Source organism: Colossoma macropomum, unplaced genomic scaffold (assembly GCF_904425465.1).
Source record: "Colossoma macropomum unplaced genomic scaffold, Colossoma_macropomum, whole genome shotgun sequence".
Taxonomy (NCBI): Eukaryota; Metazoa; Chordata; class Actinopteri; order Characiformes; family Serrasalmidae; genus Colossoma; species Colossoma macropomum.
Window position 1 is genome coordinate 13,994,462 of NW_023494803.1, and position 144,179 is coordinate 14,138,640.

Below are 144,179 nucleotides of genomic sequence, written 5' to 3' on the forward strand. Positions count from 1 at the left end.
TTATCTTCACCACTACTTTCTAAAACCACTGCAGCACCTTCAGCAGCTGTAAACTCTCTGCACGCCATTTCACACGTGTCTCCGATGTGGACTGAATGAAGAATGAAGGGTTTCCGGCATGATGGGTCAGTCTTTAGTGATTTCCTGAGTGTCCATTGGTCAGTTTCACACAGAATGTAGACGGACACGCGGTCCACACGGTGAGAGGCAGATGATGTGTATCTCAGCCCCTCTTCATAGCCTCATAACTCCGGATGTGAGTCACATACGATCTCAAGATAAGATGGAATGGATAGGGCGACTCTACAGATTCAGGAAATGTTTGAACTGTATTTCTGCGCTGGATCATCACAAAGATACACAAACAGATACAGAAACAGAGAATTTGATACGCGGACAAGTTCATGGACCCCAGAGGGTTACTGTCCAATTATGTACCTTATAAGTTTTCTAAGTTTTTAACTAAAAAATTTTTTAACTAAAAAAATAAGTTTTTAACTGATTGATAACGGCTCTGATGGTAGATTTTCACTGTAAAACTGTTCACACAGAGTAGCAGGGCTTTTCTGTTGTGGTACTTCATTGACGACAGCTGACTCTAGTTTGTTCAACTGGGGTGGTCACGCTTCACAGGAGAGCGGCACTGGCCACCACTGCCCCCCTGACCACCCCTCAGTTACTTACACCCCTGACTGTACCTAAGCTGAAGCTTTACTCAAGCTCAGTCTGTGGTTAAATACACTAGCAACCCCCACTTCTGCAGACCACCACACACACACACTCTGCGGGGTGTGAGGTGGTACCAGGCGGAGACTGCAGAGTTGGTCATATGACTGTGACAACCATCCTGCAGCACCATAGAACCCTGATCTAGCACACACACTGTTCCACTCATCACCCTGTCAGCTGGACAGTGTCCCCCCTCCCGCCGACTACCCCCAGAGCCCTGAGTGTACAACAGTGCTGAAAGGGGAGAGAGAGAGTGCACTCATCCACAAGGTGCAATCTCTCTCTCTCTCTCTCTCTCTCTCTCTCTCTCTCTTTCTCTCTCTCTCTCTCTCTCTCCCCCTCTCCCCCCTTTATGTTCTCTCTGACCAGCTCTCTCCTTTCCCTTCTCTTTTGTTTTTGTCCTCTCTCTCACACACACACACACATCTTTTTCCCTCTCCCTCTATATCACTTTGCTTTTTGTTCTTTCTCTCTTGCCCCCTCTCTCAATCCTCATTTCCTCGCTCTCTCTTTCTTTCTCACTTTCTATTTCCTTTTCGTTTTTCTCTTGTTTTTGTTCTCTCTCACTCCTCTCTCTCTCTCTCTCTCCTCTCTCTCTCTATGTCTCTTTCCCTTTTGTTCTGTCTCTCTGTCCTGCTCTTTCTTACTCACCCCTCTCTCTCTATCTTTCTCTCAGCTTCTCTCTCCTTTTTCTGTTTCTTCTGTTTTTGCTCTTTCACTCCTCTCTTTCTCTCTCTGTCTCCCTTTTGTTCACTTTATCTGTGTGTCTCTCTCTCTCTCTCTCTCTCTCTCTCTCTCTCTCTCTCTCTCTCTCTCTCTCTCACTGCCTCTCTCTTTCCTCCCCCAGTCTATCAGCTGACCCAGATTCTGATGCTCAGCTCACACACAAACACACACACACATGCGTACGTGTTTGAAAGGGTCCTGGCACAAAAGAAAACTGAGTGCATGAGCCTGAGGTGGTTTAAATGATGATGACCTCTCCGCTGACCTCACCACCGCCCTGACCAGCACAGAGAGGAAAACACACACTGTCTGTCTCTGTCTGATCTGAGACTCTAAAGCTGCACCAGAAAACACACCACACACTCGGCCCTGATCATCTCCCTCCACAGGCTCCGCCCACAAACGTCATGTTTCGTAGCTACCGCTGTGAGGTTGGACAACATTAACAGAATTCCGGTTAAAAATCCATCCCCCCGTTTCCTCACTCTGTTATAAACTTACTTGCCTTAGCACCAAGTTGTGAAATACAGGGGGTCCTGGGGGGTCCAGGACCTCTTCATTAACCTCTTGGACCCCCTGAATGGGTCCAGCAAAACCCTTAAAATAAACTTATTATGATGTCATGCTGACAAAAACAGACGGTCATAGATGGACTCAGTAAGAGGTCGTTGTCATCTCACTGTGTTCAGTGGAGACCAGCTGAGGTCAGTCTGTCACTTCCTGACCGGTTTCTTGTGCGGTGGATGGCGGGAAGGTGTGAGACTGTGCAGGCGCCACAATGACGCAAATCACAGAAGTGCAGTTCAAATAAACAAACTGTTTGTAGAAGCTGCCCAGCAAACATTTGTGAATGTGTTGAAGGAACATAAATCATCTCAACCATTAAGTAAGGCACAGTACGCTTTCACCAAATAACAAATTTCAGTTACTACATACTAACAATAAGCATAACAAAATAAGCAAAGAATAATAGTAATAATAATAATAAAAGTCTGAAGATCATGAAATATTATTATTTAATCATTTATTTATTTTAAAAATGATAACAGTAATTGTAAATAATGTAAATAATAATAATAATTATTATTATAATTATACAATTGACATGAATCATAAATTAAATTAAATTCATATACTAAATAAATAAAAATATACTAAATCAAAAAATAATTAACAAGAAGTACCTAACATCAGTGCTGCTATGAAATGTAAGTTCACAGAACTTGGATACCAAACAGGTCTTGGAAGATCAGCTGCATTTGGGTGAAAAATCGTGTAAATTTGATTTTTCGCTGAACTTGTCCTTTAACGTGAGATGACTAGCTTGTTGCTAACAATAATTTACTTCAGTCCAATGGAGGCGCATATGTCTCTTTTTCAGTTTGTAGCCCGAAAACGTGGAGGTCAAAAATGACATAATTCCGAGCTCTGAGCTCCGCGCTCCGATTTCCCACTTCAGACATCAGCTGAATCATTACTGTCAGAATAAAACCACGTAACTTTACAGGAGAAGGAAAAACGTTATTAACTTGTAATGGAAGTCAATGGAACCAGATTTTTTCCAAGTAATTTTGGACCATTTCTGTGGGTCCTCTCATCATGAGACTTTAGCACGATGCAAAGGGTAACAGGATGTTTCAAATTATGCAAAAATATGAAAAATTACAAAAATTTAGATTTTTTGCATGGCAGCGATGATTTATTTAATGAACAGACAGAGTGTCATTCTACCTTTCTTCTCTCTCATACAGACCCGGGTCACATGAGATCGTGTCAGAAGCGACGATCAGTAAGGTAGAATCTCTCTCTCTCTCTCTCTCTCTCCTCTCTCTCTCTCTCTCTCTCTTTCTGTGCAGCCCATGATAAGAGCTAAACCCCTCAGTAAACATCATTCTGATGCTCAAAGAAATGCAGAGCTTTATTCATCACTGATATTCATCCAGGCTGCGCCAAGGAAAAATAAAGGAGTGCTCAAAGTGAGCTCTGTATATTTTGCTCTGTTCCTGTTGCTCTTTTCTCCAAGCGGAGGTCAGACTGAGTCCCACAAGCCTTTTAGCTGGCTCTTTTAAGTTGGAGTTCTTTTGAAAACAGTGTTTATAAGTGAGGATGAACTAAACAGACCAGGTCACTGCATTTGTAGACTTTAAAGAGCTCATATCACCAAAAAACGTTTGGGTTGGTATGTGACATTTAGACCGAGCTTCAAGCCACAGCTTGGGTCAAATAAGCTAGTCAGCTAAAGTGTTGGTGAAGTAGCTGTTAGCAAAAATACATACATACCATTCACTTCCCAACTCATACAGCCCATTCAGCCTACAGCAGTTTAACTCCGCCCATTCAGCCAACAGCAGTTTAGCTCCACGCATTCAGCCAACAGCAGTTTAGCTCCGCCCATTCAGCCAACAGCAGTTTAGCTCCACCCATTCTCCCTACAGCAGTTTAGCCCCACCCATTCAGCCTACAGCAGTTTAGCCCTACCCAGTTCTGTGATACAGTTGTTCCTGCATTTGTGGGTGATCTGTGTTTGGGTGATTACTGACTTCCTATGTTTGTTAGCCACATTAGCCTCATAGCTCCAGTTCTAAAGAAGCAAAATTGGGAAACCAAACATGTCTTGGTTGATCTACTACATTCAGAGTCAGTAAAAACATGTAAATTTGATTTTTCATCAAACTGTTCTTTTTAACCGTAGCTGAATTCACTCATTAGAAGGATTGTCTGGACACTTTTGGATGTATAGTGTATGGGAGATGTGTAAGAGACAGACAGGCAGACAGACAGACAGATAGAGAGGGAGAGTTTTTCTATGTCCAGTTGTGATCAGTGTATTTTCCTCAGGCAGAGCTGGATTTGATCAGTAATAGTTTTTGGGTGTCGTGGCGTCTCTGAGCGTCTCTGAGCGTCTCTGTGCAGATGGAGAAACGTGGAGGGCAGAGAAATAATTGAGGAATAATTGAGATGAGATAGATTCATTTTCTCAGGGCAACTTTAAATATATTTATTTCACAGAACATGATTTTCAAACTTGTTGAAGAATATTAAACACTCAGGCATTTTATTCGTCTGACAAGCAGACAAGTTCATATGTATATATATATATATATATATATATATATATATATATATATATATATATATATATATACTTGTCAGACGAATAAAATCTCCTGCTCTTGTAGGTGTAATGTGGAGGTGTCCCAATACTTTTGTCCATATAGTGTGTATGTCTGTATGTATGTATATGTACACACACACACTATATGCCCTACAGTATTGGGACACCTACACATTACACCTATAGGAGCTTTTACGGCATCCCATTCTAAATCCAAAGACATTATGGAATATATATTGGAGTGTGTCTGTGGAAATTTTTGCCCATTCATCCAGAAGAGGTGAGGTCAGACGCTGATGTTGGACGAAAGGGTCTGGCTCACAATCTCCGTTCTAGTTCATCCCAAAGGTGTTTGATGGGGTTGAGGTCAGGGCTCAGTGAGGGCCAGTCAAGTTCTTCCACACCAAACTCACCCAGCCATGCCTTTATGGACCTTGCTTTGTGCTCTGGGGCTTAGTCATGCTGGAACAGAAAAGGGTCCTCCCCAAACTGTTCCACCAAAGATGGAAGCATACAGTGGTCCAAAATGTCTTGGTCTGCTGAAGCATTAAGATTTCTCTTCACTGGAACTAAGGGTTCTAGGCCAACCCCTGAAAAACAACCCCATAGCATTATCCCTCCTCCACCAAACTTTACAGTTGGCACAATGCAGTCAGGCAGGTCACGTTCTCCTGGCATTCGCCAAACCCAGACTTGTCCATCAGACTGACAGATGGAGAAGCGTGATTCATCACTCCACAGAATGTGTTTCCACTGCTCCAGAGTCCAGGGGCAGCGTGCTTTTCTCCACTCCATCCGCCACCTGCCAATGTGCATAGCGATCTTAGGCAAGTTTGACAAGTAATACATTTCCCAAAAGTGCTGTCCCGCTATAGCATGATAATCGGGTTATAACCTGTTGCTGACAGCAGTACAGTCACCTTTCTGCATATTCCAACACGCTACTGTGGTGAAAAGCAAACCAAAACAAGATTACTCACATTAACAAGAACACATAACATAAACACAACAGCTAGTGCTACACTTTCTTATAAAGCATGCATCCGCTCTTCCTAATGAAGACATCAATTAAAATCTGCCAGCCGAGAGATGTACACAATAAAACTTGAAGAAAACAACACCAGCATACTAAACAAGAAACCCAAACTGTCAATCATTCTAAGCTGAAGCCTACAGCCACAGTAAAGTGAAAATTGTTTGTTTTTTTACTATATCTTACCTTTGAAGTAAACAGCGTGCAGATCACCGCCGACAATGATGCAGCAACTTTATCATTTAACTCAGGCTGACATTTTTTTGTGTTTGGCTTCAGAAATGTCTCCACGCTGTCTAAGTAGCAGATCTCTTTTACAGACTCCCCACTACATCTTTCGTACATCTGGAGCTTCAAAGTGCATTGACAGGAATGCTAGCTTGATGTAAAAAAGACCGGAGTAACTGACCGAAGTAATGGCAGACAGCAAAACGGTGATTGGAGGAGAAAATAAAGCTGACGTTTAGTAAAGATAAGGCGAGCACCAGGATTTTGATCGCCTGTAATGTTAAAAGCAGTTCATTTTTCCCGCCACGAGTCAAAACAGCCATTTGAATTTTGTCATAATTGCTCATGGGGGCCCCCTATTAGTCTGGGCCCCTCGACACACACCCATAAAACTCGTTGGATGATCTGCACCTAACAGTACTTCTTCGTTTGCTCCAGTTGTGCCATTTTGAGGCCAAAAGATGGCCAAAATCGAGGAGATCTTGTTTGCACATGCACAGTAGATGAAACTGGAGCCAGAGTATGTGCAGTAGAGACAGGGGGTGGCTCACCTAATCTCCGCCCATGTTTGTTGGGGACACGGCCCCTCTGTCTCTTGCAGTGACAGTGGCGCACTTGGCCTTTGTAGCCACTTTTCCACTACAGGATATGGCTTGACACAACTCAGCACGACTTGACTTGTTTTCCGCTGCAGATATAGCGCCCCCTCCATGTAGTTGGTTGTCATAGCAACACCAAATGAGACTGCTGTGACGTAAAAGCACAAAACAAACTGTTTTCAGAAGAGGCAGCAAGACAAAAGACTACTGACAAAACAAGAGAGTTTAGGAAAAACTAATCAGACGGCGAGATGATTCTGGTTGCTTGAAAAAAGTGATGCAAGAGGCTACGCTAACCAGGTACCTAATGTTAGCATATGTGTTTAGCCATTCTCTCCGACCAATCAGCAGTCTGCAGCGTTTTTATGTCACCTTTTGGTTTTGACTCAGCTTGCTTGGAACCCCTGACAGAGGTGGTAGCAAAAGTAGTACCCAGTACCTGGCACCAGATTTGCCTAGTGGAAAACCAAAAAAGGCGCATAGAGTCGAGTTGAGCTGGTGACCGAGCCTGACTTCACAAACCAGCACAGCAGACAGTCAAGTCAAGTCAAAGTTTATTTATATAGCGCTTTTTACAACAGGTGTTGTCACAAAGCAGCTTTACAGAAAAAATCTGGGTCCGAGCCTCCATGAGTGTCGCCAGTGGCAACAGTGGGAAGGAAAAACTCCCTAAGAGCAGGAGGAAGAAACCTTGAGAGGAACCAAGACTCAAAAAGGGAACCCATCCTCCTCTGGTCGACACCAGATAGCAGTGACGGCTCAGACAGCAACAGCTCAGACCAACTTAAAGCCAAAATGGTAAGAACACTGTAGCTTTGTGAAACGTATTTGAGTTTGAGTGAATTATTATCTGTTTTTCAAAAGTATGTTGATTTTATTATTGGAAAAAGTGTGTAACACTAGCTAGCTAAACTATGTAAGTTAACCTTAGCTAATCTAGGTTAATGTTAAATACTGGAAACTAATGTTAGCTAACTAACTTGTTTAACTTTAATCAAACAATGTTAACATTGATTCTGTTTGTCACTCCAGCACCAGACATTACATTTTTTCTCTCAGATATGAGTCTTTATCGATTAAACGGGTGTTTTATAAGCTTCTGTTTGCTGTAAGACTCTGAGCACCATACACTCATATAAGCTTAGCCTAGCAAGTTCTACACTACAGAACAGGTTCAAATTCGGCTTTCTTTCACTCAAACATCATCATTTATCCCACTGTTTTTAGCTGTTATCATCTAGGCTAAGTTAGTCGAATCGATCCTGCACTGGGGTGTTTGGACCTCATTATCCAAGCTAAGCTAGCTAGGAGAAAGGAGCCAAAACGTATTGGCTTAGCTATGAAGCTACAAACACCTTGTGTCAGTAAAGCTTCTGTTAGTCAGAATTGAAGCTGTTCTGTGGTGAACAGAGCTGGCAGCATGCTAGCTAAGCTAATGTTCAGCAGCTACTCTTTCCTGGTTATCAGCCCCGTTTAACAGTTAGACATTGGTTCAGACTGAAGTTTTTATGTTTACTGAATGGTGGATTTAAAATCGTGAGCTGCTTTCATTCATTTGGCGTAATTTATTTGAGTGGACTGAAGTAATGAAGTAATTCAGCAACTATTAAATATACTAACCTGTCGCATAGACAGACAGACAGAAAGACAGACATATTTTAATGCACAATTACTGTTTTGTATACTGAATTCAACATACTGGGGAAAAATAAAGCAATGTTTGCTCTGTATAAAAGCACATTTTATATTTTAAGTTTATACTTTTCAATATGTTGAACTAAATAAATAGAAAATGTGCAGAAAAATGCCATATTTCAGTTCTCTGTAGAGGATGTGTAAACACATTTTCACTTGGAAAATTAATGAAATATGACATGAATCAAAGTTAAATACATATAGAAAATGAAAAATAATAGATTATTTGGAAGTAATTATTTATGAGTATCGATCAGTAACTCTAAGCATATATTGATTTATGAGTATCGGCAATACTCAATATTTATTGGTTTATCAGTGTATGATCATTTATGAGTACTTATCAGTATTTCATAATTTATAAGTATTTATCAATATTTAATGATGTATCAGTATTTAATCTCTTATCAGTAATTAATAATTCATGTGTATTTATCAATATTTAATGATTTATCAGTATTTGATCATCTAGGTTTTTATCAATGTTTAATGATTCATCAGTATTTAGTGATGTCTCAGTATTTAATAATTTATTTATCCAGTATTTGAATAGTTATCAGTGTTTTTCAGTATTTAATCTTTTTAGTATTTTGTATTTAGTATTTTTTCGTATTTATTTTTAAAGATCATTTATGAGCAATGTCAGCATATTAATGTTTATCAGTATTAATAATTTTATTATAGTATATAATAGTACTTATCAGCATTTAGTGATTTAACATCTTTTATCATTTATAAGTATATATATATATAATATATATATATATATATATATATATATATATATATAATATATAAATAATAAATCATTTTATTTATACATAGTATTTAATCCTTTACCAGTATTTCATCATTTTTGAGTAGTGTTTAATGAGATCACTATTTAATCATTTATCAGTATCTATCAGTATGGAGTCATTTATAACTATTTAATCATTTATGCTTATTTATCAGTATCAAATAATTTATTTGTATTGAATCATTTCATATTTAATCATTTATCAGTATTTAGTGATTTATTTTTTAGTGATTTATCAATATTTAATAATGTTTTATTATTTATTAGCATTCTAGCTGTGTTTAATCATGAATCAATATCTATCAGTATTTAATCATTTATGAGTATTTATAAGTATTTAATTATTTATTAGCATTATATCTGTATTTAATCATAGATTAGTATTTATCAGCATTTAATCCTTGAATCATTAATCCCAATAAATGTGTATGAGCATTTAATCATGTATCAATATTTAATGCTTTATTAGTATTCGCTCAGAACTGTAATGTTTTTCGGTGTTTAATTGATTTTCTGAGTATTTTTAATGCTTCACTAGTACTAATTATCCTTTATTTACTATTTTTTATCAGTATTTGACCCACTGTGGTGTTTTTTTCTGATGACGCGCAACTGTAACAGTATCCTCGTCATATGATTGGTTGCGATCTCTGTACGTCAGCCCAGAGCCGCGTCCTATTGGCACTCCCTGCACCCCTCACCTCCCCTCCTCGGCGCTGATTGGTCAGCCCGTCCTCTCTCGTTGCCGCCTGCAGCCAATGAGCACGCGGCGTGTCGCTCTCGGCGGCTCGCGCAGGAACGGCGCCGCGAGCCCAGCTCAGCGCAGCGCAGTCAGTCACGAGGAGGAGAGCGCGGCGAGAGCGCGAGGAACGGCGAGCACGCTGATAGCTGAAAAGAATTTTAAAAACAGCAGTCCGTTACGAACAGACTTAAACGGCTTAACAGATACAATAAGTAACGGCCTTTTTTCTACCTGGAAGGCGGAAAACAGAGGGATTTGTTTTTTTGTTGTTGTTACTCTTTCTTTCCTTCTTTCTCTCGGCGGAGAGAGGATCGGCCGTGCTCGGCTGTGTTCGGCTGTGTTCGCCCCGCGAAGCCGCGAAGATGATGGTGGGGGAGATGGAGGTGAAGGAGAGACCGAGGCCGAGCCCAGACTACCTGATGCAGCTTCTGAACGAGAAGAAGCTGATGAGCAGCCTGCCGAACCTCTGCGGCATCTTCACACACCTGGAGAGGCTGCTGGACGAAGGTAAAGGAGATTAAAAACCGTTAAAAACACGCTGGGGAAAGCGGGTATGCGTGTGTGTGCGCGTGAGAGAGAGCGCGAGTGTGGCTGAGCCAGTGCGAGCCCAGCCAAGAGGCGGCAAAGAGTCATAACTCTCCTCAACAACAACAACAAGTTTGTGCTAAAATCACCACTTTGGCTACTTTTGTTGCGTTTTCCACAGAAAAATCGACACTTTTCCACCTCAGGATAGACCCGCCTTCGCTCAACATGGGTCGTGTCAAAGTTTTACACAAACAGCGAAAAGTTTTCCCTCAGCTTCTCGTTCGACTTCACCGTTCCACCTTAAATGGTGCAGCAGTTACATTCAGGCGCCTCAGGCGCTTGAATGTAACTGCTTTGCCATTTAAGGTGGAACGGTGAAGTCGAACGAGAGGCTGGCGTTAGCATGGTTAGCACCCAGCTAGAAGAAGAAGTAGTACAGGCGAAACATTTTTGACCTCAAATCACACCTTTTAAAAGAAATCTGAGATAGTTAACCCGCTTGTTTTTTACTTACATCGACACAAAATACTTATAAATGTCAAAAACGTAACCAAAGCGAGCATTTGAACGTAAAGTTTGTTTGTTTTGTGTACTCGCTGTTAGCCAACTATCCTAGTTAACTAGCCACTCATTTTCGCACTTTTTCACTTCTCTTGCTCACATTTCGTCCATATTTTTGTTATTTTATTATGTTAAATGGCTTCGTTCAGTCTTAAGGTAATCGCTTTATGTTTGACCAGATTAAAATACTTTATTACACACACTTTAAGACGATTCCTCAGGGGTTCTTCTGTAAAGGCTATGGTTCTCTTTCTATATGTAACTATTTCATGCGTTAAGTGGTTCTTTGTGTGGTGAAGTAGTGCTATCTAGCACCAAAAAGGTGTAACAAGATATTCTCTATCAATCTGAAGAACCATTTCATCAAGCAGTGAACCGTTTAAACATGCAAACGGTTCTAGCTAGAACTCATGGTTCTAAACGGAACCATTGCTTTTACTTTTTTAATTGAGTAGGACAAAAATAAACGGAGTAGGCTAGAGGTGGGCGATATGGGAAAATATGATACTTTATCACGATACATGATATTTATTTTTTATGATGTCTAAGTTAGAGCAGACATATTTTTAAAGATACTAGCAAAGACTATGAATATATTTGCTTGTATTTTACATTTCACACACTAAATCCAATCAAACTTGACTAATTAAGCTCTCTTTTTAATTGAACGGGCAGTTGGAAAGTGTTAAGTACTGATGATATCCACGATATGCTCAGAAAAGCACATTGTGATGCAATTTATCACGATAGTGGTAAATATCGTCATATTGCCCAGCACTATGATAACAAAGAGAGCCTGTTTAATAGTATTTACAGCAGCACCGTTTGAAATTTAGCAATTGAATTATTGTATTCATATTTTTTGGCTGTGATTTTTAAATGTAGCTCCACTTTTGTCTTGTCTAATTTATCAGATGTCACAAAAAGTATGTATTGTGTTTAATGAAAACTTTTTGAAGTGTCGTGATATTACATTTGTGCTATATCGCCCACCTCTAGAATCTAAAAATGTGAATCCAATTATTTGTATTCAACATTTCACACACTAAATCCCGTTAAACAGGACTAGCTAAGCTCTCTTTTAATCAGACAGGCTGTTGGGAAGTGTTTTTTAAGTACTGATATCCACGATATGCTTAGAAAAGCATATTGTGATGTAATTTATCACAATAATGATAAACACGGTCACATTGCCAGGCTCTACTAAGCTGCAAGAAATGAAGGGATTGTCCTCCAGATTTAAGAGCATTTTGGTTTTTCTCATAGCTGAAGGAATTTGGAGCAGAAGTGCGTGTGTTGCAATGCGCCCTGAGGGCTTTGTGTGCTCGCAGCCGTGGACAAAGAGAGCACTGGCCTCATTTTTATTGCTTGAATGTATTGTCTACATAATAAGGGTTCTGTGCTTGCGTTCGTTCGTAAGGGATTTGTGTCATTCCTAAAAATTTCTCCACTATGCATGCATATTCCAGTATATCCCGTTGTAATATGCATGCCTTATTCCGAAGGGATTCTGGTCATTCCTCTTTAACATGCTGTGTATTGCACTGTGCATCGGTATTCCATTCTGACTGGGATCCATGCATATGCATGCGTTCCTATATATTTTGTTTATTTTTATTTTATTTTTATTTTACATAGATTTTTACTAGTTGCACTTCTTCGCATGTTGTTGGAACACCACAGTCGTCCCTGTCCAAACTTCTTTGACCCCTGACTCAGCCCTGGCCTTCAGCCTAATCTTTTTGGACATTTTCTGCTCTTTCTTTTGAAGGTTGCGTCAAAACTGGGCCTTTTTTTCCCTGTCTGTAATTGGATAACGCTTGAGCGCGCTGCTTTCCCCCAGGCGTCGTTTAGATCGCCTCTGGGCTTCATCTTCACCCCAAAAATACCGTCTGACAGCAGGTCCCTTTTTGTGAAAGCTATATCAGCCGGTGTGACAGCACTTCAGGCCGGCTGCGGTCGCCGTGCTGCTGCGGTGGCGCTGTCCGTGTCGTAGGTTTTTCCTCTCGTGTGACCTTGCACTAAAGCGGTTGCAGTGCAGGCTAAACATCATTGTTTAAACTTTTAAACTGGTTTAGTTTGTGTGGGCACATGCCATTACGCTTACGTTGAGTTTGAGGCTTCTGAGTGTGTTATTGCTTTGTTTATTTATAAAATAGGTTTTTTCCTTCTCCTGTAAAGTTACCATTTTGGAGATACAAAGTGTTTTTCTGACAACAGTGAGAAGTGTGTGTGTATATATATATATATATATACACACACACTTTTTTTTGGTTTTTTTTTCTATTTTTTTTAAACATGGATTTTTTCAAGTGCTTTTAAAAGGCTTTCTAGTCTTTTCTAAGTGTGCAGAACATCATGATACTTCAGGACATTTTCACATCGCACATGATTTTGTAGTTGTTTGATGTTTGTTAATGTTTGGAACAGATGAAAGTACAAGGTAGTGTCAGATTTTTACTATGAACACAGATTTTATTTTTTTATTCTAGATACCAGTTAATACTATGAACATGGATATTATTGTTTAATATTTCACACTATGCTGCATCAAATCCAGTTAAACAGGACTAATTATGCTGTTTGTATTGAAACATGCAGTTGTGGTACTTTCATCCACAATATTCTCAGAAAACAGTGATAAACATGTTCCTCACCTCTAGTGTCTGGTTATACTTATGAAATGTTTACTTTTATATATGAAGTATGAGTGTTTTGAAACGTCCATTTTTCTTGGTTAACCTATTTAACCCTTTGTGAGTCTAGTTTTTTAACTTTCTCTCACCTTATCAACATATTAGACCCAAAAAACACACAGAACGCAATCAGTTTCTTCATATGACAAAAAAAAGGATGATGTTAAGGTGTTAAGATAAACGTAACACCAGCCTTGTCCCGTTTGGCATACTTTCATGCATGAATGTGACTGTTATATGAAATCTCCATCTCTATTTTTGCTTTACTTTTACTCTATTTTTGTCAAACAAAAAGTGGCATAGCATTTCAAGCCCGGACTTCGGACAGAAGTTGCCTCTTTTCTTCCGTTTCATCATAGTTTTCAATAGATTATTCAATTGCTAGTGCCAACGGTTACCACAGCGCCCAAGTCAGAATAAAATATTGCCAACTTGTTCTTTAATTTTTTCGTAGCAGGCCACCTTGTGTGCGCGTGCGTGTGTGCATGTGTGTGTGTGTGTGTGTGTGTTAGATGCCTTTTGGAGGCCCGTTCTGGTGGCAGGGTGAGAGATCTCTCATGCAGCTGTTCTCTTTAACACCATACAGTGAGCTCTTGGTTCCTGCCGTGTGTGGAGCAGTCCTGCAGGTGTTTACTTGCACTTTGGACTTCAGGAGCTGTAATCTGCAATCTACAACCCTGCCCCCCCCCCTTTCAGGCCCCCACCCCAAAACACAGACCTCCCTCTTTGTCTGGACAAATCACAGGCACAGAGGTGCGAATCACTGCTCTGATGTGCTGCGCTTTGCCTCGTTTGCATACTGATTTGACTATGTAAATGAGGATGGCCGTTTGGTGTGAGCGGACCATGTAACGGTGCAGCCGGCGAGGGTTACCTGGAGAGCAGAGTGGCAGTGTGAGAGAAGGCAGAGGGCTGTGCTTGGTGGTGTAATCAGTCTCTCTCTCTCTTTCTCTTTCTCTTCCTCTTCCTCTCTCTCTCTTCCCCCCCTCTGTAATTTAGCTGTGATTCAGCTGCTGTCTGGAGCGTTTTGAGTGGCCATTTGCTCGCTGTGACCCAACAGCTGCTTGGGCTGGTGTTTGGCCGCCGTTACCGCGGCGCTGAAATCACTTCACCAATCGGTACTGCAGGAATTCAGACTTCAGGACTAAAGAACATTCTCAAAAATCTGGTTCTCGAATTTTGAGCCACTGAAATTAAAAAATGGCTAAAAAACATCAACAGCTTTCAGTAATTTGTTCATAATGCTTACACTCTTAAAGAAGGTTCTTCAAGGGTTCCTTAGTAAAGACAGTGGTTCTATACAAAACCATGAACACTCAAAAAACTGTTTCCATGCTTAAATGGTTCTTTGCATAGTGAAATGGTTCTTCAGATAGATGTAGAATGTGTTGTACATGGTTCTGTCCAGCACTTCTGCTATTTTTATGATAAGTTTTTAACAGTAGCAGAACCCTTTTTGGTGCTATATTTTCAAAAATGTTCTGTGTAGAACCATATGCAACACCTTCTCCATCAGTCTGAAAAAACATTTCACCATGCAGAGAACCCTTTGATCGTGCAAAGGGTTCTTTGAGTGTTAATGGTTCTATATAGAACTGTTTACTGAAGGACCCTTGAAGAGTCATCTTTTTTTAGGAGTGTGGAGTGCAAACTAGAAAGTTATTGTTCTTCAGTAAGTTTGACAAAAAAAAGTTTAAGTTCTCAGGCTTTGTAACAGAAAGACTGTTCTAGAGTTTTCAGTCTTTAAAAAACCACGTTCTAGAGTTTTCAGTCTTTAGAAACCATGTTCTAGAGTTTTCAGTCTTGTGAAAGGAAATCAGTCACGTTCCGTGTTGACTTGTTTTAGAAGGCAGTTTATAGTGAGCTTTTTCAGAGCTTCTCATTCGAGGTTTGTGGGAAGGGTGTATTAATCGTTGATGGTTCTCAGTCATGCATTACCGATACAGCAGATATTGATCAAGGTATTGATTAGTTTGGAGTAAAGTTACTCCAGCACACTTCAGTTAGTGTTAGTGAAAACAGCCTGATCCACCCGTCGCTCCTCCCTGCTCCTTCTCTTACCAGTCGTTTTGACAGCTGTACGCCTGCACACACACATGCGCGCGCACACACACACACGCCACTCATACCTTCGACTTAAACAGCCTGTGTGTGCAGCTGTTTCCATGGTGAAAGAAAGCCGACACCTTGTGCTGTCCCCTGCTCTGACCTCCACACTGGGCAGCTGCTTGCTGCTCTGCATTTAGCTCCGTGTGTAGAGGAGTAGAGGTCACCCTGTACGCTTTAAACTGTACTAACGCCATTAGCATTTAGCATTAGCACTAAGGCCAAAGTCAGACCCAGCCTGACCTGATGATATCTCACTTAGCTGAATAACTTTAGCCCAAAATCAAGCCTGTTTAATAGGAGAGAGTATCAGTCAGCTGGATAATAGAAGCCCAAAGTTGAGCCCGTCTCCCACTCTGATACCAGTATAACGGTAATAAAACACCTTAAAAACAATTTCAGCTGGTGCACCGGATCAGCCGGCATATCACCCACTGCTAACGCAGCCGAGAGAGAGAGAGAGAGAAAAAGAGAAGAATTGGGGACGGACGGACAGACAGACAGAGGGAGAGAGAGGTAAACTGGGGACAGACAGACAGAGAGAGAGAGAGAGAGAGAGGAGCTTTGGGGCTGAGCTGTGAGATGCTGAAGGAGGAGTGGGGCTGATTGGCTGAGTGTGTGGTGAGTGTAAGGTTAGAGACGGAGCCTCTGGGCTCAGCTCTCCGGCAGCGCTGTGTGTGTGTGTGTGTGTGTATATATATATATATATATATATATATATATATATATATATATATATATATATATATATATATACACACGCACGCACGCACGCACACACACACGCGCGCACAGAGAGAGAGGGGGGAACCTGCTTTATAATCTCCTTGCTCGTCCTAAAAACCTCCCTAGATGCCACTTACACGGCGGAATTTAATTAACTACTGACATCAGAGGAGCAGGAGAGCGAACCCCCTTCTCTCTCTCTCGCTCTCTCTCTCGCTCTCTCTCTCGCTCTCGCTCGCGCTCTCTCTCTCTCGCTCTCTCTCTCGCTCTCTCTCTCGCTCTCTCTCTCTCTCTCACCCCCCCAACTCTCTCTCTATCTCTCTCTCTCTCTCTCTCCTGTTTCTCTCTGTGTCTCTTCATTCTCCTCTTCTCAGCTTTTTCTTCCTCTTCTTTTACTCTCTTGCTCTTCCCTTCTTTCTCTTCTCTTCTCTTTTCTTTGTCCTTATCTTTTCTCTCTGTCTCCCTTCTCTCTCGTACTGTCCTTTCTTTTTCCTTTCATTCTCCCACATTTCTTCTTCTATCTTTGCTTTCTTTCTTATCTTACTTTATTTTTTTCTCTTTCACTCCTCCTTTTTCTTTCTCCCTCCTTCTCTCTCTCCCCTTTCTTCTCTTTCTTCTCTTCCTCCTACCTTTTCTTTTTTCTCTTTCTCTCTACCCCTTTCTTTTTTTCTCCCTTACATCTTACTCTCTCTCTGTATATCTCTCTGTGTTGTGTGGATGGCAGGATGTGGTTGGCAGGGTTATCGTCGCGGGGACACGGGGGAGGCCGCCTGGCGTTTTATTTATTTGTTTATTTCCCCTCTCTGTCTTTCAAGGTGGGGTGTTGCAGTGTCACTCTCTCTGTGTGTCTGTGTGTGTATGGGTCAGGTTGGCCCCTGTTGTGCGGCCCCTTGATAAAGCTGTCTGTTGGTGAGTATGTGGTATCAGGGGTTTCCCTCCTGTAAGCGCAGGGGCTCCTTATCTCCCACAGGCCGAGTGCACACTCACTCATCCAGCCTTCCCTCACTCAGAGAGCGCTCGGTTTACTTGTTTGTTCTGGACGTTTTCGTCTCTGAACGTGTCTCCGATGCTGTTAGAGCTGCACGATACGGACAAAACAACAGGATCATGATTATATGGCTGTATATTGCAGTTTTAGTGCAACTTGCAATGTATAAACATATGCAAAAAAATAGACACCCACTCACCCCGCATTTCATCTGAAATCAGTGGATGTCAAAGTTAAAATTCCACCATTTTTTTCCCTCAACCTTTCTCCTTAAGGCTGTTAAACACTGAACATGTGCAACAAAAGACCCGAAAATGCAAAATATTTGCTTTTTTGCGCTCACTGGACGCAACACGCTGGACGCAACTCTTTTGTCGTGTTTTTTGCACCATGAAAAGAGCGCAATTTCTAATAATATAATAGCATATTTTGGCAGAAATATATATACATATATCAACTATATTAAAAAGGTCCTTTGCACCTCAGGAAGCGGACAAAGCTTACCTTAGTGCAGGATGTTCCTACTGTGGAGCGAGAGGAGAACAGAGTTTCTCCTAATTCAGAAATTGTATGAGAACTTACATTTGCTGGAACGCAGCTGCTCCGTCAGCTTGTTTGACGTCATGTCAACAGCAATGGCGTCTGTGATTGGACAGAGAGTTTCTAGCCCTAACGGAGCTGGATTAGTTTAACAGAAGTCTGATAATGTAACCTGTGCATGGTTTGACTGGCTAATTTGTAGGGGATAAAGGATCCCACATTACCTCAAATGGCCCAGATCGAAACATCATTGCAGCTTTATACAACAGGCGCCACACCTCCAAACAATAACGTGTGGATAAATGGTATATAGACTAGTATTGGGCTAGTAAATTGGGATCATTTAACTCACCACATGCCGCACAGTGAGACAGAAGACACACTGCCTTACGAGAGGAGCTTTCGAGAGATTTAATTTTCCTTCCCTGTAGGTATTCGCCCATCACCAAAAACGTGGATTTCGGTCTCGTTATGAATTTGAGGATTAGGGTTCAAACTGAGCTCTGTTTTAGGTGCTACCCTCGTCTTCGGATCACAAAAAGAAAATAGTCAGACGCCATTTTCTACGAGGCTGAATTCAGCTTCTTATTTGCTGCCATCTTGTTTGAATTTTCTTGTTCCACTTTAAATAGTGCAACAGTAACCGGATAGCCGTCTTCAGCCTCGTCCGATTTCTGTTACCCCCTGTTTTGTCTGTGTATTCGAGCAGGACTGCTCTGACTGAGGAGCTCAGAGTTTGGAGAATTATAGAAGGTAATTCACTCCGGATTTATTATAGCAGACTGCAAAAACTAGACGTTGCTGAATCACACTGGATTAAAATCACAGATCCCTCAAATAACAGCGCCTCCCCAGCTCATACTAATCCTGCTCGAATAGGGCTTTTGTCGTTCACACAAATCAAACAGGGCGAATAAAATAACGCTGAAGTTCACCGCCTGAAAACTGTTTGCCGTCACTTACACATGCGCTCAAATTAGTTTAATCACGTTCGGTTTATAACGACTCGTGTGGCTCCTCCAGAACTGCCCATTTTATTGGTTGGTGTGTTTCTATGGCGATTATAAAGCTGTGTCAGCAATGGGTGACCTTAAAGCAGCCTGAACTCACTCGTTAAAAGGGCTGTGTGGATACTTCTGGACAGAGAGTCGGCTAGCGGTTGGTTTCCTAACGCGTTTCACAACAGGCTAGTGTCAGGATGTTGCAATGTCTCTGACCACGCTCCCCCCTCAGCCTCCACCCCCCCTTTGGAGGAGGAAGCCACGCCCGGCTAGGACGGAAAGAGTGGCGCAGTGTGCTACAGAGCTGAAGCTCCGTCCGCGGCGGTGTAGGCGCTCGCTCCTCGCGCCGTGTGCTGCCCTTTCATTAACTCTAATGCGGCCGTGAGAGGCCGTTTGTGAGTGCAGTGTATATCCGCCCCGAACAGGCCTCTCTCACTCGCTCGCCCGCTCCGCACTCGCTCTGCGGATCCTGAGGAAGGGCCTCGCCCGTTTGCATTCCACAGCTGCCTGGAATAACTCCTCTCTCTCTCTCTCTCTCTCTCTCTCTCTCTCTCTCTCTCTCTCTCTCTCTCTCTCTCGTTCGTTCGTTCGTTCGTTCGTTCGTTCTCTCTCGCTCGTTCTCTCTCTCTCTCTCTCTCCCTCTCCCCGTAGTGTTTGTTTCAGTTCTGTAACCTCTGTTTAATTCTGTTTCCGCGTTTGTGTGTGTCATGGTTTGTTTTGAAACCAAAAAGAGGAATGAGCTCATTCTCCAGCTCTCCTCTTACTTCTGTCCATCTCTCTCTCTCTCACTTGTTTTCTTTTTTTCTTTCTTTCTTTCTTTCTTGCTCTTTCTCTGGCTCTCCATGCTGCCATGTTTACTGCAGGATACACTCTTGAAAAAGAGAGTTCTTCAAAGGTTTTTTAGTAAAGATAATGGTACTGTATAGAAACATGAACACTCAAACAACAATTTGCATGCTTATCTGGTTCTCTGCTTGGTGAAACAGTTTTTCAGGTTGACGAAGAATGGTGCTGTATGTGGTTTTACAGAGCACCAAAAAAGGTTCTGCTATTGCATACAAGCTTGACATCGTAAGAATAGAAGTATATAGAGAACCCTTTTTAAAAAGGTTCTGTATTGAACCTCATGACTTGAGTTTTTGCAGTGAAAAACAGGCCGGCATTGATAAAAGGAATTGATAACCTCAGAGGCATATGATTCTGGATGGAACACGTTCTTAACTGGAATCGTGTCTCGATTCCCACTACTGTTCTAGTCAAAGTTGCAGTATAAACATTATTTTCTCTGAAGTGAGTTTTTGTTCAGGTGTAGCAGCTCAGTGCTCTTACCTGCCTCGCCTTATTTACCCCAAAATTGCAACACATGTTCCAGAAAAAGGCCGTTCTGTGCCTCATAGGGGTACCTCTCCGACGGCGGCGTTCAGCTTTGAAAACGTTGCCATGGTGATGGCGTCTTTGGCGAGAACGAGAGCGCTTTAGCAGTGTCGACTGTGTATTTAAGGTGGAAAGTGTCAGAAGGCGCTCTGTTCTGGGGCTGCTCGATTATGGCCAAAATCATAATCACGATTATTTTGGTCAGTATCGAGATCATGATTATTTAACACGATTCCTCACTGACTTCATACATTCTTTAAATTAAAAAAAAAAAAATTAACAATGGATTTCCTTGAACTTTAAATGCAATACAACTAAAAAAGGATAAAGTAAAAAATGACGAATAGTGTAAATACATTATAGAAACATAAATACATGTAAATAAATAATGTAAAAACATAAGATCTACTGAAAACTACGAAACACATAAAAAATAATACATAAAAATAAATGAGTTTGGGCTTTTAGGGAGGGGCGCTGTGAAGGAAAGCAGGGCACCGGATTTATCGCACGACGAAACGAGAGCATCACCGTGAAACAGAATGCAGCACAATAATCGTTTTATCTTGATTGTCGGGTCATAATTTTTAGAAGCCTAAATCTTAATTAAAAGTAAAAATTAATTGCTCAGTCCTACTCTGTACACTTTTCTTTTTTGTTATAATTCTGTGCTCATCTAGACTTCAAGATGTTTGGCTTCTGCAGAAAAAAATGTCTGTTTTACTGCTGCCACAGTCGTTGGCAAAAGTGTGAGAACTCTCGACCGAATGTGCCGGCAGAGTTTTCCCTCACAGCTCCATTGAAAACAATGGAATATCCTTTTTGCCGTCTCCGCCATGTAAACGCAGCCCCATTCGTCCGCTGTGAGATGCGCTCACACCTCTCTTTCTTGTTAAGCTGTAGCTCAAGGCCTGTGTAGTGCATTGCTACCCTTTTAATAGTGATTGTAAATGTTTAATGTTAATGATGGAGCTCAGAGGCTCGTACTGTAAAATCTCCACTGCTGCATGCAAATTTAACAGTGTATTCAGCATCACCACACTGAGGACCTGACTTATCATAAATGCTCTGGGAAACCACAGGAACCATCATAACCTGCACAGATCCTGTCTGGACTTTTTGGTGTGGAGGGTATTTTAAGCTGTCGTGGTGCAGGAAGCTCCACTGACCATATAGTTTCACTTTGTAGTTCTACAGTTACAGACTGTGGTCCATCTGTTTCTCTGCATACTTTGTTACCCTGTTCTTCAGTGATCAGGACCCCCACAGAGCAGGTGTTATTTGGGTGGTGGGTCATTCTCAGCACCGCAGTAACACTGACGTTGTGGTGGTGGTGTGTTAGTGTGTGTTGCGCTGGTCTGAGTGGATCAGACACAGCAGTGCTGCTGGAGTTTTTAAACACCTCAGTGTCACTGCTGGACTGAGAATAGTCCACCCACCAAAAATATCCAGCCAACAGTGTCCTGTGATCACTGATGAAGGACTAGAGGATGACCAACACAAACTGTGCAGCAGCAGATGAGCTACTGTCTCTGACTTTACATCTACAAGGTGGACTGACAAGGTAGGAGTGTCTAATAGAGTGGACAGTGAGTGGACAGTGTTAGTGGCTCCTCAGTGTTTCTCTCTATCGGTCCAGCGGTGCCGAACGGTCTGAATTCTGCGTTCGTTTTGAAAGCAATTAACATAGAAATGAGTAGGATAAAAGCGGCAAAATCAAAAATAGAAACGGAACAAAAACTGATGAGTTATTTGCAGGATCATTAATCAGTAAAAAGAAAAAGCGACGAAGGATCTTCAGCCTCTCTCCCAGCACGCAGAGCAGTTGTCCTCTGTTATTGCGCTCGAGAACCTCGGGGAAGGTGCTGCTGATTATTTTATGGAATAGATTTAGAATTAAATAATGTTTGGAGCACTTACTCACTCTCTCTCACTCTCTCTCTCTCTCTCTCTCTCTCTCTCTCTCTCTCTCTCAACATGTGTGCGTGTGTGTGTGTGTATATACGTATATCTGATCTTGCCTGTGGGCCTCGTGTTTCATGTATGGGCTCTAGATGTAGGTGTATTATGGGCAGATGGAGTAAATGGGTGGAGAAGTTGTAGAGCAGTAATCAGTCAACTAGAGCTGATACTGAGCAGAGTGAGTGGAGTTGATCACATGCTCCGAAACTGAGTGTGTCCATGTGACGGAGTTGACTGACTGTTTATCAGTGCATTCTATGTGTGTGTGTGTGTGTGTGTGTGTGTGTAGGTTTATGCGCAGCTTCTGTTATTCATGCTGTCTTTATCTGTTTAATCTTAAATCATCAGCATTCACAGTCTGGCCGTTTTATACACTGATCTGTGAGCGCTTTGTCTTGAGTTCTGGACAGTGAGGAGTGCATGCGGTGGTGGTGGTTTGTGTCGGTGTGTGTGTGTCGGTGTGTGTGTGTCGGTGTGTGTGTCGGTGTGTGTGTGTCGGTGTGGTTGTGTGTGTGTGGTTGTGTTTTAATTGTAGCTGTTAGACAGATGCAGCAGAAGCAGCCCTGTTGTTGTTGGTGGAGCGAATATGAAACCAGTGGGCTTTGTTCAGAGGTCAGTGTGTTAGTGTGTCTGCACTGCGCTCAGTTGGCTCATTATATACACTGAATAGATGGAGTTGGGAGAGAGAATGGTGAGGGAAAAGAAGGAGAGAGAGAGAACGGAATGGGGGAAAGGAGAGAATGGAGAGAGAATGAAATGAGAGAGAGAGAGAGAGAGAGAGAGAGAGAGAGAGAGAATGGAGGGGGAAGAGAAGGGGGGAGAGAGAATTGGAATGGAGAGAAAGAGAGAGGTAGAGAGAGAATGGGGAGATGAATGGTGTGTTTACTGAATGAGGTCACCCTGCAGGCAGTGAAGGGAGACAGTCAGTGCCGGCGTGTTTTCACATAATGGAAGCTTCTGTTTTAGAGCACCCCTACACTCACACACACACACACACTCACACACACTCACCACACACACACACACACTCACCACACATACACACGTGGTTATGACTCGACTCGTGTACTGAAGCCCAGGCAGCTGCTGAGGGTGACACACTCGTGTTCATTTGACACACTAACCAGGAACAACACAGTTCACCTTCTTGCGCACACAGTGGATCCTGACTACTATGTAAATACGCTCCGCCACAGGCCACTGTGATCTTACATGTTCAATTTGAGTTGTGAAATTTATACAAACCTAATAAATTTCTTAAATCTGTTAAAATTGTAAATTACATAATCACATCTGAAACAGTGCAACATCTAGATTGGATTGACTACATGAGCTCTGAGACAGCCCTGAATTACAATAACAGTTTAGTTTTTTTCTCTACATTTCTGCATAATTAAATGGTTAAAGGGGAATGCCACCAGTTTTTCAGAATTTCTGAATAACTGAGTTTGGTGAACGTGAACATTTGGTGAGTTTGAAATGGTTCAGATTTCTTTACAGTGGTGGTGATAGGAACCAGGGGTCGCCATGACTACAACACAAATATAGGCATTTTATTAACTATCCAAAACCACCAGTGAACCTACATGTGTTTTCTGAGTTTTGTATGGAATGTTGATGGGAAAATAGTGGAAAATCTGAAATAATAAGTTTCTTTGGGGACTTTTTCCTCACAGCGCCCTGCATGTATCCCTCCACCATGAATGGAGTTTAAGTTCTCAAAACTATCATAAAACAGTGTCTCAGACATCAGGCAGTGAATTCATAACCATATCATGTAATAACTTTCTGTGAGGGAGCTTTTAGAGGTGGACGTCTGGTTCCTGTCACAACCACTGTGAACAATGCTGACTTGGTAAGTTTCTCTAGATCAGAGCATTTCACACCAAACCACTCAGACACTGAACTGTCGTGGAAATTTTTTGAAGAATGGGTGGAATTGCCCTTTAAGTGTTGAGACTGGTTAAGTATTGGCCAGTGTTATCAGTCCAGCTCTGACGCACTGCTGTAAAACAGCATTAACATCATAAACTGAGATTAAAGGATTAGTTCAGTGCTGGAACAGTGATTAGCGCGTGTGTAGGTGAGACTGCAGCAGGTGAGGCTACACCTGCACTGGTGAGATGTGCGCATTCCTCCGCTGCTCATCTTCAGCCGGACAGCCTGCACCGTCTCATGCCTAGCCTAGCCTAGCTTTGGTCTTCTCCAGAGCTTTAACCCAACACGCCGTGATTCTTATTCTCCATCACTCTCACTCGCCCTCTCTCTCTCTCTCTCACTCGCTGCTCTCTCTCTCTCTTAATCACAGTGCCTGTCTGAATGGAGCACTTTTAGCGTTTCTGAGGAGGATGTTAAACTGCCTGTCAGAGCCAATACAGCTTCTGCTCCACACCACACTGACTGCTTTAACTCTCTCTCCTTCCCTTCCTTCTCTCTCCTCTCTATTTCCTCTCTATTTCCTCTCTTTCCCTTTCTTCTCTTTTCCTTTCTTATGTCTTTCTTTTCCTTTCCTCTGTTTCTTTCTCTTCATCCATCCCCTTTCTTCTCTCTCTCTTCCTCCTTTTTTCTTCTTACTCTCCTCCCTCCCTCTCCTCTGCCTTTTTCTCTCTATTTTTTCTCCTTTCCCCTCTTCTTTCTCTTTTCTTGCTCTCTTCATTGCCTCTCTTGCTCTTTCTCTCACTCACCTTTCTTCTTGCTCTCTCCTCTCTCTCTCTGCCGTCTCTCTCTGCCTTCTTCTCTCCATTCATTCTCCTTTGCCTGTTTCTTTTCTCTTTACCTTTTTTCTCTCTCTTTTTCTTTCTCTTCTTGCTCTCTCCTTTTCTTCTCTCTCGCTCTCTTCCCTGCCTCTATTCTTTCCTCTCTCTCTTTCTCCCTTTTTCCTCTTTTCGTCCTCTTTTTTTCTTCGTCTCTCCATTTCTACTCTTCCTCTTTCCCTCCCTCTCTCCCCCCACCCCTTTCTTCTTTCCTTTGAAGACCAGTTCTGACATTAAAGGCCTGTAACAGGCCCTGTCTGTTTGCATTTGCCAATGAGAGCTTGCGCTCTCTCTCTCACTCACTCACTCTAGCTGTTTTCTCTCTTCCTCTTTTCCTCTTCTTTCGCTCTCTCTCTCGCTCGCCTACTCTCACGCCCTCTCTGGCATCACTCCTCCCGTATCCATCCCGCCATCCTTTTCCTGCGTTAAGGCGATCAGTGCTTTAAACCCGTAAGCGGGCGAGCAAGGCTGCCAGGCTGAGAGAGACGTGAGTCACACTGCGGAGAGTCAGTATGACGAGGTTCTGGCATCTTGACCCGCTTCTGCCAGTCCTGCTCTCAGTTCTGTCATCTGTTTACTGAGTCTGCACGCTGGTGCTTTAACTCGCTCGGCTCCTTCAGGCCTGTGTTTGTTTTTGTTTATTCTGAGAGCTGCAGAGGCGGCGCGTCTGGAGTAAAGAGCTACGCTGTGCTAGCGGGCTCTCTGATTGGTGCTTCTCTCTGATTGGTGCTTCTCTCTGATTGGTGCTTCTCTCTGATTGGTGCTTTGGCTTCTTAAAGTGTGACTCTCCTTATACGAGCTCCGTGAGGAACGCACACAGGTATAGGTGCATGCGGGCCACCTGAAACCAACCCAGCAATGAGAACACTCTGTCATCTAATGCCCCCCCCACCCCCCCACCCCCGTCTCTCAGAGTCTGCCTCAGCAGGCCCAGACTTGCCCCTGACTCCTACTGCTCTCAACATTCCCAACTCCAGAAGCGCAACTATCGGAAGTTTAGAACTTCCAAAATAAAACTGGTCCAGTTTTAGAGCTGCAAATTTCAGCAGTGAGAGTTTGTCAGCTGGCTTTCTAGAATTTCAAAATAAATCTGGGCTAATTCAGGAAGTCCAACATTAAATTGCTAGAATTAAAGAATTAAAAAAAGAAGCTTCTGCTTGATTTCTAGAGCTCCAAAATGAAAGAAATGAAATTCACCTGTTGTAATTCTCAATCTACATTGAAAAATTCTGCTGTTGGAATTTTAGAACACCAAAAAGAAACATTTGGTATTCTAGAAAAAAATCAGCCATTGCAATTCTAGAACTCACAAAATATACATAACTGTTGCAATTCTAGAATTTCAAATTCTAGAGCTCTAAAAATGGAAAATACGGTTCACCTTATTCAAAAATTTGGCTATTTCAATTCTAGAACTTCTAAAACTATAAATTTAAGCTGCTAGAATTACACAGCAGCCCTTTCATAGCTTTCCCTGGTTGCACTTGTGGATCTTTGTATAAAGATTTTCCTGTAGATTGCAGGGGACCCCCGGACCACCCCCCGCCCTCCTGATTTACTACACTGGTGTGATTTATGAAGCTGAGGACTTTCCTGTGTGTTTGTGGACACCACATTTGGTCCACTCTCATTCTGTCACACATCAGCGCCGGTTGTGCCCTGCAGATGGGTCTGCTTTGTGACTGTTATCGCCACGGTAACGGACAAGAGCAGCATGTTGTTGTTGTCCGTCATTTTCTGTCCCCGGGCGTCTCTTATGAGCTCAATTACACTGCGTGACTAGAAGAGGTGGCGTGAAACGTTCACACTAACACACACACACACACTTTCATTCTCTCTCTCTCTCTCTCTCTCTCTCTCTCTCTCTCTCTCTGGTCTAAATGGTCCTTGTCATTGGTTGCCCTCATTTCCTGCTAATTAAAGCCTGCACAATGCACCCCCACCCCCCCCATATAGAGAGAGAGAGAGAGACGAATGGAGAGATGATGAAAAGGAAGAGAACAATGCAGCTTCAGTCTCCGGGGGCTGTTTGGGTTTGGACCACATCAGAGCTGAAACGTGCCACCGTCACAACCACACAGACCACCGTTACAGAACTCGAAGAGATGGAGATGCTGTTAGCAGACACACCGCAGCCTGTGTGTGTGTGTGTGTGTGTGTGTGTGTGCGCGCGCGCGCGCAAGTTCATTTTGACTGAAGCACTGATTCATATCAGCGTGTTCACTGCTGTGATCATGTTTAGCAGAAGGAGTTTTAAGTTGCTGCGTTTTTTAGTTCAAAAACCAGGAAGACATGCAGCAAAAATATTGCATCACGATACTTTAAGATGTTTTCATCATAAACAATATGCATCACCATATTTACTTATTGAGATTCAATAAGTTGGAACAGACGAAACAGAATCTGTCGTGCCACATATAAACTTTGTAATAATAATAATATAATAATAATAATAATAATAATAACCTTATATAATAATAAACAGGCCTAATTATGCTAAAAATATGATAAATATTTTTAGTCAGTTCTTTAAGCACTGGCTGGATCGACAATATCCTCCATTACTGCTCTGAACATTCCTAAACTCTAGAAATGCCACTGTCAAAAGTTTAGATCATCCGAAATGAAACTCCAGTTTTAGAGCTGCAAAGTTCAGCGGAAATGAGAATCATAACTCCACAGTCAACTGCACAGTAAAACTGCTGGCATTCTAGAGTGCCAAAATTATTCCAGAAGTTCAAAATTAAACTGCTAAAATTTGGGGTGGGGCCTGGGGGTGGGGCCTGGGGGTGGGGCCTGGGGGTGGGGCGGGGTGGAGGGGGCATTAAAGAAATACTGCTTATACTCTGTAACCTGGTCCACGTGTGCTGCGTCTGTAGGATGTGGTTAACTGTAAAAACATGACATAATAAAAGCCCGTCTGCTCACTGGGTTCTATTATAAGTGTGTTTTCAGTCGGGCTGCTGTGGTGACTCACTGTCGTAAAAATAGCAGAACCCTTTTTGTGCTATATAGAACCATTTTCAAAACTTTCTGGATAGAACCATTTACCACACATTCTCCACCAATCTGAAGAACCGTTTCATCATGCAGATAGTTCATGGTTCACTGTCTTTACTAAAGAACCCCTGAGGAACCAGTTTGTAAGCATGTAGTTAATAAGTCTAGTACGTATGGCCTGTGTTGCAGTGGTGCGGTGTTCTAGATGCTGCTTTGTGTGTGTTATGGTTCTGCAGCTCTCTGTCAGCCCCTCTACAGAGGTCTGATGTAACGGGCTGTGTGTTGGGCAGTAAACAGAGCTGTGTGAAGAGGAGTGTGTGCAGAGGCCAGCGGGCGGTATTTAGGGAGGAGGGGGCGTGGCCACAGCAGCAGGAAGCAGATGATTGGTTATCTGTGTTTTGCAGATTCAGTAACCGGTTCTTTCCTTCCTTCCTGCTCTGACTGTTGCCTTTCCTGCCTTTGTGTGTGTGAGAGAGAGAGAGAGAGAGAGAGAGAGAGAGAGAGAGAGAATATCTCCCGTTGGATGCTGATTCGCTCTCTCTTCTTTCTCTCTTGCTCTAACTCTATCGTTTATTTTTCTATGCTCTTTTTCTTGCTTTTCTCTTTTCCTTCTTTCTTTTCTTGTTTCTCATTGTTTTTCTTGCCTTTCTGTCCTTCTCTCTTCCCCTCCCCGTCTCCATTCTTTTCTCTCTCCTTACCTCACTGTCTTTCTTTTGCTCTCTTTTTATTTCATTTTCTCTCTCTCTCTCTCTCTCTCTCTCTCTCTCTCTCTCTCTCTCTCTCTGGTGAAACAGTGAGACTTCCTCTCTTTCTTTGCAATCACACTCCACTAAACATCCTGCTCCAGCTTCCTGTTATTCCGTTTCTCTCTCTATCTCTGTTCTTCAGTGTCTGTGTGTTTTGGGAGAGTCCTGCTGAGGCAGTCGTGGTGCTCGGCATTCTCACCATCGATTCACTCTGTTAGTGTTTGTGGAGTGAAGCAGCGTGTTACGTTTTAAAAGCGCTCTATAACGTTCATACGATCCACACAGTCATTCTGACAGACCGTAATACACTACAGGAAGTGTAGGGGGCGATACGGAACTTTTACACTGACTTGCACTGAATCTGTAAACGCATCTGGCCAGATGTTGGAAATGTCTGTCATGCATATTGCCAGATCAGTTAAGTGGTTTTGATGTGTTGGTTGTCAGTATTTATCACAACAGTGTTTGTCAGATTTAAAATTGTTGGTTTGGTTCAATGTTGATTTTATCAAGTATATCAGTGTTGCCCAGCACCAAATAGTAGGTTAATTGGTTAATTGCCTGTAGAAATAATCATTATCTAATAGCTTTAATCCATCACTACCCCTCCCCCGCTCTCTGTAATGCCCTCACCTCCCCCACCTCGCTGCCCCTCCCACTGCCGCCTGGCTCCGTAAAGCAGTTCCACATCAGTGTGTGTGTGTGATGAGCCGTCCAGATAAATTTAGCCTCTGCGCTGGCAGTGCAGAGACGCACCGTTAGCCTGGACTGGAAGGTTGGAGCGATAAGAGTCCCGTTTGGCTGGTTCAGGCTCTTCTGATCGTGAGCCGTCCTGGTGTTAAATTTCTTATTCATGCCGACCACAGAAATGGAAACGTTTATGACAATGAACGAAGGCTTGCAGGCCAGCATGCTAGCAGGGGGCGAGTTGGCATTCTCTAAATGAGGTCATGCTAATGGCTCCCCAGCGTCGTCACCCTAAATTGGGATTTTAAGAAGATCTGATTTTGCAGGTGGTGTTTCTGGTTTGGCTGGTTCTGGTGTGCTCGTCCTGTTAACAAGCTAATCTTCATCTTCTGAGGAAATTAACTAGCTGCCTTTCCACATTCCTGAAATGCCAGCTTCATGCTAACACCTGCAGTGCCAAAAAAAGCTTTACACGTTACACACAGGACTGTAAGGTGCTCCTTACTTAATGACAATAATGACCGCAGTAAAAGAAAAAACAAATGTACTTTTCCATAAAGCATCTTTAGCAGAAGCACAAAAGTAGAGGTTCAATAAGAAAAGCGAGTCCCAGTGTAGCAGCTCATTTAGGGACTACGATACTGAAATTCTGTTTTCTCTTCCTCCTTAAATGTCGCCAGAGCTGCACCATTTAAGGTGGAACGCAAAGTTAAATAAAAACCTAGTTTAAGTTTAGTTAATACAGCGCTATGTGATTTGGGGATTTGGAAACGTGTAATTGCATGCAACGTGCAGAAAAACATTTTATAATGTCTCTTGTGCTTCGGACACATCTTCATACTGAAGGACAATGTCCTATATAGCACCAAAAAGGGTTCTGCTGTTGCGCTTGATGTCAAGGTTGTAACAGTAGAACACTTTTAGGTGCTATATAGAACCCTTTTCAAAAATGTTTTGTATAGTACCAAATATAGCGCATTCTCTATCTGAAGAACCTTTTCAGTGTATAAAGAAGGCTTTAAGCATGCAGATGGTTCTTTGAGTGTGTGTTGTTCTATGTAGAGCCATTCCCTTTGCTAACCTTGTGGAGAACCATCTGCAGGACTAAAAATGTGTGTTTTGAAAATACTTGGGAAGGTACAGATCCATAAAGATGTAACCTCACTTACTCTTAAAGTTACTAAAAGTATTGCTCATAAAGTTGTTTTTCCAAGGGTACTTTAGTAAAGAATACGGTTCTATAAAGAACTATGAACACACAACACTTTGCATGATGGAAAATGTGTTGTAGATGGTTCTAGATAGAACCTTTTTGAAAAGGGTCCTATATAGCACCCAAAAGGGTTCTTCTACTGTTATGTCAAGATAGTAACAATAGTAAAACTCTTGGATGCTATATAGTACCCTTCTCAAAAAGGTTCTACATAGAACCATCTTCAGCACATTCTCAATCACTCTGATGAACCGTTTCACCATGCAGAGACACTTTAATTATGCAAAGAGTTCTTTGACTGTTCGTGGTTCTTTTTAGGACCCTGTTCTTTACTAAATAACCCTTGAAGAACCATTTTTAAGATTTTTAACCAATGTAAATGTTTAAGTGTGTGTGGTGTTTATCATCTACTCTTGATTCGAAGTTGATGTTGTCAGGAACCAAACCTTCAGAAGCAGCTGGACGGCACCGGCTCTTTATCGTTTATCTTTTTGCGGTGGTTTTGAGTGAGGAAGGGAAGTTCTGCGTGCAGCTGCAGGAAGGATGCAGGGTTCTCCTGCTTTGTTGAGGTCTTTGTCGTGGTGCTCAGTGAATCCTGCAGATGCTGGATGTTTTCTCAGCTGTAGTTTCTTTTCTGTCTCGCTGGACCGTCCAGTCTGCTCACATTGCTAAAGAAGCGCTGTTAGTGTCAGTTTACATCCTGCGTAGGGGGGCTGGGCGATACAATGACGACTTATCGTTAACGTGATTAATTGCATCACAGTATGCTTTTCTGATCATATCATGGATCTCGTTAGGTGTTAAAGAACATTGAAGGGGACAGTGAACATGTACTAAGTTCACCCTTTGAATGATGTTCCATTGACCAATAAATGGCCGATATATTTCACCATATTTCTCTCCTCTCGATGTAAACTGGGCAGTCCTAATCTTGTGTAACGATTCCGTAATCATTCCTCTGACCAAACACAAGGCTGTGTCTCTGGCCCCGCCCACACGGAACAGTTTCAGAGTTAGAGAAGCTTAGCGAGCTAAAGCTAACCCAGCATAACAGAAAGCTAGTGAGCTAGACCACCTGTCTGTAGGAGCCCATCGCCTGTTTACTCATTTATCAACACCAACATTGTTCACTCATCTGTCTGTTAGTCCTTTGTGCGTTACTTTGTCCATCAGTCGGTCCACTTGTTAATTCATCTGTACATCTGTTGCTCCATTCGTTCGCCCGTTGGTTTGTCCATCCATTTGTTCATCTGTTTATTTATTTGTTTGTCCATGTATCTACTTCTTTGCTTTGTCCATCTATCCATTGCTCGTTTTATCAGTTTTTGTTTTTGTTCATTTATCCGTGCGTTTTTTGTTTGTTCATCTGTTTGTCCGTTCCTTCCTTTGTGCGTTGCATCGTCGGTCAATCTGTTCGTCCGTGACTTTTTTTTTTTTATATCATCCAGTGTCTGTTATGCGTCACATAAAAGCTGGAGAATGATGTCGGTTCTGTATGAGGGGCGGAGCAGAGTAGGAGTGTTGGACAGAGAGCTGTCAATCAAGCTGCTCATTAGCCACGCCCACACTTCTCAGATAGGTCAACAGATTTTTAGCTGCGTTTTAACACACATTTTTCATTGTAACTTTGCTGAATGTTTAATACAAACTCTAGTTTAGTACCATACAAACATTCTCTCTCTGAGAACAGAGAAAAGAGAGAGAGAGAGAGAGAGAGAGAGAGAGAGAGAGAGAGAGTGTGTGTGTGTGTAATTGGTTCCGTTTAACTTGTGTGTGGAACAATGAAAAGTCATTTTATTAATGGTTTTTGATTGTTTTATTTTAAATGTGGCCCTTTTGGCTTTTTTCTCCTAAACTCCAACTTCATCAAAAGTTCAAAAAACTTACGATGTGTACTGAAGAAATGTCTTTAAGTGTCACCATTTTATAATTTTGCCATACCGCCCCCTCCCCCTCAATTAAAAAAAAAATTCTTAGGGATTCACAATATCAGAATCATATCTGTATCAGCAAATAATAAAGATCAGTTTTGGACAGACGTTCACATTTGCCTGATGTTTTGAGCCATATTTTCTGTGTCATTGAATTCTAGTAGAGCAGAATGTGTATGTGATGCTGTGTTACTGCAATGAAATCTGCATTTTATTACTTTACTGCATTTGTAACTCTACAGAAATAAATCTTACTACTCTGCAGTGCTAATTTGGGAAGATTTAGTCCAGATTTGTGATTTTTATGAGTGTAGAATATTTTTATGTATTTATTTATTGCTCAGTGCTAACTGCACCCATGATATGCTCAGAAAAATGTCATTTATTGCGGTAACTAAAGCAGATATCGTCCAGCTCTGAGGACTTCTGCACTAATAGATGTTGTGTGCGCTGCGGAGGAGAAATTTGAGATGTTTTTGAGGATCGGAGGAGAAATAAAAGGAGAAAAAAGAGGACTTTACATTATAAAAACGCGTCTGCGGGCCCTCGATAAGAGTGAGGAAGACGCTCCATCTCGAGAACGCTCAGATTTTATTTATTTATTTATTTAAGAATCCCTTTCTTATTTCTCTGAAGCGTCAAAGCATTAACTCTGTGTGTGTGTGTGGGGAGTGACGAGTGTGTGGTGGCGTATAGCTGAAAATTCGTCCGTGTGGAGCACGGCGCTTTGTTACGGCCAACGTGCATCACTTCAAAGCGGAGATCCGTGTTCATCAGCAGAGACTTATTTTCAGCAGCGTCTTTTCCTCCGTTCTCTCTCGCTCTCTCTTTATTTAATGAAGTGTTTCTGCCTCTTATCTGCTCCAGAGTTCACCGCAAACGCCACGCTTGTGTTTACATTAACAAACCGTGACCGAAACGTTAGTGTGAATAAATCTAAACCAAACTGGGAACAAGTGGATGATATGAAGTCGAGATTATATTGTTATATTTCCCACGACTTGAACAGTAGTGATGTCATAATATACCAGTAATAAAAAATAAATACAATCTGTCGTGATGGTGATAAGAGTACAAATACAGACAAATAGCTTCCTATTCCAGTACATGACAGTTAGTCATGATTATGAAATAAACTGCCAAATATTTACAATTAACTATGTTTTTAATTGACTTAAGTTGTATTAATAAACAAGCCTAAAGTGGCCTGATTAGCTTTATTAGCTCGAGCTCAAATAAACAAACGTTACTCGCTGCTGCCTTCTAGAGGTGCTGGAGCGTCAATACAAACCTGATGTGTCGTGTCGTAATGAATGTTTTCGGCCCAACTTATTAAAATACGCACCTTGTTAAAATCTGTTTGTGACGTAAACGTTGTCTTGTGAAAGATGACAGCTGTGGAAAATTGTTATCAGCTCAAATAGTTATGATCAGGCGATAGTGTGAATTGTGACAAGCCGAAATAAATAAATAAATGAATAAATAAATAAAATATTAGCTTATGATTGCTGTGTTTACTGTACTGCACAGTACGTTAATGTTACTGATTTTTTTTGTTTGTTTTGGTCCTGTCTGTCTGCCTGTTCCTTTACCTGTCTGTCTATAATCATATATCTGTCTAGCTGTCTGTCAGTCTGTAATCACAGCTATCTGTCTGGCTGTCTGTCTATATGTCTGTAATCGTCTATCTAGTCGGCTGTCTGTCTATAATTGTCTGTCTAGCTGTATCTGTTCATAATCATTTTCCTGTCTTGCTCTCTGTCTAATCTAGCTGTCTGTCTGTGTAATCGTCTATCTGTCTAACTGTATCTGTCAGTAATCGTCTTCCTGTCTTGCTTTCTACCGATTTAGCTGTCGGTAGCCGATTTATCAGTTGGTAGCCGATTTATCGGTCTACAATCGCCTGTCTGTCTAGCTGTCTGTATAATTGTCTAGCTTTGTCTGTATAATCTTCTGTCTGAATAGTTGTCTGTCTATATAATCACCTGTCTCTCTGCCTATATAATTGTTAAACAATCTTTGTGAATTTAATCAGTTTGTATGTCTAACAGCTGTCTTTCTGTCTTTGTCTATTCATGTATTTGTCTGTCTATCTAATTTTCTGTCTCACCTCCTAGGGTGAGGATGTTGCAGGAAAAACACGTACACACACACTGTGTTTACATATTGGACCTGTGTGTGTGTGTGTGTGTGTGTGTGTGTGTGTGTTGACACTGTTGTGGGCTGTGTTTAATTAGCTGCTGGATCAATACTGCTCAGGTGTCTAACACTGTCTGGTTAATCCACGCTAATCGCCTGCAGTTGTATGGGAGCGTTAGCCTGCTCGCTAATCAGCTAATCATACCTGCTAGCTAATCGGCTAAACGTACGTGCTCTGCTCAGCTGGGAGCAGCTGGTGCTCAGTCGTCATTTAGACTTGGCGAGGCTGTAGCGGTTTATTTCACTGAGAGGTCAGAACTGTAAGGTCAGCAGATACAGGCCGATCTCTGTGTGTCCACTCTAATGTAGTGACCAGACATCCTTTTGTTTACTTTGCTTCTAATTAAATAAGATAATTTAATTTAGCGTACAGATACGGTCATGTAGCTATTGATTATCGCTATTGTCTACATCCGTTTATTGCTAATCAATAAGGTCAGCTGTATTGGTTGAGGCTTTTCTTTCCTTTTGCCTCTTTTTCCTGTTTGTTTCTTTGTTTTTTCTACCTGTCTTTTCTAATTGTCTGTGTCTACATAATCATCTTTTTGTCTAGCTTTTGTCTTTTTTTTTCTCTTTCTTTCTCGACATCTCTTTCTGTGCTTTATTTCCTTTTCTCTGTCCCTCTCTTTTCTTGCATCTCCTCTTTTTCATGCTCTCTGTCTCAGTGGAGTGCTATAGTATTTTCTTTCTGTCAGTGAGTGTGTGGGAGTGCGAGTCTCTCAGTGAGACGGTTGTGATCAGACAGCTCGTCTGCGCCGCCTTCCCTCTTTCTCTCACACGTTTAGCTCTCAGTAGCAGAGCAGGACTGTCTGTTAGCCTGTACAGGAACGTTATTATATTTACTGATATCTCTCTCACTCACTCACTCACTCACTCACTGCAGCAGCCGCTCTGCAGATTAACATGCAGAGACATGCAGGATTACTGAAATGTGACACTCCTCAGCCTGAGATATTTGTGTGAGTGTGTTGGGTGTCTTTTTAAAGTTACTGTAACCACTAAAGTGTACAGTATGTACAGACTGTAATACACCACAGGAAGTGTAGGGGGCGATACGGCTTCTGTTGTTGCATTTAAAAAGCGCTCTGTAATGTTCATATGATCCACGCAGTCATTCTGACAGACCGTAATACGCTACAGGAAGCGTATTTGTTCAGTGTTTTTCTGCTGTATTTTCTAAATTATGACTTTTTATTTGTAGTCTATTTTAAATGTATTGGTTTATTTTCAAAGGCCCTGAGTGACACATCCACACAGTCAGATCCTGGTTTTCAGTGTGCCTGGAGGTTTTCCAGGTGTGTGCCGCCTCTTGGCTCACAGTGCAGATGCTCTCCAGATGTGTCTCTGCGTCCTCGAGCCGTTTATCATGCTACTGCGTTCACGTTTGTGTGTTCTGCTTCTGGTGGTGTCTTTGTTTTGGTTTGGGATTCTGTGTGTTTTTCACATCACTCTGCTCTGTAACGTTTCCCATCAGCGTTAAAGAGAGAGAGGAGAGTGGAGGAACGCTGTCTGTCTTGGCTGGAGGAGCAGCTGTATCAGATTGTGCTCAGAGCTGCAGGACTGCTGGTTTTTGTTTCACTGCTCACTGCAAGTTCATTGTGTGTCTGTGTGAGTGGTGAGGCTTGAGACAGTTGTGGATTGCATTAGGGATCGATGACCAACAAGTAGGACCATTTAAATGTCAGGAAACCTGCTGTCTGCAGCTTTAAAGTGCACAAACTTAAATCAGACTTCCTTGTAGTTATTAATTTTTGTTTTATTTTGTAGTCAGAGTCCTTCATCAGCTTTGATATTCACAATATTCTACTGTTTCACTTAAAAAGCGCTCTGTAATGTTCATATGATCCACACAGTCATTCAGACAGACTGTAATACACTACAGGAAGTGTAGGGGGCGATATGGCTTCTATTGTTTCATTTAAAAAATGCTCGCAATCTCTTGTAATCAGCCAATTCATTGTTTTTATTTTGGCGGGTCAATGTTTGTTTATAACATAGCACTTTATTTAAATAACATGAATTAAACAACTTATATTTTTGAATGCCAGTTTGGCTCATTGAAGAGCAAATTGTTATTTATGTTGCAACTGTGTCTAATATAAAGTATTTTAATATGTTTATTTAACTCGCATAGTGTGGGGGGAAAAAAATAAATAAATAAATAAATAAATTCAGCGAAGAATCCGCCCTCGACCCGTTTGGCTGTATAAATTCGTGGCCAGTGCAGCCCTAACCTGCGGTAATGCTACTGTACTGTGATCTGGTTCTGTGATGCGGTCGGTGATGTATTCGGTTGTTGGGTCTGTGCTGGAGATCCAGAGCAGATGACTGTTTATAGAGCTCAGTGCTGGTGTTGAACCTGGTTTAGAGAGTGAGCTCTGTACTGAGACCGTAAACTCTGAGTCTGTTCTGCTGGTTTATTCTGATTAAATGTCACAGTGTTGGTGATGAACGCTGCTCTGAGTCTAACGGTTCTCCTCTCGCTCTGTTCCACTGCGCTCAGCGCCGGGTTCCACTGTGTTCTGCTGAGAGTGTGACTGATGAGTGGACATCCTGTGTTAAATCGTTTGGCTGCAGCAGCCTGAGCTCATCAACACACAAACTGTGTGTGTGTTTCTAAGGTCCAGTTAATGTGCTCGCTCTTTCTTTGTCTCTGTTTCTTTCTTTCTCTCTCTCTCTCTCTCTCTCTCTCTCTCTCTCTCTCTCTCTCTCTCTCTCTCTCTGTCTTTATGTATACATGTATTTCTCTCTTCCTTTTTTACCTTTCATGCTTGCTTTTGTTCTCTTTGCTCTCCCTTATCTCCTTTTCTCCTTCTCTATACACTCCTTTTCCTCTCTCCACACCTTCTTGCTCTCTATACTCTATAGATCTCTGTACTGTCTCATCTGTGTTCTCTTAAGTGTAATATTTTATCCCTCTTTCTCCTTTTTCTCTATTTTTTCTTTGTCTCTGTGTATATTTTTTCTTTCCGTTTATTGCTTCTGTGTCCCCATGTTTTCTCATCTCTCTTGCTCTCTCTTTCTCGATGTACACATATATTTTTGTATCCCCTTTTCCCTTTTGTGCTTGCTTTCGTTCTCCTTTTTTTTCTCTCTCTCTCTCTTTCTGTTCTATTGCTCTCTGTATAAATCTCTGTACTCTCTCATGCTGTGGTGCACCAGGTCTGTGTGTGTGTGTGTGTGTGTGTGTGTGTGTGTGTGTGTGTGTGTGTGTGTGTGTGTATATACAACAGCGATATGTATGTGGTTTTTATTTTTTTTCGGTCGCGTTGTGTGCGTATACTTTTTCTTTTTTCCCTTGTGCTTGCTTTCTCTCTCTCATCTTAACTGGTATCCATTCACTATTAGTAGATATGTACATAGAAAGCAAAAGTTACAGTATGAATAGTATAAAAAAATGATAATAGTAAAAACATTATAATAGAAAAGTAATAACTTTTAGAATTCTGTTTCGTTTTCCAACGATTCTGCAGATAAGTTGGTGTAGTTGCCTCATCTCTCTCTCTCTCTCTCTCTCTCTCTCTCTCTCTCTCTCTCTCTCTCTCTCTCTCTCTCTCTCTCTCTCTCTCTCATAGTAAAATGATTTGAGTGGGTGTGTTTATGGCAACCCTCAGTTTCTGGTATTGTAACCCCCCCCCTTTGACAGACCCCCTCTCTGACCCGTTTGTTTGTTTGTGTTTACAGAAATAAACAGAGTGCGTAAGGACATGTATAACGACACTGTGAGCGGATTGGTGGATAAACACCCGCTGGAGCTTCCTGAACCTCACGGCCCCATCGTACACCTGCAGGAGAAACTCTTCGTCCCCGTGAAGGAGTACCCCGACGTGAGTAACGCTGCACACACCCTACAAACACAGGTTCAAGGCCCCGCCCTTTCTGTCGGCCCTGTGCTGTGAATGGCTGTTAGAGTGAGATGATGGACGGCGTTGTTTCAGCTGAGCAGCTCGTCGTGATCTGAGTGTTACGGCTGCAGAGTGCTTTTACAGAGTGTGTGTGTGTGTGAGTGAGAGAAAGTAAATAACCCTCTCAGCCATAAACCAGGACGACAGCAGCTGCTGCGCCCTGTGTGTCTGTGTGTGTGTGTGTGTGTGTCTGTGTCTGTGTGTGTCTGTCTGTGTGTGTCTGTCTGTCTGTGTCTGTGTGTGTGTGTCTATGTGTGTGTGTGTGTCTGTGTGTGTGTTGGGCTGCTGCTGAAAACCACCTTTCCAAAATTACACCGCCTGTCTGGAGTAGTGTTATAGACCCTGTCCTTTAGAGAGAGGGAGAGAGAGAGAGAAGGGAAAAAGTTAGTGAGTGAGAAAAGGGAAAATGGGGAACGAGAAAAAGAACGAATGCAGAGAAACAAAAAGAATGAAAGAGAAAGAGGGATGGGAAGTGGAAGAAAAAGAAGAACGTGGGAGAGAACAAGAGAGAATGAGACTAGTTGAAGACAGAAGGGTGAGAGAGAGAAAGGGGATGGGGGAGAGAAAGGAAGGAGGGTGGAAAGAAGCAAAAGGGTGAGAGAGCAAGAAAGAAGGCAAGATAGAAATAGGGAAGGCAGTGGGGGAGAGAGGAGAGTGAGAGCAAGAAAGAAGGAATGAAATGGTTAGACAAAGAAGAGATGGTGGAGAGAAGGAAAGGGAGAGGAGAGAAAACGGTGATGAGAAGGAAAAGAGTGAGAGGAAAAAGAAGAAAAGAGAGGAGGGAGGGAGAGAGCAAGCGAGGGAGGAAAAAAGAGCGAGCGGCGGTCAGCTGAGTGTGAAATGTGTTTTCCTCCTGATGGCCTTGATGGTCTCACTCACCAGAGAGGTCAAAGGTCATTGTGTAGCTCTAGTGTACATGCACTCCCGCAGCGTTCTTACAAGGCCTCGCATTCAGGTGTGTGTGTGTGTGCGTGCGTGTGTGTGTGGAAAGAATGTCCGGCCTGTGTGGAACGGTTGAAGTGCCACAGCTGCATGGAATGCTGGGTAACACTTGTGTGAGATCGTGCTATCTGTCTCTCTCTCTCTCTCTCTCTCACACACACACACATACACACACACACACAGTTTGATCCTCCCAGCTCACATTTTACTGCCTCAAAATAAACAGGCTCATAAACAACTAAACCAACTGAAAAGGACCCATAAAGAAAGAATCGTGAGGTCTTTAATTATTTGATGCCATATATTAATGTAATAATTATCCAGTTCATTAATTAAAAATCATCACATTATTCAGTTTTTTCAGTAATCGTTTTCTGCAGCCCTCATCTCCATAATCAGGCTGCTGTTTGTATTGTTTGTAAGCAGTGTTGACCAGTAATGAAATGAATAAACAGGTGGCGCTGTGGTGACATTCTTAAGACTGTCATGCACTGGACGCTCCACACCGTGTCCATACAATCTAAACCATTTTTAACGGAGGTACTCACACTAGCGCTCCGTGACTCCAAGCACTGTTCATTACTGCAGTAAAGTAAAGCCGTATTGAAGCCACAGAAAGACACAGTAGATCAGATGTGGCTTTAAACGTTCACAGAGAAAGGCAGCCAGTCTTTTAGATAAATAGACAGATGCTAACGGTAAGTTAGCTCAGCTAATGTTACTGGCCTAGCTCTTTATCAGCTCTAAAAACAGTCAGTCTGTGAAGAGGTAGTGAACTGATGCCAAGCGTGATGAGATGATGAACGCTTTATTTAATTCAGTTTATACGGGTAGAGTGTCAAAATAAATTTGAACCTGCCGTTTATCTGTTCTCACTGCCTGCAATCTGTAGCTGTGCTCTGCTATGTGATGCTACATTGTGCTTTCGGTGTGCGATGGCCTTTACACTAAGCCTTGGTTGGGTAGCTTGTTTGGGAGACTTGTAAGCTGATCATGAGCTTGATAAAGTTCAACCATCATAAGCTTGACCAAACACCAACGTAGAAAAGCTTGGCCAGTCGTGGACTGGATAGTGCTCAGCCAGTAGCGGGCTCTGTAAAACTACGCCCAACACAAGCTTGGTTAAGCTCTGCCCATCACAGGATTGGTACAGCTTAGCCCAGTAATGGGCTCTGTACAGCTCAGCCCAGTAGCAGGCTCAGTAGCGGGCCTTGTGAAGCTCGGCCCAGTAGCGGGCCAGTAAGCCTCTTGTGATGCCACGAATGCATCGTATGGCAGTTTGGTTGCTTTTGATTTGGTCTACCGGCGGTCTACGAGCTTCATGTTATGCAGGAAAAAAGATCTCCACTTAGAAATTTCAGGTATCGTGATCGACCATCACCCTTTTTTTCAAATTTCAGTTTAGTATAAAAAAGGTTAATTCTTCAGCCCGGCTTATTTACATATCAGATTTGAAATAAAAGCAGCCTGTTTCTTTCTGAGGAATGAGCAGAGGCTGGAAAACAGCAGTATAAAAATATTAATCATGTTATTCATGGTGCAAAAGGTCACACAATGAATGATATTTGGAGATAAGCTTTATTACTGCCAAGTGAGTTGCATTTGCAGTATAATCGCAATGTAGGATGTGGTCTGTATCGTGCAGCCCTGCTCTGAGGTCAGCTGTCTCCTCAGAGAGTGTGATGGGAATTCCATCAGGAGTGACAGCAGGAGCTTCCTGTTCTCTCCAAAAAGGCAGGATGGAAAATGTGGCCTCCTCTTCCAGACTAAATGTTTTCTTTCCGTCCGTCACTGCGAGGGAGAAAAGAAATGTGGATCTTCCTCCATTCGATCTTTTACTTCCTTCTCTCTCTCTCTCTCTCTCTCTCTCTCTCTCTCTCTCTCTCTCTCTCTCTCTCTCTCTCTGGGGTAATTAGATTTTCTTGCTCCCTCGCTGCAGTGCATCACATCAATTTCTCAAAAATAACTTGTCTCGTTCAAGCTCTGAACGCCTCACTGAGAGCCATGCAGGTGCGCGTGAGGGGGTTTTTCAGTGAAATGGCTAATCTGATAATTTCCATCTTCAATTACGTCCCATCACTCCGAAAAAAGGAATCGGGGGGGCTGGAAGGTAGTTAAGTATGATGTAATTTTCCTGTGACCTTCACACAATTGAGTGCATGCACTGTGGCTGTGACTGTAATGGATCTTCATCTGCATTTTAGTGTGCTGTTATGTACGAAGGCCACTTTTCTCTTAGTGTCAGAATCATGAAATGGAATTCCAGTGCTCATTACTGGCCCCTGTGAATTATAACAGCTTGTTAACAGCTGAACGTTTAGCAAAATGTATTATGTAGACCTTGTTTACTAAGCAACGGTCGCTAAACATTAAAGCACCAGTCGGAGACTCTGGAGAAAAACGGCAGCTCTGTACAGCTAAAAACAAAGACCCTAATATACACTCTTAAAGATGGTTCTGTAGTAAAGACAGTGGTTCTATATAGGACTGTGAATACTTGAAGAACCATACACATGCCTTAATGGTTCCTTGCATGGTGAAAATGTTCATCAGATTAATGGAGAACCTGTTGTATATGGTTCTAGATGGTGTGTGTGTTGTGTTTTAAAGGTGTTATTTAGCAACAAAAAGTGTTTTGCCTTTGGGACAAGCTTGACGTTGTAACAGTATAGAACCCTTTTCAGAAAGGTTTACCATGCAAGGCTTCATCTAAGCATGCAAATGGTTTTTTGGGTGTTCATAGTTCTATATAGAACCATTGTCTTTACTAAAGAACCCTTAAGGAATCATCTTTAAGAGTGGCTTGTCAGCACTTAAACACTGAAAAACAGAAAAAGAGAGCGTCATTAGTCCTATGTAACTGAATTCTTCCTTTTTAGGATTTTTTCATTTGTCTTTGCTGCTGTTGGGCAGTTTTTCTCTTGCTGGTGGTTGTTTACCGACCAGTGTGTTTGCATTTCCTGAGATGTTGTACCCGAGGGAGGGGCAGAGTGACGCGCCTCCTGGCTCTTATTGGCTGTTTTGATTCAGGCATGGTGGATTCTTGCAAATGGCATTAGAAGCACTGGGTGGAGCCAGAGGAGAGATTGTCTGTCTGGTACTGCTGTCCGGACTGTTTTAGTAAATATGGCAAAAAAGCTATTTTTATACAGGTTACCTACTGACCTCAGTTTTACTTTAGCTTCGTTTCTGGGAGCTTCTAGGAGACTGCTCGTTGTCTCCAGGGGGCAGCAGCGAGTCAAGACAGCAGGAGGGTGCTGAAGAACGCAAACTCGAAGTTATGTTACGCTGAAAGTAAACAGTCTGTGAAAGTCCTCAAAGGAGTCCAAAACGTTCCTGTTATCCTTACTGCTTCAGTGCCTGTAGTGTCTACACTGCTGGGGAACCGAGGCTGGAAACGGTTCGGTCATTATTACAGAAACAGCTGCTGTGGATGTTTAACCTAAACAAGTGGGGAGATCCTGTTGACACCATGTGCCTTCCTTCGCTTGTGACATCTGACAATGCAGCCAGTGAGGAAGGTTGGCCTGCTGGGAGATCTCGTTGTTGACCCCTGGTGCACCTGTGGAATTCCACACCTGTCTGCTTTTCTTCACGCTCCTCTGATGCTTGCGTGCGTTTGAGAGTGCATTTTAGGCGCCAGGCAGCTGGAAGAACAGGACAGTCCCAGGAAGGAGATGGTGGGGAATTTCCTTCTTTTATTCCTCCTTTATTCCTTTTTTATTCCTTTTTTATTTGAGCGCAGTGACTAAAGCTTCAGTGGTTTGCAGTCTGCTCCGGGACAGCGTCTGATGTAAATAAGTGTGTTGAATTGAATTGAGTATTTGTTTGCTTGTTTCAGAGGAATAGAGGGATCCCACTCTGCACTCAGTCTGCTCTAGATGTTCTCGAAATGTGTTCTAGAAAGCTCCAAACCTGAGCTCAAGTCTCCAAGCTCTGTGCTACAGAAGTAGACAATGAGCTATATCACAGAAGCATCCTAACTCTGGAATCTTATCTGTTTAGTCACTAGGGTAGGTTTTCCCAATCCTGGTCCAGGATATCTTCCACCCTGTAGAGTGTAGCTCCACCCCTAAGCTAGCACAACTGGTTCAGACGTTGAGGGCTTTTAGGTACATGTGAATATTACAGCCAGGTGTGTAACTGCATTACGGGTCGCACAGACTAGCAGACTTTACTGCTCGCAAAGATGCCTCAATCTTGATGTTGACGAGTCGCTGATCGTGATTATGACACGAACAACATGGACGTCTCAGAGAAGACAGCAGGTGAGGAGCCTAGTGATTTCTGGGTCCTTATCTCTGATCATCTGAAAGCTAGCAATGCGAGCCAGGGCTCACCACGCTCTGCTGACCTGTGGAGATTGGCTTCGTTCTGCCATTTCTCTGTCGATCTACAGGGCTTCAAACATCAGATACTGAATGTTGTTATCTTCAGTTTCCCAAAGACTACAACAAACAGTCATGTGTGGTTGGAGAGGAAGCTGAAGTCAGTTACTCCTATTTTTGCCGAGTTACTGCAAGGCCATCTAGGGTGCGCCTAAGTTGGATACAAACTTGTGAGATTCTGGGGTCTGAATCTCTGGTTCCATGAAGGCTAGCAAATGCATTGTTGGAAAGGGCACATCGCTTTACTGACCTGTGGAGTTTGGCTTTGCCCCATATTTTTAAAGTCACGTAAATGACGGTTTTAAAAATCTGAAGTCGTGCAACCCTATTGGTCACCATGACGACTTCAGTCGGGACTGAATTTAGGACAGTAGCTATAACCGAATAACAGGTCCTAACTTCATATAAGAAAACAGTATAACAAACATCCTAACTAGACTAAATACTGTCCTGACTTTAGGATAAACAGCAACAGTACTGTACTGTATATTTGAGCTTTCACAGTTTCCCTTATCAGTAACACACATGAAGTCTGTCTAAAAATGCTGTATTGTGATGCATCAACCAAAAAGTGATAATTCTGTAATTGTTTTCATTTATAATAATGCTCAGTAAACTTTGCACTTACTGTTTTGGCCAAAATGAAATTCTGAATACCATCACCAAAAATAGTGTCGATTTTGTCTGTATCACCACCGTTCTTGATTGTACAAAAATGACAATCAAGTCATGTTAAAATGTCAGATTTCATGATTCACTGACTCACTCGCGAAAGCGAATCGTTCTGTAGTCGGAGATTTGCACCTTTAATATCTGCCTGTTTGCGTGATGTTGGTTTGGCCTGATCTCTCATGTTCTCAAACCGAGCTTGTGTTACTCACAGATCGCTCACACACACACGCTCCTAATTTGCAGGTTATTACTGGGGCTTTTGAAGCGAAATGACTCCAATTGAGCATCTCAAATGAGTTTCAGCTTCTCCTGAATACCCACTGATTCATCAAATCCCGTTAAAGCGACTCGCGCACGTTCGTGGAAATCTCAGCTTTTCGTCTGACAGTCGCGACGTCTTCAGCGGCTTTGCGTTCATTTATAACTGCGGATTGTTTGTGCAGATGTTCCATATTTTCGTCTCTCTCTTTCAGAAGCGTCATTAGGTGACTCGTCATGGTTGAGTTTCTTACTGGAGATTTTCTTAAATTTAGTTTCTTAATCTGGTGGTTGTGGTGAGAGTGAGTTTCAGGCCTTTTAGCTCAGGTTTGGAGTTTTTTTTACACTGTTCAAGATGGTTCTTCAAGGGTTTTTTATATATAATGAAGACAGTGGTTCTATATTGAACCATGAACACTGCTGGAGTTTTTAAACACTGTGTCCACTCACTGTCCACTCTATTAGACACTCCTACCTTGTTGGTCCACCTTGTAGATGTAAAGTCAGAGACGATAGCTCATTTGCTGCTGCACAGTTTGTGTTGGTCATCCTCTAGTCCTTCATCAGTGGTCACAGGACGCTGTTGGCTGGATGTTTTTGATTCTCAGTCCTCAGCTCTGTTGGGGTCCTGTGGGGGTCCAGCCCATTGAAGAACAGGATAACAAAGTATGCAGAGAAACAGATGGACTACAGTCTGTAACTGTAGAACTACTAAGTGAAACTGTATGGTCAGTGGAGCTGATAAAATGGGCAGTCAGTGTTGACTGTATGAAAATGTCTGGACCGTCTGTGTGATGCGTAGCAGGAGGATGAGGAGCCTCCCTCAGGACTGTGTGTGTGTGTGTGTGTTGAAGCTGTAATTGGAAGCCGCTGTGGGCCCCACCTTGGCAGGTGAATAAGAAGCTTCTGGTCTGCTGTTCCTTCTGCGCCTCTGTTCATACACAAATTACATTTGGCTCGTTAGATGGAGGAGGAGTGACGCTGGTGCTGGTTCTGCCGCTGCTCTTTATGTGGGGGTCCGTGTACCTACTTGCCTCGCCCATTCAGAACCAGGGCTTCGGGCTGGGCATTATGACAATATACATCAATACCGTTATAAATTATATCACAATACAGGACTGAACAGTCTATCATTCTTGTATCGTTTTAAATCACAATTTGAAAGAGCTCAGTTTTCAAATCACAAGAGCTGCAACTTTTAATTATATCATACATTATTTTAAATTGTCTTAATACTTATATTAATAGCACTAATTCAAGCTTCAAGCATCAAAAGAATGGATGTGCAGTTTTTCTTGAGAGGATAAAAAAGCCTGGCGTAGAGGTGGACGATATGGTGGACGATATCACGGCACGATATTTATTTTCCCTGAGTCCAGTTATTTGTATTCAACATTTCACACACTAAATCCAATTAAACAGGACTAAAAATCCTCATTATAATCAAACATGCAGTTGGAGAGTGTTTTTAAGTACTGACTATGTCCATGATGCGCTCAGAAAAACATATTGTGATGTAATTTATCACGATAATGATAAATGTAGTCATATTGCCCAGTTTAATTTATAGGAAATAATCATATTTAACCTGGTAACTGTCGCCCCATGTTTGCATACCCGAACTAAAGGAGGCGCTGTTCCCACATATTTTGGGCTACAGTCGTGATCTTCGTCTCATTTAAAAGGAAACACTCAACCATCAGAATAACTGAATTACTGACACAGAGTAACAGAGTCTAGAGTGGAGGAATTGGAGTCTAGAGCCTGGGGCTGTGTGAGGGGTCTGTGTGCTTTGCTGTCCCTCCTGGTGGTCTTCAGATGGTCCTGCTGATGCTGCAGATCTCCTCACGCTTTCTGCCTGTACGCGTCCTCTTTAACCTTGACATTTTATTTCTCATTAAGAGACTCACAGCATCTTTTTGGGGGCTTTGCTGAACTGACTGCTTCCCACACTTCTGTATTATAGTAGTTAATAATTATTATCAATTAACATACCAGCTTTTATTCAGTGAAAAGACTGATCAAACTTTTAAGCCTTCTTTGGTTCCTCTGTCTTTTCTGCTGACAGTGTAGATCATACAAACATTATAGAGCGCTTTTTAAATAAAACAAAGCCGTATCGCCCCCTACACTTCCTTTCATGTATTGCAGTCTGTCAGAATGATGAACTAACTAATCAAACAATATAAGTTACAGCATTAAAAGGAAATGTGTAGAAAATGTACAGTTTGATATATTCAATTAATCTTATTAACTATATTTTATTTAAATAATTCTACAGGACGATGTGCGCGCAGTGACCCCACTTATGCACAACAACACTGTTAAAACAGCCTGAAAACTCATCGATAATAAAACCCATGTTGACATTTTTTCATAATTGATGTTGACTTAGTTGACTGACTGTTGTATCAGTTCTTTTTCCCGGTTCTCTAGATTTGTTTTCTCACTCCAGCCTGCGTCGGTAAGCATGCCGTCCTGTTTTAGTGAGCCAAAAATGTATAAAGCAGTTGATCCGAATCTGTGTCTGTTTTCCCTGAAGACTCTGCTGGATGTGTATCGTCTCCTCTGCTGTATAATTGGCTGCCCGTGTGCTGCTGTGTCGTCCCGTCAGAAGTTTTGTGTTATTGATTTATGATAAACTCTCGTTCTCTCTCTGGGCGAGCCACATGAGGTAAAAACTGTAGACCTTCTTTCAGGGCTTGACCTCTGACCCGTGGCCCTGCTGTGCTGGTCATATTTGATTCAGACGGACTTTGTTGTGTGGCTGTGTCCAGATTGCAGTAAAAAAATCCCCTGATGAACAGGATTATGGGGGGTGAGGGGTGGAGACGGCCTCTGATGCAGCTCGAACTGAGGATCTGCCACACAGCAGAACGTTAACTCAAATATTTAATCACCAGATTTAAACGCCTCAGTCTGTCTTGGTTTATTTTTTCAGTTTTAGCTTCAAGATTTTAGTTCTTCTATTAAACACTTAATCATGGTACTTCAAGCGTTTCTTAGTAAAGGCACTGGTTCTATTTAGAACCATGAGTTTTATATAGAACCATTTCATGCTTAAATGATTCTTTGCATGGTGAAATGGTTCTTCAGACTAATGGAGAATGGTTCTGTATAGCACTCAAACTTGTAACAATAGAGGAACATTTTTTGGTGCTATATAGAATTGTTTTCAGAAAGGTTCTGTAAAGAACCCTATACAACACATTCTCCATCAATCTGAACATTTTCACAATGCAGAGAACCATTTAAGTGTGAAATAGTTCTATATAGATCCTTTGACTAAAAAAACCCTTGTAAGTGTGCGTTCTACGCCGAGTGGGTGGGGCTGCACTGCTGTGGGCCTAATGGGCGGAGCTAGACTGCTGTCGGCTGAATCGGTGTTCATGTGGAAACATGTTCATGGTTGTTGTTTTTGCAGCTTAGTTGCAGTAAGGGCCTTTCGTTTGTCGCCGAGGGCCAAGATGACCCCTAAACAGAACACCCCACCCCCACCCCCCCCCACGCACCCCCACATGTGCTGCCTGTCCAGCCTTTCTTCTCCTCAGTGTTGTTGAGGACACAGTCATGGTCAGAATCTGCAGTGAAACCATTTAAACTCTGGGAAAAAGAACACAAAGATGTTTTTTCCCCACATTTCTCTGTATGTCTGAGCACGTTCACGCCTCGTAAGTACAGCTGTACTACCGCACAGACGGGCGGAGGAACATATTATTCCCTTCTGCTCCTGCGGTTCCACAGCAGAGGTTTAACCCTGGCCCTCCGCTCACTAGGGAATTAATCTGGAGTTTGACCTCTACTCTCCTACTGTCCACTCTGACTGCACATTGATTTTCCTCTGTGTGTGTGCTGTTAGGACGAGACGGAACGTTTATTCCTTTTAGACCATCATATCATATTTTCCTAATGTTTTTGCTCAAATTCCTGTACAAACACTGAGGTTTTGTACCTTAATTGAGCAGTGCTGTTTAATAATGTTGTTGTTGTTGTTGTTGTTGTTGTTGTTATTGTTATTATTATTATTATTATTATTATTACTATTACTATTATTACTATTATTATTATTACTATTATTACTATTATTAGACTATGGAGCCTAATAATAATATGTGAGTGGAGAAAAATTTCTTCTATTTTAATATGTTTATCATGTTTTCAGTTCCGTTCCCCTTTATTTTGTTACTTTTACATTTTAATTTGAATTATGTGTGTTTTCTAATTTGTAGAGCTATTTATTTCTCAAATTTGCTTATTTTCATTTTTTAATTCATTATATGAAATGCTCTGAGAGGATTTCTGAAATACAGGTCGCTGTATAGATGTCATAGAGGAAGAATGGTTGAAATGTTTGTCCCGGGTGAGAGGAGGAGTAGCAGGGACAGAAAGGAGAGAGAGAGAGAGAGCTGCAGTAGGATTAGTCGGTCGTCCGTCTCTGTCCGATATTTGGCCGCTGGCCCTCAGCGCCGCGCTCGGCTGTTTGGCCTTGTATTGTTTTACATCCCTGTGGCTTCACTTTGAGGTTGCCCTCCCTTGCAGCTCTCACACACACACACACACACACACACACACACACACACACAGACACAGAGCTTCGGGTTAAGCGGCGTGCTGGCCTGTGCTCGTGGTGAAATAAATAAATGAGGCGGGTGCTGCACGGCTACAGCATCCTCAGCCAAATCTGCTCCAGTATTTGCTCTCCATTTACACTCATTTTATAGGGAGAAACCCGACCTGCATTCAATGTCCAGTTTATTAGAAACGCCTACTGTAGACAGATCTGTCCAAAAAGTCCTCCTGAGAGAACTCAGGCTGGACCCGAATATTCGCCTATTTAGATATTCATTCATTGGGTAGGTATTCATGTTTTTAACTGTAGGATTTGGATACTTAGCTGACCCGAGGTTTCGGTCCATAACACAGCTCTATTTTTAATCTGCTGAAAACAGAAGAAACACAGCCTCTCCAGCGCAAACGGCTAAAAATACCGCTTCTGCTCTACTCCGGAAACCTATCATTCCTCCCGCTTTCAGGCTCTTCAATGTAAAAGTCCTAAAACAGCCCAACATCAACATTTCTCCTCTTTAACCCTCCTGTTATCTTTGGGGTCAATTTGACCATATTCAGTGTTTTGTATATCTAAATTAATTATTGACATCATTTTTCGCCTCAAACACAAAATTAACTTGATATGTCTTCAGTCTCCTGCACACGTTTTGTGCGCATCATTGGTGGACATACCCGTGTAGAACGTCTGTTGTTTTTGTTGATACTGAGATCAATTACTTGCAATTTTATAATCTTCAAAAAAGCTTCCTTCTGCTTTAGAGCTCTAACCTAACATAACCACACGAGAGTTGGCTGGATGGGAAACCAAGACCACCGATTTCAGTAGGACCAGAGGTTTTCTGTTCCACTCCCGGACTCAAAAACGGCTTTTACTCTCGACCAAATGTACCGAACTCGAAGAGCAGGTGGCCCTGGATTCGGAAAAAAGATCTAGTGTGGAAACACCATCAGTGTGTTTTTTGCTCATAAAGATATGATGTAACATTTAGAACAAATACACCGGTTCCACCACTTGCATGATTGAATGGTTCTCTGCATGAGGAAATGGTTCTTCAGATTGTTGGAGAATGTGTTTTTGAAAATGGTTCTATATAGCACCAAAGAGTGTTCTTCTATTGTATGCGTGCTTGATATATAACAATAAGAGAACCTTTGTTGGTGCTGTAAAAAAGAAACATACAAAACAATCTCCATTTAAGTATGCAAAGGGTTCTTTGAGTGTTTATGGTTCTATAGACAACCATTGTCTTTACTAGAGAACCCTTGAAGAACCATCTAAGAATGTACATCATTTTGAATTTATTATCATTGTGGTTTCTACCTTCTTTTTCTTTTCATACAACTTGGTTTACAGACATTCATTTAGCTTTTATTTTGAAAGGCATCTAAAACATTTCACACTCAGGCTAATGTAAAATGCTAGACACTAACACACAGGCCTGCTGTGAAGGTTAAAGTGCCTAGTCAACACCAACAACATACACCAACTCCAGTATGGTAGGTTTTCCCAGCTTGGCCTTGAAATAAAAATGTGTTTAAATATGTTAATTCTTACACTGAGGTCAGAACGGAGGGCCAGAAACCACAATGTGGCTCAGTATTAGCAAACCAGAGCGAGCAGCCTTCTGCTGCTGAGCGTGTTTGTGAAATAGATTAGACGGGTTAGAAAGTTAAAATGCAGTTGGATTGCAACTTTAACACTAAAGGACAAATGTGGGTCTGGAGGCGAGTCCAGAGAGAATCAGCAGCGCTGCTGCTCTGAGAAATTGGGTGTTGGATCAAATGCGGCTGTTAAGACTTTAATCTAATCAGGTTAAGAAAAACTCTGGACGTCGCCTGAACGTACTGGACTATAGGGACTTCGCTGCTTAGCGCTTTCTAGGGATGCGTGATGCATTTTCAGCTGATCTGAAAACATCTGAAAGTGTAAATTAGAGCTGGGCAGAATGAAGATATTCATAGTTATTGATGATTGAGATACACGTCATCTGCCTCTCACTGTGTGGAACTGGTGTACTTGTGTGTCTGTCTACATTCTGTGTGAAACTGACCAGTGGACACTCAGGAATTCACGAAGGACTGACCCATCATGCCGGAAATCCTTTATTCTTTGTTCAGTCCACATTGGAGACACATGTGAAATGGCGTAGAGAGTTTAGCAGCGGTTTTGGAAAGTAGCGATGAGAACATTTTATCTGCTATTTTATTTATCTGTTCCTCTACTTTTGGGAACCTGAGACTTTTGAGACTTAAACACATCTCAAGCACTAAAGCAATTCATTCACATGAGTAAAGCTGTGTTTCCACAAGAGATATTGAGAATTTCTAAAACTAGACTTCAGTTTTTCAGCTTTAGAGGTGAGTTATCTCTGTACACAGAGCTCCAGGTCAAAGGAACCTCATTATAGAGAGAGCAGAGATTGTTCTGAACGTTTTGATGTAATGTGGGTATCATGACGTATGCAGGTGCCTTTGAAGGTGCATATAAGAGCATACACACATCAAGAAAATGCCCTCAGACCCCACAGGGTTAAACTCAGAGTGAAACTGGTTTGCGGTTCTCAAAGTATTTCCCTCCAGGATTTCCTTATTGCACTTGGTTTGCCTTTCAGTCGTTTAGTGGGGCAAAAATGGTTTGCATGTGTTTCTGTTTGGGCCACTTGTATGAATATTTGTGTGTGCTGTGCTGAGGGGTGTGTGTGTGTGTGTGTGTGTGTGTATGTGTATGGAGGTGGTGTTTGATGTGGCTGTGTGTTGGCTGGTACTGGTGGAGTGGAATTTTCCAGAAGGCAGCTCTGTTTTGCTCATGTTTTACTCCACCCTTCGTCAACATGGCTGCTTTCAGGACCCCCTCGTTTTTGCTCTGCTGGTGGCCGTCTTCTGGGGATCTTCTGGTCCAAAGTGCTGTGGAGAATAGCCTCATCTAATGCTCTGAACTCAGTTGATGAAGGCCTTGCTGATTAGCTGATCTGAATCAGGTGCGTTTAATGACGCAGTGAGCTGAAGTCTGCAGAGTTTTGGCCTGAGAGGCCTGGAGCCTGACACATGTGGTCTACTACATCCTCGCTTGTTCTGTCCTAGAAACAAAAGTTCATCGTGGAGGGCATCTTCGTCTCCCCCTCTGTAAAAATATGAGCCCAGATGACTCTGAGCTCTGTGTAAAATTAAGGGTGTTGAGAGGAGAAAATGAAATGAATCATGATAATAGCAGTTAAAGAAGAATAAACGGTGTCACAAACTAGTTCAGCTAGTTATCACAGCTGTTTGCTTCAGTAAACTCTGTCAAGTCTTAGGAAACTGACAAAGTGAATAACTACCAACCTTCCATAAAGCCGCTTGGCCAGTAAAACCACCAGTATTATTCTCCTGATTGATCCGGTGAAATTAATCATTTAAAAGTATGACGTTTTGTTGTAACTGTTGCAGATGAGGTTCAGGTGAGTTGCAGGACACTTTACGTGCAGTTTAGTTTCATGTAGGTTTCAAGCAGCCAAAGTTGCATGGAAATTTGTCTGTGTAAGGCCAGCCTAACTTGTTCTCTAGTGGCGCGTTGGCCCCATCGTGGGGTCATTGAGAGTTGAGTTGATGCCACATCCATCCATATACAGTCCAAGTGATCATAAACACAACCATTATAAACTGGTAACACATTTTTTTTTTAGAGTTTGTATCTTGCAAAATTTAATTTGTTTCTTCAATACTCATCTAATTCTGCTTCCACACTTCTGACTTGAACATTGCAGTAGTTGGTTTTGGTGAATGTGTAGTTCAGGATTAGCAGCTGTAAGAGTATAAAAGGCTTTCTACAGGAAGAGCACGTCACATAAGGACTTTAAAAGTCTTGCAACCCCTTGTGAATACCAATCAGTATGATTGCAGCTTTGTAAATATTGATGCCAGAGCTGTAAGTATCGATGCAAATCAGGAAAAACGGAATCACGATGCGGCGATTGATCGTAGTATTGGCACAGCTCCAGCTTGTCACCATGTGACCCGACTGAGAAGCGAGATGAAATGGAGGAGTCTGGTATTCTTGGTCAAGCACTGCTGTTGTCCTCTCACTGCTTCTGTCTCTCTATATTTCTTATCCCCTCCTCCCTTCCTTCCTCCTTTCTGTCCTCCTTTCCTTTTTCTGATGTATTTCGGTGTATAAATGGTGGCGTCCCCTTCTGGCTGTAATTACTGCCTGGTTCCAGTATTCAAAGTGAGCAATTTCCCCCAGTGCAGCAGGCCCCTGCTCTCTGTCATGTCCAATCAGCATCAGCACACGCACACAAGCCAGAGGAGGATCCACTCTCATTTGCATCAGAGAAACAGAGAGAGAGACAGAGGGGAAAGGAGGATAACAGGAATGCCAAAGACAGACAAATATAATAATAATAGTAATAATAACAGTGATGCCTTTCTCAAACCCCAAGTCTTCAGTGTGACAATTTAAATAACACCAGATTAGCATTGTTAAAGCTATTGATATATAATGTATTACATTTGAGAATTTGAAGTGATAATTCTCACTTTTCACAGTATCATTAATAGTAGTAATAGTAGAAGTACTAGAAGTCATAATAATAATAATAATAATAATAATAATAATAAATTTAATAGTAGTAGTGATGCCTTTCCCAAGCTTGGGATCTTCAATATGACACAACCTAAACACTGCCAGATCAGAACTATTGATATATTAATATGCATTTATTCTGAGAATTAGAAGTGATGACACTCATTTTCCACAGTATTTTTGGTAATAATGACAATAGTAGTAATAATAATAATAATAATTTGATATAATGTGACAGAGTAGCCATATACAACACGTTCTCTATCAATCTAAAGAGCCGTTTCACCATGCAGAGAACCATTTAATCATGCAGATGGTCCTTTGAGTATTCGTAGTTCTAAACAGAGCCACTGTCTTTACTAAAGAACCCTTGAAGGACTGTTTTTAAGTGTGTATGTAGTGAGAAACACTAGATTAACGTTGCCAAAGTTATCAATATACATAGATACATGTTGATTCTATAAATTTGAAATGACACACTCATTTTTCATATTATCGAGTCAGTTCATTTCATGTATATTAAGATAATGAAAACATTCTGCATGAAGTGTTGCTTTATAATTGTTATTTATTGATGATAATGATGATAATAATGATGATATTATTATTATTATTATTATTATTATTATTAATAGCAGCAGCAGTCATGCCTTTCTCAAGCCCAGAATCTTCGATATGACACAATTTAAATAACACCAGATTAGCTCTGTCAGAGCTATTGATATATTAAGTATTGATTCTGAGAATTTGAAGTGATGGCACTCACTTTCCATGGTATTATTATTGATAATAATAATGATAGTAGTAGTAATAATGGTGGTGCAATTCTTATTCCCAAGGTCAGCAATGTGACAGAGTAACCATATAGTGTTCCTGGTTCTAAACAGAGCCACTGTCTTTACTAAAGAACCATCTTTTTTTAAAGTGTGTATGTAGTGAGTAACACTAGATTAATGTTGCCAAAGTTATAAATATAACAATTCATACTGATTTTGAACATTTGAAACTGCACCAATACTCATTGTCCGTATTACTATTGTCCGAGAGTTAAAGCGTTTCTGTGTTGCATTTTTATTATATATGTGCGCTATAGATATTTTTCAAAGTACTGTAGGTTTTGATGATAAAATAATCTTTGCGCCTCTCAGCAGTGGCAGCAGCCGTCCTGAAGTCTAAATTTTGTCCATGTTTATCCGAAACAGTGTCATACAGCATCTGAGACCACATAAGGCCTCACTTTAGACATGCAGTTAGCAGTTAGCGCTGTGCCAATTGTTGGGGTGTAATCTTCCAGTGCTTATTAGCCTCACTAGCCTTGTAGCGCCAGTGCTAAGACTGGAAATTTTTAATAAAGAGAGGAAGAGGTTGTGTTTCAGGTACCTGCAGCAGTGTCTTCGCCCACGCCACCCTCAGGCGTTTGGTGGTGGTGATGTCACAGGGTCGGTGATGTCACTGTGAAGGTCTTGGCCAGTGGCTTCTTGTGGCTTTGTAAATGTGATCTGAGCAGACAGGTCCTTTAGGCCTTTAGAGGGACAGCACACACACACACATTCATTCTTTTCACCATCATGCCGCCTTGAAGCCCGTCACATCTGCTAATCTTTGACATCCGAACATTTAAAGCATACAAATGGCGTTTATTGTAGATTTAATTTGTTTGACAGGCTTCCTGTAGGTTATTACAATCCGTCTGAATGACTGTGTGGATCATGTGATCATTATAGAGCTCTTTTTAAATAAAACAGTAGAAGCCATATCACTCCCTACACTTCCTGTAGTGTATTACAGTCTGTCAGAATGACTGTGTGGATCGTAAGAACATTATAGTGTGCTTTTTAAATGAAACAGTAGAAGCCATATCGCCCCCTGCACTTCCTGTAGTGTATTACAGTCTGTCAGAGTGACTGTGTGGATCATATTAACATTATAGAGCACTTTTTAAATCAAACAACAGAAGCTGTAATATTTTGAATAACCAAGTTAAGTATAGTTTAGCACATTTAAAACCTGATTCACAGTAAATGTATTGTTTGACTAAATTTAAGTGAACATTTTTATGGTTTGAATTTTCAAAGAGCAAATGTTTTCAATCATATTTGGGGTCTTGTGATTGACTTCATTTCAAGCCTTTCATTTGCTGTGTTTTTAAAGCGAAAGCTCTCACAGAATATTCAGATATTTGAGTGTTTTCTGGAACATAATCCTCAGCTGCAGCACTGCCGGTCCTACTCGCTCTCTTTTGCTGTCTTTTGCACATTCTCTCACCCTCTAGTTCAACTAGACTCTAGTTCCTCTAGTTCAACTAAGAGTGCTTTTTATTGGCCTGACAAATAATACGCTTGTATCACCAGTGCTGGGGTTGCAGAGTTTAAGAATATTTTAATAAGATCATTTTTAATAAGATCAGTGTTGATCAACTCACACCCCCACACTGTGTCTCAGAACTAAAACAAAGAGGAGAATATCATTTTATACTGTGTTCTGGCAAGGAGTTACTGTTGTAAACGACACCTTGCAGTCTTTAAGAGCTGGGAGGCATCAGTTCATCAGTCGTCCTGCTTGGAGGATGATGTGGCAAATCTGAGGCTGGATTTGAGCTCAGTAATGGGGTTTCTCAGTGCATATAAACTTTTACTCTGATTTCTTTCGTTTCTCTGTCTGCGCATGTGTGAAAACAGAGTGCTGTCCCGGAAACAGCAAGTAGCATTTAACACAGCACCCGCGAGACGCAGCACAGCACTTTTGGAGCGACGCTGAAACCGAATACATGCTCGACCAAATGAAGGATTTAAATATTCTTCATCTTTTAGATAATTTTTGTTCATATTTTTAACTAAAGGGACTCCATGTTTTTTTAAAAAAAGCCGCTCATGACGTTTGAGTTTCACGTTAAGTTTACGTCGTGTCCTATTCTGTGAGCTTATTGGCTGGTTGTAAAGAAACTCGATTACTGCCTGATTCATGTGGACCCGAAGTTTCCCCATAATCTGATTACCGAAAAGCATGAAAACACACTGATCAGTTACTGACACAGTCTAAATTTCCTGCAGTTATCAGATTATTAAGAGCATGTAAACACACTCAATGTAACAGTGCACTGAAACTATTTTGTTCAAATGTTTAAAATTCTGTGCTGCTTTATACAATATTTTTGCACAAAAACAGTAACTCGGATAAAACAGTGGGTCGTCAGTTTCAGCTGGTGTGGACGTCCAGCAGATATATCGGTCAGCCGTGTGTGTGTGTGTGTGTGTGTGTGTGTGTGTGTGTGTGTGTGTGTGTCCCTGTAGTCAGCACAGCTGCATAAGCTAATCACAGAGCGCAGTGTGAATACAGCAGCAGCTGCAGCAGATTTCAGTGTGGAAGAGAAGCTCAGTTCCTGCTGAAGCATTCACTCGAGTATTTACCTCACACACAGACAGACACACAAACACACACACACACTGCAATATTCAGTTTCTGAAAAGATCAACATCCCTTTTTCCCCCCTCACTGCTCCACAAACATTCAAATGCTAATCTCTCTCTGTCTCTCTCTGTCTCTGTCTCTGTCTCTCTCTGTCTCTCGCTCTCTCTCTCTTTCTGCAGTATAATTTTGTCGGGAGGATTTTGGGGCCGCGCGGTTTGACGGCGAAGCAGCTGGAGGCAGAGACGGGCTGTAAGATCATGGTGAGGGGAAAAAGCTCCATGAGAGACAAAAAGAAGGTAATACATCTTCCACTTCCTCGTCTTCCTCTCAGGCCTCTATTTGACCTTTGACAGCATCTACAATGTTATTAAAGGACTGAATCCTACATGTCTTATGAAAAAGTCCACTAACAACATCTGTGTGCACTACAGTCATTCATTTCTCACGCTTAAAGATGGCTTTCCAGGGGTTCTTCAGTAAACAAAATGGTTCTGTATAGAACCATAAACACTCACAGAAGCATTTGCATGATTAAATGGTTTTTGCATGGTGAAATGGTTCTTCAGATTGATGGTGAATGTGCTGTAGATGGTTCTGTGTAGAACCTTTTTGAAAAGAGTTCTGTATAGCACCAAAAGGGTTGTTCTATTTTAACAAGCTTGACATTGTGACAATAGAAGAACCCTTTTTGGTGCTATATAGAACCAAATGCCACACATTCTCCATCAATCTAAAGAACCATTTCACCATGCAGGGAACCATTTAATCATGCAAAGGGTTTTTTGAGTGCTCATGGTTTTATATAGAACCATTATCTATACTAAAGAACCCTTGAAGAACCTACATTTCTCATGAACATGCTCTAGTGATATCTGTGTGCACTTAAAACAGTCATAATTCAACTCATGCTTCAAGATGGCTTTCCAAGGGTTCTTTAGTAAAGAAAATGAGCTCTTAAAGAATCTTTTGTATGATTACAGCGTTCCTTCATTGTGAAATGGTTCTTCAGATTGATGGAGAATGTGTTGTATGTGGTTCTATATTGAACCTTTTAGAAAAGGGTTCTCTGTAGCACCAAAAAAGGGTTCTTCTGTTGTTACAAGCTTGACATAGTAACAGTAGAAGAACGCTTTTTTATGCTCATGATTTTATATAGAACCTTGATTTTTACTAAAGAACCCTTAAAGAACCATCTACATGGCCTCTTATAACCCCCTTAGTTGTCCCTTACAACTGAACTGGCTTTTTTTTTTATTACTGCACCTTTAAGATTGATGTATGTAAATGAGCTCTGCTCTTATTTGCTGTCTTGTTTTGTTCCTTTCTTGAAAGGGAACACTTATAGCTTCAGTGTGAGTGGGTGGGGCTAAACTGCTGTAGGCAGAAGAGCCGAATGTATGTAAATATGCTGATTTTCATGACGTCACAAACAATGAATCCAAGACAGGCTGTTTTTTTGCTGTTTAGGACGTTGTTGCTGCTTTTGATGAGAAACTGACTCTAAATGTAGGTATTGTGATATAAACTGAGTCTGTTCTACAGTTTCTCATTAGGCTGCAGAACTTGGTTTCTTTTTTTCTTCTCTTTTTTGTCACTTTCATTCACTCTTTTGTCCCTCTTGTCTTTCTCTTTTGCTTTTTATCTCTTTTCTTACTTCCCCCTTTCTTTCTCTTTCCACTTTTTTCCTCATCTTTTAGTGATTTTTTTCATTTTTTCCTCCTTTATTCATTTCCTTCCTTTCTTTTCCTTTTCAGCTTTCATTGACATTTTTCCACATTTCTTATTCTCTTCACCTTGTTTCTTTTTATTCCCTTTCTTTCATATTCTCTTTCCCTCTTTCTCGCGTACTTTTCTTTCTCTCTTTCTTCCCCCTTTTCTCCTTCTTTTCTTGAAATTTTCTTCACATTTTTTTATTCTTTTTCATATTCTCTCTCTCTCTCTCTCTCTCTCTCTCTCTCTCTCTTTTATGTCACTTGGTGTAATGTCCATGTCCTTTTTAACTCGATTACGGTGTGTCACCTCTGCGCTGGTTTCAGATGTCCATAAACAGAATGTTCGCCCTCCTGAGAGGATTTCCCAGCATGCTGTCTGCTCACGGCCAGCCACTCCCACTCTTTCTCACTTTTCACGTGTCATCACTTTTCCTCGGTGGACGAGGGGTGACCTTGTGTGTGTCTGTGTCTGTTTGAGGCTCTGGGTTATACTGCTGCCTGGTTCCACTGTGGACGTTCTCTTTAAAGGGAACTGTAGATTTAAAGCTAACGTCTCCCTGTTACGTCAGCATGACTGAGCCAGGGCTGGAAAGACCGGCGACAAAAAATATAGGTAGCAAACTGTCACTGGGGCAGTGCCCCTCGAGTCACTGGGGTGGGACCCTCAAGAGTACATTTCAGTACCTTTAGTCAGGGAACATAACTGTACCATAATCCATTGATATGATATTTTCTAAGTTGTATTGACTCCACACACCTCATCTCGTCTCCAGGCTTTTTATTTTACTGTTCTGTTTTAAAACATTAGGTTATGAAATGGTACAAATACATACTTCTCACCTGGAAAAGCTTATTTAACATTTACATTGTTTGTACCTTGATGTACTTTTAAGACAAAGTTGAAAAATGGCCACATAGAAATTGACACTTTTTGATGCATGAGACAACACAAACGTTAGAAGTGGAGCGCAGAGGAAAAATTAATTGGAAAAAAAGGATGTAGTAACACAAAATATCCTAAAACAAATTGGATCTTGACTTCAGGATGAGAAATCAAAGTAAATGTGCGTTTCACCTCTATTAGCCGCTTAACATGTTTCATTGACCTCTGCCTCAGCTGCTCAGGGAAGCCTCGGATCAGTTTGTGTAACAAATACAAAAACGTATCTGCAGTTTTCTCAGCCTCCTTTCTCTCCTGTGGGAGGTTGTAGAACAGTTAGCAGGTTCTAAAACGCTCCCTGCTGGATGTCACACTCAGAGGCATTGTGTAGAACACACACACACACACACACTTGAACAGCAGCACTCGACTCTCAGCATTGATAGTAGCACACGTTTAAATTAAACACGTTTGTGTGGTTTTGTTTAGAGCTGAATGATTATGTAAATATGTAATTGTGTCTTTTTATTTATTTATTTATTTATTTATTTTTTTACAAATATTGCAGTTTACATGTCATTTTCCATAAAGTTGAGCTCTGTGCTTTTTCTTTTACCACCCAGGACCAGCGTGTCTGTTTTTTGAAAGACTTAAATGCTGAAAGTTGTGTTCCAGACTGTCAGTCCATCAGCTCTGCATTATTACATTGAATTTCCACACTTAAGTCATTGAATAATGTAAGACGTAATTATAAGTGCAACTGTTGCTATGAGGAAAATTGCACTTTGTCAAAATGCTGATTCAATATTCAATAGTTTTATGTATCAAAAACAGATGTAATTCATCTTAAAAAGATTATTTTTCAGCCTCTCTTTATCCCTCAGAACCAAACAGGCTATTTATGTTTCTGTGCCTTAAAGTGGGGCCAAATATATGTAAGTGAGGTTTACTTTTTTCTGAAATTGACATGGGGGCGAGGCTAAACTGCTGTAGGCTGAGTGGGTGGGGCTAAATTATAGTAGGCTGAATGGGCGGGGCTAAGCTGCTCTAGGCTGAATTAGCGGATATATTTAAATGTGCTTTTGTGACATCATTAAATCAGTTAATTAACAATGGGCTGTTTTTCTGTTATATTGGCCTTATAATAATACTATAATGGCATTTTTGTGCTCTTAATCAGTCTAACGTCCAGCTGACTCCAGCTGTTCTGACCGCTGTCACTGTGGGCCTGTGTGAAGGTGACCCACGCGCTTGCTGATAGACAGGCGACCCTGTGATTGGTCAGTTTCTGATGGGTCAGCAGACAGGAGGTGACTCTGATTGTCCAACAGATAGGAAGCGCTTACGCTTAATTGTGAATTTGCTGCCTGGCTGAGAATCATGGGAAGGCTTCACATAGTGCGCTTTAACATTCCTGAGATGAAGGTGTGCGAGATGTTCAGAGAGAGAGAGATTCAGTTTGAATGATTCTTTAGCATCGAGATTCAGATCTCAAGATTTCCCCAAATGATTGTTTGGTACGATTCAGAATCAATTTTTAAGATACATTGAATAGACAAACAGAGCTGTAGGACAGTAAATAGTATAACTAGTCTAAAAAAGATAAATACAGACAATTTAACAGAAATAGTCTAATTTTTTATTGGTATTTATTTTTTTTAATTGTTTACTTTTGAAAATGACCCATATTTCATTTCAACCCCTCAGAAAAGTGGCTACATTATTCAATATTATAATTGGTTGTAATTGATTCTAATAGCAGCAGAATATTAAAATGTTGAACAAAAATTACAGAGCTCCTTTCAAAGCAGCGTGAAGTGCTTTACAACTAAAACATAACACAAGAAAAGCAAAAACAGGAACAGAAAAAGAAAACTAAAGTAAAAAAAAATAGAATGAGGTGAAATGAAAGATTTTTTTGTATATTTTATAAAGTATTATTTAAGCTATATACAATGTAATGTTTTATATTATGTTTTATTATTATTATTATTATTATTATAGTAAATTAATTCAGACTTTCTCAGCCTGATGTAGTTGATTCGTCACCTTCAGATCGACACATCACAATTGCAGCCCTAATAAGCAGCGCCATGGCAACGGTATCTGTGGTGATGAGGGTGGAGGGGTCTCACTCCGCGCATTAGGAAGCGTGTCAGGTGCAGCTCCCCTGCTGAGACCCACAATGCACTGCTTACAATTAGACACCTCAATTAGCATGCTCATTCCACAAACGAGTGATCATCTGAACACATCAGGGGAGAGAGAGACGGAGGAAGAGAAGGAAAGAAGGGACGGAGGAAGAGAAGGAAAGAAGGGACAGAGGAAGAGAAGGAAAGAAGGGACAGAGGAAGAGAAGGAAAGAAGGGACAGAGGAAGAGAAGGAAAGAGGAAAGGAAGAGAGAAAGGAGATGGAGGAGAGAGGAAAGGAGGGGAGAAAGAGAGGAGGAGGAAAGAGAAGAAGGCCAAAGGATAGGCTGAGAGAGGGAGAGAAAAGGAGGGGGACGAAGAGAGAAAAGGAAAGGTAGAAAAGAGAGCAAAGGGGAATGAATGAGAGAGAGAAAAGGATGGACGAAAGAGAAAAGGAAGAGAAGGTTTGAAGGAAGAAAGAGAGAGGGAAGGATGAGCGAGAAGGTGGGAAAGAAGCAAGAGGAGGAGAGGAGAAACAGAGAAGGAAGAAGGAGCAGAGGTGAAGGAATGAGAGAAATGGAGCTAGACAGTTATGCCCCAGATAAAGAAATGCATATGAATGATGCTTATGAAGCTCAGTAGGAGACTGTAAAATATGTATTATCATGCAAATTATTCATTGCTACATCATTTTCTGAGTAATCCTGCCAGCCCTAATGTTAAGTTTATGAATGGACGCATTTTAGTGCTATTTCATATTTAAATATGCTTTATTTTTATTTTTTGTGGTTGGTCGGGTTGTCAGACTGTAGGCTGGTATGGAGTCGTTGTAGCTGTGTGTGCAGAACCAAGTGTGTGTTTAGTTTGCTCTGTTACTGAATCCGATATTACACTGAGTACCTACTCAGAATGAACTGTCTGTTAGTGTAAATGAGTGTAATGTACCTCAGCAGTTAAATCGTTATCTATTTGATTTTAAATGAAGTGCGTTAGCTAGCTCTGCTACATTAGTGACTGCTACGCATCCGAGGAGCTCGCGCTTCCAGTTTTCTGTCTTGTTGGAGTCTTCGGATTGGCTGGTTGAGCTGTAGCTCAATGTCTTCTAAAGCCAGACAGACATTGTGTGATTTTAGAAATCTTGTTCTTTGGTGACTCACATACACCATCGTGTTCGGACAAACCTACGATTTATATATCACACTGTACGAAAACGCTCCATCTGACTGACCTGCTACGTAAACCACAGCCTCTACAGACACTGTGTCTACGGACCATCATCAATAAAGCTGACTCAGAGCAGCACTGGTAACACTAAGCGCTGAAGCTAAAAGCAGGCGGTGATGTTCACAGTAGGACAGTACGGTCTCTCAACAGCCTGAAATCACTGTGTTAACGTTTATATCTCACTATTCTGTTCAGTCAAACAGAGTAAAGTTGACAGACAGACTTCGGTAGGAAGTGTCTAAAATCTAAATCTAAAATCACAGTGTGTTCCTGGTGAGAATTTGCCAAGGTGGAATGTTTAGAGTGACCGACTGTGACTGAGTCAGTAACTCCTCTGTGTGAGCAGATCCTCCTTCACTGCCAGCTTGAGTCATTCTTTCATTGTTCATTAGTGCGACAGCTACACTCTGCTTACGTCACATGGTATCAAGTTTTTAGGAGTAAATGAATAGTTTAGTTCGGGTGCACATGGGACTGTGCAGTATGACACTACCACGATAACAATAAATGTCACCACACAATATGCTTTTCTGATCGTTTCGTGCATATCGTAAGTACTTGTAGACACTGACCAACTGCATGTTTCATTATAAAGAGAGCAATTTGATAGTTTATTTTAAAATGTAGCACTACTGGCTTTTTGTTCTCTGTTCCAGCTGATCAGATGTCTGATAAAATAAATGTCGTGCCATATCGTGAAACTTTCTTGAAGTATTATGATATATTTTTGCCGTACCGCCCACCTCTAAGTGTTTGTTCATAGATACAAACACAACATGGAGAAAGAGAGCATGGAGATGTGGAGAACATTCATGGTAAAAAGCACACCGATTTAGGCCCAATCCCATTTCTTATTTTTACTCCTACCCCTTATTTTTGAGTGTCTCCTTGCCCCTTGGAACAGAGTTACAGAGAAAATGCTTACATTTGTGAGTTTCTTTGGTTGCTGGTTCCACCATCTTTCTAGTTTTCACACTCTGTTTGGAGTGTGTCTCTGAAAAATCTCAGTTTAGAGGGCCATGTAGCCGTAACACTTCACCCTACCCCTCTACCTCAGCAAGAATCAGGGCACCCTACCCCTCGACATGAACATGCAAAACGCAGGGCTAAGGGCTGAGTGGTAGGGACAAGGGGTGAAATGTGATTGGGCCCTAATAGAAGTGTGTCAGGTATATATTTAACATTCACTGCAAGTTTAGTGTTTTTTCACTCATGTAAAGGGTAAAAGATCGAGTTATATGTCACGTTGTGAACTTGTGTAACGTCTAGAATCCCAAGTTGTTTACCACTTTGTAGGCCATTCGAGCGCAATGTGAAAGTGGGAGAATTTGGTATTTCCCAGTTTCTGTCACCACTCGAACGCAGCGTAACTCTGTGTGATGTCTAGAACTGTGTTGTGCTCTGTGAATTTCCACTATGTGGTTCTGTTGAGCAGCTCTGCAGCGTAGATGATGTGCATGAACAGTCGTCGTGTGCGAGCAGTAGAGTCTTTGCTGCGTGACTCGGGTTCGAAAAATGGGCGGTGTGAGTCGCAAGATGGAGCGATATTGGAGCAATTTCGGAGCGAGAGAGAACACGAATGCTCCGACTTTCTAAAAAAAGCCGCTCTGAGCAAAAGCAATGTCGCTCGAGTTCCCCTCAACCCCCCGATGTTCCCTGTAGATGTCATCATACGGCAGTTAGGAGGACCTTGCCCGACCCTCATTCGCAGAGAGCAGTGTGATCGCACGGCTTTGGAGAACCTGAAGCGTGTCTGCAGTTCAGGGTTCAGCAGAAGAGTAGACTGTCTTGCAGTGCTGTAACATAAGAGCAGGTCCAACCACAGAAGGAGCGAGAAAGAGTGGTGTCACTCGCTCCGTATGAGCCGACCTTTCTGTCAGACCCCTCAGAAAGATCTGTCGTAAGTGTGTGGAAGAGAACGGCGAACCAGAGGCCTCGGCGTTCAGACAGCTGTATTTTATTCTCTTTCACTGCAGAGTGGGAGCGTTTAAAAAAGGAAAAGGGACGAAAAATCCATTCCTTCTTTCAGCCTGCAGTTTATTCCAGCCGCTCCTGAATGGCAGGGCGAGTGAATTGGGCGCTGAGAGGCAGGCGGTGGGTAATTGTTGGTTTCTGAATGGAGCTGGTGCTGACGGGCTCCTACTGTCTGACTGCTGCTCTTCTGAGGAGCCGCGGACGCTCTAGAGCCGCTAATGGCTCTCTTTGGAGCCCATTGTATAAACCGGGCCGGCGCCGAGGTTATTCACACCTGCCTCCTGCCCTTCAGAATCGCTCGGTTGTTAGAGAACACAATACGCACTCGGGGGGCCGATTGTGGACATTTGTAACCATCAGACCACTTCAGGTTGATAGAATCTTTCAGGGCTCTGAATGAAACTCCTTGGAATCAGAGAATCCTTTATATTACGGAATAGAACTCTTGGGAATCCTTTGTAATTTCAAAACGAACTCTCAAGACTTGGAATTCTTTGTAGTTCCACAATAGAACTCTTGTGGATTACAATGTGTTACAGTTCCAAATAGAAATCTTCAGAATTTTATGGTCATATGTTTTCAGAAAACTCTTTGGGAATCGGATCATTCGTTATAGATCCTTTTAGGAATTGGGAATCTTTTATAGCTCTATGGATTCAGGAGAAGCTGTTATACTTCTAAATGAAATTCCTTGGAATCCGAATCTTGTAGTTCCATATGGAAATCTGTGCCTTATTTCAGAAGAAAACTCCTTGGAAATCGAAATGCTTTATAATTCATAATAGAACTCTTGAAGAGATAAAAGAAAAGTTAAAATCGTAATTTCGAATAGAATCCTTTTACTTTATAATAGAACCTTTTGGGAGTGCGAGAATCCTTTGTAAAATTGTAATGGGAATTCTGAATTCCAGAAGAGAACTGCTGTAAATTAGAATTCCTAATAGTGGCAAATGGAAATCTTTATGATCAGAATCTTTATGGTTCCAGAAAGCTCTTGGGAATCAGATCATTTGTTACAGTTCCTTTTGGGAATTGGAAATCTTTTACAGCTCTTTGGAATCAGGAGAAGCTGTTTTACTTTCAAATGAAATTCCCTGGAATCGGCATCTTCTAATTACATATGTAAGTCTATCCTTTATGATTTCAGAAATAAAACTTCTTGCTTTATAATTCCTAATAGAACTCTTTGGAGTTAAAATCCTTGATGGATCTGAATGGAAGAATCCTTTGTAGTTCATAAGAACTCTTGGGACTAAGACTAACTCTTTATAGTTCCAGAATAGAACTGCTATGAATAAGAATTCCTTGTTGTGCCAAATAGTAATCTTCTGGATCAGAATCTTTATAGTTTCAGAAAGCTCTTTGGCAATCCTGTGCAGCTTTGAATAACACTTTTGGAAATTGGAAATTTTTCAAGTTTTAGTTACATTTTTTTCAAGTAAAATTCTTTTGTAGTTTGATTTGGAACTATTCTTTGGGAATCTGAATATCTGTATCAGAATGCGTCATATTCATAATAGATCTCAGGAGTCCTTCGGAATCCTTGACAGTTACAAATGGAACTATTTGGAATTGCAAATCATTTTTAGTTTTGAATAGAACTCTTGGGAAGCAGAGAAATGTTCATCGTTCCAAGTAGAAGTCTTGTTAGCACGAGTATAGAACTATAAGTACTTTATAAGACCTGGTTCCTGAGATTTAGAAAATGTTGTAATTCCAAATAGACCTCTTGGAAATCTGAGAGTTCTTTGTAGTCCCAGATAGAATTATATGGAATTAGAGAATCATTTATGAGACCCATTAAAATTCTTTGGAATTACAAAACTCATCAGAATGTTTTCAGATCCACTAGATTCTCTTTGGAATTCCAAAGAATTCCAAACAATTTTCTGTAACTTGTTCCAGAGGGTTCTACTTTCTTGTGAACAGCCACACTTGTCCTCCTCCGAAAGTCCTGGACTGTGCGGATCTGTGCCCAGACGTCTGCGGGGAGTCTAAGGGCCTGATTTAGCGTGGTGCGTCTGCGATCCAGGCCTGTTGTTTTTTGACGTTTTAATTGCCACGGGGGCGCAGAACGTGTTCTCCAGCGCTGTCATCCGGAAAAAGCAGAGCCACCCTCGTTTTGCCCTGTGCCTACACCTCACTGCTGACTGCAATACATCCAGCCTGTCAGCCGGCGCAATAAAATGTGTCACTCTTTCTCCTGCTTGCTCTCTCCCTCGCACGCTCGCGCTGTCTCTCACACTGACTCAAAAGCATGATGTCGTGTAAGACAATCACATTCTACAAGTGTGTCACAACCACTCATGTCTCTTTCTCTTTCCTTTTTTTTCTCCCCTCCAGGAGGAGCAGAACAGAGGGAAGCCCAACTGGGAGCACCTGAACGAGGATCTTCACGTGTTGATCACAGTGGAGGACACACAGGCGCGAGCTGAGATCAAAATGAGGAGAGCTGTGGAGGAGGTGAAGAAGCTGCTGGTGCCGGCGGTGAGTTTAGCGTCTCTACTCTCTGCAAAAGCTGCGCTTTGGCCGCAAACCGGATGTTCCGGCATTTTCAGTAGAGCTGCAGTGGAAAATCAGGCCATTGGCTTTACTAGGTCAGCTTTTCAAGAGAGCAGTGTGGAAGCTGGAGCTGGGCAATATGACTATATATATCGTTATCGTGATAAATTATATCACAGTACAGTACAGTATGCTTTTTTAAACATATTTTGTTTATTGTAAGTACTGGTAGACTCTGATCAACTACATGTTTCCTTATAAAGAGAGCAAAATTAGTCCCGTTTAACTGGATTTAGTGCCAGATACTGAATAAAAATGTTTTAATTGGAATATTTAAAAATGTAGCTCTACTGGCTCTTTTTCTCTGTTCCAACAGGATCAGATGTCTGAAAAAATAAATGTCAGGAAAATCTCTTGACGTATCACGATACAATAATTTTGCCATATCGTCCAGCTCTACTGGAAGCAGTGGAATAAATGGATGTTGATGCAGGCTAGCAGCTAACCACTGATATGATCAAAGCGCTCTTGATAATCATTTTTGGTGGACAGAAGAAAATTAATCATGGCGACATACACATAAATAATAAATTTTATTTATATAGCCCACTTCATGACAATGTCAACTCAAGATGCTTTACAGAAAAACAAATCAAAATGTATAAAAACAAATCTAAAAAGAAGAGTCTTAAGATTCTACTTAAAAAGATCCAGAATTTCTTAAAACAAAATCCATAAAACGTCTAAAAGGAAAAGTCTTAAGATTCTTTTTAAAAGATGTAGAGTTTCTAAAACAAAGCAAAACTAATTTGGAAAAAAAAGTCTAAAAAGAAGAGTGAGGTGCCAGGTTTTAAACACTGAAATCACTTTTTGGGTATTTGTTTTGTTTTATCGTGGAAAATCTTGTATCTCTGTTTCTGTTAGTTCAAACTTCCTCGTTGTGTTAAAATGTATCGTGATGTCATCTTTGTCATCACCGACTCCAAGTCCTGTATTTACATTCATGTTACAGGGTCTAAGTTATCTTAATTGACGATCATTGCAACTGTTAATCTGTGGCCATATCATAGAAACTTCCTCTCTGTTTTGTCTTAAGGTCTGACAGGTCAAGATAAGATTTTTCACAGATTTATATAACAGAAGCAAATCTTAGCTCAATTTAGGAATCTTATCTTACAGAATCTTATCTCCAGTTAGGAAACCTTAACCTACTCAATCAAACTTGACAGTCAGCTGTCATGTCTGTTTCCTAGCAACCAACCATACACAGCTGAAACATAAACACGTCATCAAAATAATGTTAAAAATGTGAGTTACAGCTGCTGTTACTGATGTAAAAAGTGTAATAAACTGTAAGTAGTGAATACTGTGAGAGCGCCCCCTGCTGATTATCAGAGCGTCGCCGCTTCCCAGTTTGTCTCCATTTCCCAAATGCTTTAGCCGAGCACGCTAATGTTATTCCTCCTAATAAACAGACACACGTTCAGCTCTGTCTCCTCATTATTCACCACCATCACTGTAATATTTTATCATTAACTCACGAAGGTAATAAGGGGGACGGTGGAGATCGAGACTGCAGCGTCTGAGATTTTTAAAACGCAGAGTTGGAAAAGAAAAACATCTCACAGTGAAAGCAGCGTTTTAAAGTATAAATAAATGTAGCTCATTATGCTGGTAGTGAACTATGCTGCCTGACACAGCTGCCTAAAAACCATAGAAACGGACCCTTAAACAGAAGTTAGGAGACTGTTGGCGTTTATCCTAAAGTCAGGACAGTGTTTAGGAGATTTAGTCTAGTTAGGATGTTTGTGTAATACTGTTTTCTTATCTGGAGTTAATAATAAGATGATGAAGTTAGGAACTGTTATTCTGTGATAGATTCTGTCCGAAATTCAGTCCATACTGAAGTCATCATGGAGACTAAACTGATTTCAGAGTAAAACAGCCTCAGGTCCTTTATAACTGCACTATCCTCGTCAGTCTGAAAGTAATCCGTGTCCGGTGTGTTAGTGTTGTAAGGTCTCCGTAGTGCGAGTGTGTTTGGTTAGTGTAGCTCCGTGTGTCTCTGTCCAAGCCTGGCAGCGCCAAGTGAGGGAACAGTTGGTGGTCGGGGAATTTGGCCCGGCACAAAGCCGGAGCTGTGAGAACGCTCCGTAGGGACGCTGGGATGCATATGGACCGGATTTAATCTCATCCCGGATCATACCCCCGACCCTCTCCTACTGTTGCATTCTGGGAATTTTATCCGGAGTTCCTGCTAGAGAACAAATGGCGCGGGGCAGCGTGACATCTGCATGTTTCCGTTCGTGCTCTCTTTTTTTTCTCTCTCTCTCTCTCTCTCTCTCTCTCTGTGTGTGTGTGTGTGTGTGTGTGTGTGTGTGTGTGTGTGTGTGTGTGTGTGTGTGTGTGTGGGGTGGGGGGTTATAGCGCCACTCTACCTGTGGTGAGCAGAAGGACAGGCAGGTGTGTCGTGCTGGTTGCCTGTAGTGCAGTGTGGTGACTCGTCTGACCTCCTGAAACTGAGCCAGAACCACAAACACATGCCTTAACGTCTCTGTCTTCTGCTTTTATCCTCTTTATTTTAAATTGCTTTTACTAATAAACACAAACACCGTATGTAGATAAATACCACATTATTTCAGTAAAATTTCCTCTCAGACACAAATCAACATCACTGAAAGAAGAGAAGAAAGCAAATATGTAGTTTCTCTTTCTCTTCTGTCTGTTCTTTCTTCCATCTCTATTCCATCTCTTCCTGCGGTCTCTCTTTCTCATTCTGTTTTTCTCTTCTTTCAAGCTTCATTTTTTCTCTCTACTTTTTCCTCTCCCCTTTCTTTGTCTCTCTGTTTTTTCTTTCTCTGCTCTCATTCGTCCTCTCCCTCTTTCTTGCTTTCTTCTTTTCTCTCTCTTCCTTCTTTCTCTCTCAGGTCGCTCTGTTTCTTTCTTTCTGTTTCACTTTTCTTTCTCTCTCTCTCTCTCTCTCTCTCTCTGTTTCTTCTATTTCTTTCTGTTTCTCTTATCTCTCATGTTGCTCTCTTTCTCCTATTTCTCTGTTCTTTCTCTTATTTCTCTCTCACTGTTTCTCCTGTTTCTCTCTGTTCTGTTTGTCTAATTTATCTTATTTCTCCGTTTCTCACATTTTTTTCTCTTTCTGTCCATTTCTCTTTTATTTCTCTGTTTTTCCTCCTTTATTCTTTTTCTCTCTCCATTTCTTTTACTTTGCTTTTTTTTCTGTAGGTCGGGGTCTCTCTCTCTCTCTCTCTCTCTCTCTCTCTCTCTCTCTCTCTCTCTCTCTCTCTCTCTCTCCCTTTCTCTCTTTTTCTCTCTCTCTCTCTGCGAGCGGTGGTGTAAATTTACCTCTCTCCTCTTGTTTAGACGTTAATCCTCTGTAAAATGCTTGTCTTTCTTTTGTTGTTTTTCTCAGTGAGTGATTGAGCTCTTTAAACCCTACAACACACTCACACTCACAGAGGCAGGCGTGTGTGTGTTCAGATGTGTGGTGGGCAAGTGATGAGTAAAGAAATACACCGTCATTCTCAACACTGTTTTCCCTTCAGATTTTATTCACTCTGGAGATCAAAGTTAAGCTCTCGGTTCTCTGAGGCACTAAAGAGGGTCACATGACTCACTAGAACACACACACACACACACACACACACACCCACACACATAAACTCTGTCCTGCTGGGATTCGCCTGGTGAGCTGCTGTTCCCACCTGCTGTTGACTCCTCTGTTTTTTAGACAGCGTATGAGGCTAAAGGCTCCGCACGGAACCCGGCATTCTCAGCTTCACTAACAAAACCCAGGGCTCTTTATGATACACCTGTTTCCAGATTTGATACAATTCTAAGGTCAAGACTCATTTCAATTTCTGAATTTTTTTTCCTATGCTCAATAAATTCTCTGTTCTACAGAGCTGTGGTTCTGTTCTACAGGTTGGTTTGGTTTAGATAGACTTCAGAAAGATGGTTCTCCAAGGGTTCTTTAGCAAAGAACCATGAACACTCAAAGAACTGTTTGCATGCGTAGTAAAATCGTTCTTCAGATTGATGGAGTGTGTTGCATATGGTTCTGCACAGAACCGTTTTGAAAAGGGTTCTATATCGCACCAAAAAGGATTCTTCTATGTTATACAGGCTTGATATCGTGACAGTAGAAGAACTCACAGCTGATCGGGGTCAGGAGTTATGACGCTGCCGCAGTTATGAACCCTCGATAGACCGGATCATTTGGCGCTAGCTGCAGAGGGTCTCTGCGGACCGCTGCTGCTAACTTGCTAACGGCCATGGTTCCGCATTATGCTCATAAATCTTCGAACATACTGCGTGTTCTCCGTACGACTGCATGCACGGAACCGTAGTGTCCATATAGTGATGGTTCCAGACGAATACACATACTGTTACACTGCTAGTGGTGATGTAATCCTTACAAAGTCTTTATTCCGTAGCCACAGTGTGGAGAGCTGAGCGCGGCGCAGAGCTGAGCGTGGCGCAGAGCTGAGCGTGGCGCAGAGCTGAGTGTGGCGCAGAGCTGAGCGTGGTGCACAGTTCTGGACTTGTTATTCAGACAAATGTCTTGCAGTCTTGGCACTAACGGTGTTTACAGAACATGAAACAGCGTTAATGTTATGATGTGTTTTTGTGGGTAATTGCTCGTCACCCCGTGCGTCCGTGTACGAGTGGGCGCTGATGTCCTTTATCACGGCGGCGTAAATGTGATTAAAGCTCGGTGGGGTGATCTTTCTGCCTCCGCTCCATTAATGAACGGCATCTTCTCCTCGTTTAGACGCGTGAAATCGTCTTTATTAAATATCTGCGCAAAACAAAAGGGGTCACAGCACGGATACAGGTTCACATCAGTTTATATCTGTGTGCATGTGCACGGCTCTGAGACGGGGCTTTTTATGGACTGATTGATTTTTCCATGCAGGCAGCAGATTAATGCTGCAGCCTGTAATCCTGTATGTTTTTTATTACTGAACTTCATTTACTATCATTTTTGTTTGTCCATAAACTTGACATACAAGTAAACAGATGAAAACCAGTGTTCTGGTGACCTCAACTGCATAAATAGGCCTATCAAGTTTGTTTTTGTGTTTTTGTTGGGTGTTTCCACATTGTAGTGTAGGATTATACCATACCATAATACAGTTATTAGGTTGGCCTGACAAAACCAGTTTACTGTTCTGTGGTTAATTATTTCTATTTTATTTATTTATTTTTTTTAAATAACTGTTTTCAGGTTTTCGAGCAAGAGCCACGAAACTTAGCAGAGCAAAGAGGAATAGAGCGCTTGTGTAATTGGTGACCGATCACACATACACTTTTGTACAGTGCTCATTTAAACATGATTCTCCCGAAAGGAACTGATAGGCAGAATGTGTATTTTTTAAATTTTAATACAACACAGATTACCATAGCAATGCCCTAGCAACACCTTAGTAACCACCTGGGGCACTGTAATGACAGCCTAGCAGCACCTTAACAACCGTCTGGAATACTATAGCAACAGCCTAGCAATAGCCTAGCATCCACCTGGGACAACCAAGCAACAGCTTAGCCCCCGCCTGGAATACCATAGTAACAACTTGGCAAACATTTGAGATACCATAGCAACACCTTAGCAAGCATCCACCTGGGACACCATAGCAACAACTTAGCAACCACCTGGGATAGCATAATAACAACTTAGCAACCACCTGGGATAACACCTTAGCAACCATCTGGGGTACCATAGCAGCACTTTAGCAACCACCTGGGACATCATAGCAACAACTTAGCAACCACCTGGGATAACAACACCATAGCAACAACTTAGCAACCAACTGGGACACCATAGCAATATATTTGTCAAGCCAACGAATGTCAAAGAAAAATAATAGTTTAATTTTACTTTTTTTGATGCAAACTCTGAAAGTGCTTGAAACAGCAAGATCAGCTAAACACTAAATCTAAAGCAGTAATGGTGTAAAAGCGTCTGCGCTCTGGTTGGAGAGGCTCTTCAGAGAGATGATGATGGAGCTCAGAGGATCCAGAGATTCAGCCTCTGAACTCCTCACCTTACTGAGAGGCACACAGGGACAGAGAAATCAATCAGAAACGGAAGGGAGGAGAGAGAAACGGAGATGGAGATAGAGATGGAGAAAGAAACAGAACAGAGAAAGACAAAGGTAAAGAGAAACAAAGCAACACAGATAACAGAGAGAGAGAGTTGAAAAGAGAGAAAAAGATGGAGAAAAAGGGTTGAGAGAGAAAGCAAGACAGGATAGTTGGAAAAAGAGAAACAGAAGGACAAAGAGGGGGGAAACTGGGGATAGATAAAGTGCATACAACAGAGAGATAGAGATGCAGGAAAAGAGCATGCAGCAGAAGAGAGAAATAGGAAGAGCTGTAGGAAGAGAGAGAAACGGATAAAGAGCTTGTAGCCGACTGATAGAGAGCGAGCATGGAGCGGAGGGATAGCGATTGCGCATGCAACAGAGAGATAAACAGGGAGTGTTGGAGAAGGAGAGTAAGCAAATGATGGAGAAATGGACGGTTAAAGAGATGGATGCATGCAACAAAGGGATAGAGAAACAGATAAAGAGAGCATGAGCGGAAGGATAGAAAGATGGAGCACGCAACAGGTAGAGTAACGGAATGATGGAGGAAGGATGGAGAGATGGAGCATGCGACAGAGGGATAGAGAGCATGTAGCAGAGGGATAGAGAAACAGGGATAAAGTGAGGATGGAGTGGAGGCATAGAGCGATGGAGCATGCAACAGAGGGTTAAACAGTGAGAGTTAGAGAAGGAGCGAAAGCAGATGATGGAGGGATAGAGAAAGAGAGAGTATGCAACAGAAGAATAGCAAAAGAGGAAAGGAGTGCAGCTGAGCGCTGAAACATTGGGGTGGGTGAGTGAGGTAAAGTGTTACAGAGAGAGAGCGCTGCTCTTTTAGGTGCGTTGTGTTTCTCCTGCTGATTTTCTCCCCCAACATACTCGCTCTCCTGCCACCCACCTCCAACTTCCTTATCCCACAATGCCATTCTGCTGTCACACATGGTCCCAAACACCCTGCGGCAGCCCTACACACACAAACACACACACTCACTCCCGTTGCAGAAGGCTAGCGGGCAGCGGGAGTGTGTGTGTGTGTTACGGAGCTGATGAATCATGCTGCAGAGTGTCACATGAAGAATCCCTCATCACCACACAGGGGATGGAGAGAATAAAAGAGGGAAACGGGTGCAGAGAGGGAGGGATGACTGAGTGAAAGGAGGGATAGAGGTAAAGAGGAGGATGAGATAGAGGGAGGCTAGATTGGCCGGAGTCACAAACCTCCCTTCGTTTATTCACTTTAACAGTCAAAATGGCCAGTAAGAGAGTTTTTCATTTTCAGGTCAGGAAACGAAACAGAAGCCTCAACTATTAATATCATCATCCTCCGTATTCAGTCTGTCCTTTACTGCTGTTATTACAGCTTCCACTCGCTTTTTGTTGTGTGCTGGATCGATGCACCCTTGCTTTAAAAGTGAATTTCACCAAGTTTTAAAGATTCCTGCATAATTGAGTGTATGAGTGATTCAGAGTGGTTTGGTGTGAAATGATTCAGATTTCTGTACAGTGGTGGTGATAGGAACCAGGGGTCGCCATGACTACAACACATATATAGGCATTTTATTTACTATACAAAACCACCAGTAACCCTACACATGTCTTCCGAGTTTTATATGGAATGTTGATGATAGAAAATAGTGGAAAATCTAAGTTTTCTCCACCATGAATGGATTTTAAGGACTAAAACCTTATCAAAAATGAGTGTTTACATGCACTTAATAATCTGATAACTGCAGAAAATCAGACGTTGTCAGTAATCTGAGTAACATGTTTACATGCTCTTGGGTAATCAGATAATGGGAAACTTGGGTCTACAAGAGTCAGGCAGTGTTTAGATTTCTGCTTTGCAACTGACCAAAAAACTCAGAAAATAAGACATGACACAAACGTAACATAAAACTCAAATTTCATGCCGCGACTTTAAAACATTGCGCCGCTTTACCTGAAAATATGTACATACATCATCTAGAAGATGAAGAATATTTAAATCCTTCATTTCGTCAAGCATGTAGTCGGTTTCAGCGTCGCTCCAAAAGTGTTTTGCTGCATCTCGTCTCTGCTTGCTTATTTCTGGTACCGTGGTCTGTTTTTGAGTTTACATGCACCGAGAAATCTGATTACTGAGCTAAAATCCAGCCTTTTTATTGGATTTCTAGACCTTACTCCGATCTAAGAAATCAGAGTATGCTGTTTACATGATCATTTGAATAATAAAGATAACTGCAGAAATCCAATTATAATCCAATTATTGAGTGCATGTAAATGCATTCAATGTCTCAGATATCAGGCAGTGTATTTATAACCATTGCATGTAATAACTTTCTGTGAGGAAGATTTTAGAGGTCGACGTCTGGTTCCTATCACCACCACTGTGAACAATTCTGACTCTAGAATGGAGCATTTCACACCAAACCACCCAGGATGACTCTGTTTACATCTTAACCAGTTAATTATATGGAACAGTTGAAAAATTGTGTTGTGTTACTGTTTGTGCTCGTGCTCCTGGGGTGTCCCTGCTCTAATTTTAAACTCTTGTAAGGCCTTGACCTCCAGGAAGCCCTTCGCTGGAGTTAATTTTGGTAGGTTATCAGCTCTGCGTGGGGTCGTAACTTTATCGATGGTGCTAATTGTGGAATCATCTTCCCTGTGGCTTAGCTGCTTGTGCTGCACACTCCGTCTTCTGAAGTCTAAATGAGGTTGAGTCGAGCTGAGCGCGGAGGTTATGATGCGGAAGATCTAAGAACGTTTTAGGACAGTGGAGGAGCAGATGTAACCCTGCTTTAAAGACTGACTGTTGAAACGAGTCGATTCTGAGCCAGAACTGCACACGCTCGCTCTCTCCTTCCCTCGCGGTTGTATTTCTCCAAGTCGTCGGCCCGAGTGCTCGATCAAGACCATCGATTATAAGTCTCGAGTTGCCCTATCTCTTCAGGTATCTCTGCTCTTTACTGGAGCAGCAGAAAACCTGTCCAACTGAAGCGTTCGCCCTGAAGATAACGCCATCGTTCTGTCCTGTAAGGGCAGACGGGAGAGACAGGGTGGCTCTTTCTGTGGCTGAAGAAAGGAAATATCACTGATTTCCTCCGTCTGTTTATAGACATCCATGTAATACTCGTCTGTGTGAAGGTTTTCAGACTTTTCTGCCTTTTTTAACGCTGTCTGATGTCGTCCAATAATTGATAAAGTTGTCTGATATAATGAAAAGGCAAGTTTATTTATATAGTATCCTTCGTACACTGTCATTCAAAATGCTTTACAAATCAGAAAAAAGTTGTTTTAAAAAAAGTAAACAGGAAAAGACATGATTATAACATGATTATAACAATAGATTAAATCAAATTAGGATAATTAAAAAATCTAAGTAAAAAAGTTAGATTAGGATAAAATGTCAGTTATATTAAACAGACTTCAGTAGTTCATTTCAGTGCTTAATTGACTACTTTTTATTGTTGTAATTGTGATAACTTAAATGTTTGGTTGTGCCACATGAAAATGAGAGTTGGCTTATTCCTTTCAAGACAGTAGTGACTTGAATTAGAATTGTCGTTGAAAAAGAATTGCTATTACACTGGATGACGCTACTGTTTTAACATTCAGTGCATGTTTTTCAAAGACACTGGTCAGTTTAGTCGATGTTTACAATTGTCTAAAAATATCAGGTCCTTAAGTGATCAAAGGCAGTGACACACTTTTGTTCTGCTGTGGTTGTTGCTTAGTGACTTCAATGACAAGTGTTAACGTAGATTTAGTTGGATGGTTATTAATGCTTTAAGTTCCTATTATAAAGGCGGAGGAGACGGTGCACTGGTTGAGATATGAATGGGATAGTGCGTAAAGCTCTGTGAGAGCTGTATTACGTAAATATAAATTTAAAAATAATAAATAAAAATCAATAAAAAGCGCCAATCAGCTTGCAGGTACAGATGCAAGGAAGGTAGCTGAACCTGAAAAATATTTTTTTATGTGTTTGAACCAGTGACCACAAATTATTCAAGTCTCATTGATTTGAGACGTCTTTGAAACATTAGCTTGGCTCTGTTTTGGGCTTTACAGGTCTCTCTGCGTTCAAGTAGAGGTCGGTATGAGTGGAATAACTGCCCAGAGGCATCGCCATCACAGTTGCTGAGTGGACAGATCTGCTTTTAAGGACTTTACCTCAACTCAGAACACAAACAGCTGCTGCCTTGATGAGACGTGGCTTCTGTATATTCCTCTGATTGACGTGCATGGCCTTGTATTCAGGAAGCAAGTTATAGGGCCCCTTAGTAGCAAATGGAATTCCACCAGTTTTTCTAAACTGCTGCATAATTAAGTGGTTAAGACGTAAACAGTGCTGTTCAGAGTGGTTTGGTGTGACACGCTCCGTTCTAGAGAAACTTAGAGTTGTTCACAGAACACGGAACCAGACATCCACCTCTAAAAGCTCCCTCACAGAAAGTTATTACATGAAATGGTTATGATGTGTGAGACACTGTTTTATGATAGTTTTGAGAACTTAAACTCCGTTCATGGTGGAGGGATACACGCAGAGGCAAAATAGTCCCCAAAGAAAACTTACTATTTCTGGTTTTCCACTATTTTCACTGGTGGTTTTGGATAGTTAAAAAAAAAGTCAATATTTGTGTTGTAGTCATAGTGACCCTGGTTCCTATCACCACCACTGTTAAGAAATCTGAACCATTTCACACCAAACCACTCCGAATCTCTCTGTATACATCACAAGCACTTAATTATGCAAAATAAGAAAAAAAATCAGTTTAATTCTTTTCTGAATGTTCAAAAGTCGTGTCGACTGATTGTATTGGTCCACAATGTTTCGGTCAGGCCCTGATACATACTCCCTTCTCCTCTGATCGTATTGGAGAGGGACAGTGGAATCTGTGCTGTTCAATTTCCTCTGCTTGTCTCAAGATGGTGCCCGATTTTAGAGGATTTAGTGAATAAGCCTCGGGAAAAAGGCCACTGCATGTTGTGATTACACTCAAGGCCCAGACAGCATGATGCCGTAATCTCCTCTCGGTACGGCGGCAGGACAGGAGGCTTCCCAGCCGCTCCGAAACGCAGCCAAAGGGCTGCTGGTCTCCAATCTCAGCTCGCTGCTAATTGAATCCAGGCGTTTATATGCCGACTGTGTCTGAGCTGGGTAAGGGAGTTGGGAAGAGGAAAAAAAAGTGCTAGGATCCCTTCCAGCATGGTAATTAGCTTCTCAAACATGTTAAAACCTGACAAATTGGTTTTCTCTTTAGGGATGTTGAGGCCTGGAGTGCTTTATTTCCGCCCTCCTCCTCTGCCGCTCCAGATGAAAAAAGGAATGAAAGTGTTTCCGTGATGGCCAGTACGATCTTTAGCTTAGAGCCTGAAAAAAAAAACTGACAGTATGATTAGTCTGGCTCAGACATCACTTCTCATATTTGGCCACTTCTAATAAATTTTGGCCTGTGCTTTAGTTCTTCCTCTAATTTCAGTGCCCTCTACTTTCTTAAGGCTACCTTAATGTTAAATCTTGCATGCTGGAATCTCTCGTGCCAGCGAGGTCCGCAAGGCCTTTAAGGAACGCACATTAATAAATAAATTAATTAATTAATTAAAGTGGGATTCAAGCTTCCCCACCACGGAAAAGACTATGATATGTGGCTGGCTGGCTCAGTAACTGCAAAAAACATCATTGTTCAACATTGTTTACGTCCTCATAATCTGTCTATACATCTCTGGCTTCACTGGACAGTTTTTATCTGGAACAGTTATCTGGTAGAATTAAGAATGTGGCACCTAGAACTCAAATACACAGCACAGGGCACTTGAAACTTGGGTTATGCCAGTCACAAGTGGGGTACCCGTACCAAACAGTACTTTACTATACCGAATGTATGGGGAAAACGTTTTCAAAACTGAAAGGATATCGATGAAGTTGTTGAGGCCTTGCTGTCACTTTCATCGTCCGTGAAGTCTTCAATGTCTTTGATGCTTGCTGCAGGTGTTCTGCTTATGTTAGCTGCAGTTGCTGTTGGTACTTGGCTTTCAGGCTGTCAAATACGGTACACTGTTCAGGTTTTAGATATATTTTGAGTTTGACCAGGAGTTTCCTCTGGTTAGATGTGTCGCCATGGCCAGCTTTGCCACACTTGAGTCCGCTTTCAGGTCACCACTGCCCTGACTGTGTTTTGGGCTTCAATCAAAATTTGGCACTGATTGATTTAACATGAATTGGTACTCGGTAGTACCGACATAATTGGGTCAGTACCCTGTCCTGGTCACAAGTGTCCTGTGATTTTTGTTTCTGTTGAAGTGGCCCATGTGGGTTGATATTTATAAAAACAAAAAAAAGTTAAATTTAAGCAAATTACTGTTAATCAGTTCATTCTGATCAGGTTTGTACTGATGGTCACGTTTGAATCCCAACTAAAAGTGATGGAGTTGCTGTGTTCAGGTTCAGTCCTTAATTTCAGGCCAGATTAAAGCTGTTTTTTTCTCTGAGAGATAGAATCAGGAGTGTGGAGTCGACAAGGCCGATTGTATTCAAGGTGACATTGTTTGCTTTCCCTTGGGAAGTGTGTGTGAAATGTTGGCGTAGTCATGTGTGATGATTGACTCAGTGGTTGGGTTGATCTGTAAGGTCAGCGCTAATCCCTGCTAAAGTTAATCTGAGTCCGCCGGTTGCTCCGGTGCCTCCAGCGGAAAGGTGTTCAAGCATGTCGGCTATAAATTCCTTCGATGATGGACGCGCACCAGCCGCTAACAATGAGGCTTATCCCTGGAGTCCTGCTCTCTTCTCTCCTCCTCCTACTTGGCACCGGAGTACCAGGAGACTTTGCGAATCAGGAGCCCTGCACCTTCCCCACCTCATTAAAGAATCTAGGCCACTACAAGTCCATTCTGTTAAACTCGGCTAATTAAAACGCAGCGTCACGGGAGTTTTCTGGGCTAGCGCAGTGTCACATTGCTACATCAGCAATATGGCGAAGCTGTAGCGAAGGCTCTGCGTTAAACGCAGGGTTTCAACTCCAATTCATGCAGGAATATGCTTTCTTTTGCAGCGCTTTGTCATGAAGTTTGTGCAGATGACGCTAACGTTTGTTTACCCTCCATTCTTCTCTGCGTGAAGCGCTGCGGTGGGATTGCGGACCCCCCAGAGCCGTACGGAAGTGGAAGCATGTGTGGGTGTGCGTAGTAGTAGCATAACCGAGCGCTCGGAGCGCTTCTCTTTCTTCCTGCCTTTCTCCCTGTTTTTCTTTTTCCTCTCGTAACGTATTGTTTCAGCTGCTTGCGCTTGAAGGCAGCGAGTCAGCCGGCTTCTCCCTGGATCCTTCTCGAACTGTCGGGGAGCTTGAAAGGCCAGGAAGAGCCGTGGGGCGAGGGAAGGGAGGGTAGAACGAGAAGAATAAAAAGAGAACTGCGCCCCCACAGAAGCTTGCGGCGGCTCTCGTGAAAGGGGGCCGTCCTTGACCTCAGCGAAGTGACTGAGTAGCGCAGGGCCTCGAGCTGCTTTCCCAATTTTACTCACTACAAGGTCCTGGCCTTTTGCTTTCCTCTACACAACGTATAGTCATTGATATAGCTCTACTAGAACTGCACCACGTCTCATTCAGAGCTGCATGATATATCGTATATTTATCATCATTGCATTTTCTCAGTTAGGGGTGTAATGATCCTGAAATTGAGACTGAAACATCCATGAGCTCGTGTTGTACTTAACCCTAACCAGCTGCCACCACTGCTGGTCCAGCCTGTTGAGCTCTCATTACATTACTGAAACAAAACTCTTTTTTCATTTCACGATTAACTCTAGAACACTTTAAATCACCAAATTATTATTCTAGTAAAAGTTAGGACAAGCGGTATACCATGTTCTTTAGTGTTGTTATTATTATTGTTCCAAATTATAGGCATCTTTAAAAACCCACATTTTTCCCCAATTTTTCTTTATCCAAATAAAAATTACCCCCAATGTAATGTTTTTAGTCATCGCGGTTCATGTCTATACATCATGTATGTATGTATGCGTGTGCTCTTTACATGTGAGTGGATCAACAGAATTGCTCCAGCATGTTTGGGGAAGAAGTCTTGTTCCATTAGCTCCCATTCAAAGTTAATTTTTTGTAAAGTGACTATTTGAAGACAGGAAATTTTGTTTTGACAGCGACAATATGCATATCTCTATACATATACCCAGTGTGCTCTGATTGGTCAGTTCGCCCACTCTGTTCTGATCAGACGACCTTCAGAGCGGTTCCGCCCCTGTCCTGCAGTCTACAGACAGACCCTTCTCTCCTGAGCTGTGGCTGTTTCTGCCGTACCAGTTTGATCCAGAGTCGGTCCTGAAAGTCTGGTCAGCGTCTTCTTCACACAGCGACAACACTGAACACACTCTTCCTCTTCCAGTAGCTGCTGTGTGCTGTGTGAGGACATGCCGAGCTCGCCGGGCAGTAAGGACTGTGTTACGAGATGATGTCACAACAGAAACAACAGAAAAGGCCTGGAATTCCAGCGAGGCGTTTCAGGCAGCTGAAATGCCTGTGGGAGAGAGTTTCTCCCTCTGGAGGGAAGGCTGAGCTTTGGGACTTTTACACGTTTAAATGAAAAAAAAAAAATACAACACACTAAAGGAAAAGGAGAAACCGGAGGAGCATAACAGGTCCTCTGTTAAAACTGTTTGTTTTAAGCAGGCTAGCCCAGTTTTCCATGATATGGGCCTGTGAATATTCATAATTTATATTGTTGCTGGAATATCTGATAATGTTATTGCACAGTTTCGGTCCAGATCGTGTAGCCCATGTTTCTACCAGTACATGAGTCTCTCTCCCCCCCTACCCACCCCTCTCTTTCTCACTCGTTTTATCTCTTGTCGCGTCTTTTATCTAGCGTACTCCGCTAACGACTGGAAGCTACTCTTGTGCCTAATACAATGAGTTTCTGTCCGGGGAGATTTCAGGCTCCTCTGGGTTTTCATAGTCGCTGGGCATTTGTAATCTTCACCGCTATTCACCGCTGCAGTCAATTTCTCAACAGGCACAGTTGCCTGACTTCAGACCTCTCTCTCTCTCTCGCTCGCTCTCTCCCTTCTATCAGGAGGAAGGGTCCTCACAGGCAGACGAAGAGAAAAGGAGAGAGAGTGCAAGAGGGAGACAGATGGTGTGTAATATACGACAGGCGTTGTGGTCTGTGGGGCGTAGCGTCCTCGTCAGCCAAATTTTTGCTGTCAGCTCTCTGCCTGAAGGCTGGCGCAGAGGCGACTGGAGAAGGCCTGTTGCGGGCAGCCGGCTCGTCGTGATCAATAAACACCTTTTTCCCTCGTACATGCATAATCTCTCTCGCCGCCTATCAGGCCAGTATGACAAATGAGAACAAAATGCCATCTGGCCGCTCACATGTGCGTTGTGTATGCGCCTTCCCAATTAATGGGGGATTCTTCCCGGACCGTTTGGGAGTTTCTTTGTAACCATTATTTTTTTTTAGTCCTTCCCGTCACCTCTGTGTTCTCGTAATTGCGGCGGTGCGATGATCTCACCCATTACCTCATCTGCCCGAGTCTCCACTGTTTGTTGACATGGCTGTAGTTTTATGCATTACCTCATATGGGCCTTAACTGTTTATGCTAACTGTATTAGCGAAGCCTTCAGTGCTGCTCGCGCTGGATTAATTGTGTAATGTAATCTGCCAAGATCTGCAACTTCCCCAAATTCTGAAACAATCCCTGGACTTGAAAGGGCCTGGATGTTCACATCACTGTTATGCTTAGTTAGTCCTGCTTAACTGGATTCAGTGCAGCAAACTGTGTGAGACATTTGAATAAAAAGTCAAGGTTTATTTATAAAGTGTTTTTTACAACAGATGTTGTCACAAAGCAGCTTTACACAAATAGCAGAGTCCACGCCCCCATAAGCGTCGCCAACGGCAAAAGTGGCAAGGAAAAGCTCCCTGAGAGCAAGAAGAAGAAACCTTGAGAGGAACCAAGACTCAAAATAGGAACACATCCTTCTCTGGTCAACACCAGGTAGCAAACAATAACAGCAGAGAATGAGATTTGATCATTAGTGAAACATACGGAATCATTTGTATTTATATTTTTTGAGACGTGGCACTACTTGTCCTTGTTTTGAAGACGTCTGGAAGTATTGTGATACTATATTTTTGCCATATTGTCTGCCTCTACGTGCAGTAACAATAACGCCCCTCCTTGTCCTAGTCTAGGATTTGTTAGTCCGTTAATGTGAGGTGCACTTGGAACAGAACTACTATTACTCCAGATTCAGCCAATTACAAAAGGCCGTTCACTCCTCATTTAAGAGAAAATACGCACTTTAGAGATTCATGCTGGATTCAAAGTGCAGATTGTGTAGCGTACCTCCTCAGTACCTGATAGGGCTGCATAATTAGCGCAATATGAATTTCCACAATAAGCAGATTTGCTACAATATCAGATCAGATTGCAGATCGCACACATCGGAGTAATGTAATTAGCGTGAATGGTGGTGTCCCTGGCTAAGGCAAAGAACCTTTTTCATGATTGAAGGGTTCTTTTCATCATGAAAGCGTTCTTCAGATTGATAGAGAATGTGTTAAATATGATTTTATATAGCATCTTGTTGAAAAGGGTTCTATATAACACCAAAAAGGTCTACTATTATTACAAGGTTCATGTTGTTGAACCATCTACAGCACGTTCTCAATCAATCTAAAGAACGCTTTCTTGATGCAAAGAACCCTTTAAGCATGCAAACAGTTCTTTGAATGTTTATGGCTCTAAATAGAACCATTATCTTTACAAAAGGACCCTGGAAGAACCATCATTTTTAAGAGTGTAGAACCTCCTGAGATAATACCTATCCAGCAGCTTCTAGAGGGCTTCAGCTGTTTCTACTAACTAGCTTTAGCTTTGACCGTAAAGGGAGGGCAGCGGCGAAAAGAAGGGACAGAAAATCACAGCAGCGGATGCAACCACCTGTGACGCCCGAATTACACATGCTTTAACCCCGCGGGGTCAGCGCTAACGTTCGTACGGGTGCTCTCACGCCACTGTTTCCAGAGCCAGTGTCGCGTCGGATCAGGCTCAAGCGCTAGCTGCAGGGCCCGGAGTGAAGGATCATGGGTAACGGGAACATGGTGAGCCCTGAGCCTGAAACGGCAGCGGCGGCGTGGTGGTGCAATGACTCGGCATTCAGTCGAGCAGAAAGACATCAGCTCTCAGCACTTCCTTCTGCCTCTCCAGTGGAGCAACAGTACAGTACAAAGCAACCTGACAGCGCTGAACACACCCTCTGTAGTGCTGTTTCTTTTTCTTTTTTTTTCTTTTCTATCCCTCCCCCTTTCTCTCTCTCTCTATTTTCACCCTCACCATCTTTTTTCAAAGCAAGCAGCGCCGGGTGGCATCCCTTATACCTTTCCGCTTTGATCAGGCCGACCAGCCCTGGATCAAACGGCGGTGAGGTTTCTATTAACCTTTTGACGTTCCCTCTCTTAATGCGGGAGTCAGGTTTCAGACAGACGAACCTGCCGCTTTATCGGTGCTGCGCAGACGCTCACTCGCTGACTTCCTGCCGCTTCCGCCCGCCGTTTCCTTTCAGCATGGCTGAGATTTCTAATTCTCTTAATTGTGTGCGGTGACTCTACTTGACCTGCTCCGTGAGGACGCGCTCGCTTTGGACGTGCAGGCTGCGATTGGCTGCGATTGCCTTTCTGTCTGCTGGTGCGTGGTGTTTGCATTCCAGTGCACTTCAGCATGGTTCACTGTGCGCCCTTTACCGAATTAGTTTGCCGTTGCACGCTAATGCAGTATAGTAGTATCCGCTTTGCGCTATGATAGTGTTGTTGTTAAATCGCTGGCCTGCTTATGTAAGAACACCTTTACTGGAACTCTGATACATAACATGACATAATCAGGCTTTAAACATGTTATGGCAGATGTAGTGGTGGGCGATATGGTGGAAATGTGTTCACAATACTTTTAAGGCATTTTCATGATGCACAATATGCATCACGGTAATATTTTAGGGCTGGATCCGAATATTCGACTATTCGTTGAGTAGGTAATTGTTTTTTGGTTTTTTTGATAGCTATAAATAAAGGCGAACTGCAGAACACCATAACGTTCGGCGCTCTCGGGAAACGTTTAGGTGACTTGGTTACGGTCCATAACACAGCTTTATTTTTAATTGCTGAAAACAACATGGCGAGAAAAAAACGTCCTCTCCATTGCTAACAGCTCGGTGATGGCGCTTTAAGTTTGATTTCGACAAGTTGCTGATCTCGTGATTATGACACTAATAACATGGACGCCTCAGAGAAGACAGCAGGTGAGGAGGCTGGTGATTTCAGGATCCGTATCTCTGGTTTCCTGAAGTCTAGCGATGCAGGCCAGGGCTCGTTGGAAAGGACATGTCACGTCCGCCAATCTACAGAGCTTCAAATATCAGATACTGACTGTCATTATCTCCAGTCTTCTGAAGACTGCAATAAAAAGTCCTGTGTTGTTGGAGAGGGGGCGCAACACCCTGTAACCATGTCAAGTTTGAAGTCAGTTACTCTTATTTCTGCTTTAAATCTCTCTCTGGCTCTCTGGACCTCCACTGTGGGCAAAGCGTCTCAGCAGGGCTGCCTAGGGTGCGCCTAAGTCAGATACAAATTTGAGAGATTCCAGGCTCCATACCTCCAGTTCCCTGAAGGCAGGCAATGTAATCTAGGGCTTGTTGGAAAGGGCGCGTCACTCTCTACTGACCTGTGGCGTTTGGCCTCATTTCGGATTTTTAAAGTCGCTTGTTGCAAAGCCTTCCCTTCTCCTGTTAATTTATTCACAACGTCATCAGCGATTAGTCAACATTGACTTTCATCACACTGCTGTCAACTTTAAATCCTGACATGGTGCAGCCCCTATCAGCGCTACATTAACGCTCACTGTAAGAGCTCAGCAGGTTGGCCCAGCCTTATCCAGCAGAGCTGCTTTGTGAATCCTAATATGCGAGTGGTATGTTGGCTCTGGCCTTCTGCCTTGTCCTTGGGGATCTCAGGGAAAGGTGAAGGGCAGAAGAGTGCAGGGACTGTATTTGGAGCGCCCCCTCTGAGCCTCTATATCTGTACCGCCTCTTCTGACACTCGCACGCCAGAAATAGCCACGAGAGACCACTTGGCACACGAGCACCGACGTTAGGCTCCAGCGTAATTCAGGGAAAACGGCCATTAAGGGCTCCAACAAAGCTTTTCCTCTGAAGCGTTCTTTCTTTTTCACGCTCCTTCTTTTCCGCAACATCAGATAGAGCCGGTCTGGTGGTCCGCTCTGCCGTCGGCTCTATTTTAGTGAAGTCCCACGAGGTGAAACTGTGTTGTCCCTCTTAGCGACAGCCAGGCAGAGTCATCTTACCACCCTCTCCTCTTTCTCTCTGCTTCTTTTCTTGTGCTGTTTTTCTCTCTCCCTGACTCATCTGTCTTTTTTTCTCTTTTTCTCTCATTTTTTTGCTTTCTTTCTTCTGTTGCATGTCTTCCTTCTGTCTCATGCTCTCTACTTTGTTTTTTTTGTCTTTTTCTTCTTCCCCATTCTCTGTTTGTTTCTCTAACTCATTTTCTTCTCATTTTGCTTTTCTCTCCTGTCCTTTCTTCCTTTCTTGTCTCGTCTTTTCTGTCTCTCCTTTTTCTCACTTGTTCTTTTTCCTCTCTTGTGCTCTTTCTCTCTACCTACATCCTTCTTTTCCTCTCTTTTTCATCTCTCTTCTCATGTGTGTCCTCACTTTTCTCTCTTGTGCTCACTTCTCTTTTTATTTCATTTTCTTCTGTCTCGTCTCTTACCCTCATGTTTCCTCTCTTTCTCATCGTTTTTTCATGATTTCTTTTAGGGCTGGACAATATGACAATACACCTTATTATCGTGACAAATTGCATGATTCATTATGAAGAGAGCAAAATTAGTCCTGTTTATATATATATATATATAATTCGAGGCTAGCCAGTTAGCGATGTAAATGCCAACTAATGACAGTTATCGGTCAAAAGTAGTAGCCAAAATTTTGTCTACAAATTTTTATATAGTACTAAAGAAGGATTCTCATCATAGCAGAACCCTTTTTGATGCTATATAGAACCATTTTTAAAGGCTTTCTTTAAAAAAAATGCACAGCTAGTTTTCCAGCTTAGATAAGAAGCATTTAGCCATGTATACATCTGTATAAACAATGCCTTTAGAAACGATCTACTGAAGAACCCGTCTTTTTAAAAACAGTGTTCTCTCCGTTCTTCTGTTCTCTCCTTCCCTCTCTTTTGCATCTTCTCTTTTTCTCTCTCTACCCTTTACCATACAGACCACTGCTTCTTTTCCTCTCTCTCCCCAACTCTCTCTCTCCTGTCTTCTCTCTCTCTTGCATGTCTTTTCTCTCCCTCTCTCCTCCCTCCGGTGCAGCTGTCCAGCACCATGCAGTCCTCGTGATTGCAGCCATTGTTGGTAGTCCAGCCCTGCTGACCGCGCCGCGGGTCTGCCCGTGCTAATCCTGCCTGGCAGGCACTTCAAACACTCCACCAGCGCTCTGCTCCAGTCTGACGGAACGGAACGGAAAGAGCGTTCCCAGAATAGCACCGGGATTTCATGTGTGCAAATTCTCACCTGAGTCTGCCTTTTAAACACATACGTGCTCTGGAGAACAGAGGGGGGCTGAGCTAATTTAGACCGGGGTCGGAGACACCACGTCTCTGCCTGCACGTTTGTTCCCTCTTTTAATGGCTGTAATTGTGAACGAGTGCACTCTAAATTAGACACAGGGAGACACTTCTCTCAACGCTATGTATATCTTCAGTATTCACACGTTTTTCCTCCATTTTCCTCTCCCTGCCTGAAATTCATTGTCTCTAATGTTAATTGCCTTTCCTGAAGTGAAGATGATGAGCTGATACAGCCTGGGAAACTTTTTTTTTTTTTTGCCTTGCGCTCGCAGTGGTGCCTCAAGAGCATTTTAAACCGTGCCAGTGTGCTGCAATTTATAGTGACAGACATCTCTTTTGTTTGTTTTCCTTTGTTTAGGTTTAATAGCGCTTATCTTGGCTGGTGAACGCGTTTGCTCGCTCATCCGTCCCTGCCTCTCTGGGATTTTCAAGTGCTCGCTGTTCTCAGCCAGTTATCTCTCTTACTTCTGTGACCTCGAGGCCTGCAGCTCCCACTTAAATGCGTTCCTCGGCTCACGCTGCGTGTGGTTCCGCAGGACGACGCTGCGGCTTAAAAAGTTCTAAATTCTATTTTAAGTTTGTCAAATTCTAGGGTCCTGTGGATGCAGCCTGAACGCTTAAACAAAGCTTGTAGCATTTTTTGGTTGTTTATTTTGATGCGCTGTCCTTTAAATCTGTGCGAACATTTCAGGACAGTTTTGTGACTAACAAAAATGATTTCAAATGACTTGTTAATAGAGTTGCTGCGATTAAAGGTGGGCGATGTGTGGAAATTATCATTATTGTGATAAAATGTTCTCGTCACAAACGGTACTCTTTTCAAAACAAAGTGTATGATTAGTCCTGTTCAATTGGGTTTTAAGCAGTACAGTATGTGGTATGTTGAAAAAAACTCATTATACATAGTATAATGTATATCATTATACATAGCTCTTGATAGTAGTTCTTAAATGTGGCACTACGATGCATTATGTCTGTCACAATATCATTCACATATTCACAAAAGAACATATCTTTAAGTATCGTGATATGATATTTTTATCATATCGCTCACTGGTAGGTGCAATACCAGATTTTTTTTTTTCCAGAATTTTATCAGAACTTTCAATACCAAATGATAATATTAATAAATTAATAACGTACTTATGTTGGATCGAGCATGTGAAAATCTGTAAAATATTACAGATTAATATCTTGGCTTCTGATAAATGTTAAATGAATTGAATGATTATCTAAGTAACTTAAACATGGCCTCATACAGCTTGTTCTGAAGGAAGGATCTGCCGTAACCTGAGCTAATAGAATACACAGTGTTTAAGGTAGAAATTAATTGTATCTTATGTTGATTGTTTCTAGGTACATACAGTACTGTATGTCACTAAATAAGACTCTTTTTGATGCTAACGAATCAAATTAGCATGTACTATTCGATTCACCTGGAGGTAGAATAGAACATCAGTAGTTGGCTTATTTAAATTGATTAATGGAGTATCGCTTTGTTCACCGTTGTAATGATTGACAAAGAATGGAGCTTTTTGTACACTGGTAATGTTGGTGGGTCAATGACAAATAAGGTTTTCAAAAATGACAGTTTTTAAAGCTCTTATTATAATGGACATGATGTGCATATCTGCATATTTATTTGCATTTATACCTATACCTATACCTATAATCTGTTTATTCTTCCTACCTCCCCACAATTCTCCCAGAGCTCTTGGCTCATGTATCTGTGTGGGCAGCAGTGAGCAGAAGGTGGTAACCTTTTAGATAAGGTAAAGGTATAATAATAAAAAAAGTGTTACATGCCATCTACCATCGTAGCACCATGTCCTTATTTTCACATTCTCCCCACAGCCCACACGTGTCAGCCCAAATTAGCTTTACCACGAGGGGAAAAGCAGGTGGCTGTGACCCTGGGTAGTTGCCTTCCTGTTGGGTTTGCAGGCCTGCTTCCTCCCCCCAGGCCAGGGAACGTCTGTCTAATCCACCGGCTTAGTGCTCAGAGGGTGCTCCGAAGTCTCGGCAGGGGAATGTTCTGAAACTTGTACAAACTCAAGTTATAGAGTTAAGAGCCTGTCCTTTGAAGTGTTAGCAAGGTAACGGCAAGTTCAAGGTAGTCAGTTGAAGTAGTGGGGGGTGGGGACACGACCTTTCACACTCTCTCAGATCCTTAGGTATGTATTTTTTTATTCTCCCCCTTTAAGCTTGTCTAGCTCAAGGGAACAGGTTCACAAATCAAGAGAACGAGCTAATGCTGATCTTGTTTTTAAGGAGAATTTGTGTATATCCCATGGGTACTGGTGAATCAGCTAGATACACATACACATTCCCGCGCACTGTAGCTCTTCTTAACTGCCACCCGAAGGCATTTGGAGAAATGATGATATTTACCGAAGTGTGTAAGAACCCAGGGCCGTTTCTGCATGAGAGAGATTCAGCGCAGCCGTGATTTTCTCTCATCCTGCTGCTCCCGCAGCTTTTAGGAGTCAGCTCACGGGTTCCTTGTGAAGGATGGAGGGTGGAAAAAGTGCAGCGCAAAGGAAAGATTCAAATCGCAATAATAAGAAAGCTGCATGGCGGCTTTTTTTTTACGTTCGCCAACCTGCCGGAACCGGGTAAGGTATGGAGATGTGGGGGTCGAGGCCTCAGCAGTCAATTAAAGCTGCACTTCAAACAGGGAGTTTCTCTCTTTCTTTCTCTCTCTCTTTCCTTATGCGGTGGAAAAACAAGTGCAAAGTCATGACCTTGAGAAGTTACTGAACCCCCTCTCTAAGATGAGACTTCCCCCATGTACCTATTCTCTAATATACAAAGCAGGAGAAATAAAATAAACCCATTAGATCATGCCCCACCCCTGGAGGTTAGTCCTGCCCATGACTCATAAAAACCAGCCTGCCTGTAATCTGCCCCGGCCCTCTGAAAAGCCCCCTGCTGATGTTGGGCCATGCGCTTTCCCTTTGAACATCCACCCTAATCCGTTTACTTGGAAGAGCGCAGTTGCACACCGAGAGGTTGGTGTTTGTACAGTGGTCCTGAGCCGGTGAGGCTTTCTATCCTCATTCTATCCCCAAAGGCCTTTCCGCACCTCCCTGCCCGGCCGTGTGGGGTACAGGGGTAATTATCCGCCCGTTCCGAGTCTAACCACGCCACATCCCACCAGGATCCTGCCTGGCATCTGGAGAGCGCTGGTGGAGCCCATCGACACGGCATGGGAGTGTCAGATTCCTTTCATCTCTTTGAGTTGCTGGAAATGGGATTGCGTAGCATTCAGTGCTGCTACGGGGCCCATGGGCTTCCCTTTAAATGCGAGCCGCAGCAGCCCGGACTGAAGCTGCTGTAGCTCAGACGACCAGCCCCAATTTCGACACTCCCTTAAGGCAGCGCATAGTCCATCCACAGGCTTGCAGCGGCTAATTCGGGAAGTTAGTTCTGGATGCAGCTGGGCAGAAACAGTTGGGATTTGAGGAATGCCGGCTGGAAAACAGAGTGATGCTGTTAAAGGAATAGTGTGCCCAAATGTGTTAACATGGCTACCAGTGACATGGAAAGTGAAGTGTCAGTTAGCATATCTTCCATCATTTCTTGTTTGCTCTAGGAATAGCAATGCTAGGAACCCTAGGCTGCTTTTTGTTTACCTTGTATTTACACACTTGGCTGAACCCATGAAAGAACTTTAGGGCAACTGTTGGGTAATTATCCAGTCAGTTGGGAATGGCCTTGCAGTCAGGGAAAACGAAACATAGGTTACCAGCACTGGGATTGCAAACTTCATTACGGAGTTGTGGTTGCGGTTTGTTACCCAGAGCAGCTCTTGATATTCTTGACTGTGAAGAATCACATATCACTAGACCATTGTCCCTTGGAAATTGAAAGCCAGAAATTTGAGCCCGTTTTCCATGCCCTCAAGTTCCACAGCTGACTTGGTCAGTGATGCTTTGGTCCCATTTAGTATTCAGATTAACTAAGCCCTGCCTATGAAGGCCTCCATGCAAAGCCTGCTTTCTAACACTGCAGATTCAAAGTGTTTTTAATGGTGCCATTTAAACATTGTGGACTTTGTTCGAAATGGTCCCCTACATTTGGATCAGGAGCACTACACAGGCTACGGAATTAAAGTAAACACTTTTGAACGCTAACGTTTAGATGTTCTCATCACTCTGTGATGGTCACATTCCATCACATTCTCATCCAAGTTTTCAGACACCGTTATGCTTTTGTGCCCATTAATGGATCAGCCATAACCCTTATCTCTTGGGACAACCTTGATTTGTGCAGGAAAGACCTTCATAGCTGCAGCTAATGTGCTTCATTCAGGACCTTCAATGTGTCCTTGACTGTTGATCCACCCCGTTTTCCCGCCTCATCGTGGATGCTATATTCTCATACTGGGAGGGTTTATACGAAGGGAAAAGCTTGTATTGCCTCTGTGTGGTCCTGCTAAACCCAGCCCACTGCTCCGGCTCAGTGGAAAAGCGAGAATACAAAGAATGGGAGGTTTTAACTGAAATTTGTGGGTGTGTTTGTTCTTTTCAGTCCGCTGATTCGTTCCCTTTTGGCCTTGCCAATTTATTTCTGCCCCTTGTTCCCATAAAACCTCTAATACCTTGGTAGGTATAACCGTAGGTTCCAGGGAGTCCCTGGTATATCCGAGGTCAGGGCAAATGCGAAAAGATGGGTGGTGGCACGTAGAGCTGGAATCAGCTTTGGCTCCCAAATCTCAGAATCTGATGCAAATCCGGCGGTGTTTAAAGACCCAAATCAGCCTCGCCAAATCCCCCTCAAGATATTCCCGGCTCGATTGGGAGGCATTAAGGGATCACAGCGACAGAACAATACATCGTCTGGCAGGGGGAACGACAGAGCGAGCAAGAGCGAAAGAGAGAGAGAGACTAGCAGACAGATGTCTCATGAGGGTTTACAGTGTGTTGCAGCAGTGCAAATCATGGATCACTTTAATGTTTTCCTCCCTCTCCCTCTCTGAGTCCCTCTCTCGCTCGCCCACACTGTATTCTTGTTTCAGCAGAAAAGCCTGCTTAATCCCGTATGGACCTCTGTGTCCACTGCATGTCAACATCTGTGCTAGTGTGTTTAAATACCGTCCCCAGAGTGCTCTGATATGACCTACATATTACGCACAGCCAAATCCGATGCCTTTTATCCCCGTGTTTTATTTAAAGCGTCCACTTCGGACCTGGTAATTTAGAAACAGAACGGTTGATCTGTCCATTTTATGGACTTTTATTTTCATATCTGCACGCTGTAATAGACTGCTTCCACAAACACTCGGCAGCTATTAAGGGTTGAGGTAGGATTAGGGCGAGCTGAGTGATGTGATGAAAGCGGGAGCGAGAGGGAGTCGTAGAGAGTGAGATTTCTTCTTTTGTGCTCTCGTTACAGGCCCCTGGCTGAGTTTGTAAGGGAGGTTTGGGGGGGATATTGATGGCTGAGCTGTTAAGCTCCAAGGTTGCACACTGTGGCCCAATGAAGGCCCCTAATAAAGTCCATTCATCCACAGAATAGAGCAGGAACGTCCTCTAGCTCCCCCTACAGGCCACGTCTGCACCTGCAGCCTGGGTGCCAAGGATTAAAGCTTGATTGAACCGAATCACGTTGTAGAAAAGCTCAAAGAAATCCTATCCTGTCCAGGCTCCACCTACAAAATGTGTCCTTGTTTTGAGGTTGGACAGGCTGCTAGAAATCCTATTCAACCTGTTGAGAAACAGCAGCACAACTTTATCAAAATACCTAATTTTAGAATGTGATATTAATTTTTATTGCTATTTATTGTGTTTGCATTGAAAGGTCTTACTGTAAGGTTACATTGAGTGTATTTATTATTTCTTTTTATTTGTCAGGAAGGGAATTTATGGCTAAATGGTTAATTATATGGCGTGCTTCTACCAGGCAGTCTGCTGGTATAATTAGAAATACATCATGCATTTTGTCATGTCCAGCACCAAGTGAATCACACTGTACCAGTAGAGTATGGTTAGAAAAATAACACTAGCTAACCTGAATCTGTCTGTGACTCAGAGAAAACACTAATTAATATTTTATTTACTATTCAAAACCACCAGTTAACCTACACGTCTTCAGAGATTTATATGGAATGTTGTTGAGAAAATAGTGGGAAATAATAAGTTTTCTTTGGGGACTATTTTGCCTCCCAGAATAAATTTTATGGCCAAAATCTACTCAAAACTATCATAGAACAATGTCTCAGACATCAGACAGTGAATTCATAACCATTTCATTTAGTAACTTTCTGTGAGGGAGCTTTTAGATGTGGACGTCTGGTTCCTATCACCACCACTGTGAACAATTCTGACTCTGTTTCTTTGTAACAACACCAAAACCACTTTGTTTTACACCAAACTACTCTGAATGACTTTGTTTACATCATAACCACTTAATTATTTGGGATATTAGAAAAATTGGTTTGATTTGAGTTCTGCTTCAAGCTGATGAGTTGAATGTTTGCGGTCCTGTGGCCTGAATGGAACCCAGTTTGACGCCTCTGTTCTAGATTAAAATAGCTGGTGGTGTAGGTCTGTAGCACTAAATCGATAAGATAGCATGAAGGCGTCAGTCATTCCCGCTGATAGAAGAGGAAGTTTTGTCATGCAAACAGGCCACTGAGAATTGCGTGAGATGGATTTGGACTCCTCTGTGTGGGGTCAGCAGGACTGGTTTCCTGGACAGGAAGTGGGAGAATGTGTCCTTATCTCTGAACTGTGTCTGAGAGGTTTGCCTTCATTCTTTCAGATGATATTATAGTGGAGACGACAAAACACCACTTTTTCAGTTACAGTACTGGAGCCATATAACAGAAACTTCCTCTCTTTTTGTCTTGAGATCCGACAGGTCAAGTTTGTATTACAGAAGTAAATTTGATCTTAATTTAGGAATTCTATCGTATTTTACAGCATCTTAGGAAATCTTAACCCCAGTTTCAGTCTCCATTTCCCAAATGCTTTAGCTGAGCACGCTAACATTATTCCTCCTGATAAACAGGCACACGTTCAGCTCTGTCTCCTCATTATTCACCACCATCACTGCAATAATTTATCATCAACATTAACACACGAAGGTAATAAGGGGGACGGTGGCGATCGAGACTGCAGCGTCTGAGATTTTTAAAACGCAGAGTTAGAAAAGAAAAACATCTCACAGTGAAAGCAGCGTTTTACAGTATAAATAAATGTAGCGTCATTATGCTAGTAGTGAACTATGCTGCCTGACACAGCTGCCTAAAAATGATAGAAACGGACACTTAAACAGAAGTTAGGACACTGTTGGGGTTTATCCTAAAGTTAGGACAGTGTTTAGGAGATTTAGTCTAGTTAGGATGTTTGTGTGATACTGTTTTCTTATCTGGAGTTAATGATAAGATTGAGGTTCGGAACGGTTATTCTGTAAAAGCTACTGTCCGAAATTCAGTCTGTACTGAAGTAGTCATGGAGACTAAACTGATTAGAGTTAAGATGGTTCTGTAATGCGACTCCTGCTCTTTAAATGATCTGTTTTTTATTGAAGCTGTACGCTTGTGATGATGTAAAGTCCTGAAACTACTGAAGTGGCTCTGTTAACCCCACAGAAAGAACTACACAGCTATCAAGGGAGTGAGGGCTGTTTCAGGGTAGATCTGTTACAGGATTTGATCACATTCACACTTTTATTACATTCCACGTCACATCCAGCATTTTCTCATGTCTGCCTTCAGTGATGCTCCATGTCGAATCAGTGTTGTCTGTAATTTATAGACGGGACACGTGTAATGCAGGATGTTCTCGTTTCATTCTCATCAATCACTCCCTCTCTCTCTCTCTCCACCCCCCTGTTTCCCTCTACTTTCTCTTTCCATGGTCTTAATGTGTCCAGATGTTACACGTTAGTGGGAGTCGGGGGATGTTATGTCTCCACCTCTCTTACTCACACTGAACTTTTGTTTCTGCATTTCGTCATTCTTCTGCTCTTACTGCCATCATAATCTTTCTCTCTTCTGTCTGTCACTGTCTCACTTGCCCTCTCATGCTCTCTGCTCTTTTCTCCTTTCTCTCTATTCTTTCTGCCTTTCTCACTCTTTCATTTTCCCTCTCATGGGTCTGTGCTCTCTCTTTCACTGTTTCTCTCTCATGCTCCATTCTTTCTCTCTTCTCTCCATCCTTTCTCTCTCACTTTCCCTCTCATGCCCTCCCTGTCTCTCATGCTGTTCTTTCTCTCCATCCTTTCTCTCTGACTCTGACTTCCCTTTCATGCCCTGTCCTCTCTCTCTCTCTCATGCTCCATCCTTTCTTTCTAACTTTCCCTCTCATGCTCTGTCCTCTCTCTCTCTCTCTCTCTCTCTCTCTCTCTCTCTCTCTCTCTCACTCACTCTCTCACACACACACACACACACACACACACACACACTCACTTGGCTAGCCTAGCCTGTGTGTGTGCGCTAAGCGCTAAGCCCACCCCTCTCTCGTGTTTCGATGATGTAAGCAGACGTGAGTCAGTGTTCAGAGGAAGCCTGGCAGGCTAACAGAGTGAAGGTTGAGTGATCGAGTGCACATCACTAGTGACTCCAGTGTAAAACTGACATTCTTTTTTTATGACTTGATCATTGTAGCTGTACCTGTAGCGTTAAGAGTCTCGTCCTGTGACCCTTACAGGTGTAGTGTGGGGAACCTGCCCAGGTGGGGCATCAACCCCAGACTGCAGTGTAGAGGGCAGAGTTGTTACTCCCCTCACTGTACCAGCCACACTAAAGAAACAGGCTTTGTTTTGGCTGATCAGCTGCAGTTGGGTTAAGGGGGGATTTTATTATATTTTCTGAATTATCGCTTTAATTTTGTGTCTGAGCTCAGGCTATGCCAACCACCCCCCCAGCCCCCACCCCCCACACCTCCACACCAATGATCTGTGCTCTGCTTGACTGACTGCACAAATAGACCCACTGATTCCATCTGATTCCTTTAGATAGAGCAGCATTACTGAGTGGCTTTCCTGTGTGTGTGTGTGTGTGCGCGTGTGTGTGCGTGCGTGTGCGAGGAAGCATTCCATTCGCTCCTGGTGGTTATATCCGAGGCAGAATTCCCTCCGGCTTTGCCTGATTTCTCCTGACCGCTCTGACACACTGCTCTCTATAAACACCTTCATTCACTTATTATCTCTCTCTCTCTTTCTCTCTGTCTGCCTCGCTCGCCTCCCTGTCTCTCCTCTCGTGCTTTTCTTTACACTTTTTCACTTTTTCTTTTTCTCTGTTGCTTTTTTCTTTTTCCTCCTTCATGTGCCTTGTCTTTTTTCCGTCTCATGTTTTCCTCTTGCTTTTTCTGTTCTCTTGCTCTCTCCTCTCTTCCCCCCTTCTTTCTCTCTGCTCTCTCTCCATCCCTTACTCTATCGAACTACACCACAATGTCATTTTTTTTTTTTGCTTTAGATTTTTATCTGTGTGCTTGTGTGTGTGTGTGTGTGTGTCAGTGCGAGTTGTTCACCTGTGCGCAGTGTTTAGTTTGATGATGAAACGTTTGTCTCCTGACCTTCTCCCTCACCTCCTCATTAGCTGCTCTGAAATCCACTTAAAGCCTTTCAGACAGACGCCTGAGCACAGAAATTAAGAGCTCACTCTGTGCTCTAGGTTTGATTAGTCAGGCCTGACCCAGGCCTACTCAGAGGTGTGTGTGTGTGTGTGTGTGTGTGTGTGTGTGTGTATTTGGCACTGGAGGGTCTTTAGATTGAAAGTCTGAGTGGTCCAGAGGGGCTCCTTAAGAGATGACTTTTTCCAATTTGCTTAAGGTCTTCATTTATTTAAGTGTCCATGCTGTTGTGCTGCAGCTACAGCTAATGATTAATTCTGTAACTGATTAATCTATTGACTTTTTGATTTTATTAACTGATCAGTTTAACTATTCTGTTTTCTTCCATTTCTCTCTTTGCCGTCAAGTTCCTTTATAGAGCATCATACAGCACTTTTTAAATGAAACAATAGAAGTCATATCGCCCCCTACACTTCCTGTAGTGTATTACAGTCTGTCAGAATGACTGTGTGGATCATATAAACATTATAGAGCGCTTTTTAAATGAAACACTGAGAAGTACAACTTCACTAAACTCTTGACCGGGTTCTAGAGCTGGGCAGTACGACAATATATATTGTTATTGTGATAAATTGTCACAATATAATACAGTATGCTTTTCTGATCATATTGTGTACATTGTCAGTACTTGTACACGCTGAACAACTGCATGTTTCATTATAAAGAGAACAAAATTAGTCCCGTTTAACTGGATTTAGTGCCAAATACTGAATAAAAATCACCGTGCTCAGTTTTTGATAGAATATTTTAAAATGTAGCTCTACTGGCTCTTTTTTCCCTGTTCCAGCTGATCAGATATCTGGAAAAAAAATAAATGTCATATCATGTATTGTGAATTTCTTGGTGTTGCAATTTTATTTTTGCAACCTCTACTGGGTGGAATTTCATACAAAACAGGCTGCCACGCTCACTGCTGTCAGAGTCAGACCTTTTATATCGGATTTCCAACAGTTTACTTAGTATTTTTGCACAGTAATTCATACAAACCTGTTCACTTTGTTTGTTTTGTGTGACGGTACAGACATTTTATTTACTATCCAAAACCACCAGTGATCCTACACGTGTCTTCTGAGTTTTACATGGAATGTTGATGGGAAAATAGTGGAAAATCTGAAATTCTTTGGGGACTTTTTTGCTTCAAATCCATGAATGGATTTTAAGGCCAAAATCTTATCAAAACTATCATAAAACATCTCAGAATCAGGCAGTGAATTCATAACCATTTCATGTAATAACTTTGAGAGGGAGCTTTTTGTTTATGCAGACATTGTGAAATATTGGTGGAATTCCCCTTTAAGCTTCCATGCACCAAAAACCATTGAGTTCTCGTATTTGTGCCTGATATTTTCGTCCTTCTGCTCACACTCACTCTGGTGATTACTCTACCAGTGTGGAATGAATTACTCACTCTCTCGTGCTCTCTCTCTCTCCCTCCCTCTCTGGTCCCGCCCTGATCAGTGCTGCAGTGTTGCGTCTGTGTTCCTGTTTATTTTGCTGGAAAGTTTCTGGAAGTTTCTGAGCAGCTCTGAGTCCTGAGACAGCGTGGCTGGTCTGATTGCAGCTGAAGAAAGCGAGCGTTACGTGGGGCTGAAGTGTTTGTCGGGCCGTGAATGGGTTTGGAGAGTGAGCTGAGGGGGAAATGGAATGAAATCTTTCTCTTATTCACACTCCAGCGTGAAGAGTGTTTTTATTCCGCAGCACTGTGACTCGTGAAGCATTTCTCTGATGCTTAAAGTGATCCACTCAGGGCTTTAAATTAACTTTTCACCTGGTGAACACCTGCTCCTCCTGACTTCTGGAGTGTTCTAGGCGTGCTGGAGAAAAACAAAACCAAATAGGATGAATATTTATGGCGCAGTCGGTCTAGAAAATAAAAATATGAGGCAGGGCTGCATTGCTACAGTGGCATTGCTGTGTGTTGGAATATGTTATTAAGGTTAAAGGGCCTGTATCCTACATTCCACAAACCACACCAAAAAAAACCTTCATTTTTACATAAACATTTTTCCAGGCTCTCTTTATCCTTTAGAGCAGAGGTGTCAAATTCAACCACTAGAAGGGACATTTTAAAAATTGAAATAAATCTGTGGGCCAGCTGTGTTTTTGTTATTTTTACTTAATGACCACAACTGGCCATTATTTTTTCAAAATATGCTGAAACTACAATGGCAAACAATAGACACAAGATACTTGAACAATTTAAAAATAATTTTAAATAAAAACAAATTGTTTATATAAAACAATAAACTACATTAGCTGCAGATACTGGTAAACCTCTTCAAAAGTGCAGGAGGTTTTTAAAACTGTCCACTAGCTTGAACTAGACACCCGCCATCTTTTTTGTTTTTGTGGTGCTGCCCCATAGATTGTTGTTGGGGAGGGGGTGGGAGCACACATTACGTTACATTGCAGTGCATGCTGGGAACTGTAGTGCCTCTTATGGTGATATGAGCTAACATTTAATAGAAAATAAGTCATTTTGTGGACAGAATAGGATTGTGCCAAGGGTTTGACACATTGGGGTTAGAACTGAATGGCGGCCCTATATTGTTCCTCTAAAAGGCAGAAAGGTTAAAAGCACGCCCCTTTTAACTTTAGTACTTAAGTAAATTTGATTTGTAAAGCACGGTTGTGGCCAGCTGACCAAAGCACTGCACATAAATAAGGATATATAAAGTATGAAAATAGTGAATTCAAGCAAAATAAGTAGTCTAGATGGAAATAGACTAAAGTGCTTTAGTCTGAATATGTGTGACCTCACAAAAACAGTTCATTCAAAATGGGCTTTCAAGCTTATGGACTGGAGAGTGGACTCGAAACCAACAAAAGAGATTTTTTGCTTGATATGGGCTCTTTAAAGATCGGCCTGCACCATTTTGGATAAAATAATTAGCTTTTGTTGGATTTTGTAAACACACTGATAAGGCAAAACACTTTAGAGAATCTGGAGCTGTGATTGGTCAGGATGCTCACAGAGCACCGTGATTGTCCTAATACTACTACTAGTAATACTACTACTAATAATAACAATAATAGTACTTTTCATACTGGTAGCAGCTCAGGGTGGTTTGCAGACAGGAGATATTCAAGAGTAACAGAAGAAACTATGAGTAGTCATTTAAAATCGTAAGATAATAACAGAAGATTAAACAGATAAAGACCAAAGAGCTGTAGTTTTATTGAAGCGCTGAGTTAAAGAGCTGCATTTTCAGGTGTTTATTAAAAGTGAGCTCTGAGCTTGACTGTCTAATAAAAGATGAACTGAGCTCCATAGTTTAGAAGCAGAATAACAAAGAGTCCCTCCATGTTTTCTGTATTTCTACAGAAGGTGTTTACAGAAGGTCAGTATCTGCAGATCTAGGATCATAAACGAAGACATTCTGTGAGGAACGCAAAAACATTTAGCCCTTTAAAAACCAGCAGTAGAGCATTAAAATCTCTCTAAAAGATCCAGGCAGTGCAGTTCTTTCAGAACAGGACTGATATGATCTCTGTGGTTTTTTAGACTGTATTACAGTAACAGGTAGATTCTAAGGTGGTTCTTGTTTTGTGATTAAAGCTGCTCGGTTCTCCAGCTCAGTCTAGACATTTCTCTTATTCATGTCTGATTCAGTCTGCTGACCCTGAGGCCTGATCAGCCTGTCTGCTCGCAATAAATGCAGTGAAACAGCATACCAGCTCTTTCTGTGTCTCTTTCTTTGTTTCTCTCTTCAATCTCACCTCTTTCTTATCTTTTTATTTTTTCTCTCTCCTTTGCCTTTTTTCTCTTACGCTTTCTTCTTTTCCTGCTCCACCTCTATTCTTTTTACTTTCTGCTGCCGTTTCTTTCCTTTTATTGTTGTCTTTTCTCTCTCTATTCTCTTCTTTGTTCCTTCTTTTTCTCAGTTCTCCTCTCTACCTCTGTTCTCTCATCTCTACTTACTTTCTATCTGTTCTTTTCCTCTTTCCCTGTTTTTTCTCTATTCTCTTTCCCTTCTTTCCCTCTAGTCTTTTTTGTTCTCTCTTATCCTCTCCTCTCTCTTTACTCTTCACTTTTCTTCCCCTACTCTCCCTCTTTTCTCTTCTCTTCTCTGCCTCCATTCTCTCTTCTCTACTTTCTATTCTTTTCTTCTTTCCCTTTATCGTTCTATTCTCATTTCTCTTCCCCTTCTTTCCCTCTTTTCTTTCATTCTTTATCTCTTCCTCTCCCCTTACTCTTTATTCCTCACTTTTTGTCCTCTGCTCTCCCTCTATTCTTTTTTTTCTCTGTTCTCTCTTTCTTCTCTTCATCACTTTTCTTCCCTTTCCTTCTGTCTCTTTTTCTCTTCAGTTCCCTTTCCTCTCTCTTCCCTCAGTACTCTTTTCCATTGTGTTTCCTCTGTTCTGTTGTGTAGTGCTGTGTGTGGATGGGAGGAGTGCAGGTCTAATTGCTTCCTGTGAATAATTTCCCGCTCTAATTTGGCGGTAATAGTCCCGGCTGCTGCGTGTGCGTGTTTATTTATACGGTGGTTAATTGACAGGGCCGACGTTCTCTGAGCTGCTGCAGCGCGTTTGATTTCTGTACAGAAGTTTGCCAAATACACAACAAAAAGTCTTTTGTGTGCTGTTTTTTTTAGACATGCTAGACAAGTGACCAAGGACAGTTCCCCTCATAGGCTCTCCCCACAGAGGAGTTTTTTCTTAGCTACTGTTGAGGTTGGATAAGAAGTTTGTGGGCGGAGCCTGGAGAGGCCAACTGACTCTCAGTGACAATCAGCTGTTGTTTTTCTGTCTTGTCAGTCACTTTATTCTGCTTTTCCTGCATTTGCTTGTTTCCTTTGCCTTGATTAGCTGAGGGCTGCTCTGATTGGTCTGTTTGTTTTTTCCTCAGGCGGAAGGAGAAGATAACCTGAAGAAGATGCAGCTGATGGAGCTGGCCATTCTTAACGGAACCTACAGAGACACAAACGTCAAAACACGTAAGGACACTCGCAAACACATGCTAATACACTAGCGGAGTTACAATATGCATATTAGTATTCTTATTTTGACATGCAGTTAGTACTCAGTCAAGCAGATTAGATTTTGCTATACTATGTTGACATGACATGAATTGTAACAGCATTTCCAAGCTTTAATCACAAGACTTTTCAGGATCATAGAACCTACACTGAATTAATGATTCTTTCAATAAGTGTCATTTTTTTTAGTTTAATAAAACTAGTTTAATTGCTTGTTACTACATGAAGCAATTTTTAGGTTCATCTGATAAGCCATTTTTCAGTGTGCATGGGGAGTTTTGCTTTTGGGACCAACGGCCTGTACAGTTTTCGTACAGTTCAACTCTAACTGCCATAAATGTTATAAACGTCATCTCTCACACTGCCCCATAGACATTACATGCAGACCGACATGCATACTAACACACATTAGCAACCACCTGGGATACCAACGGACTAGTAACACTTCAACAACCCCCTGGACACCACAGCAACAGCCTAGCAGCCACCTGGGATTCAGTAGCTAGGATTCACGGCCAAATTTAGCAACACCTTAGAATACCATAACAGCCTAGCAACACCTTAGCAACCATCAAGGATTTCATAGCAACAGCTTAGTCAAGCTAACTTTGTTTACAAATGTGCGCTGTTCTAGTTTGTTTTTCTTTATTTGAAACGTCTTGTGGTGCAGAAACCTCCACTCCAATACTTACAGATCCTGAAGTTCATTATTACATCTCTGAAGAACACAATCGTCTCTCTCATCCTTAGACCTTCATTCTTTTTATCTTCAAAAAATGTTTTTAGTGTTACATATTTTCTCTTCTGTTTAGGTACACTCTATCTCTACCTCTCCCTCCCTCCCTCTCTCCCTGCCCTTTGAAAAGGTGTTGCAGTGTGCAGTAATCTCTGTGTGGGGCTGTAGTGCACCGCACACTTACACCAGCCACATCATCTTGTGTGTGTGTGTGTGTGTGTGATTGAAGCTGTGTCAGCAGTGCCTCCCCTAATCAGAAACATCCTGCTCATACATATGCACACGTGACCCCTCCCATTATGCATATTCATGTATATGTAATAATGTGCTGATGCATTATTGTTATTGTTATGTATAGTTCTTTCCCTCATTAGGGAAAAGAGAAACTGTGTGACTCATGAATATTCATGACTGGGACGATAGCCATGCTGTAGGCTTTATTATAGCTGCTTTGTTCATTATACAATTTTTACTAAAGCTTTAGTTTCTTTATTTGTTTTGTATTTTTGTCCTTTATGGTGATTTTTTGTTTCTCCTGCCCACAATTTACAACATAAAAGATCTCCATCATGTAGAGCTTGTTGGATCTGCAGTAGAGTTAAAAATACAAGCTGTCTTTCTTTTTTGGGTAGAATATAAAGTATATATGTACATGGCCTTAAAATGTTCACCCTTTGAATGATGTTGCACTGACCAATAAACGACCGATATATGTCACCATATTTCTCTCCTCTCGATTTAAACTGGGCGGTCTTAATCTTGGGTAACGATTCTGTAAGCATTCCTCTGACCAATCACAAGGCTGCATCTCTGGCCCCGCCCACACGGAACCGTTTCAGAGTCAGAGAAACTTAGCGAGCTAAAGCTAACCCAGCATAACCAAAAGCTAGCAAGCTAAACCACCTGTCTAGCTGCCTGTCGCCCGTTCACTCGTTTATCAACACCAACGTTGTTCACTTGTCCATTGCCTTATTCGCGCATTCGTTGTTGCTCCATCAGTCTGTCAACTCTAGTGGATTAATGGCCTATTACAGAAACGATCAAAGAACTTATTTCTTTTTTAAAATTAAAAAAGAAAATTGCTGTGTTGAAAATTGCTGTGCAGTAATTTGTGGTTGCCATGGTTAAAATTAAAAAAGAAATGAGGTTTTAGCGGTATTGAAGTTTCTGTTCATTTGAATTTAGTAATTGTCACTATGAAGAACTGACAGCCATATCAGTGACTAAACAACCGTTTACATAATATACAGATATAAAATATAAAATGGGCAGATTGTAGTTCCTCTACAGGTGATGAGAACTTTTATGTTGTGGGTTTTATCACTTCCTGTGCTGTGCAGTAATTTGTGGTTGCCATGGTGATCGGTTTGCCTTAATGTGATCTGTGCACTGAGCGATTTACTCACCTGCCCTCCTGTTTTTATTTGTTTGTTTATTTGTTTACTCTCCTGGTGGTTGTGGGTTTTGTTCTGTGGTTTTTGTGATCATTGCATGGACTAATTTTATTTTTTTGCTCCTCTTTCCTTTTTTCCTGCGTTCCTGCTTTTCATATTTCTGCTGTTTCTGCTGTTTCTGCTTTTCCTCACATCCACTCATCCCATCTTTCATTCTCACGTGCTTTCACATGCATGCCCTCCCTCTCCCCTCTTTCTTTCTCCCCTTTCACCCTTTCTTTGTCCATCATCTTTCCCTCTGGGGCTCCATTTCACCCTTTTTCTTTCTTTCCCTCTCCTCTTCCTTCTTTCTTTTCATCTTGCTCTCTGCTTTTCCTTCTCTCTCCCTTTTCTTTTTCCTTCCTTTTTTCCCTACCCCTTCCTCTCCTTTCTTCTTCCTGTCTTACCTTCCTTGTTTCTCTCCTTCATCTCTTGGTTTCCTTTTACTTCTCTTATCTTCCTCTTACTCCTTCCATCTTATTCCATCTCTCACTTTTTCTCTTTCCACACTACTTTCATCCTTTCTCACCTTCCTTCTTTTTCTTCTTTCTTTGCTCTCTTCTCACTTGTTCCCTCTCTCTCATCCTCTACCTGTCTTTCACTCTTTTCTCTTTCCCACTGTCCTTTTTTCCTCTCTGTCTCTTTCTCTGTCTCTCTTTCCACTCTCTCACTCTAGCGAACCTTGCGTTCTCTCTTGCAGCAGCGGCCGCGGCGGCTCAGGGTCCTCGGCTCATTGCCGCCCCCGCTGGTCAGGTTCTGTCCCCGGCGGCTCTGCGACCTCCAACCCCAGCGGGGACGCCCATCATGAACATCATCCGGCCCACGCAGATGGCCGCCATGCTGCCCAACGGCACGCCGGCCCTGGTGCCCCCAGCGCCGGACGCGGGCATCATCTACACCACGCCCTACGAATACCCGTACGCCCTGGCACCCACGTCCCTGCTGGAGTACCCCATCGAGCACGGAGGGGTCCTAGGTAAGCGGGGGATAGACGCAGTACCCTTCGGCGGCCAGCAGGACAGCGCAGCAGCCGCCGCGCTGTTTTATGGGGCCGCTTTTAACGGGGCAGTTTCCCCCGGCCCTGCTCAGGACTCACTCAGAGGTAAATATGTGCTGAGCAGCTGAGGACGGGTGTGCTGACGCTAGCGCTGGGGGTGTAAACGTGCGGGTTATTTGGCACCATCAGTTTCATTATTGGTTCTAATTTTCCAAAATATTTCCTTAAGATTTTTTTTTTAAAAACAAAAGTTGTTTGGATTGTGACGCATTGATCTGAAAGTGGCTATTTGACTGCATTGATCAGAAATCTGTGCAGTTTTACCAAATAAATATTCATATCGTTCAAAAAATGACCCCAAAAAATCTAATTTCCTCCATATACATTTTAGTATTTGAGGCATTTTAAAAATTATTTCTAAATTATATCAACTGAATCATACTGACCTGACGCGTGCCGATACGCGAGGTTTCATAATTCGCCGAGTTGTTCTCCCACAGCATCGTAAACAAACCAAGCTGTGATGTCACAGATTTACACCCCTATCTAGCACAGGTGCTTTAGAGGGGAACTAAAACAGGTGTATGTGTGAGTTGCAGATGTGCTGACCTGAGACAGGTGTGGACGCTTCCACCACTCCTCCTCTTGATTTATTTTTTTCTCTTTGATTTTTATTTTCTTGTCCTTGTCCTTTAAGGTCTGTGAGGTGAAGGAAAGTCTGAGCCAGGTGGTCTTCGGCTGTTAGAGTGACGGGGACATGCATGCCTGCACATGACTCTCTCTCTATCACTCTCTCCCTCTTTCTCTCTGTCTCTCTCTCCCTCACTCTTTCTCTCTGTTCTGCCTCCTCTCTCTCGTTTTATCTATTTCCTTTCATTTTTCTTCTTCTTTCTCTTCCTCTAGTTGTATCTTTGTTCTCTCCTTAATCTTTTTATTCCTTCCTTTTCTTCTTTCTCTCCCTCTCCTTTCTCTCTTCCTTTAGTTTTCTTTCTTATCTCCCTATTCTTGACTTCCTTTTTCACCCTCTCTTCTTTCTCTTTTTCTCTTATCTTTCTACTCTCTGTCCTTTTCTATCTTTACTTTTTTTACTGTCTCCTTTTCCCTTTCTCTCATTGTTTTTCTTCTTCACTCATTCTCTTCTTTGTTTTTCTCTTTTTCTGCCCCTTTCTTTGTTCTCTTTTCTCACTTTCTTTCTCCCTCTCATCTTTCTAATGCTGTCATTTTCTCTTTCCTTGCTCTCTTTGTCTCTCTCTGAGTGGGGGAGTTATTTGCTCCTGCTGTGAATGTTCATTAATATTTTTTTTTTCCTTCCTTCTCATCCTCCCATCTTTTACCCTCTGAATTGCAGTGCTCGTCATCGCTCTGAAAGAATTACCCACAGTCCCCTTGCGCAGAGATTGACTTTCATACACCTGTAAATGAGCAGTGTAATAATTTTAGTCATTTCACTACGTGTGAAATTACTTTTTCCCGTCATCTCTAGGAAACGGCTCTTGTCTTAATCCACATCTAAGCACAGATCAGTGATCCGCTCTGCGTGTTCACCCAGCCTGTAATCTGTTTGACTGTGATTTCAGTCTGTTACTCTGTTATTTGCCAGACATTCCTGAACACAATCGCTGAACGTCGTGATGTTAAAGGTGTGGTTTTGTGGACTACTAGACAAATGTTGCTAAACATTAAAGGTCAATAGTCACCCAAATCCTTTTTTGTAAATAAATCCTCAAAACTTGTCAATCTGCTCAAACCTCATCCATATCTTCATTAAGGCAGTTCAGACTTGTGAATGTGGTTTAGAACACTGTCAACTATCATTATAAACAAAACTTCACTGTGTAGCTGAATGCTGCAGGCAGACACTTTAGATAAACAGGTGTCATACCAAATTGCCCCTGCAGAATCTGCATGAATGGTTAAATAGAAATTAAATCTGATGTGTTTAGTACTGCAGTACAGACTGAATTTCGGACAGTAGCTATCACAGAATAACAGTTCCTAACTTCATAATCTTATCATTAACTCCAGATAAGAAAACAGTATTACACAAACATCCTAACTAGACTAAATCTCCTAAACACTGTCCTAACTTTAGGATAAACACCAACAGTCTCCTAACTTCTGTTTAAGCGTCCGTTTCTATCGTTTTTAGGCAGCTGTGTCAGGCAGCATAGTTCACTACTAGCATAATGACGCTACAATTATTTATACTGTAAAATGCTGCTTTCACTGTGAGATGTTTTTCTTTTCTAACTCTGCGTTTAAAAAATCTCAGACGCTGCAGACTCGATCTCCACCGTCCCTCTTATTACCTTCATGTGTTAATGTTGATGATAAATTATTACAGTGATGGTGGTGAATAATGAGGAGACAGAGCTGAACGTGTGAAGATTTGTTTGTCTTTATAGTTCACAGTAAGTCACATTGAGCTCTAGGCTGCTTCTGCAAGTCTGCGCCACGTTAATGAAGACCAGGATGCAGTTTGAGAGACATTGAGGGATGTATTTAAAATATTAACTGGATATTTGAGAACTTTATAAACAATTAATAACAATTTAATAACAATTATTAATAAATAATTTTTTAAATTCTAACTGCTGTTCTCTGTGTTCCTCAGTAACACTGAGGGTTCAGTAGATTAAAGTAAGCGTCACCTGTTACAGGCTGTGTGTTTGTGAGTGCCCCCCACCCAATCTGCCCCCTGCTCTGGGGCCTTGGGGGTTTATGCTCTTCAGACGATCCTGGATTTTCCCCTTCAACCTCAGCACTCCTCCACTAATCACTCAGTCATTTACTCACACTATCGATCCACCACCTGTGTCCTCCCTCCTCTCTGCTTTTTCTTCTTATCATCTTTTTTTTGGGTTTCTTCTGTCTTTCTTTTTTTAGCCTTGCTTTCTCATTCTTTCTCTTTTGTACATTTTTTTTTTCTTGCTTGCTTTTTGTTTTTTGCTGTCTTTTGGTTTCTCTTGTCATTTCTTTTTCTTTTGCACCGTCTTGATTTCTCCACCCACTTCTTCCCCTGTTCCTTACTTTTTCCTCACTTTCTTTTTCTCTTTTCCTTCTCCATTCTTACTGTCTGTTCTTTATTCTCTCCTTTGGCATTTCTTTTTCTTTCTTTCTCACAGGCTTCATTCCTCTTCAATTCTTCTGTTGTTTCTTTTTCCTCTCTTCTTTCTAATGTCTTCATTTCTCTCCCCAGTTCTTTCTTCCGTTTTGTTTTTATTCTATTTTTTTTCCTCACTTTATTTTTCTCTTTTCCCCTTCTATTCTTACTTTATTTGCTCTTTCTCTCTCCATGTGAGCGGCAGCTGTCCGATAGATTGTCCATGATTAGAGGTTCGATGCGTAGGCGTAGTTTCTAGAGTGTGAGAGAGAGGAAGAGACACAGAATGAATAAAAGAGACTTGTCAGTATGTCACTCGGTTCTCTCTCCAGGCAAAAGAGAGCCAGCGTGAGCACTCAGCAGGATCAGCTAGAGCTGCGATACTGTCTATCAGCAACAGACACACTACTATTACGGAGAAGGAAGACATGTTGTTTACTAAAAAATAATAATACAGACTGTAATACACTACAGGAAGTGTAGGGGGTGATATGGCTTGTGCTGTTTCATTTAAAGTGCTCCACACAGTCATTCTGACAGACTGTAATACACTACAGGACGTGTAGAGGGCGATATGACATGCTGTTTCATTGAGTTTATTAGGTGTGTTTTGTTTTGTTTGTTTTTTTTAATCTTTTAATGCTTTTTTTTCTTTACCTTTTTTCCACTCCATCCCCTCTTTTTCTTTCTTGCCCACCTGTCTCAGAGTCCTGTCTCACACCACATAGTCTGGACATTTGGGATCTAAATATATGCCTACACCTTTTATTAAAACTGAAATGTGTTTTCTATGCATTCCCTGCTCATTTTGTTTATATTGTATTAATATGAATTATATGTACAGAACATGTTTACAGCAGTGACCTCTTTTATTTAAAAATATGTACATATGTATGAATATGTATTAAGTGTATGTAAAGCCTCTGGTTCAAAGTCAGACCCAGCAAATCTAGCTTTCACTCAAGTTTTAGTAATTTACTATACATTTTATATTTTAAATCTAGATTTTAAATGTAAAGTTGTTTCCTTGCTGCAGAGTTGAGCCTAGATTGTGTTTGTCTGGCTGTTGGGCTTCAGAGTTCTGTGCTTGCTTCATTAAAGGAATAGCTCGACCACAGATGCTAATGTGGCTAACAACAAACGGAAGCTACCAACAACCAATGCCTTTTTTGACTTTATATGATATTCCATTCAGTTTCAGTTCTAGATTTAGTTAAAATGTTTTGTTCAGGTAAACACAAGTTCTTCAAACAAAACCTCCAAAAAAACTCAAAAATCACAACCTTTAAAAATGTATTAGCTCTTCAACAAAGGGGGAAAAAGCCCTGTCATTTGAGAGTGGGTTTGTCCATAGCATAAGCCCCACCCCTTCCCACCCACTTTACCCTGATTGGCTGCATTCAGATGCTCAGTTTAGATCATTGACAGTGGATTCAGTACTGTACTGAATCAGTCATGTCTAGGGCTGAAAGATTAATCGTTTTTATATAAATCGCAAGAGCTGCACTTTTTATTACTGAACATTGTGAAGTTTTAAATGAATACAATTTAACATAATAACCGAGCAGGGGTGCCAAGCTCAACCACTAACAGGGCCATTTAAAAAAAAAAAATCTCTGATCTGTGGGCCAGCTGTGTTTTTGTTTGTTTTACTTTCTTTGCCATGACCCCAACTGGCCATTTTTATTAAAAACGTGCCGAAACTGCAACAGCAAAACAGACAATGAAAACACAAGCTATTCAAAAATAATTTTAAATAAAAACAAATTGTTTTATATAAAACAGGCTACATTAGCTACAGATAACTATTAAACCTCTAAAAAGTAGGTATTTTAAAACTGCCTATTTGCTTAAACTAGACACCGTACATCTTTTCTTTTTGTGTAGCCGCTGGCCCATAAGTTGTTGTTGGGGGTTGGAGCGCACATTATGTTGCAGTGCATGCTGGGGACTGTAGTGCAGCTCATGGTGAAACAGGCTAATAAAAACAGCAAATTAAAATAATGTGCCGGGCCAAATAGGTTTGTGCCACGGTCCTGACTTGGCCCTCGGGCCTACATGGGACATGGAGGATGTGAACTGCCTGTAGATGAGTTAGACCAATCAAAAGCAACAAAACACCCATGTTCTGTATATGGGACATCACAACAATGACAACTAACAGGCAGTCTGAAGCACTCTTCAGTTTTGTACCATAAAAAGCAGAAAAAAAGTAATTAGAAAAGAGTAGAAAATATTTGCATTTAAATTGCAAAGATCTTAGTTCAATATTTCCCCCAAATTATTCAGCCCTAGTCACGCCTTATATTTGCATAAGGCTAACTGGTAGCTGCTCACTTTCATTAATTGTTAGCAACATTAGCATCTGTTGAGTGAACTATTCCTTGAAGTGAACGGTGTCTAACCTTGTGGACCTGTTGCGATCTAGGTGCAATGGCTACTAAAGTGCGGAGACATGACTCGCGGGTCCATCCTTACCAAAGGATAGTGACCGCAGACAGAGGTTAGTTAGAAAAGACACTTCTACATTTTGGTTTGCTCTTTGTTTTTTTTTGTTGTTTTTTTTTTACAGTAATGACACTGTTTTAGACGGGACCTGAATATTTACTCCACCTACAAGATGTTTACATTCTATAGACTGTTGATATTCTCAGGTTTCTGTGAAATTTGGTTTTAATATCTGCACTGAGAGCTCTGTCTCGCGTCACAGTCAAAAAAAAAAAATTGAACACAAAGGAGTTGAAACTGTACAGTTTATACACAATTCACACTCCTGTTTACCTCATTTTTAAATATATATTGTTATGTATTATGTATAAGTTAAAAATTCACAGTAATCATTTTGTTGCTATATTTTAGCCATACGAAAGGTACTGTGGACCTTTTTTTATAGTATTTGTATTTATGACTACTGTACCTAAATACCAAAAAATAAAGTAAAATGAGTAAAATGATCAAAATTCACCTTTTTTTCTAAATCTATTTATTGCACAACATAGTACTAGCTCTCCTTACCACTAATCACTGTTTTATAACATGCATTCCAACCCAAAAGACACTAAACATTACTAGTTTTGTTTCTGTTTGTCTGTTTTTTGATGTTCCTCTGCTGCGGGGCATCACATGTGGGGCATCATAGCGCTTCAGTGACATTTTAATAACTGTTTTTGATTCAGGTTGGGGGGCTCAATTACGTTTCCAATCATGATGTACCTGCGTCATGATTATAACCAGATTTAGCCTGTGTTTGTGTCTTGGCCGCGGGGTTTTTTTTAGGGGATTTGAGAGAGATTGCATTCATTTTACTGTTAAAATGATGTCATTCCAGTCTCTTCTTGCTGACACTAATATCCTTTCTATCTTTTTCCTTGTTTTTATTTTTTGTTCCTAACCACCTAGCCGCCACCGGCAACTAACAAATGACCTCTGACCTCTGAACTCTTCACCCAATGATGAGCCGCCCCAAGCCTGCCTGCTGATCAGATTAACTGGTAATTGCCTTTTGCTAGCCTGTCGGATGCTGAGAGAGAGAGACGCACCTGTCCGAAAGTGACCCTAACACAAAACACCATACAAACAAATGCCAACACCAACAAGTTGTGTGACTATTACTGAGACTCTTATCTTTTAATGTTCGAGTTTGACCCTTTTTTATTTTTCTTTCTTTTTCTTTCTGAAAGCCCAGATGTTGGGTGGTCATTAGTAGCGGTAATCCAAGTATCTGCACTGAGTTAAAAGCAATAAAACCCCGTTTTATTATCTTATTCCCTTAAATGCACATGCGCATCTCAACTACACTCTAATTTGACCCGGATGCTACGATGCTAAATCCTGATTATAATCTCATTCTGGAAATCTTTACCCAAGTATCTAAAAACAAAACAAAACAAAAAAAAACTCACACAAACTTGTTCAATTTTTCTTGTGTAGCTGTGTGGTTTTCTTTTTTTCACTATGCTGACACATTCTGGGTGCGCCTAGCTAGCTGACCATTCAATTGCATGGCTAAGATGATGGGACTGCTTTTTTGTTTTATATGCTTTTCATTTTCTGTTCCTGTTACATTTTCATGTAATTTGATTTTCTTCGTTTGAATTTGACGTTAGCTTCGTCTAGCTCATAGCTGCAGTACCAGTGCCAGCTCTGAAGGGGGCAGTAGGTAGAGTTGACGGGGGCTTGCCAAGAAGAGTATTCTCAGTAATTCTAAATCTAGGATGTTTATGGCTGGCAAGATTTGGGCTAAAACAGTCGCTACTGTACTCGACCTATGCCACCCCAAACCCCAGCCTCGATTTATACAGTGCCTGAAGTTTATAGAAATCTTTTTCTGAACGAGCTGTGACACAAAAGACAAAAAAAAGTATTATGTGTGCATATTTAGCCAAAGGGTTTCCATTTAATGAATTTATCTCTACATATATAAGCGTATATGAGTATGTATGTATCTATGTGCGGAGGGCTCAGTTCCTTTAGTGTAGAGTTTGAAAAGGTGTGATGTCGTGCCTGTATGTTTGACATCCAATCGAATAGCATGAAATTTTGTCCCGTAGTGCTCCAGGATTAATAAAGCAAGAAACACTAAGGATTATGGATTGGACAGAGGAGGATTTGTCCTTTACTGGTGTTCTGTACATAACCTCCATTTTATTTATTTTTTTTTTTTCAGTTTGCTTTTTTTCTTTATTTTGACAATTTTTAAACCCCTAATTACAATTTGCCAACACAGTGTCAAAGCATGATGCACATACTTTAAGGGGATTATAATTTGCCTACGTTTCCTTTTTTTTCATTAATTTTGCTTGACGATTTTCCAAATCCGGTATGAATTTGCTCATCCACAATGTGTCCTGCACACTGTTAGTAGTAGCTACACAAAAAAAACAAAAAAAATCCACGTTTCTTTTACTCTCTCAAAAAAAAAATAGGATGTGAAAGCCATGTCTGCCTGTTCAAATTGCTTTATACATACATGTGATATAAAAAAATGTATACAAATGTAGATAGGTCATTGCATATTAAGATACTGAAACGATCAAAATTAGATACTTTTACAGGGTGCTGGAGAAGAAATATATTTTTGGCAATTTTAGCTTTTTATACTTATCTTGCAGTTACAAAATATGAAAAAAATTAAAAAAAACAATTCACGTAGAAGATGCTGTGTTTTTTGAATGCTATTGGTCAGGAGACAACAAAAACTTGGAAGTTGTAAGGAAAGATGGCAATTCGGGGAGGTGAGTTAGTGTGAAAAGGAAAAAAAAAGTGCCTTATCGATGGTCGTTCCTTTTTTCCAAGTTACGTTCTGTTCAGTAATATCCTGCAGCAGCTATGATGGTGCATAGAGGAGCAAAGCGATGGAGGCTTCAGCGTTCAAGTTTAAAACGCTGTTGCGCTGCTGCGCCACTGAATCCACTCTATGCAAAAAAAGAATAGCAGTCATTTGACCAGCTAACTATGTGCCATGATTCGTCTTCCCGCGATTTAGGTTCTTTTCCCCTCCTCCACTTTCCCCTTCTATTCATGCCATTTGAACAAATAATTTTTTTTCTTTTGAAGACAATATCAGGAGTGTTGTCTGTATTAACTTGTTACTGTGATTCTGTTCAAAGCAAACTGCCATTTATGATGCTTAAACCAAGTGATATGTAAGAAATTACTGATTTGGGATGAAATGTGTAACCCTCCCTTGTTTCAACATGTGCAAACTGGACGTTAATATTATGCATTGTTCTTTTTTTTCCTCTTCTGAATCAGTATGCATTTTTGTTGCTTAAATTTGCTGTTTTTATATGAAAGAATTAAGATTAAGGAAGTGTTTAGCTTGGGAAAGGGCCTAAAGGCAAGGCTGCGTTACTTTGAGTGAGGTTAATAAGCAAAATAAGACTGTTGCATTATTTTTTTAAAGAAAAAGTATTACTGACGCTGAATTAATGGGGATGTTTCAGCAGTTTGACGTCTAATGGTGCCAAATCTGAAAACGATCGCTGTCGTATTTAAATAAAATGCTTAGAAACAAACGATTGCCCGTGCTAGAGCCCGACCGATATCAACTGGCCAATAGCATTGACTGATAACATCGATAACCTGTGGTTTAATTGGTGCTGGCAAAAATAACAAAATTAATGCGCTGATAATTACTCTTTTTTTGGTCTTACCAGTACATACAGAACCGAATCTATAGACCATCATGATTAAATTAACATGGAGGTGGGCAATATGGCAGAAATCTAATCGTGATACTTTAACGATACACAATATGTTAAAATATTAATTTGTCATAAGATTAATTTTATCAGACATCTGATCAGAGAGAACTGATCCAGTAGTGCTGCATTTAAAATACTATCAAAAACTGTGAACACAGTGATTTTTATTCGGTATTCGTCACTAAATCCAGTTAAACCACACTAATTTTGTTCTCTTTATAAGGAAGTTGTTCATTGTCTACAAGTACTGACGAAATACACACTATGTTCAAAAAAGCATACTGTATTGTGACATAATTTATCACGATATTAATATATATTGTCATATTGCCCAGTTCTGAATTATGTAAACTGTGTCAATCTAACCTTTATCATAAACTTAATGTGTTATAACACCAAAGAACTAACTAGAAACATTACATAAATAACAGAAAACAAAATCGCAGAGAAAGTACTAAAATATTTGATATGTTTGTCATATCAGCAATATTTAAATGAACTACCGGAGTTTAAAAGTATAAAAACTGGTGGTCAGAATTTTAAACCCGGTGATGATCTGGTATTGGCCACAAAATCTTCGTATCGGTCAGGCCTTGCACACTTTAAGATGGTTCTTCAAGGGCACTTTAGTAAAGAAAATGGTTCTCTATAGAACCATGAACACTCAAAGAACCACCTGCATGATTGAATGATTCCCTGCATGGTGAAATTGTTCTTCAGATTGATGGAGAATGTGTTGTGGTTCTATAGATCACAAAAAGGGTTCTGCTTTCGTTACAAGCTTGACATCGTAACGGTAGCTGAACCATTTTTGGTACTATATAGAATCTTATACAACACATTCTCCATCAGTCTTAAGAACCATTTCACCATGCAAAGAACCAATCCTGAAGGTGGCTCTTTGAGTGTTAACGGTGCTATATAGGACCATTTTCTCTAATAAAGAACTCTTGAAGAACCATCTTTTTAAAAAGCGTACTCCACACAGATTCCAGCCATTGAAACAACTGGGGGGGTTTAATTACATCATGGAAAAAATGTCAAATGTAACTGAATTAGGTCATTTATTACACGTTTAGAACCAAAACAGACTAAATTTCCTTGCCTGGCAGTCGGTTTCGTTCTCCTATTCACATGCTGTTACACAGGAAAGGTCACTTTTTTCTTTTTTTTTTTTCCCTTCAGTGTTCTATTAGATGCTCTATTTTTGAAACTCTTAAAATAATGAAATGCAATATCAGCCAGGAGGTTGAAGAAGACAGCTCAGAAATGAAGCAGTATTACAGAGAACGCCCTCTAACGATGTTACTACATGCTGTTGGTCATTGTTTTAAGGTCGATTTAGTCCATCAGGTGTATAGAGAAATCTCTTGTATTCTCTCCTGCCTGCCTACTACATGTATAATAATGTAATTTACAATCATTGTTACAGGTTTCTAATGTATTTTTCTAACTTCATTTTATATGTATATTATAAATCACTTTTTCTGACCTTTTTTCCCCCAATGAAGCCCACTACATTTTTTTTTTATTATTATTATTATTCACTTCTTCCCCCCCCCAACACTTTACATCTATCTCAGAAACTGTCTCTCGTTTGGGAGTGTTGCCTTTCCTACAAGTTAATTTTTTTTTTCTTGCCGATCCTTAGCTTGTTTAACTCATTAGCAACTTTATTAGTTTTTCTTGTCGTAAGGATTTTTACATGCTTGCATTTAGTTTTCATGGTGTATGCTGTTATTTTTCTTATTAACCCCCCTTGGCATTTATTTTAATAAAACATTCTTAGTAAGAATTTTACTAACTTTGCTGATATTTTTATTTTGGTCTTGTGTTTTGTTAACCTGGTTAATGAATGTAACTACTTTGGTCTGGTTCACGGACTAACACGATTAAAACTAGTGTCTGACCACTTTTACACTTTCACGACACGGAAATGAAAATCACACTAACACACATTAATGTGTACACAAAAATACCCTCATACACTGGATCACTATATATACACACCTAAAACATATACAGTACAGTGCAAAAGTCTGAGAAAACTATCAGTAAAGATGTATATTTGGGCCCTAAGCATTTATTATCACAGGTTATGATAAATACAAATAAATAATAGTGTGAATGTGTTTGCCTCGAGGAAGCCCGGCATCAATTTGGGATGCTTAATGATATCGGAATCGTATCACCATCGGCTGGCGTTTGCTTTTTAAAAAATCTTTGGCATCGGGCTGATGCTTAGATTTGGACGATATTTCAAACCGATATTTGCTGACACGTTTATGTCGCAAGAGCACCGCTAACAATTAGGCAATGCTGGAATGTAAAAATGCTAAAATATCTCACAGCACCGCTACACAAGCACCTATGCAGCTCCAAACATAAAACTTTACGCAGGATGTTTTAATAGCTTAAATCTCCATATAATAAAAAAAACACTACCAGCATTAAAACTACAAAGCTGCAGTTTTTTTTCTTCACCAGCTTTTCCCATTTCCCCTTAAAGAATTTCCATATTGAGGCATCCCTAGTATTATTCGTAGTTATCATCCAAAAGCTTGGTTTGGCTATTCAATACTTAATTCAATTAAATCAAGTGATGGAACAAACGTCTAACTGCATTCTTCTAACCTACGTATTCATAACTCTGCTCAGAACAACACATTCCCATTAGGTTGTACTGTACATATGTTTATTTGTATTTATTCTATTATTATTTAGTGCTTTTACTGGCAAAAACACATTTGCCGCCCAAACAGTTTTAAAGATTTTGCTTGGCGCCCAAGACTTGCACGGCACTGAATACACACACAAGCATTCTAACTGGAAAAATGCACGGTCCGTCCTCACTCTGCTCATGCAGTCTCACCTGTGTTGCTATAGAGATACCTGTACCTGCTCACACTGTCTAAACCCTGATCCAAACCCATGCTGCAATGCTGTCTGCCTCACACACAGTGTTCTCAGGAGAATAACTGGATTTGGCACAGTAGAAGGGTTCTAGATCCTTTATGAAGTTTCTGGATTGTTAAGTCAAATTGAACCAACCACAAACGTTCTTCCATAGCTACTGTAGTGAGGTTGGACGCGCTTTACAGATCACTGCTAAGAATACCATTTAACCTAATGAGGACCAGACTCTGTTTATATCACAATACCTACATTTAGAGTCAGTTATTCATTCAACCTAATGAGAAACTGTAGAACAGACTCAGTTTATATCACAATACCTACATTTAGAGCCAGTTATTCATTCAATCTGATGAGAAACTGTAGAACAGACTCAGTTTATATCACAATACCTACATTTAGAGCCAGTTATTCATTCAATCTGATGAGAAACTGTAGAACAGACTCAGTTTATATCACAATACCTACATTTAGAGTCAGTTATTCATTCAACCTAATGAGAAACTAGAACAGACTCAGTTTATATCACAATACCTACATTTAGAGCCAGTATCACAGCTCTAAATGATACAAGTACTGTTGGTACAATCCACAGTTTCTCATTAGGTTGAATGAATAGCTGGCTCTAAATGTAGGTATTGTGATATAAACTGAGTCTGTTCTACAGTTTCTCATTAGGTTAAAAGGGATTTTTACTAGCGTTCTACAGAGCTTGTCCAACCTTACAACAGCAGCTATAAAAAGATGTATTTGTGGGCTCAGCCCTGATAGGGTCATTTATGATATTTCTCAATTATTATTTGTATGATAATTCCCATAGGGAACCGACATATAAGCTTCTTAGTCACTTCTGGCGCAGCTGGAGATTACCTATAACTGGAAACGATATCGAGTCAATTTTCTTTTCTTGAAGAAACTTTTTGTCTGTAGAATATGCGAGCCAGCATTAACAATAATGCACCGTGTTCATCTATTAAAGGGCACCTGTGAGTGGCAGCTGCTGTTCTACAGCTGATGGGCTCTGTGTTGCAAATCTTGCAACTGTGCAACTTTTTACTTCAGTTTATCCTGCCAAAGTCGTTTGAAGTGTCCTTGCAGAAGTGCTGGGGAACGAATCGCTTTGATTTATCCCAGCTCCTTCTGTAATTTTTCACACCCTCAAGTCAATCAGACCTGGTGCTACCAGCTTCTGTTAGAGTTCAGAGAGTTCGAAGACCATCAGATGTGTGCAGCTCAGAGCTGCAATTAAAAACAGTACAGAAACCAAAAGCTAAGGACTGAACTTTTCACAGAAGTTAATCAAACACAGGAACAAAACGGAGTGGCTATGTTAAAGTGATTAACCACCCAATAACGTTATTTTCCAGCGTATCTGTGAGACGACATTAAACAGTTTTCATTTCAGTTAGTTCTGAACAGTATTTTTCCTGTTCCAGTGTTTTTTTATGCTGCATTTCGCCCGTTATAAGCTTTGTCTCAAAGCTAGAAGATCCAGCCAAAGTAGTAATTTTTAGGCTATGTCATGTCACTAAAGGTTGCATTATTTGGTAGGATTCTTCAAACGCAACCAATCTTTAGAGGTTAGAGGTATGGCAAAAATGTAATCTCTCAATAATTCACATTCTCATGATATAGATGAGTTTTTGACGAATTGGAACAAAATAGTAATTCCATTTAAAAAAATTCATTCAAAAACTATGAATCCGGTGATGTCTACTTAACATTTCATATACTGTGATATACTTAAAAAGGACTTAAACAGGATTCTTTCAGTCTTTTGAGTTGAATAAAACTAGTCCAATTGCTTGTTACTACATGAAGTAATTTTTTAGGTTGAACTGACAAGCCATTTTTTTAAAGTGTGAAATGTTCTGCTGTAGCAGTAATCAAGACAACGTCTTCTTTCCCAGTATTGTCCCAGTAATGTAGGTCGCGTGCCGATAAATTTCTATCCCAATCGTACTGGCATTTCAGCTCACATTAACATTCAACCCCTATCCTGTTTATCGTTAAAATCCTACAAATTAAATAAAGCAACGGTTAAACATACTGTTCTGATACAGCACTGTATGTATATTCGGCCTGTTAAAGTAACAGTAACAAGTCAGTCAGTGTTGCATATATTTAATAAACTTTTAGCCTGAACAAAATTGCAACATTACTAACTGGTTAACCTTGTTTTCAAAATGTCACATTTTTTTACTTGGGAAAGAACTGATTTTGTTCCTGTGTGTGATTTTGTTCTGTGAAAAATACTTTGATTTTTGTTCTGTTAACTGTTTCTAATCCCTGCTGCAAAGTGCCTCAAGTCCGCAAAGCGAACGAATGTAACAGAAAAATAAGTGAAATTTTTATAAAAGTGGTGTACTCTTGTAAGAAGTGTCTTGCTGCCATGGACACTGAGCGGAAGTGTCCTCTCTGTCCAACACATTTTGGGATCATAAGTGAATTTTCTTATTCTGATGTAATTTTTACTTCTACACGTTTGAAAGTTGTGCTCAGCTTTCTCTGTTGCTTTATAAACTCAAGCACAATTAATGAATACTAATGTTGCGTTTTTTCCTCTTTTTGGGGTTTCTCTCTCTCTCGCCAGACTGAAATCTCTGTTTCTCTTTAAACTCTGTTCTTCCACTAATTCAACCGTGTGTTGCAGCTGATGCACCATTAACTTCCATTAATCTGATTTTTAGACCCCCTTTAACCCACTGAGTGATGCAGGCACAAAAAAAGACAAAATTTGTGAGGTTTAATAATTCATCTCAAGCAACTCATTAGCCTCATGTCAGAGACAAGCTTTTCCATTAGAGCCAAGATCCTTACCAAATTTTGTAATACAACAGAATACAGTTCTGCAATTGGTAAAATAACTTTAAAAAGTCAGTAACTTGGCTGCAAGTTTAAACTTTTAATAGTAAGTTGACAAGTTATCTTTTGATTTCAGTAAAATCTCTAACATTCAAAAATATTTTTCCAGTGTTTTCTAAAGGCCAGTAAAAAGCTACTGCTGCATTGCGTCTTTCAGAGTTTAATCCACTTTCTGTCCTTCCTTTAACTCTGACTCTTGAGGAGAATGGCTCAAAGTTAACATGCGCAGTTTTAATTATATAACCGAAGCAGGAACTCCGCAGTGAGGTGATAAACATCTTCACAGTTAGACTCAGAACGTACATTTCAAACACTGACAGATTGTACAAGTAAATAAAAAAGCACATCTGCATCTTGTGTTACCAAACAGCAGATTCTTTCTAAAAAGTTAATTTCTCTGTCGTTACTATGACATCAGCACTTCCCGTCAGTGGTTTTTAAACTAAAAGTCCTTCAGTGTACTAGAGGTGGGCGTGGCTATTCAAATATGGCTGTTAAACTTTCAGGATAAAAGGGAATTTGATACAGTCGTATGCAAAAGTTTGAACACCCCGATCAAATTACCTTTTGTTGATTTTCTAAGTGAAAATAAGTTTACAACTTCTGCAGAGAGCAAACAAATACAACAATTTTCTGCTAATTTTAGTGCACAAATTCTATTTATTTGCTGAATTTTCTGAATGTTCCCTAATTTTCACTTAGAAAATTAACAAAACATGGACTTTTAACTTTGGCATATGAATGTATATAAAAATTAATATTAAAAAATAATAATAAATATTAAATGAATAAGTACTGCATAACCCTGGTGACTGCTTGCTTACAGCAAGAAACATTTCTGAACGTAAAACACAAAGATAAATCACTTTATCAGTCAATGAGGTATAAATTAGCTCTGATGCTCGCTTCACACAATGAACAAATGTTTTATTTGGAAAAAACATGAAATTATGGCCGCACTGGGATATTTGTATTCTGTTTGTTTAAAAATCTGATACAAGCATGTTTATAAAAATTAACATTTAACAGTAAAAGACTGAAAATAATATATAACAATGTGTAACAATATATTTCTTATTGGATTCTTAAAATGCCCATCCCCACTGTACAATCTGTTTTTCTTAAATTGCGTGCGCTTTAGCTTTCTTGTGCATTTGAGGAAAACTCGTTCCGTCTTGTTTTGCCCCCATTTTGGAAAATTACCGGACCATAAAGTGCCTTGTTGATGGCTATTGTTTGTAATGCCCAGATTATGGAGATCTACGTGCCTTACTTAGACCTCTGAAAGGCCAAGTATGCATTTTTATCTTTTTCATGAACTATTAAATTATATTTCCGTTTGAAAACATTCCTCCGTTGACTGCAAACCGTAGTGGTTTTGGCCACATGTGGCACTCAGGGGGTTAAAGACAAACTACTACCAAAACTTTTAGGGATAAAAACACATCCAGGGGGGAAAATATCTACTGCAGTTTATTTTTGGTTTTATTTTTGTGAATTTTTGTTTCGTCACAATTGTACTTTTATTAAAAGCCAAGCAATGAAAGAGAAAACGGTGCACTATATCTCATATTTTTTTGTTGTGGTGTTTTAAGACAGTATGTAAAGTAGTTTATAATCTTTGTTGTGTTATCTTGTTTTATATGCAGGAAAAAATAAAGATTAAAAAAAGAAAGAAATCATGTAATAAAATATGTTGCTCGCGCCAAAAAAAAGAAAAAAGAAAGAAATCTGTAAAGTGTGCAATAAAGTATTTACAACTGGAGTCTCTGGCTGCTGTACCTGCATCACTCTGCATTCCTCTGGTTGCTCTCGTTTGGAGTTTCAGGCCGAATTATGGAGGATCTGGAAGGTAAGGATTATTCACTCGTCACATACTGGATACTATAACTTTAACTTTTGTCTGTTAGACGCAACCTGCATTAATGCATTTGTGGTTTACGTGAGAAGTTAGCAAAATTTCTGTTAGTTTATATCAGTTTATATCACAATACCTACATTTAGAGTCAGTTATTCATTCAACCTAATGAGAAACTGTAGAACAGACTCAGTTTATATCACAATACCTACATTTAGGGTCAGTTATTCATTCAGCCTAATGAGAAACTGTAGAACAGACTCAGTTTATATCACAATACCTACATTTAGAGTCAGTTATTCATTCAGCCTAATGAGAAACTGTAGAGTACAGTTCAGTTGTCAACATTGAAAAATTATTAAAATATATAATCTAACGCTATATAATGTTGAGTTTGCATTTTAAAGTGCTACGCCTGTGCTGTATGTGGTGTTATGCAATATAATTAAGTCTGTGTAAAGTAGTAATGTGTTCTGAGTTTGTCACACCAGAGAAAAATGTTATTAGCCACCCAGACAAGCTAGAATGATTAAATAAAAAATCACCACGTATAAATTCGATTTCAAAATTGTGAAAAAATGAGCTGTATTCTCTGCTTTAGAACGGTGGGGCATGTCCACTGAAGGCGCTGAAACTATGCCCAATCGCAGGAAAGGCTCTCTTCAGCTTTGTGTTTGCCAGAACATAACTGCTGCACATTTTAAGATGGAACGAGAAAATTCGAAGCTGAATTCAGCTTCATATTAATGTTAGCATATCCATTAGCTCTCTAGGTTAGGCAGCAAAGCCTCTCTTGAATTGAAATGAAGATGCTAGCAGTGGTTGAGCCGACACAAACATAGAATTCGCTTTCGTTGCAGTGCAGCCTGTCAGACCACTATGAATTGAACAATGGACACTTCGTCTAGCAGCTTTACTGGTCTTTTACAGCCATACCTCTCTGAGCCCCCAGAGCCAGAATCCAATTGACCTACCCAAGAATCACCTTGTTCCTCTCAGTCTGCAACAGAATGGCCCCCTTTACGCAAATTAGCAACAGGTGTTATCGACTAGTGTAACCAAGCCAAGTAATGTTAGGCTGGACAATCACTGATGCTAATGTGCTGTAGTTTTTATACCGTTATAGTGTTAGGGGAGGGGTCAGGCCAGGTGTGGCTCTAATTTTTGTACTGTTATAGTGTTAGGGGAGGGGTCAGGCCAAGTGTGGCTCTAATTTTTATACTGTTATAGTGTTAGGGGAGGGGTCACGCTAAGTGCAGCTCTAGTTTTATACTGTTATAGTGTTAGGGGAAGGGTCAGGCTAAGTGTGGCTCTAATTTTAAACCGTTATAATGTTAGGGGAGGGGTCATGCTAAGTGTGTCTAGTTTTTATACTGTTATAGTGTTATTTACCGCTAACAGAGATGAACAGAAATGTTCCAGAACAATTAAGGATCATTATTTTATTTTGTTCCTGGTAAAATGCTGTTTTAAAGTCCTGCTGCTAGGTGCCGCGAACATAATGTAGCCTTCTTTTTAATGCTACTTCCAGGTGGCGTCATTAGCAGTACTGACAGCATTACTCATTCAGTGAGATTCACCTCTCTGCCTACTTTTAAACCTCCACAAAGTGAAGCATGATGCCGTTTTCACACTGAATAACTCATTAATGTTAACACACCCCACCAGTACCACCACTCAGAGCAGAATCTGACGAGTCTTCAGCTTCTAGAAGACATTTAAAGGCCTTTTCTATGTATTAATATATTTTTTGAGGCAATCATTGACAAAAAAGTGTAGAACTGTAAAGTAACTCATAAAGTGTTACAAAGAAACAGAAACTGACCACTGTTGAAAGACCAGGAAACAGTTAACATAAAGTGTACATCAACAGATGGGCTACAGTCTATAACAAGGCCAGTGAGTGGAAGCAGAAGGTAGGTGTTTCTAATAAAGTGAAAGGTTAGTGGAAAAACAAGGTGTTTCTCATAAAGTGGCCAGTGAGTGGAAGCACAAGGTAGGTGTTTCTAATAAAGTGGCCAGTGAGTGGAAGGACAAGGTACGTGTTTCTAATAAAGTGGCAAGTTAGTGGAAAAACAAGTGGTTTCTAATAAACTGGCCAGTGAGTGGAGGCACAAGGCAGGTGTTCTAATAAAGTGGCCAGCAAGTGAAAGCACAAGGTAGGTGTTTGTAATAAAGTGGCCAGTTAGTGGAAGTACAAGGTAGGTGTTTCTAATAAAGTGGCCAGCGAGTGAAAGCACAAGGTAGGTGTTTGTAATAAAGTGGCCAGTTAGTGGAAGTACAAGATAGATGTTTCTAATAAAGTGGCCAGTGAGTGGAAGTACACTGTCTGTCCAAAAATATCCAGACACCCATTTTGATGACTTGTACTCCTTTGAGATACACCCATTCCTGACACAACTGTGTACACAAACCTCGCATAACCTCTATAGAAAAGCACTGACCAAAAGAAAGACACAATCCTAAGGTCACCATGCCCAATGTCAGACGTGGTAGAAGGGTATAAAGTCCCCCTGCATTGTGCTGTGGAGCAGTGGAACTGTGTTCTTTGGAGTGATGGAGCTCCATCCAATACCTTTGGGATGAGTTGGAGATCCAGAACTGACCATCCAACATCAGTACCAAATCCTCACAGCAATGTTCAATATCTAGTGTAGTCTTCCCAGCAGAGTAGCGGCTGTTACTGCAGCACAAACTCACTGTTAATGCTCATCATTTCAGAAGAAACCCTGGAGAAGCAGCTGAATACAGACTTCTAAACATACATTGTTGATGTTTCTAATAAAGTGGCCAGTGAGTGGAAGTTTAAAGGATGAAAGGGCCGTTTGTAGCAGCAGCTGGAGCTGACAGAGTTGTGCATCTAAGTGAGAAATGAAGGCAGTTCCTGCAGGATGAATGGGAGAGTGTTCAGCAGAGCACAGCTGTGTGTGTGCCTGTGTGTGAAAGCGTTGTTGTGATGTTTTACACTCTCGGAGCTCAGTCTGATGAATAGTGTTCTGTGTGTATGGACACCTGTGCTGTAGTGGGTGTGAAGTCACGTCCTGTGTCTGAGAGATCGCCTTTCTGCGTTCTAATCTGAGTCGTAATCATGCTGTAATAAAGTGCACGTTGTTCTGAAATCTCTCTCCACACAAACGGGCGTCTGTGTAATAACAAACGGGTGACTGTGCACTTGCGTTACATTACAGGGCTGTAGGTAAACTTTTTGAGCAGGTTGCGCTGATGCTAGTGAAGTTACAAGCATTGTTATTCAGTTCTGTCATTTGTTGCTTTAAGACCAAATTTGTCACCTGCCCTTCTTCACCAAAGTTACATAGAAACGAGCCCTGAAATACATACAAACTACTCAGCATCTGATTCTGGAAATGGTCATACAAACAAGCAGTGATGTGAGAGCAAATTATGATTCAGCTTCATTGCACTGTTCCTTTAAGAGCCACTCAAGTAGTGTCCACAGAACAGTACAGGGAGAGTGCCAACACTTTTAGAGTGGTCCTTTGCAGATTAATTAACTCTTAAGAGTATCAGTAACACATCATCGTGATAATATCATGATACATTGATTCACTACTTACATTAACTTTGTGTTTTTGATGTTACATGAAGTAAACCTCACATGAATGTTACTTCCATTAAGCAAAAACCTAACCTTACCCAAAACCATCACCCTGGCCCTAATCCTAATCTTAACCAAACCCTAACCCAGTGAAGCTCCAGTTACAGAATGGTGTCAGCAGTGTGTCTACAACAGCTTGTTGAGGATGTTGATGGTCTTTATTAAACATGTTCAGTTTCTCACTTAAACATCTACACATCTGAACTTGGACACCAAATAAAGTGAAAAACAGCTGAATTCAGATTTTATTTACACAGAAGTCTTCTGATAATCTACTGAATGTATTCACTGCTGCCACATCATTGATATGTTGTTGATGTTACTGAGAGTCTGTTAAGTGCTTATTTCATCTAAAATGGACCACTCAAAATAAAGGGTCACCGAGAGAGCTTGAACTATAACATGACAAAGACCACTGAACTTTGCTCTTTTATTTTCCTGTATGTCTGTAAGTAACTCCACTACGGGGCTTTGGATTGCTTTTAGTTCACATACGAATGGACAGGTGAAGCTGTGAGACCTGGCCTTTTGTGGTCAAGTAGCTAAAACTAACCAGTTGGAATACCATCAATGTGTGTTCGATACACTGGTTTGCGTGTTCATGTGCGCTGTGTCTCATCATTTCTCCTCACCAAAGCCGCTATCTGGACTGGAGTGAAAGCTTAAGCTAGACTGACTCAAAACATTACAAGGGTCACTATTTGCACAAGCCAAAACTAAAAACTTACGATAATATTAAACAGGATTGATTTTATCAAATCAAGTCAAGATGCTGTCCTGCCCACCTTACACCAAGCGACTGAGATGAGCGTGCATCAGCTCTAGCAAAACTCCCATGAACTTATTCCAACACTGAAAGTTTGTCTCCGATGGCAAAAATGCTTAAAAAGTTGTTTGCTCTAAGGCCGGCATCAGCCAATCTTGAGAGTTGACTGGTGACGTAAACCATATGAGCCATATTTCACCTGAGATGACAGAATGTAACTGCTGCACCATTTAAGATGAAACATGGAAAAACTGAACAAGAAGCTGGAGAACAGGAAGCCAACTTCAGCCTCAGCATATCTTTCTCACTAATAAAACATTTTTCCTGTATATATTATTACATATTTGGTTCCTATTTTTTTGTTGTAAACTCGCTGTGTGAGCTGAAATTAACAGTTTATTGTCAATGCTTTGAGGATTCGTTTTTTGTTAGCACATTAGCATCCGTGTGCTAATCACAGCTTAGTTTACACTGCATTAGCTTCATGATCTATGGCTTTGGCAGGGGCTAAAAATTAAAACAAGACAAAGAACTACAAAAGCGATCGTACGTCATCCCTTTTAGCCTTTTCAGCATTTAAAAAACAGAAGGACCGCTTTGTCCTGTTTGTTGTGCCAGGTGCATACTCTCCAGTTATTTGGGCACCTTAGGCACTAGAATGTAACTGCTGCACCATTTAAGGTGGAAAAGGAAAATTCGAACAAGAGGCTGGCAAAAAAGAAGCTGATTTCAGCTTCATGGAGAGCTGAAGGGCATTAACAGGGATGAGGAATCCGCTCTGTTTCTGCTTGAAAGTTGGGCAAAGTAACTTTTTTTGGCTGTTTCACAGAACCAACAGGTCAGCACTGCTTTGTCATGTTTGCTAATGTTTGTGATAGCAACTGGACAGCTTTGCAGCAGCAATTATACTGATAGTTTGCTAATTCACAACCTTGCTGATGTTAGTTATTTTATTTGCTGTGTTGTTCGCTCTAACATTATTTCATGGTATTTGTCCGTACAACATTTGCGAAACGTTTTATGACCATGAAGATCTAGAAAAGTGTCGTTCACCTTGACAATGTGCATCCACGAATTTGAGGTGGTGGAGCTTCTGAAGGAGCACAGAAGGGATGGGTGTTGAGATCAAATATCAACAACAGATACAATATATTGCAGCCAATCAGAACACAGGTCATTTACATAGACATAAGCACAGTAACAAACAGCCTGTGTAATTTTAAGGGGTAAAGAGAGGTTGTAAAACGTTCATATAAACATGACTTATAATCATACAAATGGCAGAAGTGGAAATAAAATATGAGAATAATGAAAAATGTAATGTACAAGCCCTTTAAAATCAAAATATTATAAGCTTGTGTGTGTCCGTCACGCTTTTAATCTTTCTCTCTCCCTGTGTCCTCCTCATGGACAATCTAATTCATTGTGACAACCACATCTATTTTTCAGCTGTACTCACTGTAGCTCTGCGCTCACGATTACACGCTCTGCTTTAACACAAGCACTCGCTCAGGTGAGCTCCTGCTGATCGCTAAACCCACCCAGCTCACCTTAATACTGACACCACATCTACCCCCTCCCCCAACGCATAAACAATCTACATAATTAGCCTAGACAGCAAAAATCACAGATAACATCATTACAACATTAATTCATTTATGTGACCAGACTTTAAATGATATTTCAATACTATGTGTGTAGCATCAGCTCTCTGATTCTGGGAGAACGCTGTTATTGATTTGATCATGACTGGTTGCAGAATTGCAACATAACGACTCTTAGCCACTTTATTACAAACACATACCTTGTACTTCCACTATCTGGCCACTTTATTAGAAACACCCACCATGTGTTTCCACTCAGGAGTAAAAGGGGGCACTTGTGGAATTAAGATTGTTCATTAAATTACTGCTTTAAGTTGTTTGTAAACTAAACGGTGGATCAGAAATAGCTGCCGTCTGACCCGCTCTGATGTGAGTGGGAGTAACTCTCCTGTCATAAATCATTAATGCTCTGATTTTATTTTCTCGACGCTGTGACATCACAGTCGTCTTTGATGTGTGTGAGCTGAGTGTGTGTTGGTGTGTGTGTTGGTGATTGATGATGTTTGTTATTCTCCTCCGAGAAACAGCCCTCAAGTACATGAACATGACTCAGAAGGAGAGAGAGAGAGAGAGAGAGAGAGAGAGAGTATAATAATAATAATTAATAATAGTCATAATTAAAAAAGTATTTAGCATGTTCTTACCAAAACAAAAGTTTGGGCCATTTTTGAACATGAAAATCTCTAAAAAACTTCAGATGTTGTTTAACTGTCTATAATCCACTTATAGTGTAAATCAGGAAAACCCATTTTTTTTGTCTTGGGGGTCCAATGTGAAATGTTTGTAATGAGCCGAAGGTCAAAATGACAAAACAGTACTAACACAAGGTAGGTTTCAAATCTAGTTTTTAAAAACATTTTTTTGCTGTATTTTTATTTTAATATATGCTATATTTTTTCTCAAAGACTTAGAAAAACGAATCTAAATGAGATTCTTGCAAGTTTTATATATCGCTGCTGTCGGCAGAAAACCTTGTATCTCCGTTTTTGTCATTTTTCGGTTTTTGACATATTATGAAAATGCCTGCTGCCCTTTACATTATGTGTAATTTTCATGAAGAATGGAAAATTACTTGGAAAAAAAAAGACTCCATTGACTTACATTAAAAGTAAATTAAGTTTTTGCCTTTTCCTGTAAAGTTACCATTTTGGGGATAAAAGGTTTTCTTCTGACAACAGCGATATAGTATGATAATTTGTTTGTCGATGTCACTGAGTGGGGGTCTCTATGGGAACTTTCTGGTGGACCAAATGAAACATTTTTGGGCAGCCCCGGTGTGAAAAGTTCCTCTAATTACATTTGTTAACTTTTAAACATAACTTTACATTGGAGCAAAATATTAGAATCACAGCGAAATTTATGATTGATGACTGAACCATTCCGTAAACAATCTTCACTAAATTGAATCATTACGATGTGAGAGATTTACAGCCCTACTATTAGGAGAGAGAGAGAGAGACAGAGAGAGAGAAGGTGAGGGTTATTCTAGTTGAGGCCTAAAACCACTGAGGGAGTTGTAGGTGTCAGTTCCAGTCAATCTCTCTCTCTCTTTCTCTCTCTCTGTGTAATGGTAAAAAGATTTGGTTGGTGGTTTGTGTTTCAGGTTGCTGTTCAGTTTCTTCTTTAAAAAAAAAGGTTTATTATTTGAGCCGTTTTACAGAAACTTCCCTTCTTTTAGTCTTAAGATCTGACAGGTAGGGCTGGGCGATTAATCGAAAAGTAATCTAAACCGACATTCAGAACCTCTAACTGACGTAATCTTGCCCATGTCAGTTATTTATTTTTTTTATTTCTGTTATTCCTTTCCCCACTCTGCGTGTTCATGTACCGTCCCCTTAAAAACATACTACTGCGCGTGTGGTCATGTGACAACACATCAGCTCTGTCTCCTCATTATTCACCACCATCGCTGTAATATTTTATCATCAACATTAACACACGAAGGTAATAAGAGGGACGGTGGAGATCGAGTCTGCAGCGTCTGAGATTTTAAAACGCAGAGTTAGAAAAGAAAAACATCTCACAGTGAAAGCAGCGTTTTACAGTATAAATAAATGTAGCGTCATTATGCTAGTAGTGAACTATGCTGCCTGACACAGCTGCCTAAAAACTATAGAAACGGACGGAAGCTGAGGATATGTTCACACAGCAGGTAAAAGTGGCCCAAATCTGATTTTCTCACCAAATCAGATTTTTTGTTTAGTTGTTCACAATATCTTTTAAATGTGATCTGTATGCGACGTCAGTCTGAACACATCAGCTCCTAAACTGACCCGCATGTGCAAAAGAACAACGTGTCACGTTGCTTCACGTGGCTCATCCAGAGGTAAACAATCATGACTATGAACGAGCGCCAGTGTCTCCCGAAGCTTTCAGCTTCATCTTCACCAGCATCACAGGAGCCATCATGAAGCTTCACTGACTGACAGCTCAGCTCATCACCCAGAATGTGTTCAAGCTCGCTGTAAAAAGGGCGCGGTCACTTCTTTGGTTCGTGTCGTCGGATTCTTTAAACTCTTTCAGACTTTTAACTGTTCTTCGACGCTGCAGCCTCATTCTCCTACGGTCATGTTCAGCCATTTCTTTCTAAATCTTTTCAAACACAGAGCAGTTTTGGATAAGACTCTTCTAATTTTTGTACAGAAACATAATCCAAATGTTTATGAGGTCTCAGCAGCGCGAAATTATGAGGAATGTCGAGTTGGATTGACGTAATAGCCTTGTGAATTCCGATCTGGCTGTTGAGACGGTTTACATTAAGATATGCAGAGCATATTTACAGTACAAACCTTGTCAGTGAACTATGAGGGCAAAAAAAACTAACAAAACAAATAAACAAAAAAAATAATCGTTCATTAATCGTAATCGAGGTAAAACATTCAATTAATCAGGATATTGATTTGAGGTCATATCGCCCAGCACTACTGACAGGTCAAGATCAGATTTTTCACCAATTCTTATTACAAAAGCAAATCTGATCTTAATGTAGGAATTTTATCTTATTTCACAGCATCTTATCTCCAGTTAGGAAATCTTAACCTACCCAAAGTCAAAAATCAACGTGTTCGTTTCCTAGCAACTGATCATACACACGCAGCTGAAACAAACACAATCAAACTAATGTGAGCTACAACTGCCATTACTGATGTAAAAAGGTCAAACTAAAGTGTAATAAACTGTAAGTAGTGAATACTGTGAGAGCGCCCCCTGCTGTTCATCAGAGTGTCGCTGCTCCCCAGTTTCAGTCTCCATTTCCCAAATGCTTTAGCCGAGCGCGCTAACGTTATTCCTCCTAATAAACAGACACACGTTCAGCTGTCTCCTCATTATTCACCACCATCACTGTAATATTTTATCATCAACATTAACACACGAAGGTAATAAGAGGGATGGTGGAGATCGAGACTGCAGCGTCTGAGATTTTTAAAAAGCAGAGTTAGAAAAGAAAAACATCTCACAGTGAAAGCAGCGTTTTACAGTATAAATAAATGTAGCGTCATTATGCTAGTAGTGAACTATGCTGTCTGACACAGCTGTCTAAGAAAAGAAACAGACGCTTAAACAGAAGTTAGGACACTTTTGGGGTTTATTTTAAAGTTAGGACAGTATTTAGGAGATTTATGCTAGTTAGGGTGTTTGTGTAATACTGTTTTCTTATCTGGAGTTAATGGGAAACAGTGGAAGTGGGTAAAACTGTTTGTCAGGATTTTAAACGATTAATTATGGGTTGCTGATTTTTCTGTTTGTATTGTGCATTTTGTTTTGTGTTGCAATTTTGGCCAAGACACTCCTGAAAAAAAGAGGTTTTTCATCTCAGAGAATATTCTTTCCTAGGTAAAAAAAATCATTTAAAAACTAAAAGAAACTGTCTCTCTTGGACTTCCATGTACCTAAATACAACTCTATGGGATTGCACTTTCCTTAGTATTTTCAAATGATAATAACTTTTAATCAGGTATGCTTTTTTCTTCAGTTCAATTTTATTCATCAACATTTAGATCATATTTCTCTTTTTTGGTTTAATTTCATTCTGCTGTGTTGATTCAGTTGCTGCTCTGCTTTACTGTTCTCTCACTTTGGAGCGTTAGCATTTTATTTTAGACCAAAAGGATCCAAAAAGAGAAGAATAGGACTGTACAAACCTCAATTCCTATACAGATTTTTATGTTACAGCTTCTTATTACGATTTTCTGTTCCACCTTAAACTGTAAAAATGTTACATTTTGGCACCTGAGGCACAGAATGTAACAGCTGTTCCATTTACGGGGGAACAAAAAATATGAACAAGGTTTCACCCTTGTACTTCCTATGCTGATAGATGTTGGATGGATTACAAAGTTTCACTGCAGTTACTTAGTACTTAAAGTGGAACTAACATGTAAACTTAGTGATTCAGAGTGGTTTGGTGTGAAGTGGTTCAGATGTCTTTTACAGGGGTGGTGATACAAACCAGGGGTCGCCATGACTACAACACAAATACAGACACTTTATTTACTATCCAAAACCACCAGTGAATCTTGATGATGGTGGAAATAGTGGAAAATCTGAAATAGTAAGTTTTCTTCAGGGACTATTTTGCCTCACAACACACTCCATGTATCCCTCCACCATGAATGGATTTTGAAGTGTCAAAACTATCGCAACACAACGTCTCAGATAACAGGCAGTGAATTCATAACCATTTCAGGTAATAACTTTCTGTGAGGGAGCTTTTAGAGGTGGATGTCTGGTTCCTATCATCACCCCTGTGAACAATTCTGACTCAGTAAGTTTCTCTCGAAAAGAGCATTTCATTTCCAAACCACTCTGAACGACTCTTTAAACATCTTATCCATTTACTAATGTAGAAAGTTTGAAAAATCAGTCAAGTTCATCTTTAAGTAAGTTTGCGTTGTTTTATTTTACTTTTACTGCAGTCATTGCAACAACACTGGTTTAAAAGCCACTCTACTCTGTCCTGTCTTCTTTACTGTGTGGATTATCAAGCCTATTTAGAGACACTTCATGTGTACATCACCTCAGCCGTGTTTTTGCCTGCAGCAACTCATTTCCAAACCAAATACAAGCGCGGTGCTGTTTTACCCTTTTTTTAAAAGAGAAGTTTGCGGTGCTCCGCTGCTTGTTCTAATTCTGAGGTTACGCCTGCCATCTACAAGGCAGAGGAATTTCAGTGTGGGCGTTAAAGAGGAGAATTCGCCCTCAGGTGCTGCAGCAGGTGGAGCTCTACGCGTTAGAAGTTATTTATTTTACTCCTGTGGTGCTGAAACTCAACCCCACTAGACTTAATTTCATTTTTCATGGCTGTTTTTGTTCCTGTTAGTTTCTACATAAAGAAAAAAACATCACTCTGTTTGTCTGGAGGAGTTTATGCCTAAAAATAAGCATAAACTTCTTGCATACTGATTCAGATGCTATGTCAAAGATGTCTTTAGTTATACTTTCTCAGTTTATGTCTTAAGCAAATTAAGCATCAAGGTGACAGTTTGCATGCACCTTTTCACAATGATTGCAGTACTTTATTTGGTAACAAAAAGTTCTAGGTAAACCTGGGGAACTAGCTGGTTAAACATGAGATACAAAGTGTGTCTTTGGGAATTTCTGCCCATTCACCAAGAAGAGCATTTGTGAGGTCAGACGCTGTCGCTGGACGAGAGGGTCTGGCTCACAATCTCTGTTCTAGTTCATCCCAAAGGTGTTATGGACCTTGCTTTGTGCACTGGGGCTCAGTCATGCTGCAACAGAAAAGGGTCTGACCCAAACTGTTGATGGAAGCAAACAATTATCCAAAATGTCTTGGTCTGCTGAAGCATTAAGATTTCCCTTCACTGGAACTAAGGGTTCTAGACCAACCCCTGAAAAACAATCCCATAGCATTATCCCTCCTCCACCAAACTTTACAGTTGGCACAACGCAGTCAGGCAGGTAATGCTCTCTTGGCATTCGTCAAAGCCGGACTCGTCCATCAGACTGCCAGGTAGAGAAGCTTGATTTGTCACTCCACAGAAGGCGTTTCCACTGCTCCAGAGTCCAGTGATGGTGTGCTTTACACCACTCCATCTCATGCTTGGCATTGTCCTTGGTGAACTAAGGCTTGCATGCAGCTGCTTGGCCAAACTCGTGCCACGAAACTCCAGACATACAGTTTTTGCGCTGATGTTAATGCCAGAGGAGGTGCTCCTTGTGCTCCTCAGCACTTGCCGACCCGATCTGTAACTGTACGTGGTCTGACACTTCATGGCCGAGTTGCTGTGGTTCCTAAATGCTTCCACTTTTCAATAATACCACTCACAGTTGATCGTGGAATATCTAGGAGGAAAGAAATTTTGCAAACTGAACCGAATTGCATCCTATTACAGCACCATGCTCAAATTCAGTGAGCTCTTTAGAACAAGCCAGTAAATGCAGACTGCATGGCTAGGTGCTTGAATTTACACACCTGTGGCAATAAGACTGGATGAATCACCTGCATTCAGTGATTCAGAGATGTGTCCCAATACTTTCATCAATATAGTGTTATCTCCATTTTTGCTGTTTTTTTAATTTTTAATTTATATATATATACACACACACACATAACCTTTACTCTCTGTGATCTGTTGTGTATGGCCGTAGAATACAGCTTGTTTGGGTTTCTCTATTTGGTACCAGTCTAGAGGACACTTTTGATTAGCGGAGAGGCTAATGCTACAAACCCATTAAAAGCGGCTCTGGCTAATCTAAATCCAATAATTTGTGCACATCTCCCTGCTCGGATCTTCCTCACCAACGCAGAGCCTGATTCATTATCTGTTGTTTGGATGAGGATTATGCTGATCGGGGCCCAGCTTAAGGCCCAGGATGTAAAACTCTTAATAAAATTCTTCAGCCGTGCTGGAATAACGATGTGTGATTTTATGCAGTGCACACACACAAATGTGCATTCAAAACACAAACAAGCTGTGTTCACACCCCCCCATCCCCCACCCCCAACCCATTAAGATTGCCATTATTTCTTTGTGTTGCAGAAATTAAAGAAAACAACATTACATTCACATCAATACTCAGCCTCGACACCAAAGCTGCAATTTAAAGTTTGATATATTCGACTCTAAAAGGCTTTAAAAGGTAACTGCTTTTATTATTATGTAAATTAGATCTGTCATGACTGCATTAATCTTTGGTTTGATTTTTTTTCAGACGTCCTCCCATTGATCCAATGGGAAATCGATTTTGAGCGAGTGCAAATGGATGTATTAATCTGATATCAGTGTTATTGGCTGACAGCAAAAACAACCACTGTGGATAAAAATCACTCTGTGCTGTCACTCTACACATAAAAAAACTCCCACAGGCCATTGATTATGGGAGAGAGCATGAAAGAATGGAGAAAAAAAAAATCACGAAAAGCTTTCGTTCAACACCACAGCTGACAACAACAACTCCTGTAAACACAAACTGCAGTGGCCCATGAACTGAGCCTTGTGGAACACCACTATATAGTTTAGTTTCACTAACAAGCCGCACTGTTTGGGTTTTTCCCACAGGTCAAACAGGTTGCTAATACAATCATAATAATGAATCTCAGAGGAATATTTTAGCCAAAAAAAACAACTGTGTATATCCATTGCTTCAAACTGTGTCAAATTGACAAGTAATCTCTCATAGACTCGATTATGTGGTCTATGCTTTATTATGACGCACTGTTACCTGTAAATATGGACAACGGTATATATAGCTAACAACAATATTCAGTAATCTTGGATCTTGAAATGTATCCATAATCTTGGCCGTGTTTACAGAAAACGGCGTGTCATACAGTGTCCGCATAAGTACATCTGGATTTACTGAACAACTCAACACTCAGATGAGTGTGATGATTTAGGCATGCAGTTAGGAGGATGCTAATTGGTGGGGTGTTAGCTTCATTAGCTTATTACCTCAAGTGTTAAACTAAAGATGTAAACTAAAGATGCAAAGACATCTGAGTCACTACAATCAACCTTTTCTGTGAACCACTCTGCTTAGATCTCAACCGCTGAATTACTTTGAAATTCCCCTTTAATGTCATGGCAGAGTAGTGAAAAGATAACATTTATATGTAGCGTACATCCTGGACAGATCTGAGACATTAAAAGCGGATTCAAGTCTTTGCTCCATTCATCCACTATAAATGTGTAAATGCTCAGCAATATATATAATACATAGACATTTGCCTCAGTGGTAGATAAAATTGGGCAGACGATCTTCAGTATCTGCTTTCCTTCACAAAGAACCTCGAAAATCTGTCTGTAGAAAACTCTCAGGTATATTTCTCACAGAGTGAGTACACTGTTTTATCTAGTTTGTTTTGTTTGTGCTTCCAAGCTAATTGTGCTAACTAACATTGTACCAAGCACAGAAATACACCTATCAGCCATAACATTAAATCCACCTCCTTGTTTCTATACTCATTGTCCATTTTATCAGCTCCACTGACCATACAGGAGCAGTTTGTAGTTCTACAGTTACAGACTGTAGTCCATCTGTTTATCCGCATACTATGTTACCCTGATCTTCAATGGTCAGGACCCCCACAGGACCCCACAGAGCAGGTATTATTTGGGTGGTGGGTCATTCTCAGCACTGCAGCAACACTGATGTGTTGGTGGTGTGTTAGTGCGTGTTGTGCTGGTGCAAGTGGATCAGACACAGCAGCGCTGCTGGAGTTTTTAAACACTGTGTCCACTCTATTAGACACTCCTACCTTGTCAGTCCACCTTGTAGATGTAAAGTCAGAGACGATAGCTCATCTGCTGCTGCACAGTTTGTGTTGGTCATCCTCTAGTCCTTCATTGGTGGTCACAGGATGCTGCCCATAGGACACTGTTGGCTGGATGTTTTTGTTTTTCAGTTCAGCAGCAACACTGAAGTGTTTAAAAACTCCAGCAGCACTGCTGTGTCTGATCCACTCGTACCAGCGCAACACACACTAACACACCACCATCACGTCAGTGTCACTGCAGTGCTGAAAATGACCCACCACTCAAATAGCACCTGCTCTGTGGGGGTCCTGTGCGGGTCCAGACCACCAAAGAACAGGTACATGGTGTGTCATCGCGCTTCCTCACTCCTCACATAACTGCGAACATCAACAATGCTGCATGCAAACATGTCTCTCCTGAGTCCTGCCATACATGTAGAGTGGGCTGCCCAAACTGTCTCTGCAGCTATCCAAGCTTTCATTGGGGGCTGGTTCATCCTCCGACTGTGTTTTAGATTAATAACGCACAGATATATAACGTTACTCAGTGGCAGTGTTAGCTATGCAGAAAATAGGCATAGCTAGCTTACAGCTTTTCAAATAAATGTATTTAATAAAAATACAAATATTTGTACAAATCTCTCCACACACAACCGGAATTTCTGTTGGTCTTATCGTTTTAATTTCACAAACAAATCCTGCTTTGAAGTACGACAAAGCATTAAGGCTATTACAAGCCTTCAGACTTCAAAATCAGGGACATAGGAATATAAGGAAACTAATTCTTGGCCACATGCCGATGTCCATGGACCATTGGTTCTGTGGTAATTTGGATGGACTGCTATCAAACTGCTTTTAATTTAAGCAGATAATCACAATCATTTGCCGTTTACGCTAATAAACACCGCCATGTTGCAGAACGTTTTTAAGCTTAGTCCGACTGAGTCCGACAGTCCGACTCTGCCCTCTATAACATACTCTGAACAAACTACATTTTTTGGCGTAGTAACTGTTCATCTCAATTACTACTAATAAAAACATATTTGTAGAGAATTATGTACTATATCATATATTATGTTCAATCATATCATTTTATGAAAGAAATAATCCACTCAATACACTCTTACTCATGATGAAATCGCTGTTATGTACCGGCCCTAATGGCTCATTGCTTTCTTGTAGATAGTATGTTACAATGCTAACAGGTGGCTATAAGCCTCCATTACTTGTTAGCTAAACCAGCCTCGCAGCTCCAGTGTTAAAACGAAATAAGCAACCTTCAGACACCAAACACATCTTGACTGATTAACTACATCTGGAGGAAGAAGAAGAAATGATACTGCATTAACACCTTTCCTAGTATGGCTAGCTTGCTAGCAGGCCAACTCTGGAACACATTCTTTTGTGTTCCAACAGTGCTCTATGGTTTGGCAACATTCAATCAGCCAAGACAAGTTTGGTGTCTGAAGTTTGATTAATTAGAAGCACTGGAGCTACGAGGCTCAAGCAATGATGCTGGATTTAGCACTCTCCCAGACCAAGCTAGCGTCATCTCGGCAAATAATTCCGTCTCCAACACTGCACGGACTGCAGACGCCTATTTATGGTGTGTGCCACTCCAAACGCGGCTCAGGTTTCACTCTAGACTTCATTCTGGTTTAGCTCTGAGATCAGTCGATTCCATCAGCCGAACTCCTCCAAACCAGCCGTTTGGCTTCTTCGCGAGTAAAAAGGTCCTCTGTGGGTTTTTATCGAGATGCTGCAAGCGGAACGATCTGTTCTGCGGTTCTGAGGGCCCTTGTGCTCAAAACATTTCAAGTATTAAATATTGAAATTACTTTGCGCGCACACACCAAAAACATCATCAATAGTGCATTAACGCAGAGTGTTTCTGTCTGCGGGCCTTAGAGAATGTTTTCACCGTTTTTGGACTTTTTCCATTTCTCATGCACAGCAGAGGGCCTTTGAGTGTGTATCCGTCTAATTTCTGCTGATGTCCTCTGGCCCAGAGAGAGCGAGAGAGAGAGGTGGATAGAGAGAGAAGGGCAGAGAAAATGGCAAGAAAGAATCAAGTTGTCTGTGCAAAAATATTAAGCTTTAGAGGAAACTGATACATGTGGTCCCTGGCTGCTTTATCAGAAAGAAACCCCTCTCTTGTAGCTCCACCATGCTGGTGCACAGTTTTGTCCTGCACACAGTTTTTCCCCAAAAACATCACTGGATCTTCTGAATTACGAAGTCAACATGGACCTGAAATACTATTGCTAGACAACTGCTACATGTAGCAGAGCCACAGCCCAACTTAGCGCTGTATTTAAACCGGTCTGGCACAACCCAGCTAGAAATTTTTAGATTTAAAAACATTCTGAAAATATTATGTACATGTTCTTGTAATATCATCAGAAAGTTGTTAAATAGAAGCAATCAAGGTCAACACAGTATACACCATTAACTAATATTTAATACAGTTCAACCTGGACAGACTAGGATTTAGGTCACGATCATCACTTGCAGTCAGCTCCACTCAACTACTCAAAGCCCTAGAACCCCAGTCCGACGCTCCAGACCCATCATGCACTGCTCATTGAAAACAACTGGGATGCGTTGCAATGTGTTTCTGCCCCAGAGCAAAGCAAACATAGCATAAAAAATTGATTACCATGCTGGTGGGGGCTGTGTTAAAAGTGAAATAACTGGTTTTACTGACATATAAAGCACAAATAAACACAAACATACAAAGGCGCAAACCAATTCCTTTTTTTTTTTTAACTTTCTTTTCTTAGTTGAAGTTCAACCTCTACTTAGACTTTTAGACAAGCCTGATTCTGTAGGTTTGGATAACCTTGTTTAAAATTAGTGCTAAGTCTGCTTATTTTACATTTAGTTTGAATTTGACTGCTTTAGCTTGTATTCTTTTGAATTCTATCATTTGTCTTGGGTTTAAATCGCTAAACTTTCACTTGTTTAGCTCTATGTAGTTCCGCTTTACTTGGCTCAGCTATTTATGAATTAGCCTCACTTACTTTAGCTGTATTTAACTGAGGTTTTATTCGTTTTAGCTCTGTTTACAGCAGTTTCGATTATTATAGCTTAATTCTTCTTTTTGTTTTTTAATAGATTGTATGCTTTGTTATTTCAGTAAAATCCAAAGATAAATGAACAACCAAAATAATATGCAAAATAACAGTCCGAATTTAATTACAACAAATAAAACAAAAAAAATTAAAAATAAGCATGTGCTTTGTCAGCCTTTCTGTCCTACCACATGTTCACAATAGATTTAGTTCAGCTCCTTGGGTGGCTCACCGTCTACTTCCAAGAAGATATCGAAGGTGGCTCCTGCTCTCCAGGATTCTGATCCTCTCTAAAATACTCAGACCTGCTTAAGCAAAACAAGTACTGTAAACTATTGCTCTGTGTGCTTAAATCTCAATGACACTGTAACTCTTAATCACACTCAGTATATATTACGACTTCTAACAACTCACGCTCAATAACAAAAATTCATTCACAGAACATTGAACCGCAATACCCCCCATCTCCCCAACCCCAACCCACTGCTACCGCTGCTAGTCCAGACTGTTGAGCTCTCATTACGTTCCTAACGTAACAAAACTCATTTTCATTTAAAAATTAACACTATAACACGTGTAAATCACAAATCACATTATTCTATTTAAAGTATAAAGCAAGCTGTATACAATATTCTTTAGTGTTCTTCTCTTTAGTATTCCAAATTGTTGGTGATTTGATAAAACCCAGTACTTTTCCTTTTTTTTTTTCTTTTTTACCCTCCATCCCTCCCTCAAAGAACAAATATAGGGAAGTCATGGGCTGGAGGTTAGCCCTGTGACATCACCGGTTCAATCCCCTGAGCTGACAGTACATGACTGAAGTGCCCTTGAGGGAGGCACCTAACCCCAACTGCTCCCCGGGCGCTGCGCATATGGGCTGCCCACCACTCTGGGCGAGTGTGCTCACTGCCCCCTGTATGTGCTTTCACTAGTGTTTATGTGGTGTTTCACTGCACAGATGGATTAAATGCAGAGGTGAAATTTCCCCGTTGTGGAACTAATAAGGGTCACTTAATATATATATATATCATTGTTCATTTTATCAGCTCCACTTACTATATTGGTGCACTTTGTAGTTCTACAATTACAGACTGTAGTCCATCTGTTTCTCTGCATACTTTGTTAGCCCCCTTTTACCCTGTTCTTCAGTGGTCAAGACCCCCATGGAACCCCACAGAGCAGGTACTATTTGGGTGGTGGATCGTTCTCAGCACTGCAGTAACACTGATGTGGTGGTGGTGTGTTAGTGTGTTGCGCTGGTCTGAGAGGATCAGACACAGCAGTGCTGCTGGAGTTTTGAAACACCTCAGTGTCACTGCTGGACTGAGAATAGTCCACCAACCAAAAATATCCAGCCAACAGTGTCCTGTGGGCAGCATCCTGTGACCACTGATGAAGGACTAGAGGATGACCAACACAAACTGTGCAGCAGCAGATGAGCTATCGTCTCTGACTTTAAATCTACAAGGTTGACTGACAAGGTAGGAGTGTCTAATAGAGTGGACAGTGAGTGGACACAGTGTTTAAAAACTCTAGCAGCACTGCTGTGTCTGATCCACTCGTACCAGCACAACACACACTAACACACCACCACCACCACGTCAGTGTTACTGCAGTGCTGAGAATGATCCACCACCCAAATAGTACCTGCTCTGTGAGGGTCCATGGGGGTCCTGACCACTGAAGAACAGGGTTAAATGGGGCTAACAAAGTATGCAGAGAAACAGATGGACTACAGTCTGTAATTGTAGAACTACAAAGTGCACCTATATAGTAAGTGGAGCTGATAAAATGGACAATGAGCGCAGAAACAAGGACATAATGTTATGCCTGATCATTGTATATATATACACACATACAATTAATTAACAGAAAAATAACGCATCCCATACATATATAAAATATATGTATAGATAGACAGATAGACAGACAGACACACAAATCGACAGATATGAACCAAATCATGGATGTGGAGAATCATTACACCCCTAATGAACAACAACAGGTACATTTTTACAGATTTAATATGTTCCTTTACACTGTAAAGATTCCTGCATCTCTTCTTTTGCAGACCATTAAACTGCAGAAATGTCTTATGTATGTATATAAAAGTCAGCTCAACTTAAATTTGATTACACTGATTACAATTTATTACAAACTAAGCTCAACGAAGTATCTGATTACACAGCTTTTTTTGAGTTAACTCAGCTTGAGGACACTACCGTTCATCCAACTCAATTTTCTTAATTTAGTTAAAATTTCTCCCAACGCACAGTTTCAGTTCAACTCACTCAAGGCCCCTAAATATGGACAGCTGCAGCATCGCTGGGCTTCAAACCAGAGAGCGCCTCGGGAATGGGGAGAGTGGTAACATCATGGATTTCCGCAGTAATCCTCTGGTATGGGGATGGGGATAAACTTTACGGTACTCCCACCGGTACAGTAATGAGATATCTATTAACACTGCAGGAATGGGCTCCTGAGTGCAACCATCTAAGCATTGGCCATGTCATCAGGAGATCGCAAGTTCAATCCCTGGTGATACTACAGCCCCCCGTGGCCGGGAGTCCAAGAGAACACAATTGGCCTCACTCTCTTGGGGGGGGCGTAGGATGGAAGTCGTCTCAGAGGAAGACTGTGCTAGCCTTCGCCCTCCTAGCATTGGTAGTATCATGTGACTGGGGAGTCCTAACTAGTGGGCTGAATTGGAGATGACTAAATTGGGGAGAAATTGGGGAAGAAATCCAAAACACTACAGGAATGGAGCAGTTTTTTTTCTTTTTACAGCAGCTAAGATCAATTCATTCCGTATGCTTAACCATCCTGACAGACCGATCTCATTCTTATATTAATCTGATACCTTACTTTCTTTTGTTGCTATCAAAGAGTTTAACAATCCTGCGTTACCTTCACCCGTAGTTTTTTTTTATTTTGAATGTCGCACTCCAGATGCGTTCGGACGACATAGTGAGGGATCCAACGGTCTGACCGACAGGATGCTCTTTTCTACCCATTTCAAACACCAAAAACAACTTCAAAACACAGACATTCCTCTACAAACCAATCAGTGTCTAGTACAGGGGGTCCAGGCCATGCAGGTGATGACAACAGGACGTAGGTGTGTCATGCAAAGTTCTTTAGTGAAACCAAAACTAACCTGATCAAATGTATACAGTGTAACCAAAAACCACC

At 41.1% G+C, this 144,179-nt stretch overlaps 1 protein-coding gene across 5 annotated transcripts; it reads left to right on the forward strand.

The window, feature by feature from the left end:
- The first annotated feature begins 9,759 nt into the window (after window positions 1-9,759).
- On the forward strand, window positions 9,760-115,437 carry qkia (QKI, KH domain containing, RNA binding a). 5 transcript variants are annotated; one of them, XM_036593052.1, is made up of 8 exons: window positions 9,760-10,173; window positions 38,362-38,504; window positions 57,560-57,676; window positions 67,644-67,787; window positions 102,968-103,055; window positions 105,943-106,368; window positions 111,795-111,869; window positions 112,766-115,437. In XM_036593052.1, exons 1-8 carry the CDS (start codon window positions 10,029-10,031, stop codon window positions 112,780-112,782), a joined length of 1,155 nt encoding a protein of 384 aa, XP_036448945.1. In that variant the 5' UTR covers window positions 9,760-10,028; the 3' UTR covers window positions 112,783-115,437. The 5 variants fall into 5 exon arrangements, with proteins under 5 accessions (XP_036448945.1, XP_036448948.1, XP_036448946.1 ...); XM_036593055.1 differs by having other exon boundaries at window positions 105,943-106,242; XM_036593053.1 differs by having other exon boundaries at window positions 105,967-106,368.
- The last annotated feature ends 28,742 nt before the right edge of the window (window positions 115,438-144,179 follow it).

Bases quoted from the DNA above. Each gene is read 5' to 3' on its own strand.
- qkia (XM_036593052.1), top strand. From the start codon at position 10,029: ATGATGGTGGGGGAGATGGAGGTGAAGGAGAGACCGAGGCCGAGCCCA. The intron at 103,056-105,942 runs GTAAGGACACTC...CTCTCACTCTAG, and splicing joins AGACACAAACGTCAAAACAC to CGAACCTTGCGTTCTCTCTT. The intron at 106,369-111,794 runs GTAAATATGTGC...GTTGCGATCTAG, and splicing joins TGCTCAGGACTCACTCAGAG to GTGCAATGGCTACTAAAGTG.